The sequence below is a fragment of the Candoia aspera genome, chromosome 2 (genome assembly GCF_035149785.1).
Source record: "Candoia aspera isolate rCanAsp1 chromosome 2, rCanAsp1.hap2, whole genome shotgun sequence".
Lineage (NCBI taxonomy): Eukaryota > Metazoa > Chordata > Lepidosauria > Squamata > Boidae > Candoia > Candoia aspera.
The window spans coordinates 237,032,175-237,176,353 of NC_086154.1; the positions used below are offsets into that span (position 1 = coordinate 237,032,175).

The window sequence follows — 144,179 nt, forward strand, 5'->3', positions numbered from 1 at the left end:
GCCAAGTTTGGTTTTATGGTTTTAATTTTCTGGTTTTTATTGTCGTCGTGAACCGCCCAGAGTTGTGTTCTAAGATGGGCAGCCATACAAATTGTTTAAATAGAATAATTTTTACAGCAAGCATAACACTTAGCTAATAATTATTTTCTAAAGATTTTTTAACCTGAGATTCATGAGACCGGAGTTGGCTCGATAGCAGAATGTGTGACAATGCAGTGGAAATTAAAACAAATACCTTTCATGCTTTCCAGTTTAACCCCCATTGTGTTATGACTTTATCTTTGATGGTACTATGGAATAAATTACTTCTATTTACATTGCTACATCATCCTTGAAAGATGTAAGGTAAATCCCCAGTTTGTTCAATTGTTCTAACATATTTCAAAGACCTAGAAGGATCTAAACCAGCCTTCCTCAACCTTTTGACCCTGGAGGAACCCTTGAAATATTCCCCAGGCCTATGCATATATGCATTAAGTGTTCTTAAACTAAAAATAAATGAAACTTACCTCTTTAATGTGAAGTTATCCAAATTTGAAATAATTTTTTAAATAACCCATGATCTCCCAGGAAACCCCAAGTGACCTCTCACGGAACCCTGCTTGAGAAACCCTGATCTAAACTATCTTCTGTTCCCAGTGCCTTGTCAGCAAAGTTTAGCAAAGTTAGCTCCTGTGGTGCCTGTGTAGATGGTGGCTCTTCCCATATTCATGCAAGATGCTATGGCAGAGCAGGGTCATCAGACCCACCCACTGTAGATCCTTTGCATCCCCAAATATGTCATTTCTGTATCTGACATTAAAGATTATTCTACAGCCTCTATCTACACATTTGTTAAATGTTAGTGCATGAGCAGAAAGATAGGCTATCTCCTTGCTAACCATTGCTTAGAAATAAGAGAGGAAAAAAAATATGTAAATTAAGCTTGAGAATTTATCTGTATCTTTTTAACCAACAGCACCATAATCTATCTATCTATCTATCTATCTATCTATCTATCTATCTATCTATCTATCTATCTATCTATCTAATTTGTCACTGCCCATCTCCTCCCATCAGAGAGAGTCTGGGCAGTTTACAATAATAATAAAACAATAAATTTACAATATATAAACATGCAATATTTAAAACAATTACCAATAAACAATAATTATAGATAAAAATAGTATACTTTTTGTCACATCGAAATAAATTGTACAGTGTTTGACTTTTGCAATTGTTTCCAGGGTTCTGTAAGGTGGTTTGTGCACTCCTCTTCCTCTCCTTTGCTCTGCATCTTCCTGCCCCCCTCACCCTCTCCCATTGCAACTGTACTGTTCAGATTCTACAGGGGGGCTCCTTGTGCCTCAGGAAAGACTTTAGGGCTGGAGGAGGAAAAAATCATGCAAACACTGGCTACAGTATTCTTTGATTTGGTGCAGTATTTTAGGTAAGGGAATATTTATGTATTCCCATAGAACTACACTGAAGCAGAACAAAAAGTCTATCAATGCTCTGAGGCAATTTAAGCAGGGAAGGAGAATTTTATTGTAGATTTTCATGATCTTAACCTATTCAGCTACTACATTAACTAATTTTAAATTGATCCCAATCAGGAATTCACTAGACCAGTATTTCTCAACCTAGGCAACTTTAAGATGTGTAGATTTCAACTTCCAGAATTCCCCAGCCAGAGTGGCTAGGAGTTGAAGTCCACACGTCTTAAAATTGCCAAGGTTGAGAAACACTGCACTAGACCCATTCTCACCCACCTCAGCCTCCATTTGTAAATTAAAGTAATAGCATCTTTGACAATACATGTGAAATACCTGGAACATTTGAAATGAGTTATGAACATAAAAGTACTGAGCATCACTTTATACTGAAAAGTTATGAACTTTTAATACATACCTCTTCGGTATTCCATTTTTTTTACCTGCTTTGCTACGTACCAACGCAAACCAAAGTATCCACATAACAACAAAATGCAGCTGTCCTAGCAAATGATAATCAATTTCTAGGCATTCCTTTAAAAAGCAAATCAAAACTACTTCCCTCTAAAATACTTAAATTTATTAGTGATGGTACCAAAGATAGCAAGTATACAATCTTTGCTCTATGCTACTTACACATCATAAATATGACAGCTGCTGTTCCAAGACACAATCTTTCACAGTCCTTCAAGAAGCATGAGATTTGTCATTGCTTTATCAGAATAAGCTGTTTGCTAGCCAACTTCATGTGGCATAAACATCACAAAATTACTGTCCATACTTTACATGGTAAAGCATTCACTAAAGTTTTTTGAAGAAAAAAACTTTAGACTGTAACAAAAAAATGAAACGAAAAAACAAAAACAAAAAAAACCCAACAATGAGCAACTAAAGCAGTATTACAATCTGTGGGCTCTATTACTTCATAGCTTTCGTTTTTCCATTAAATACTCACATGTCAATAAACTGAAATATTGAGAACACAAACTGAAAGCTATATGCTTATTTGGCTTTTCATACCTCTTTTCAGTGATGCAAGGCTATCTGATTGCATTACATTGTATTTAAATCGTTCTTGATTTTACAGTAACTGTGTTATAAGGTACAATTTTTTGTTGTAAATCTTAAAAGGCTGTAATGAGGCCAGAATGAGTTGCACCCATTATGTGCTGTTTTCTTTCATATCTTTATCAAACAGAACAGGAATCTTAGTTACTTCTTTTCCTGTGATATTACACCACTAGTATAGAAATAAATTCTTACATTTAGTCCATAAGAAGATACATGCTTTTAAAGGGAGCTTTCCATATTCCAGTCCTGTTGAGGTAAATTATCTTTATTTAGCATTATTCAACTCCCTGATTTGGTATATGATCCAAAAATTTATGGATTACCTGGATTATATACTGGGTTGTTCTTGCCTTATAATGATCCCTAAACAGTAATTAGATTAGCTATGGGACTTTTTTTTACTTAAAATCAAGAGATCTTCAAATTACATCAAATAACTAACGGTTGACATGACTGATAGATCTTTCAAATGCTTGCCTATTGGTGTGATAGAATCATCAAAAAGAACAAATTAGAAAGAAATTTAAAAAACACCTACATTACTAGAAATCACTATTCTCTGTGTCAAAGGCACTAAAGCAACAGCTTGTGCTCTACATCTCAGTTCAAAAGTAAAATATTCATCTTTCTGTTTCTGTTCTATCTGCAAGTGACTAGGCACTCTGCAATACAGCTCGAGACAAAGTCAGTTGTTTGGAATTACTATATAGATGTGCTTATAACTGGAAGAATGGAACTCTAGTATAAACATGGATCTTCTTTTTAGAATCAGAACATCAGCATGCATTGATCAACTACTAGTTAAGAGAAGTATTTTAGACTTTATGTTGTAAAGAAATTATTTAAAAATATAAAAAGAAAGTCACAAACAATAGAGGAAAGAATCTTCACCTGCCTTCATGGGCATAAACACAACTGTAAAACTGTGTTAGGTTAAAACTTTTCATCACTGTAATTTACAACATCAAGGGAAATATGTTTATTTCTGCACCATCTTCAAGCACATCATCAAAACATATCACATGGAGTTTAGTTTTAAAACCATAAGAAAAACAAAATTCATCAACCTACAAATATTTTAACAATTTCCAAATGCATCCATCAGCAGCTTTTAAGGATAGTACAGACTGCATCCCCTTATTTGTAATAGTTGTTGTTCTATCTTATTATCCATGAAATGCATCTATTTGGGAGGATTTGACCGTTGCTGTTGGCTTTTGCCACAGCATATCCTATTACTCAGTCCTGCTTCCTGTCTGTCCTCAAGACGACCAAACCACCAAGACTGGAATAGCTGCTAGCACAATATGATATGTCCAGTTGATTGCTTAGTCATTTTTTATCCTCTTTTGATGGATTGTGGAGATCAGGAGAAAAGGTCTTGTATTTCTTTTGTGAAATGGGTCAAATGTGCATTCAACCCTCTACACACCTTCAGTTTTAACTGAGACTGTTTCTTCATTTGGTTGACAGTTCCCATTCTGTTGTTGCTCAGTTTCTTCTGCGATGGTGGTCTCCTCTTCCTCTGCTGCTTTACTGATTTCAGAATTCTGATTCTCTTTACTGAGATCTTTATCCTTTGTAAATAAAGAAAAATACTTGAAGACAAGAAATAAAAATATATACATCAGATTAATTTTATTTAATTAATTGATTTTTGAGGGCATGCATATTCCCTCTTATCCACTCCAAAATCTGAATTTTAAAACTTTTTTCTTATATTAACCACAAACATGCAAGAAAAGTTTGGCTCTTGAACCTTATTATTGATTTTTAATTAATACATTGTTTAAAAATTGGCCATCTGAACAGAATCAGCATGATGTACAGATTACAATGTTGGTCTAGGAGCGGGCAGCCCCAGATTCCAGTCCACCCTTAACCATGGAAAGTCACTGGGTGACTTTGGGCCAATCACTTCCTCTTAGCCCAACCTACTTCACAGGGTATACTGTTGAGGAGATAAAAATGCAAAAAACAAACAAACAAACAAACAAAAAACACCACATAAGCCATATGGACCATCAGGAGGAAAAGCAGGATATAAATCTAACAAATAAATACATTTTATAAAAACTGAAACCTCTGAAATAATTTCTTATTTTAAACAACTTTTTAATGAAATTCACAGTGAGTTACATCCTACTATTGCTATTAGCACTGCAACATTTTAATTTCTTCTATTCCTATGTTAATCATTAGCCACCTACCAATTAACTAGCTAACACCTGCTGCAAAGAATGTGGAATTACCTTCCACCAAATACAAGAACCATGCACTAGGATTCAGGAAGCTTTTAAAAACAGTTTTTAAATTGTACATTTAAAGACTGAGGCAAAGGATGAGATACAATAAACCTGGCTGCTTGGAGTCACGATATTATATTAGTCTGAATTTATATTGACAGCATTTGTTATGCCTAATAAAGTTGATAATTTAGTTATTGTATTATATTAATTGTATGTATAATTTTGGTAATTTTTTATTTATTGCATTATTTATTGTATTTTATGCTGTAAACTGCTTAGATTGATATGATTGGCACAGAGGCATATGCAAAAAGAAAACTGGAAAAAATAAACTAGGTCGAAGTTTCCTGGGCTGATATTCTGAAGCAAGAATATATATTGGAGGATCCCTTAATACCCATTTATTATGCTTAAGTTGCCCAGAACTCCTGGTCATGCATTCTTTTAAGACACTGGTTCGAATTAAAAAGGTATACTCCCAAGGTTAACATTAGGCTTAGTAACTCTGCCAGGTAGACAAGTATAGTAACAGGACTAAGACAACAGGGTGAAAGGCCGAAGCGCTCTGCATTTACAAATCTGGGCTCACTTTCCTGCCTTGGTGTAGCTGCTTGGTAGTTACTCCTGCTACTATCTAACTTCTAGGGAGATGCCTTTACTTGGCACCCTCCCTCAGCCCTAGTGTGTGAGACAGATTGGATCTCATAGCCTCTTTGTCTTACAGGTAAACCTAAGGAAAATATTATAAAAATGAAATAATCAGTCCACCTCCTAGGCATGAGGTGTGTGACTAGAAAAACCAGCCTTTCCCCACCTTTGGGAGTGAGATCATTCTCAAAATATAAATAAAAGTATATTTTCTCTTTCTGTATCGTTATTTTTAAGATTCCTTTTAACTTTAGGTAGTCACATCAGTGACAAAGGAAATGAAAACATAAAGCTGTTCAAAACATAGGCAGCATCTGAATAGGCTCTCCCAAGGAAAAGTTAACTCTGAGAATAACATCAGATGGTACAGGTCTGTTAATCTAAGGCACTCAATCACTGAGCTTACCAAGACAAATAAACATCAGAGAGAATAAATTAGATTAATAAGAGCCAATATTCAAAACAGCTAGAAATGTTTATTTATCTTTCCTGAGGATTCCCAGCCTGACTTTCCACTTGTCTTCTCATTTCAAAAGCTAAAAGAGCATTTCTATCAACCCGCAAGGAAAGGCTTTGAGAAATCTTTCCGAGTATGTGCTTAAGGGGAGCAGCCTTCCCTTGTAAAAGTGGCATCAACTTAGATACCATCTGGTTACTGGCTGCCGCTGAAGGGGTTGGGAGGCTTGCCTGCCCATTCACTACAAGATTAGCTACAAAGCCATTTAAGTTGCTATTCAATCTATTACAGCCTTTCTCAAACCTTTTGACCCTGGAGGAACCTTTGAAATATTTTTCAGGCCTCGGGGAACCCCTGCACATTCAGGCTGAAATATAGGTCAGAAGTTACAAAATTATTATATTCATTTCATGTGTACGCCTGTATATATGCCAGTCAGTCATTTTATTTCGGTCACTGACCAGCAAAACAAAACAAAAGGGTCACGACTGATTAAAGTACAACAAGCTATAAAATCATATAACAGTACACGTAAAGCTGTAAGTTAAAGTTTAAGAATTTGGGATGTAAAAATTAATATAGTAAAGTATGAAACAGTTTATGTAAGGCAACTAAATAATTGTTTAAAATAACAGAGTAGTAAAATTACCAATTTGAAATATATAGAACCATTACATTACTAAAAGCTATGGAAAAGTTGTAATTAATATTATTATTCTATCTAGAAAAAATGTAGTGATGTAATGTATAAGGAAGAATACATAAGGAGTGATTATGATTTCAAAACTAAATGAAATATAGTCCTATTATAGCGACTATTTATCTATATTGTTTCAATCAATTCAAATCTTTCATCGACCAGCATAACAAGAAAGCAGATGTTCAACATCAAAACATAATAGTGTGCCAATTTAGTGGGAAGCAGTATTACAAGGAGAATAATATTTCTCACCCTGCCATTGCAGTTCTTCCTTAGTAGGAACACATAAACCCCCGGAGGCTCACCCTTTATTTTTAAATTTTTGGGCAGGGATATACCAGCATTGATGAAAACCCAGGAGTTCTGTATATATGCATTGACAGTGTTCTTGAACTAAAAATAAAGAATGAAACTTACCTCTTTAATGTGAAGTTGCCCCAATTTGAAATAATTTTTTAAATAAATCGTGATCTCCCAGGGAACCCCTAGTGATCTCTCATGGAACCCTGGCTGAGAAACCCTGATCTATTATGTTCTTCTTGTAGAAAGACTACTCAAGATAACTTATATATACAGTATATTATTCAGTTTACTATTAACCTCACAAAAATATTAGAAAATATGCTAAAACTAAATACAACTGGTTTACTACGCCTTCTGCAATTAAAAAAGGTTGTCTTTCCTTCCCATTGGGAACAACACTCTACAAAGGCAACCCTCCTGAGAAGGCCCCAAAATAATAAAAGTCAACACTGCAAATTTTGCCCTCCCACACTAAATTATTAGAGTTCAGTTATTTTTAAAAAAGGAACATGATATTTATGACTTCTTGTCCTTGCCTGTAGTGATTAAGATTCTGAGAAGCATTTTAGAGCTTTTCAGTAATAAACAGAAATACAGGAGATATCCAGAGAACAAATGAACACTGAAGCCTTCCTAAAATATTCCATAGCTATTGTATTTGCTTGCTCACAATGGCTTACCTTCACAGTTGTGGTTTTATCTGATTTCTCTTTGACCTCTTTGTCTTTACTGCTCTTTTTCTTTGAGGTAGATCTCTCCCTCTCTCTTCGATCATTACTTACATCTCTCACTTTCTCTGCCTTTTTGTCTTTCTTGTTTCTGTTTTGGAAAAAAAAATAATACACACACCAATGTAATTAGGATGGTTCATGTCATGTCTACAGCTACTTTCATATGAAAGTCCATGAAAGACCAATCAGCAAGGTCTCACATCCTCAAACAATACTAAATGCATGACAAATAACACGGGAACAAGGCCATAGTATACTGTATATTCAGGTGATAGCCAAAGTAAGGTTTCTTCTAGCAGTTTCTCCTAAACATTTACATAAAACGTGGGCAAGCTAATGGTGTAGTAAGATTTTTAAAAGGTTCTTACTAGCTTCATTCTCACCCATATTTCTTCCAGTTATATGGAATTTATATAACTTGCAGAACAACAGTAGAACCTTGAATCTCCAGGTAAATTGTTGACATGCTTTCTAATATAAATTCTTTTGAAGAATAAAATACAAGGTATAACTAAAGTAAAGTTAATATAGAGCACTGAACACAAATTGATTCAAAGAAAATCCCACTGAATTAATTATGTGTAGGATTTCAGTCTAAGCTATAAATCAAAAGCTCCCAGTTCAGATCTATCTTCTGCATGACTAATTATTTGCTTCAGGTACAAGAGCACATGGGCTCTTACAGGACGTTGAAATGGAGACTAATAGAAAGACTAAAAGAGTATTTGCATATCAAATCCAAAACAGTGAATTGATACATGCATAACCCTTGAGGTTCATTTGGATGTATGTGGAACACAAAACTTAAATGTATTTTTAAAGAAAAGAGTAGAAAGAATGATTTCTTGAAAAATAAACTTGATCTCATCAAAGCTGACATTCCTATTATAATTACATTTTCATTTTTTGACTGAGTGAGCTTAAAGAAATAGAGTATTACCAAAATGATGATTTTTCAGTACAATCCAAATTAGGAGCTATCTGGAAAAAATTAGATTCAACTCAGATACACGGATAAAAATAATCACCAACTCTTCTCCAAGTTGGCACATAAAGAACTAACTTTATAGTGAGCTTCCCACTTAAGACTGAATAAATAATTGCATTAAATCATTTATGCTGCTCATAAAAGAATATCTAGCAATAGAAAAATATTTTTACACATGTCAAATAATATTTAGCATTTTTTTAAAAAAATGCATCTTAGTTCTTTTCCTAATAAAATAATTTAAGTCATTTAATAGTTTATTTTATAAAAAAATAGTGCCAACTTTTAAAAGTACAAAAGTTCATGCTTGATGTAAGATCAATAAGGAGCACTTCTTTATGCTTATGGAGTTACACCTAGCTGGGGTTTAGGGGTATGGTACAAGATTGTTATTATCTTATGTGAATCAAGTTTCAAATAGCCTTATTTTATAAGTAGCTTTATTTTATAAGTAAATAAATAAATTTATAAACAATAAACTTAACAGTCAAAACTTCCCCAGTGAGAAAACAAACATTTGTTGATTTCAGTAAAGGGAAAACAACATCAGGAACAAGTTCTCTTTAAAAGGGAAAATGAATGTAAGTCATTTGCAATATAAAGTAAGTTTTGTGGATTTTTAAAATTTGAATCTCAAACTGAACATGGGGTCTTCTGAGTGCATTAAAGAAAATAACAAAATCAGCAGTTGAAGCTGACATAACTGATCCATCTGAAAATAGTGATGTGTATGTTACACTTAAACCAGGCTCACAGCTTACTATAGAAATGGTCCACTTTAATTCACTCTCTCTGGCATATTAAGACATATTTAATGTCTAATTAGAGAACTAAATCAAACCATTTCTATGTTCTTATTTCGACAAAAATCAAAAATGTGTGCACTGATGTTTGGATAACATATATATCATATGCTGACCAACAAAAACCATTCCTAGCCATGCCTCTTAATCAGAGAAGCTGCTTGCAAGTGGGCATCATTCACACTAAATCATTTGTCAGGCTTAACATGACATATATGAAGTAGCCCATAAAGATATACCTAGAAAAACACCTATAAACAGTATGTGATAGAAATAGAAATGCATTCTAATTTCTCTTCAAAGGAATTTGACTTTATGCAGCCAACATAAAACCTATCAGAAGAATTACAAGAGAGGCTTTTCAGCTAATCATAATATTGGTTTGATTTTGCAGAAATTAGCTGAGGCAAAGTTTGTTTGATAACTTGTTTGTTTAAAAGATATGTATAGCTGCCCATCTTAAACAACTCTGGACAGCTCACAACAGCAATAAAACCCAGTAACCATAAAATACAACCATCAAACCGAAACAAAAACCCGGTGCCTTAATAATTTATTTTATTTTATTTATTTATCTAATTTATCCCCGCCCATCTCCTCCCATCGGGGGACTCTGGGCGGTTTACAACAATCGATTAAAAACCATAACCATAAATACACAGAATAAAATACAGTAATAAATAATATAAATAGAGGTAAAAATAAAGAATCCAAGTGGTGAAGAATTTAAAACAGTCCAAGTGTGGGAGGAGTGGTCTAAAGCAACCATCCCGATGTAGATCTATTCTAAAATAATCCCCTTAGGATGCCCTGCAACAAGCTCCAATATCTACAATTAGGTTAAAGACTACCTCAAGTCAAGTTCAAACTCATGTTTCCTCTGCAGTCTTTACAGAACTGGTTTACCACTGCTTTTTTTTCTAGGATTTTTTTCCAACTTCCCAATCTAGCCAACTGCTACTAAAGCTATTTTTAAAAAGAATTCCACAGTCCAAAGGAATAATAATGTGTATCTAGATAGGGTTAGAGATTCAGAGATAGCTGATTATAAATAAATTGTCAAAGTTTGGAGATTAAATATATGAAATGTAAGGCAAATTATTTAGGATGCCCTAAAAAGGAAAAAATCTTGAAGATAATTATAATCAAAGAACACAATCCAGTTTTGTTTTCTGTTTCTTTCTTTGCTCAGTGTTTCTTCTTGTATTAGTCAAGCTGCTATTAATGAGAGGTATGTACTGCAGAAGAATCTGCAGACCATAAAAATTCTGCATGATAAATCTATATCCTTACCTCCTTGGAGATGGAGACCGAGATGATTTCCTTTTTGTGATTTTGGATGGTCTAGGAGACTTCGAAGGACTTCGGCTCTTCCTCTTCCTTCGATCTCTGTAAGATCCATTAATTAAAAATTGGAAGTCCAGTGAATATAGCTAATTTAATTAAGCTTGGATTGCTCTATCATGTAGATCCGAAATTACAGTTAACCTCAGCTATAAAGCTAGCTCAGCACCCATTTTGATTGCAAAGCAACAGTTGCTGTTTCTATCCATACCAGGGAAGGAAAACACAGAAGCATCTGTAAGGTGCTGTGGGTGCTTATTCACAGCTTGCTAAACCACAATTTGGCATACTAGCCCTGTAAATACAACTAACACAAAAATGCATTAAAACTTAACACAAGGCAGGTTGATTCAAAAGAAAACCAACCTGATATGTTTTGAAGAATGAAACATTTGCAATGCAGCAGAGGCTAGTTAATTCGTTTTAAAAAGTCATTTGATAAATAACCAACGATACGTAAAGCTGTTTCTGGAAGTTTATTGTATGATTATTTTGCATTATTACATGGACCTCATGTAAATATCAGGAACAAGGCAGGGGAATTGCACAAGAAAAATCTTGTCTAGAAGCACCGAAGGTTATCTCTGGAATCTTTCATTATTTAACAGATCAGAGCATATGCTAATCAATTCATAATATGGCCCTAATTTAATCCCTCCAGAAATCTACAACAGGTATCAAACAAGTTCATCGGTGTTTTATGAATGCAATTAATAAGATAATTTACTTATTATGATTTCTATTTAAAAAGTAGTGAATCAAGGAACTTTGGAAAAAATCAAACCTGCTGGAACTACGCGATCTTCTTGAGGAACTGTAGCTTCTAGGTGGTGTCCTGGACCTCTTCTCCTTCTTCTTTTTTTCATCTCTTACTCTGTCTCGGTCCCTTTCTTTATCTTTGTCTTTTGTTCTGTCCCTTTCTTTGTCTTTTTCATAGTCCTTCTCTCCCTCTTTTCCTTTCTCCTTGTCTTCCTCCTTTTCTCGGATTTGTTCTTTGTCATTCTTCTCTTTGTCTCCCACTTTCTCTGTCTCTCTCTCTCTCCCCCTTTCCCCTTCCTTGTCCAAATCTTCTCGCTTATCTTTTTCCATCTCTGCTTTCTCCTTCTCTTTTTCTTTGTCCCTGTCCCTGTCCTTCTCTTTGTCTTTTTCTCGCTCCTTCTCCTTATCTTTCACTCGCTCCTTCTCTCTATCCTTGGTCTTCTCCTTCTCCCTCTCTCTCCCTCTATCCTTTTCTCTGCCTCTCTCTTTTTCCCTGCCCCTATCCTTCTCTCGGTCTCTATCTTTTTCTTTTTCTTTATCTCTGTCTCTCTCTCTAATCTTCTCTTTTTCTCTAATTCTTTCTTTGCTTTCTTTCCTCTTCTCCCTGAGAAAAGAAAATATTTATTAATTCAGCTTACCCAACATTCATTATAACTGAGCCCAAGCCAAGAAAATTCAATTCCCAAACATGTCCTTTAAGAGGGTGCAGAGTGACTGATGGCAGAAAAATTACAACATAGCATCTAGCAGATAGATAGTAAAATCAATGAAGGAAGACTGGTATTACGCTAACTGCTCTATTCTCATGCCATCTGTGGTCACAAAGGAGTTAAATATAGAGCTGGGTAACAGGCAATCAAAATTCTACAGCAAGATATACCATCCAACTTTTAGGATTTCCCTTAAGCCTCTTAGTATTTGGTGGTAATATTAAAAATATATAATGGCATTAATCTCAGGAATCTCACCGAGAAGGAGAGCTGCTTCTTGATTTTCGACGTTCTTTAGATTTTGAGCGTTTTTTGGGTGGGCTTTTGGATCTGCGTCTGTCCTTTTGACTAGAACGTGATCTATCACGGGATCTACTCCTGTAGCAAGTAATTGTAGAAGCTAAATGCTATAAATTATATTGGTTCTCTTCCAATGTTGCCTGCATTATTGTACATTGTTTAAAAAAATAGAACATTCACAAATTATTAAACAACATGAAAAGCCAAACGATATATTCCAAAGCCAACTTCCAAGCAAAAGGCAACTGAAATGTAATTATGTTATGAAAGGCAACAGATGCTGATAATCATGTAATTATTCTTCCAAAAGTGCAACACAATGACATATGGTCATTTCAAAGCATCTGAATTTAGCATTAATTATACCAAGTAACATCCTCATGTCCCCCATTTTTGGAGGGGGAGGAGAGGGAAGAGAAAGTATCCTGTGAAGCTTATTTGTATGCACATAAAATTCTGCCAGTTGTACCTATGATACATACAGGCATGCATGGGGGAGAACCTAGACCTGCCTATTCCATCAAAGGAGAAGGTTCAATTATAAAAGTAAGAATGTGAACTCAAAGATAAGGAAAGGGGGTTAAGAAATACATTTAGCCATTAATACTTTATGTTTTTAGTAAGCTCTCTAAATTTCAGTATATATTACTGGATGTAGAAAAATGGCTGGAGACAAGTATGAGTATTAAATACGTGGTACTTCTTGAGTTGAAAGTTATGGCTGAAGATAGTCTTCATAATCACTTGTGAGAATAATATAATGAAAGCATTTTGGTACACTCACACACAACTTCCTCATTATGTATGTAAGGTTTCATTATGTTTGTGGAGTCTGTGTCCGAAGGATTCTTGAACTTTTTTTTTTAAAGCATTACATTTTTATTATTCCTTGACATGTTGTCTATAGCCATTTTACTTTTGAATCTTGAGACACTTTTCATTTTTTGCTGTTCTTATTTTCTGTAGCATATATCACTACTATCACACTATATAATGCACTACAATAAAATATTAATGCACAAGGAAGACTCAAGCTCATTTTGTTTCTCCTTGGTAGAACCCCCCTCTTCCCAACCCAACCAAAAATTGAAAGTTCCACCTGTCATCTAAATCAGTGCATTTTGATATTATTTTCACACCAGACTGAATTTGTAGAAACAAACTTTTTTTTTTTGCTTGCAATCTTGGCTCACTGGAGAACAACAAGCAAGGAACTCTGGATCGAATAATAACGAAGTTCCCAGTTTAGGGTACTATAATGATGTCTAAGAACAAAGGAAGACTGCAAGTATTCCATTCAACCTTTTGTGCTAAGCTAGGATTTTTGTCATTTTTATTCTTGGCCACTATTAGGCTTAAATTAGATGCAATTGTGGGCCCAACTTAAGGGAAAGTATATTAGCTTTGCATGTGAAAATATTAAATTTCAACTATTTGGGTACTACCTCAGGGGGGCATAAAGAACTGAAAGCTCATAACACTAAGTTTACTAGCCTCTTAAGCTGGACAAAAGAATCTCAAAATACAGGCACAGGTACCACAGCTCAAGCCCTGTGACCTCTGCAGGTGTAAATAGTATTTTCAGAAAAGCCTTAGTGGAGTGAAACCACCTTTCCTTTCCATTGACATGAAAAGATGTCATTCTTGTGATTTTGGAATTATTTTCTACTACTCCTCAATCTCAGGGAAAGTAGAAGCTGCTCCTAGATGCCTTAGGTGACATACTCTAAGAAATCTGGTTCTCAGAGAGGACAAATTCACTATAGATCTCAGAGAAGTTTTACATGGAAAACTTACCTGCGTTTTGAGTGTGATCTTTTCCTTCGAGATTTTGAACTAGATCTGGATTCTGAACGTGAGTGGGAACGCGATCGACCACCTTTTCTTTCACTGCTCTTTCCAGACTCTGAGAGAAAAAACGACTTTGCAGTGTAAGCTCAGAATATTTAAAGATCCCAGCTAACAATCTGGCACAAGTGGAATGTACCACATATATTGCAAGGGGCCTACTCTCTGCACATCTTCCTTCTTTGCAAAAATCCTTCAGAAACATCCAAGAAAGTCATTGCATATATTCGTTGAGTGCAGCCATCCTGCAGCAGTACACATAAACCAGATAATTATAAACAGCTAGCTAAATAAGGAATGGGATTTGTTGCTGCCACAATGCACAAGATTAAAACATGTTTGGTAAAATTGATTTCAGACAGAAAACACACAAAATCTGAGATAGCATTTTGAAAAGCTATGCAGAAATGCACATGCATAGCACTGGATTTTTATTGTCAAAGCATTGTTATAATTAAGTAGTTAATGCTCAAAACTTTAAAATCATAATGGGCTTGGCCTGTAAGGGAAGCAATAAGTGTAGCACCAGGGTCAAGAAAATAAAATTTTGTTCATTCAGTTTTTGTAATGTCTTTTTAACTAATAACTATATGAAATGATAGACTGATTCATAATATGCATTCTCCGGTACTCTACAAACTTAGTCAAATGACTGTGACGTTTAAGGTCACTGATTTTTTTCCCCATTAATTGTTTATTGAAATGGTCAAAAAAAACCTACCAAGATACTTCTGCGTGATGTTTTCATTCATCTTTTAAACAGTTTAAAACAAGGGGAAAAATTCTAAGGGTCAGAATTGTCTTTCTCTTTGTAAGGTACTTAAGAAAATTACATGGTTTAATATTTGTTTCTCTGATAATTTGCCAATTACTTGAGTAATTTTCATTACAAAATCAAGTTATGACCAGACTTTGCTTGTGAGTTCTCTTCTGACGTTGGGTTAAGTGACTAATTTCAACTGCATGAATTATTTTAGCAGTTTTTATGAAGAGGGGTGCTGCAGAGAGAGAGTGGTTCAGATGCAGTCTTTCCATTCCAGTAACTATGGTTTGCAATGCTAGTTTTGATCATAATTTTCTAATGATTTTGGATATTACAACTAACTTGACAGATTTGGAAGTGTCCTCTAAAGCCTGATACCTAAAAGTAAAAAGCAAAGCAACTGAGTGTGTTACTTATTTGCACTCAGAGAAAACACTGATGCTTCCAAGGAAAGTTACATTACAGCACAAAAGAATGGGGCAGGAAACCATAATGAGATAGCAGTCCAGAAACAATGGAAGAAAGAATGGAGGCACGTCAGGCAGTAAGAAGAACAAAAAGTATGAAAGAAGAATTAAAGAGGCCAGAGAATGAAAGAAGGCTGGAAAAGCAAGCAGTTGTGAGGGGTTGGGCCAAAACAAGGAGGGAGTTTTTTTTAAAAAGCTATTAAAAAACTATTCAATACTCTGACATTAAAAAGCAGTGCTATCAGGTACCTTAACAGCACATTCTTGACTATAAAGTACTAAAACCTCTCAGTGATGATACCAAGGTCATCAAAATTACTGGGTCACCAAAGAATTCTGCCCAGGATAGCCTCTCCCTGTTTCCTAGAGGAAAAAGATGCTCTACCAAATACACACCAGGAGTTACACCAGTGGAAATACTTCCTTTTTTGGAAAAGCAAGGAAAAGCCTACCTGGCTCAATAGCAGCTGATATAAAAGACTGAGCTTCCCGTACTCTCTTCATCACTTCTTCCAACTCCTTCGCAGCAGCTTGTGGTGTCATTTCAGGAGGCTTCACTATTGCATTATTGGAGTGATTTATTCTAGATAAACCACAGATTTTATTTAGTTATTTCACTGCACATATGCATATGCTTCATTCTGATGTATTGTCTGTCTACTCTTTTTTAACGCGCAATCAAGTAGAAAACGGGTTCATGTTATTAGCTCACAGCTGGTGAGGACTAGACTCCAAAAAATGAATTTCACAAACAAAACTACTCATTTTTATCTTATTATTCCCTGAGGAATCATCATCTTTTTTTTTATTAGCTTTTGCCTTCACTCTTTCCTAAGGAATCTTGTCTTTTTAGGTGGTCAATCTAAGCGCTGCAAGATTTGTTCTTTTAGCTTAATTGTTGAACATCATCTGGATTTTATTTTATTTTAACCAAGAAATGGCATTCTGTTTCTGAAGAATATTTATGTGATTGTGCATATTTTCTTTTTTTTTTTACATGAAAAAGATCCAAAAGGATAGTACATTGGCTCAAGCTAAGTTATATTGTGATTTGCTTGGTTTTGGCTTAGTAAATCAATGCATCCACTATTTGGTTTTATCAATAATGGTTATGCAAACAAACCATCATTTAGTGGAATATATGAATCCTAGATAATCACTGGTTAAGTTTGCTCACACAACTGCCTAACTGGGACATAATTTCTACAGGACATGCATTTACCATGAGCATGTTATCATTAAATGGGAGAAAAATTAAACCACTATCACATATACATTTTACATAAAAGCCCATAGCTTTTAGCAATTACTTACCCTGCCTATTTCCCCTCTCAACTGGTGAGACAGAAGGCAAATTAATTTGAAAACATGGTACAAGAAAGACCTGAGACCTTTGAACACCTCCTAACACCTCCTTTGAACTCAGACTCTTTGCTTCTTCTTCTTATGTCAAACCAGGTCCCCATACCTCCTTAACCCCACCCCCACCCCCGCTCTCTCATTTAATTGGATCGCGTCTAATTCTTCTCTGGTTGCATTACTGCTCTCCTAAGTCTCCTCTTCTCTCCACCTTGTTTATTTCCTAAGAATGCATATGGACCTACCTGAAGCCCAGAGGCATTTCAGCTATCAAGACAGCATTAGCTTGAGTCTACTGCTTCATTTGGAGATTCAAGCAAAATATTAAATTAGCATAATATTTTAAATTCTATTAGGTATCAATAGAACACTTCTGGGATGTAAAAGAGAATGTGGGAATGTGTTTGTGGCCTGTTGCCTATCCCTGTACATATAAAATGAAACAAAAATGAAGCCATTAAGCTGCTTATCTGATTTTGCAAAATCTGCCTTTAATTTCTAAATTTTATGGCATTGAACATGGTGCTCATCAGATGGACTACAATTTCCAAGACTCTCAATCAGTACAGTGAATTGCTCAAGGTCTCTGGCACAGGACAGGAGCCTATCGATGTAGTACAGAATTGTGTCTCAATTCACCAGCTGCCTTTATGAAAATCTAATATGTACAGATTGGGAGTGTTCTTCAGGGTTTTCATAAAAGCATCTTTCCAATCACATTTTATCAGAGGCTTTTAGTTAGATGCCAGGAATCAACTGCAACTTCCTATAGACCAATCAACAATTCTATGCTAAATCTCCAACTTATCCATGGCTTTTGGCCAAAGTGTATTTATTAGCTAATTATAGGAAATGTGTCATTTGTTTTATTTTGAGTAAAGTCCATGAAGTACTAATAAAAACATTTGCATTTTTCCCATAGACATTCAGCAGATCTATTTGTTGAACGTGTGCAATATACTGCTTATATAAACCCATGGGGCTTGCATAAATTTTGTGCAAAGGCATACAAACATTCCTATGAAGAATATGTACATATTAGGCAACCTAATACTCTCCAGATGTTTTGGACTACAACTCTTACAAACCCTTTCCATTCTGGCTAATGTTGATACAAATTGATTACAGCCAATGTATTTTTCTTACTTCAATGGTCTGTCTCCAAACACAACTCCATTAAAGGCAAGGGCTCTAGGTACAGAATTCTGGTCAGCAAATTCCACAAAGGCAAAGCGTGTTGGCTGGGTTTCATCACCTGCCATCCGCACAAACTTAACTTCTCCAACTTGCTTGAAAAACTCAAGCAACTGATCGGCTGTTGTAGTCTTAGAAAAAAAGCAAACAACTGAGGTTAAACACAATTTGTAAACCTATTCCCTGATTCTGCTTACTGGTTAATCTGGACTGACTAGCATAAAGTGTACGGTGTAGTTATATCCAAGAATCATGCCAACTACAATGTTAATTTCTGTCACAACAATGGATCTGCAAACAAAAACTGTTCCTGCATCTTGAATAGTGGGGTCACAGATATTAAAAGCAAGAAATAGTACTTTTATTTCCATGATTCCTAATCACACCTTACACATCTTGTTTAAATGGGCCAGACTATAAGCATGGAATTTCCCAACTCTCTCCCTACCCCAAAATGAAATGGTAACAATTATTATCTGGTCAGTATCTACTTTAAAAAATGTTAGTTTTGATTATGTGGGTTAAGCCTAAGTCTGTTTATGTGAATACCTGGCAAAGGAATAAATCTAAAAGAGTAACTGAAAGAATTAGCGAAAGATATATGGGTGATGAGAAGTTCTGTATGTGCTTAAGATGAAGTCAAGAGAACAATTAACTGCAGAGAGATTTAGTTTTCAATGATTTTCATATGCACAATTAAAAGAAAAAATTAATATAGATAAAAAAGTAATGTGGATTGAACAACATAATATGGAATTTGAAAATGAACTGTGTACAAATGAACATGTGATTGCAAAAATACATAAACTTTTGTTGAAATTTGAAACAGAAGAGGAACAAGTTAAAGATTGCATGATAAAATGGGCTAAGAATTTTGGTTACAATATTAATATTTCCTTACAAGATTAATATTGAGATGAAACCAGAACTCTTTTTATTGGGACTTATGAAGAGTCAATTAGAAAAGACTTATGGAAGACTGATTTTACATATGGTAACTGCAGCAAATTATATGCACAAGATGGAGAAATACTGAAATACCCACAAGGGAGTAATGGGTTGGGAAGATGGCAGAATTAGCAGAGATGGTAAAACTGACCTATTTGGTCAGGGACAAAACAGTAAGTACTTTTATAAAAGACTGGAAATCTTTTATGGACTTTTTGCTGAAAATGGAAAAAAGTGAAATGGTCATAACTGATTTGATAATTTAAAGAAGACTGAATAAGGGGCTGAAGGAATTACTGTAATGTTAAGGAGGGAGGAGGGATAATGACTTTGTTTGTAACCAACGTAAAGAAGGGCAGAAGTTGCTTCTTCATCTTTTCTTCTTTCTTCAGCTGCATTCTTTTCTGCACTTCCTTTTTTTCCATTTCGTTAGATACTTCTGTATTTGTCTTTTAGCTATGTAAAAACTTTTAATAAAAATTAATAATAAAAAAGAAGTTCTGTATGTGAGATGGGCCATTTTTTGGTAGTGTCAACAGAAGGGAAGGGAAGGAGCAAAAGAAACTAGAGAGTAAATGAGAAGTAGATATAAGAAAGATGACACTGACGCTGCTTGGAACAGAGTGGAAAGAAGAGAAGTGCCACAGAACTGTACTGAATGAGAAGTATGAAATATTATGATGGAATGAGGAAGTGAAAGAGGCTGAGTAAGAAAAAATGCATATGGAAGAATCGTTGCTATAATAAATGAACAAAAAATAAAGATACTGTATAAAGTGAATACAGAGAAAAAGACAGTTGCAAAAATGAACTGAAAAAGAGCAAGAGTTAACATTAAAAGAAGTAGATAAAAGAAGCATTGATATTGATCAATATAAAAACTGTTTTGAAAGTGTGTGAAGAGGGGTACATAGGGAGTTTTCAGCAGATTAAACCAAATCAAAAGTGATTAAATTATTTGGGATGAAACTGAGAAGGGGGAAGGCTGAAGGAGTATTTTAAAGATTTGTAAGGAATGATGAGAATAACAGTAATACACTGAAGAGCAGAACTGAAATGAATGATACAAATGTTTGTTTTCAAGGAAAAAAAGAAGTCAATCCTGTACGAACACTGAACACATATAGAAGATGTAACTGCAGAAACACTGAAAATATGGTTTGTGTATAGAGTGACTATGTCATTTGCTTAATGTGTGAAGATTGTACTGTATGTGTTCCAGTTATTGTATAAAGGAATAATAATGGCATGCTTCCAAAGAGAAAGGAGAAAGGGTGGGGGGGGGAGGGAGGGAAGACCCAGTTTGGTGTAGTGGCTAAGATGCTGGCCAGGAGACCGTGAGTTACACTTATAAAAGGCAGGATAAAAATCTAGTAACAAGAAGAATGCAAAAACTACAGGGGGAATTACTTTGTTCCATGCTCCTGGAAAGGTGTTTGGCAAAATTCTGATTAATAGGATAGGAGAGATGACAATGAACAAAATTTCAAACTGAAGTTTTGGTTACAGAATACAGAAAAAGCAACAGATTATGAAAGTAAAGCAACTGCAGTGGAATGCTTATCAAATGGCTCAATCTGAGCAGAATGATTATCAAAGGGTGCAACATTAAGAATGTTTAATTTCCCCTTGTGTATTAATGGGTAAAAAAACTTTTTATGTCATGGTGCCCACCCTTTGGACTATTATCCCCACAGAGATCAGACTGGCCCTGACTCTGTCAAGCCTTTTCCAAGGCCTTAAAAACGTGGATTTGCCACCAGGCCTATGGGTCAGGAGGTGGAGCTAAGCCCATGCATTGGTTATGTTAATCTGTGACTGATGGATTTGTTTTTAACCCAGCTGCTGTTTTATATGTTTTTTTGGTTTTTTCTGTTTTTATACCTTTTTAATACTGTTAACCACCCAGAGTCATGAACGTGAGATGGGTGGCCATATAAATTAAAATAATAAATACATAAAGGAATGCTAGTGGTGATATTACAGTTGTACTGGTTGGAGATATGAAAGTACATGTTTATTTATTTTTCTCAAATTTATACTACCACCCATCTCTTTCCACAGAGGGACTCCAAGCGGTTTGTAATAAATTTGTCAGTTAAAAATTAAAAACAATAATCATAATAAAACATCATATGATACATTTATATTGTATCATATAATACAATATAAAAATGAAATGAAAAAACAAAAACCAGATGGCTACAAATGATCGTAAATACAGGGGGAGCACTCTAAGGTAACAGCCATCCCCAAGAATGACTACCCCCCTCCCCACCCCAGACACAGTGGCAGAACCAAGTCTTCAGGGACTTCCAGAAGGTCAAAAGGGATGGGGCTAGCCTGATCTCCCGTGGCAGAATGTTCCAAAGCGCAGGTGCCACTGCAGAGAAGGCCCGCTTCCTGGACCCTGCCAACCGGAGTTATTTAGCTGACGGGGTCCATAACATGCCCTTTCCGCATGATCGAGTGGGACGGGTTGATGTGATGGGGATGAGACAGTCCCTCAGGTAACCTGGACCCATGCCATGTAGGGCTTTAAAGGTGATGACCAACACCTTGAATTGGACCCAGAAGCAAACTGGTACCCAATACAGCTCACACAGCAAGGGTGTTACAAAGGTTTTATTTATTTATTATTCAAATTTATATCACGGCCCATCTCCCCCAAAAAGGAGGACTCTGGGGGGGTTACATATACTGTTGTATGCAGACACAGCTGGGATGATTTGCAGTGAATGTTAAATACAGGTAGTCCTCATTTAACAACACTCAGTGGGACTGGAAACTGTCATTCAGCGTCATGATCATAAGTCAAAAAACCCATACAACTGTGCCGCTTAACAGCAGCAGTTCTTGCAGTCCTGGCAGCCATCCTCAAATGAGGACCACGTGGGCTGTTAACATGGACCACACATGACCACAACTTCTGACTTCCTGATGGCTTCCCCATTGACTTTGCTTCTGGGAAGCCAGCAGGGAAGGTCACAAAGTACCACTTGTTCAGCACCATTGTAAGTTTGAACAGTCGCTGAACAAGTAGTCATTAAACAAGGACCACCTGTATATTGTATGATGCAAGGAGAAAATGGACCTGAAAATCAATGTATGAAAGAACAAGGTAGTCAGATTTGATGGCGAGAATGGAGCAAACAACTGCAAGTTATACGTAATTGACAAAAAAAAGCAGCTATACTTTTTAGTAATGTATTTCACTGTAACAAAATTGTTTACCTGGGAATTTAGGTTTCCAACATATACAGTCCTTCTAATTTCATCAATCTTGGAAGGATCCACATTACCCATGATGGGTGGCTGGGGTATGTCTCCAATGGCTGTAATGTTATGATCCAATGCTGTTGCTGGTATAGCTCCTAGTGGACCAAGGGAAATTCCTATCTGTAAATAGAAAATAGAGAATATAGGAACAAACACAGAGTCTTTCTTCTACTTTGGACGAATACAAAAATATTTTTGTCCTGATTTCAAAAATATTTGAGAACACTTAAAAAAAAATCCACTAAGGTACAACTTCAGTTTTAAAACATGAAGCAATAAGCTCTTTGAACTGAACTTCCAGGCCAATAAGGCAATATTCTTAGCAGAAAAGTAATTGAGTAATTGAACTACTACAGAGATGCTTCAGTACTTTTAATCCCAGAAACTTCAGCACCTTTCTATGCAAGACTGAACCAATCTGTAAAAATTCTAGCTTTAACATCAATTTTTTTCTTGCTATTTTCTATGGTCCCCTTTGCTTACAGATTTCTAGTTAAGTCTAAATCTCATGATGTTAAGGCTTCTGGTTTATCCTAATGAATGCCCCACCTTACTTTGGATTTTAAGTAAATACACATTACACTGTATCAAAGCCATCCCCACAATGGGCCACTTACCAAAAATGCAACTGAGTCAACTGCAGCCTTTAAAAAGAAACAGTATTACATTGAGTGTTACTTACTGAACTCACAGGAGGTGTTGGTATAGGAAGCAACCCTCCACCAGGAATCAGGCTTGTCATTGTCGGAGCAGGAGCCAAGAGAGAGAGGGCTTTGGCTTCATCTGGAATTTTACCTGAAGAGCAAAATGTTTTTGTTATCAAAAGTAAGGCCACCTTTCAAATTTTATTCTTCTATTTACTATTACCCTTCAACTTAAATATAGTAAAGAAAAAAAAAAACTACAACAGCCTTTAAAAAAAGCAAAACAACACACGTTTTTCTTTCCCCTACTCCACTAGGAACAGTAAGTGAGCAAAGCTACAAACTCATTACCAGATTTTTACGTTAAAAATTGAACAATGAGTAGATAATTATTTAACACTTTGAGCTATGGGTCACCTGTACTGGAAACTTAATGTTCATGAACCAAACGATATCAAGCATGGACGCTTTCGCAGGACGTTGTTTCACGGTGATCGAAAGGTGTGTTACACATGACAACCGTTCGTGTTGGCTGCATCACTAATAGCACACAGAACATCAGATACAGAAAAGAAGAACATTTTTTAAAGTTTAATCCCCAGAAATGGCAAATAACCAAATCAGTCAAAAAGAAAAAAAAAGAGGAAATAGGAGTGTGCTAAGCAAAAACTGGCCTTTTCTGCTGAAAGTGGCTGTGAAAAATATTGCCAGCTGATCACCAGTGGTCAGTCTGGCACAACAAATCAAGCAAGGCAAGAAACATAATGATTCATAGCTATAGTACTTTAACCTAACAAGGCTCATGGCCTTGGTAGCATTACGAGGGATTGTGGAATCTGGAGTCTTTACAAAAATATTTGCTTGATCACTGACACAATGTTATATCTGTATAATGTCAGTACAGTTGATCCACTGTTGTATTTACAAGATGACAAGGAGATTCTGTTTGTCTCTATAGATGTCCTGGGAGCAAGGCTTACCTCAATACAATTGTTCAGGTTCTTAACCCAGAAATGTTTCAGGGTAGGGACTCTGGACTGAATCATTTTGAAGTAGAAAAGCAGGATAAAAATACTTTAAATAATTAAATAAAAATTATTTTGCACTAACCATGCTTAACCATGTTTGCATAATGGATTACTATTGCATTGAACTTTACTAAAAATGTACTCTAAGGATAACCGTTATTATCCTTACGAAGCTTAACAGCAGCTAATTATTGTATTTGTGGGTTATGCCTAAACAATCCAAGAGTAAATATTTTAAGCACAGACCGCTAAAAGGATTAGTTCTAAATCTAGCCAGAAATTACAGACTGCACATGGCAAAGTACTATGCCAAGGAGTCACCTTTGCTTGAAGTGATTAAGTGTTACTTATCAGAGTAAGCATCAGAATTTTAGTCAATTTGGTCCTCATAGAGAATATAATTGTCTAGAAGTATAATGGCATTTGTAAAGGGAAAAAATACGGAGCAATTTTCTGCAATTTCTTGCATTAAAAGCCCCAACTAATCCACTCATGCTGTAATGTTGATGTTCCATTAAAAAAAGCCAAAGATATAATGTAGATAACAATTTAGATCTCTGCATTAACTTCAAAAAAGTTTATCCCACTTCAAAAAGGGGAAGATGCTTCTGATGTTAAAAAGTTGCCTGAAGATCTATAGTAAACTTTCTGACTTGAGTTTTTGAAGGATACAATGAAAATGTATTATTTAAATTTTAATGTACACTACAAAAACACCTCTGTTTAAAGCTTATTATATATATAAAAGTTGGAACACTGCTGACTTTTGGCTGAGGGAAAAAAAAAAGACCAGCTACATAAAAACCGTATTAGTTTCACTTGACTGAATGGATTTAAAAATAAAAGGAACTTGACTGGAATGGTAAGTGGACTGCATTTAAATGAAAGCATTTCAAGCCCAATCCCCTATCATTCTACTGGGGACTACGACCCATAGAGTTCAGTTGGACTTATTCCTAAATCAATGGTTATAAACTGTAGCCTTCCATGATCATATCGAATTAGTATTCCCCCTACTGATGGAAGACTTTTTAATCCAGTGGAGGCATCCACCAGCCAAATAGGGAAGGAGGTAATTCTCAGTGATTTATCCCCTCCCCAGTAAATATCCTCACTCCTGGAAGAAGCATGGGAAATCATACAGAGAAGTGAAGGGTCACAGAGTAGCCCCTCCCACTTAATTAACTTTTGATCAGTGGGTGGCCACCAATTATATATAGAACACCACAGCAACTTATACCTGAATTTATCTTTCTAAACTATCATAGCTAAATGTTAATAATTTACTAGAGAACAAATCTTCTTTTAAAAAAGAAAAAAAAATTGAATACTCATATTCAAAACTAAATAAAAGAAAAAAATATATAAATTATCTGCTAAATATAAACTTACATCCAGAAAGGACCCAACTGTACCTCACTCAACTTGTGCAAGACCAATCTTTTACTTCAGTAAATCATTCCAGACTAACTACAACTGCATTTTTTCAGTGTTATCATAAAAAAGGAAGGAATGAAAATTCATAAAAATGTATTTCAACAGTTATTTCTGCAAAAGACATTCCTACGCACAGGACTCCTTAAGTGCACAACACTCAGCACTGGTGATGGCTCAAATGACACTTAAAAGCAATGATGTAAAGCATGGACATGCACAAAAGGCTTTCACTCAGAACTAGACCATGTCATTTTAAACTGATTAATAACTGTAATTACTACTTCAGTCTGTGTAATTTATGTCAATTTAAATCTTCTGTCAAAAGTCTTACCCCCTCACTTTAGGCCACCTTTAATCTTCTAAATAATTGTAGCTTTAGTATAGATCCCGCTGGTCCATTAGATGAACCAAAATTTCTAGTAAGGTCTACTGCTAACAATATAATTCCCTACTTACTCATAAAATTACCAGATCACAGTAAAATATTGTTTATTAAAGAAAAAAGATACATAAAACTACAATAAAAGATGCCAAAAATAATTTGTGAATTCTCATCTCTTTTGCTGAAAAAAGTAACAAAAGTTATTGTTCTTGGGAAGGTTCTGCAGAAAATATTCAAATTCTATGATGTGTCTCTGCTGAATCTGAGACAGACTGTTGTAATCATGTGCGAAGATGCAAGGAAAAAAAATAGTGATGCTTGTCACCTTCCCACAGAATGCTACAGTGAAGAGAAGACAATATACAAAACAAACAATGGTCAGTGAAGACTTATTTTGAGCACTCCCTAATTTTTCAAGATTTGTTACAGAAATTAGTATATTGAATATCAAAATTAAATAAATAGATGACCTATTGATCTTGAATAACACTAGCCTCCTTGACATATATCAAGTTATCCATATGTTTATATATTCTGCAGTTCAAATCTCAATTGGAAATCTCAATAGGCTTCCACAAAGCTTAGACATAAAGGGGACCATTTCTAAGTATTTGCTAAAACACGTATTTTGAAAAGTAAGAATCAGAAAGGTTCAGGGTGGGTGTATGGGGAGAAAAATGAAAGGAAGTTTCTGAAGACATTTCAAAAGAAATGAACACTTCAAAGTTTACTCCAGAGAAAGCTATGTATAATATAATAGCTGAGTTATATGAAGGCAATGTAAACAATCTGATCACTTCATTTGGCAACCAACATATTTCTAATTAAGAATACAGAACTTATTTCCACTGATTTCAAATTATCTTAACTTAGAATTGCACTTACAGTTTAAATGCAAAGTCTAAATTGATTTCAGAATTATGTCAGCTCTTACTGACACAGTTATCAGTTTCACAGGGTCAAGTTTAAAATGAGTCATGAATTCCTATAACAGAACAGCATTTTCACAGAACTGAAAAACCAGTTCACAAGTAGAAATGAAAGAATTACAGCAAGAAAGGGACAAAATTAAAAAAAAGAAGAGAAAAGAAAAGAAAAGAAAAGAAAGCAAAACAAAAAAATAAAAACAGAGACAGGGCGTCCATCTTCTGCAGGCCAGACTCCGTTCTCATTTCCCCCATGAAGTTGTCACTTGGCGGCAGGTTTAGTGGCATGGCAAACAATGCCTAATTCAGGCAAGTGTAACAGGTCTGCCTTGGCCAGTCTAGTCATCTAATAATGCACAAATATCACACAGAGAAAACATACAAAACCAAATTAATAGTCAAAATCCATCTACCAGAAAATGTGGACATAAAGTTCAGAATGATTAAAGGTGGTATCAGATGTATTTCAATCTTGTCTTCTCTCAAACTAGACCAAAGTCAGAGAGAAATCTCAAATACACATAAAATGAGAAGAGGACCATGCATTTTGACAGTGTGATATTTCATTGTATCCAAAACCACAAAGTTACATGATGAAGTATGAGTTATATATTTGACATCATTTTTACTAGTCAGTGAAGCCACTGCCATGCAATGCTGAGAATCATTCCTGACAGACAAGATGAACATTTCAAAAAGGTTCTTCTCTCCCCATGTCTTTTTGTGTCTGGCTTTTGTACAATAATCAGTTCAGAAATAGAAACATTAGATATCACACCATTTGGATTTCCCAGTAGAGAGTAGATCAACAGAGCACTTGTCCTGTACATCTGCGTTAAGTCTCCACTTTTCATATGAAATCCAAGGAAGCTGCTGAGTCTGACAATATACAAGCCTATGGATTTGATCTGAGCATTTGACTTCAATAAAACCGTATGAATCCCTTGTAATCATCTCAAAACTAAGATAATTAACGAATTATATTTACCTGGCACTGACTGCAGAGGAATATCTTTGCATACTTACTTTGGAATAGCTGTCAACAGGCTTATGTTTGAGTAGGCCTATTGGTAGAACAATCCTTCCCAATCCGAGTATCTTTCAACTGTGTTCAATGAATACCTAAAATTCCCAGCCAAAATAGTTGAAAGCTGGTTGAGAATTCTATGAACTGAAATTTAACTTATCTGGAAAGTACCAAGTTGGGGAAGATTGCTGTATAAATTCAGAGGTTTGGAAAAAAAAATTTACACTGCTTGGGGGTAAGGGGTAAATGCCAATGATTGCTGCATTCTCTTCAATTGTTTTTATATGTATCAATTCTGTAATCCACAGACTTGTTAAAATGGTAAATTATACACAAAATTCAAACCAATAAATTTTATGTGTATTTCTAGATGTAGTATCTTATTGACCTAATGTAGTAATACCACCCAACAGGGAAGGCATTTTTAAAACCTAACAACTCATTGAATGAGGAATTGTAACTTATCTAAGTGTCATTGTATATGTCTTTGTCAAAGTCATATAAATGACTTTGCTTTCTGTTAACTCATCTCATAAGTGAGCCAAATTTAAAGGGAGAGAACAGGACTAAGGAACACCACTAAATCCCTTGTATTAGCCTAGTAGCAAGTTTAGTAAAGTTAGCAAAGAGAGGGCTTCTTCAGCTAGAGGAAGCTTTGTGTCTTTCTGAGATGTTTGTCTAGCACAGAATGCAAGACAAACAGAAGAAAAGAAATTGTGTTTTCATGTGCTTTTCTACTCTTGGCATGGAAACTCCACAGATACAGGAGGAGAGATATGGCATATTCTCTGTTGTATCCTTCTTAGTAATCAAATGTATAATACATAGCAAAATACAAGCAAAATTACAACTTATATCAGAAGTACAAACCAATATATTAAGCCTAAAAAACTTCAAAGATGTATGTAACCCTTGATAACTATGCTAGTTTTATGAAGATATTCCAGTATCATATTGTTGTAGACAGAGAAAAGGAATATGTGAACATGATAAAACAGTATTTTTATATATTTGCTGTTCTTGAATAAACCATATAAAGATCAGTATAAACAAAAATGAATTAGTAAAAATTAAATAACCTAACTTACTAATACTTTTAAGACATTATTCTTATCAAAGGCAATTTTGCTTTTAAAGCATCTTTAAAGGCACTCATTTGTAATACTCTCTACCCAGATATGCCCACATTCTTGTACTGGAAAAAGAATCTGTTATGTAGAACAGAACTATGCCACATTGCGTTCTCTTTTGTCAAACCGTATAGTTGTAGTATAATATATTCCATTCTGTATATGTATCCTAATTTGCTTTATTTTCCTTACAATATTTAATCAAAGATTTCACAGAATTAAGTCTATCAAGAACTGTGACAAAATTGTAAGGACTAAGAAGAACAAATAAAGATGTTTAACAGCCCCAACAGATACCTCCTCAATATTTCTTTGATATTTGCATTTTTAGCAAATATTAGATCTTTTACAACCCAAAGAGCTATTAAGCTAATTTAAAACAAAAATAAAAAACACAATCCAGACTCTACAAGATAAATTCTTCAGACTACACACAGCAACCCCCTCCAATATTCTATAGTCATCCACTAAAATGCTAAAAGATAATCTACATTAAGTGGATAAAGACATTCCAAAGGAAAAATAGAAAGATAAATGTGTGAAAAATTGAAAGTATTCCAGGTCACAAAGGAAGACTATAGACAGGCAGCCTAAACTGTTAAGCTGGTTTCCAGAAAGCAAAAGTTCAGCATGAGCTAAGTTTAAGGATGCTAAGTGCTAACAGATAACAAAGGAAGTAAAGTCAGAGCTACTCAATCCCTATTTTAGTTCAGTTTCCCCCACCACCACCAAAGAAGGATGAACTTTACCAAGAAATTATGAAAAGCAGTAGGCTCAAGTGGAGGCAAGATAGCCATCTGACTGGGATGCTTTAATCTGGATTCCTGTACTAACCAATGAACTGTACTCAGTAACCTAAATGAGCCCTTCCCTTCTGTGGCTGAAGCTTGGGACTAATAAAAACATAGTTGGGGATTATCTTTTTATGTTGAATGAGTTTAAGTTTCCAGGGCCAGATGAACTGCATGCTAGGGCACTAAAGGAAATAGCTAATTGGCTTGGCTGAACTCTTATACATTTTCCTTCAGAAATCCTGGAGAACTGGTCAAGTGCCAGGTGACTGGAGGACAGCCAATATTGTCCTTATCTTCAAAGAGAGGAAAAAGGAAGATTCAGAAAACTATGTGCCAGTCAGCCTGGCTTCAATACCTAGGAAAGTTTTGGAGCAGAAGAAATTAACCTGAAAAAATATGGTACAATACTTACCAAATGTTAGCATGGACAAACTTGTCAAACTAATCTTATCTCATTTTCTGATTGAGTAACGTCTTTAACAGATTTTGGGAAATTTTTTAAAAGAATCTTTATTCCACCTTTATTATTTTAATAAAAAACTCAAGGCGGGGAACATACCTAAATACTCCTTCCTCCTCCTATTTTCCCCACAACAACAATCCTGTGAGGTGAGTTGGGCTGAGAGCAAGTGACTGGCCCAAAGTCAACCAGCTGGCTTTCATGCCCAAGGTGGGACTAGAACTCCTGGTGCCTTAACCACTAGACCAAACTGGCTCTCCTGCTGTATATTTACTGCAATGCTGTATATTTACTGCAGGAAATCATTTAATAAAGGAAATCATGTCATTATTAGCCAGATAAGTAAGGACTGGGTGACAATTAAGCAGGCACAGTTGGTCAGAAATCATGCAGAGGGTGCATATTGATGGTTACTCAACAAAACATATCAAACAGGATGCCAGAAAGATCAGTCCTGTGTCTTCTATTCTTCAATATTTTTATTAATCACTTGGATGAAGAACAGGAAATACTTCTAAAATTTTCAGAGAACATAACCCAATGAAATAGCTAATACCCCAGAAGTCAGAAATAAAATGAAGAATGATCTTGAGAGATTTGGGGAATGGTCTAAAAGTAAGAGAATTAAATTAATCAGAAATAAGTGCAAAACTCTTCCTTGAGTTGTAGGAGATACAGAGAAGAGCAATGATGAACTAGAAACTAAGTATTATGAAGAGAAATTGAAGGGGCTGTATATGCTTAAACTGAAGAAAAAACAACTGAGGGAAGATATGACAGAATTCTTCAAATATCTGAAAGGATGTCACATAGAAGATCAAAATCTATTCTCTCTCATTCCAAAGGGTAGATAACAGAATAATTAATTTAAATTTCAGAAAGGCAGAATTTGACTGTTAGAAGAAACTTCCTAACAGTAAGAGCAGTTTGCAAATGTAACCAGATGCTGTTGATTCTATATATAACAGATTCATAGATTCATAAAAGGCTGAAGATGTAAAGGCTGCAAGTGGCAATGCCAGAACCAGTCTAGAGAGAACCATTATAGTAAAGGTAACTCAGCTGCCTCCAAGAATCATCAAGTACCCCACCAAATAACCTAATTCAAAAGGGCAGACAAGAGATGCCTAGAATTTAAACTCTGGAGCACAGCTGCAGCTATAAAGTTACAGTAGGCAATCAACTGTTGAGTTTTGAAACATACTGTGCCCCCACTGAGCTCCACTTCACTTAGTTCAATAGTCCTGAATTACTTACAAATATTTTTGTTCAAAATTCCACCTTTTAACTTCTGCCTGAATAAGTAGAATTGCACTTGTGGGTTTTAGTGTTCCCAACATTTTCCCTTTCTACTTACTATGAACAGCAGGAATGAATCATTATCTCTAGCACTTTTCAAAATCCTCTTACTTGCATGATTATTCCACTTTTTTGCCTCTCTACTCAAGCTTTTTTTTTTTAATCGTACAGCATAGCAGTTCAGTGTTCATGATGCTTTTTCTGGCTGGAAAATCCTTGTGAGGTCCAGCAGCTAGATGTGTAGTCTATTTAGCCATGACAAGTCACATTGCCCAGGGTGCACCACAAGGAGGCTAGTCTACATTGCACCGAGTTGGGCTGAGAGAAAGTGGCTGGCCCAAGGTCACCCAGCCAGCTTTCATGCCTAAGGTGGGACTAGAACTCACAGGCTCCTGGTTTCTAGCCCAACACCTTAACCACTAGACCAAACTGGCTCTCTCTTTGTAGCTCTATTCAAGCTACAAAACTGGCATTCACTATACATACTGAGCTAACAAAACCAAAGCTAATGAAGGAATAACTAATTATGTAAATATTTTGCAACACTATTATACAGAGTAAATGCATGCTAATACAAATGTAGCCCAATTAAACCAATAGAACCCCTCACTTAACTAAAATTCCAACAATATTATAAGTATATACAGGAATAACTTTTTCAGAGAGGACCTTGCCTTGAGAAATGGCATGGGCATAAAAAAAATAAAAACAAAAATAAGTAAAAATGGTTGAAATCTCATCCTATATGTGATTTCACATGGGAGATTTGATTTCAGTCATTTTTAAATATTTAATTTTTAAAATATTTAATTCTGAAATTCCCTGAACACAATCTGGGGGTACTGGCGGGGTGCTCCTGAGCCTACTAAAACTACCCCTATGATATACCATCTCCTGTAACACTTTATTACTGGAAAAGGTATGATACCTTGTTGGGAAAATTACTCTATTCTATTTTACATAACTCATAATGGAAACTAAGAAATATAGATTTTTTTATTGAGGTAGCAAAGTAGTGTGCTGATTCCAATTTAATTCAAAATATATTTAAGACATTTTCATATGTAATTGTGTTTTGATCTGTGTTCCTCAACTCAATTTTTTCTAGGCAAATGGTCAAAACAATATTTTAGAATAAATTTTTTTAGTGAAACAAACAAGTTGTCATCCTTGTAAAAGACTATATTACATTAAAAAAGTATCCATGTATTTTAGAACTAATGGAACACTGAAAATCTGGAGAACTCCATGTAATTTCTTCTTTCCTTTTTATTGTCCTGTTTTATTGAAAGAACAGCAAATGCACACATGGTATCATCTCCTTCCCAAAGGCTGAAAAAACATAAAGAACAAACTGACAGAGTAGAGACCACAAAAATAAAAAAAACATGCTTAAAATACCAACCTTCTGCACAGGGCACAACTATCAGAGCTCTGTCAATAAAAACTGTGTTTGTTAGATGCTGGGCCACACCAACACTTGAAGATTCCCGAAACTTAATATAACATACTTTGGAGGAAAAAGCGAGCGGTGCATTGCTGCAAGAAAAAGAAAATCAATTAGAAGTTTCATCCTGCTTCTTCCAGCTGTGCTCAAAGGCAACTATGAACACAGAAATACAAAAAGATTAAGACTTATATTTTTCCATATCTTTTTAGTCCATCTTAGGCTGATGCACATACAAGTTAAGTTATTCATTAAGTACAGAAGATACTAGGCTGTAGTTCTACAGACTCTTCATTTCTGATGTGTCTACTTCATATGTTGTTAGGAATATCAAGCTTTTACCAGAGTCAATATCACTCAACAACTGAGCTAAGAGAGTCCTATTTATTCTCTAATATAACAAAATATTCATCTAAACATCATCATAGCATTGATGATGAAAAATTACTTCACTACCACTAATATTTAAATTTTACAGCAGGGTTTCTCAATCAGGGTTCCATGGAACCCTAGGGTTCCACGAGAGGTTACTAGGGGCTTCCCAGGAGATCACGATTTATTTAAAAAATTATTCCAAATGCAGGCAACTTCACATTAAAGAGGTAAGTTTCATTCTTTATTTTTAATTTAAGAACACTGTTAATGCATATATATAGGCCTACACATGAAATGAATGTAATAATTTTGTAACTTCTGGCCTATATTTGAGCCTGAATGTGCAGGGGTTCCCAAGGCCTGAAAAATATTTCAAGGGTTCCTCCAGAGTCAAAAGGTTGAAAAAAGCTGTTTTAGGATGACCAAAAATATTCCACTAACATTTTATAAACTGTTGACCCCAATAATGTTTTAATAAATGTCATATGATCATTCTATAATTAACCCATTTAGGAGGTACCAACTTAGGCTGATCTTGGAAAAGCACAGCTCAACCTAGTTAGCACATGAAGTTTCTAGGAGCTGAAATCAAACTGGAATAAAGACAATTTATTATGCAAAGTTCTGTATGTGACTTAAGATCTACAATTATGCTAAGATATTTAAGAAATGGTTTAACAGAAACCATTTGAAAAGGACCCTTCCTGATTTCTATGTGTTCCTTCATATACCTTATCACTTTCTTATCATTCCTTCTTTGACATTAAACTTGCAGGCTCATTTTTAATCATTCTGACTTAACAATTACAAAGTAAGAGTATTTCAGCCTATATAGAATGCTTCTAATTATCTCCCTCTGCTTAAGTTGTAATCTTGGAAAACTTAGACCAATAGGTTCTCCAAATTAATAAACTATTTTAGGTTCAAATACTGTGATACAATGTTGAGAATCAAGCTGTAAATAAGAGTAGTTGTTGTTAATATCTCAACTTTCTGCTAAAAGGACACACAAAACAGCTAAAATTTTAATATTTAGCTATTGTATTAATTGCAGACATGGAAGACCAAATCTGGTCTTCATAGCCATTAGAGTAACGGAGCTCCAACACTACAATGCTGATCTATGTTGGGTCCTCTGCATTGGCATTTAGTTTTCAAAAGCTATTCACACACAATTGCTAATTCCACAAATAATGTCAGCTTAGTTATGATTATGGTACATCAGAAAAATACACTTAAGGAAGTATGCTTGAAAGTCTACAAATACTTAATTTGTATTTATCTATCTATCTTAATCCATCTTTCCACACTGAGTAAACAGAAATGATAATAGAAGAATTTCAGCATCAGTAATTCAAAGTAATATATAATCAGACAAAATACCCTGAACTCAAAAATGGTAACTGGGTCTGAAATGGTAGAACTGTCAACTGTCATAGTGAATTAGGGTTAACAGTAGAAAAATCATGGATAAGTTTAGGTCAATTACTGGAGCAGTGAAAAATGCAAATTCATATTCAGAAAGCATTAAAAAGGGACCCAAAATTGGGCAGCAAGAATATATTTACAGAATTGTGGTGTTTCTACTGTGTGCAATTTGAATTTACTGAACAGAGATTGCTGTAAGAAGAAAATAAAAGGCTTTCTCATTCAAAGAAAAGAAACAATATTAAAGGTCAGTGACCAACATCTTGTTTTGTCTTAGAGGAGTACAGACAACCTGGGACCCACAGACCATCTGCAGACTCCCAAATTTCCGAGATCACAGCACTGTCATTTTGCAACAAAAAGGCTATTTTGGCAGAGCAAATTCTGGATATTTTTCAAGCTGAGATGAAGAATTCAGAATGGGAATGATACCAATGTGTCTTTCAGAGATCTCTCATTCTCTTTCCTATTAATTCAAAAGGACTACTTAAAAGGGAATAAAACTGTAGAATACTCTTTTTTAGTATGATGTATCAATCCTGCTGTTATGTTTTGTAAACCTTGGTGTATCGTTTAACATGCTGCACAAATCCAGCTAATTAAGGTTTATTTAATAAACCATGGTTAACAAAATCACGGCCTAATGTGATATATGAAAACAGCCAATACAAAGTATTTTTCTGTGCCCATCATGTTCTGATGGAGAGCTTATATGAAGGCTGGGGCAGGCTATTTTTTTGAAAATAACATTGAATTAAATAAATTTTGGCTTTTCTAATAACAAATTATTTCTGTATTCTATATTTTTACATGCCAAGAATTAAAAAATAAACTATGATTTTTATTGTATACCGTTAAGACTAAATTATAATAAACAGCTGGGAATGGCAATATTGAGGAGCAAAGTAAGAAAAATTAATCCCCAAAACTAAAAAAAGCTAAAGAAAAGGAAAAGACAGCAAGTAGCAACATGCATGGATTACTAGTAGTTTCATGTCTCATCTGTGGAGATAATGAAAATTCCTGTCTGCAGTTAGCTTATTTGGAAGATTTAGTATAACGATATTGATTACTGAAATGGAAAGAGAAACGTGCAAAACTATTCAAAATATTTGAATTCAGCAACAAATTGAAAGTGTGCACACAGCTAAAATCTTTTTTTAAACTCCAGGTATGTTTACCAAGTTTCTAGACAACAGAACTTTCAGCCCTACAAGAACACATGACATAGTACAAGAAGGCTTACTTTTTTGTAACTTAATGAAAAACATTTTTATTTTTTACATGAAGTTCAAGTTCTAGATTTACTTGCAGTTCAGGTTTTAGTTTGTAGGATTTGATAACCTCAAATATTTCAGCTGACAAAAGGGGCCTTTTCAAAAACACCTGCCATTTCATTTACATCTGAAAATACTTATTTTCAAGCACAACTTGTTTTTTGTTTCTAGGGACATTCTATCTTACGCATTATATTTTTATCCTTACATATTATTTTTGATCTGAAAAGAATATGAACAAGCACTAAGTACTACGGATATTTTAAATAAGTTGTCCTAGACGTTATCAAATTCCAAATCTTAACAGTGCTATAGCCTTTACTTTGATATTGTCTGCTATCATCACTTTTTATAAAGTTCAAAACTCTGACCTCAGAGTCTTTGCTGAGTCTCCCCATCCCTAGATGTGATTAGAGAAGACTCAGAAGCAAAAATTATCTGCGAGAGCTCCCCTTCTGTGGAATGCCCTTCATTAGATATTAAAAACCCACACTCACTTCTAATATTCAGGAAGCTAGTAAGAGTTTTATTGTAAACTGCCCAGAGTCCCTTTTGGGAGATGGGTGGTGATAAATCTGATTGATTAATTAATTAATTAAGAGCATGGTTTTTTCAATGCCAGATTAATGAAGTAGCTATAAAAGCATTTATAATAAATAAATAAATATTTGATTTTGCATGCATAACTGCTACAAACAAGGTTTATCTTCTTAAAAAAATTATGTCTATCAGAAACATGCTAGGTACCTGCTATGCTATCACACAGCATATTCACATGTAAAATTCTGAGAATCTGATTATAGCAAGTAGTTGTTATACTTTAAGTGTTGGAAATGTTTCTGGTAAACTGTAACAGTTCATCTTCCCTGAACTATAATTCTAGAAACCATTATTGAAAGACTGTAAGATATGTATGCCAGAATTTTAGATTTTACATAAGGTGGTACAGTATCTGCCATTTACCATAAAATGTTAAAAGGGAAGAACCTCCATTTATCCACAATAATGAACTAAGCATGTCTTAAATATCTTGCAATCCTATCCTAGGCATATTGAATTGGCGGTACAGTCCATGCGTTTCAACGAAATCTGTTCCAATTATGTAAGCAAAGGACTGGAGCCGTACAGGGACGTAAACTCGGTTGAAAGAATAAGGCTTACTCCGGAGTAACTGCACAATAGAATCAATTAAAGCGGTTGGATGAGCTGAGGGGGAAGACCCTGGGAAGGAGCTAGAGAGCTTCCCTGCCGCATCTTTTCCAAAGCCAAACAACACGAAGCTCTCACAGAAAGAACCTGTCTGAAAAAGGGTTCGGATCACAGCTTCTCATAAAGAGCGCTAACCTCAACGTCGGAGGCATTTCTCACAGTCCTGAAAAGGAAGATAATGATAGGACTGAGGTGAAACAGGCCACGGTAAAGAGCGAAAAAAAAGAGATCCATGAATAGGCGCCATCTTCACTCCGGGCAACTCTCCTCATAGAAAGTAAAAGCTTCAAAACGGAGCTGCCACCAAGCGCGCCACCAACAACCCACAAGCAAAATGGAGGACGCAGCATCCGGTCAGTTTCTTACACCCCGTTCCCTAAAAGACCGTCATTCCCGCCATCCTCTATGGCTTCCCGGGCCTCACTTACTCCGGAGGGTAAAGGCGCAACTCCTCAATATCACCTAGGAAACCGAAAAGCGTCCGCATCTGCTCACTAGTAACCGCGGAGGATAAATTAGTGACTTGAATAACCGAAGTAGGAGTTAAAGGGAAGCCGAGAGGTACCCCGATTCCACCGCTGTTCATCATGATGGCGGCAAGTTCACTGCCTGACCAAGCCAACGCACGTAGGCGACGAGACGGAAGTTATCATAGAAAAGGCGTCCCTTCCTAGAGTGTATATACGTTGCGCCTTTTCCGTTCACGTGGCTTTCCTTTTGGTGGGAGTTACTGTACCGCTTTTCCCGGGGGTACGGTTTGCCTAGGAAGTGGGTTTTATATTGAAAGTGAGGGGGGCGGTAGAGATTTTGGACTTTCATTGTTAACCAACGGTGATGAATTATCCCGCCATCATGTGAATTGAAGTCGGGAAGGGACAAGTTGGAGAAGAGTATTCTATGGCCAAAGCACCCCGAATACATAAACCGCTGCACAATGCGAAGTCCAGTCTTCCCTCGCTTATGGTAGGGCTAAGTTCCGGAAAACCCCGCATAAAGGAAATTCGCACACAGTGAGACACCAAACCAGTGGGGGAAAAAGGGGCTGCGGTATATGATGTCATATTTTGTAACCCAATGGCAGTGACCAGTACGCTCATAATTTTTACAGCCTTATTCTTAAGCACTACATCACTCAAATGTGTTTTCTTTTTTGTCTGATGTTTTACATACAGTGAAAGCGGTTTCTCCATCTTTTCTATAGCTGGAATGCTTCGTGGCATTTAGAATTTTATTTGCATTCTTTATTACGTTGCACAGAGATTTTTTGTTGTTGATTGTGCACACAGATTAGCCCACGTTAAAAGCTCATCCTAGGGCTGAGGCGCCTTTACCAGCTTCAGTGTGACATACTACATTCAACTCCTAAGTGTTAGATTCTTTTCATTTGGGGTAACAGGTTTGGACAAGATGTTGGTGACTGTTTTGACCCCTAGTAGCAATAGCAGCTTTTGCAGAAGTGAGGAGATAGGATCCACAGCAAGCAGAATAGGATGGTAAGAGCATGAGTGAAAACAGAAAGGGGGAAGAAATCCTGGCGTATTTTGACTTTTGTGCTAATTGACTATGCTGGCACAAGTCGTATTTTTTTCACATAAAGTGAATTCATGTGTGGAAATTATCCAATGAAATCTGTACCTCCTGATCTTTTCATGGCTCTTTGAAAATCTGAGAGAGGGCAGTCCATATATCAGGGAAAGGCTCTTCCAAAGCAAGGATTGGGCATCACTGAGAAGGCCCAAGCAGCAGAGCCCAGCAGATGGCATTCTCTCAGTAGTGTGATTCTCAACAAGCCCCCTCTCCTGGGGACAGACAACTTGGGCAGATGGAACTCAGAGAAGTGGTTTCAGAGATATCTAGTCCCTGAACAACATAGCAGATGTAGGAGAGGCACTCCCCCCAAATTTTGGACATTTCCTTCTAGGTAGTCGATTAGCTCAGAAGAAAAAGAGCCCAATTAAGGTTCAGATTTTGAACCACTTGGTTCCTGGATGTGAAATGGGCAACAGCCTTAAGGAAGCAAAATGCCTCGGACTAGCTCTGACAATTTTGTAATTATGTTAAATATGTTCATATTTTCAAAATGAACCACTTATTTGATTTGCAACACTACTACTCTCAAACATTAGTAATTAGCATTGGATTTGTGTTAATAATAATGCAAATAGAGCTCCCACAATGCAGAATTCATAGATTTAGACCTGGAAAAGCATTATCTCCAAATCTGTTGCCACTGATAAATGGCTGCGCATTTCATCTGATAGTACTTTAATATATCTAGCTGTCTATCTTCTTCAGGAATAGCAGTCAGAGGTTCTCTGCAAGCTAGTACGGAATTATGACTTTCTTCTTGGGTTCATGCATTCTATCTACTTCAAATAATCTATTACTTTTTAAAAGAAAAATAAATCATTCCAGAGGGGAAAGTTTCAACAATTTAGAAAACTTCAGACTGATGTGAATTGAAACCAATAAAGTACACATAACTTTAAAGAGCATTAGTTTATTATCTATTCTCCATGTGTTACTCCAGAAACAATTTAATTATATACAAAAATTTGGAATGCTGAATAAATGCTGATCAATAAAAACATTACAGAGCTGCTGACAAGGGAATAGTTATTTTAAAAAGTAGTATACAGCAAATTAATGATAAAGGCTTGTATCTGTGTGTCACTTATTGCTATGATTGTGTTCACAGGATGTGTTCAAGTATGTACATTTTTTAAACTCCAGTCAAAAACAGTAAAAAAAAATATTTACACAATAAATATGTGGGAATTTTTCCAAAAATTTCACTTGAACTGATTCTTTAAAGAACTGTTACAAAAAAACCTGAATTGATAATATGATCCATTCTATACCTAATCCACCAACTTTCCAGATATATTTTGACAAAATGAGAAACATTAGAAATCCATGCCTTCAAAAAAAGTTTTCCTGTTTCAGTGAGCTTCTTTTTCAACAACCTCTCTCAAACATATATTCTGACAAACGTATAGGGCAGTGTTTCTCAACCATGGCAACTTTAAGATGTGTGGACTTCAACTCCCAGAATTCCCAAACCAGCAACTTCAACTTCTGGCAGTTGAAGTCCACACATCTTAAACTTGCCAAGGTTGAGAAACACTGGTATAGGGAATAATGCATTTCAAAATGTGAGTTTTTTCCCCACAAAATAACCTTAAGCAATATTTTATTTCCTTGCAAGCAGACTAAAAGCACCAATTTTTCTTGCATTGTTACTTTAAACAATAAGAATTTTTGTCAATGTTTTTGAATTTTGAAAATAGTTCAAAATTTTGAAAAAATTATTCAAATGAAATCCTAATTTAGTTTAGAATGTTTTATCATTTCATACAAAATGCAATATATTGGGACAATTTATTTCATCCTTATGTCTTGTATGCAAAGATAAATTGAGTCCATGATCAGTTTTGAGACTTTTTAATCTTTCACATAATTATGGTTTTGTTTATTTATATTCCCTTTATTAAAAGACTGAATAATTAAAAGCAGTGAATATGTAAATCACTGAATAAACTGTAAATAAAAACAGCAACACTGAAGCCTGTCATGATATAGCTTTTTTTGTTTTTTAAAGGTTGACAGCACACAGAAAACAAGTGAGTTTTACCAAAATACAACACATTTCTGCTAATATAAAAAAATCAATGCCTATGTAAATATTAATGAAATCAACTAAAGTTAATGTACAAAGAGTTGTTAAAGGGTTTCAATTAAAATTAAGAATTATATGCATTACAATATTCAGTTAATTTTTTTGAAGTGCAATATCATTGGTGTTTATGTATTTAAAAAGTACTGACAGTTACCAATGTAGATTCTTTTCCACTCAAGTATACTTTTGCAAAATCTATAATAAACTGGTGCTCTGCTAGATTTCTTTTTAAAACTATTAATTTCTGTTAAAATTTCAATTAACTGAGTATTTTTCCATTCACCTTTAAAAACAGTTACTTGTGTTCTATGGCACTTTTCTATGGTCCATAATAACTATGTATTACTTATTATCTTGTGGATTAGGCAATCTCATCTGTTACATAACGAAAATGAAGAAAATAAACATTTGTCGTAAACAAAATTATGTATAATCCAATATTTTATACAAGTAATAAGGAACAAAGGCAGTTTGTAATAAATCTTATATTAATATAATTAGAAACCCTTTAATGACTCTGAAGTGTCTAGTTCACATTTAATGTCACCTGTAGGAACAGCCCTTTGAGGAAGATCATACAAGCTGGTGGGCCCAAAATACCTCTCCCTTTGCAACCTTCCAGTAGCAACCTTCCATCACTGTGTCACATAACCTGGCTTTGGTTACAGCTCCATGCGTATCATTTCCTTTTTGTCTCACAAGACAATTGAAGGCCAAATAAAATCAAGAGTTCTTTCTGAGTCATTTATTCCTGGGCAGCCCAGTCTTCATAGGGCTCAGTATCATAAGCCCCATTAAAAGGAGCACAGCTTTTCTATTCAGAACATGCACGTAAAAATTCAATGCATCTATGCATCATGATACATTACAGGCAACACAGCAAAAACTGGCCATTTCAGTTTCTTGTTTAAAAAATGTATAAATAAGTTGAATGTGGAGCAATTCATACAAGGCAGGAGAAAATCATCCTTTTATATAAAACCAGGGGTTTTTTAAACAAGAGAATACCTTCTCAGTACAACTCCATAGTGCGCACACACACAAAAAAACCCTTGTTTTTTTAAAAACAAAACTAAATTACATGTAGGAATATGACAGGCAATGGATTTGATATGAACCAATCCTGTAGAACTTTCAGAAGTATATTTATAGTCTCTGCCTAAAAAAAACTTCATGTTTTATTGCATTTTTTTTCTATTGGTAGACATAGATTCTCACATTAAGTTCCTCACCCCTTCTTTTTTTTACTTCATACTTTTACCTGGCCTTTTAATTTAATCCAATCACTCCACTTTCAATCTACCAATTCATCTATACAATATGCACATTGCAAAGCCAACTTTTAAAATTTCTTACCAACATCTACCAAAGTGGTTTCAACAAATATAGTAAAAATCAGTGAACAAAAATTAAAGGCAACAAAACTGCTATAGGACAGAAAGCCCTGCCATCTGTCCACTGGCTACAATGGAGGCTCCTTGTACACAAAGTTCTTCAATGTATATGAATTATCCACAAAATAAACCTACCATCTGTACAAAATACACCACAGGTTTGTTCTTGGAGGAGTGATCCTTGATTGCTACAATGCTTTAAAACAATTTAACCTCTAGTTACCATATGCATTTCCATAACTGTTTCATTTATATTCTTTACAGTGGTTTTTCCCCATAACCACAAATTCATTATTTTATTACTGTACATAGTTTTAAAAGTTTTGCATACAAAAATAATCAAAATATTCAGTTTTCCACAAGTCCTTCAAAAATTACACAGACATTTCCTCTTCTTCCACAGTATTTAAGAAAGCTCTCGAACAATAACAAGTTCCACTGTGTTCTGAAAAGTCTTTAGCAAAGATACTGCTTGGCCATGATCAATACTGATGAAGCTATATCCATTCGCCTGGAAAGAAACAGAAATGTTAATAAATTAAAAGCAAAATCTTTTCAATAATTTTTTTTAAATGTATTTCTGTTTTTGAACCTTATTTTTGTTTTTGAACAAAAGCTATTCAAATGAAATTCTAATTTAGCATTTAAAAAAAATCCATATTGTCTTTTCCAATAAAATTTTGGTTAAAGAGGAAAGCAAAAGAACAAACATGTTCATATGTTCAATATACAGTCACAGCCACTATCTCCTACTTCCAGGAAATGAATTAACAAAATCATTATCATCGCCACAGTTGAAACTGTAAAACCACCAAATCCTGAAATGTTAGTATTTCTGCATTAGCAATTTTAACTATCTGGAAATTCTTCCAAATACCATTTCACCATATGACGTCAAATGATAATACCCCTCCCTGCTTTTATTTAGAATCAAAACCTTACCTACAATTTTATTTATTTTTAATAATTTGGAATATTTTTTTTCAGGGTGGCTTGCAATATATGACAGAGAAGAGAGACAGTATCTTAATAGACTTTCTTCCTGATTTTTTTTTTACAGAATTTACCTCCCAGATTTCCATTTCTTTTCTAGATATCTATTTGTTGTCACCCTTTCAGTATCACACAACCAAGATATACAATATCCAAGTCTGACCAAATTATTTTGTATATGAAAGAAAAAATGCTCTAAAACAAACAAAACTAATAATCAATTGCCATTATCACTTTAACACTGAAATATCCTTATGTTGTTTCACTGTACTACTTCTTTTCACCTGGGTTCAGGTGAGGCTGTAGAAGATACTGAACCAATGCCTATTATTCATTAAGAGATACGACCTGAATACATTAAAAGTATTTCATTGACTTTTGGTCCATTTTAAAACATAACTGGAAAATCTGTTGCTAACCTTTGAAAACTGTGCAGTTCAGAACCCAGTTACCTGAATGCTTGCCCCCAACACACTCTGAAGTTGGGGGGGGAATGAAGGGTTCAGACAGAAGAAGACAGAACTTTGTAGAAATAGCACTATGCTCATACTTCACTGGACTGCATTAATTTTAAATACAAAAATACTTCATATTTCAATTGGGGGAGTCACATACCTGAACATTCATCTGTAGAAATATAGTAGTATAATCAGAATAACCATACACATAAACTAAATGTCAGTAGGATTGTTTGTTTGTTTGTTTATCTATCTATCTATCTGTCAGTCAGTCAGTCAGTCAGTCAGTCAGTCAGTCAATCAATCAATCAATCACATTTATATGGCCACCCATCTCACGAAAAGCAACTCTGGGCAATATACACCAATCCAATAAAAACAACATACAAATTCATCAAAACAGTAATTATAAAAATATAAAAAGTCATTATTAAAAATAGAAATATCAAAATTTAAAAAATATACAAACCACACGGACAGAGTAAAGATATCAACCACAATAGAGCCATCTAAGAACATCTCTGGTTCCCTGAGATCCCCAGGCCTTGTGACATAACCAGGTCTTGTGGGACTTCCAGAACAATAGCAGGGATGGGGCTAACCTAACTTCGGGCAGGGGAGAGAAATGTTCATAAGGCAGGTGCCACGGCACAGAAGGCCCACTTCCTGGGACCCACCAAAAGTAAGTCCCTGGCAGATGTTACCCGCAACATGCCTTCTCTGCCAGATCTAATGGGATGGGCTGATGTAATCAGGGATAGGCAGTCCCTCGGATAACCTGGCCCCATACCATTATGGACTTTAAAGGTCAATCAACACCCTGAATTTGACCCGAAAACAAACCAGCAACCAATGCAGCTCAAAGAGCAGAGGTGTGACATGTGCTGTTCTGGAAGCACACATAACTGCCCGCGTTGCTGCATTCTGTACCAGTTGAAGTTTCCAGGGCAGCCCCATGTACAGCACATTACAGTGATCCAATTGGGAGGTGACTAGGGCATGAGTGATTGTGAGCAGAGCCCCCCAGTCCAGGAAAGGGCACAACTGGCACACAACACAAAGCTGTGCAAAGGCCATCACAGCTACAACTGCCACCTGTTCTTTGAGCAGGGGTCATGGGTCTAGGAGGATCCCCCAGACTGTGCACTGGGTCTGTCTGGGGCAGTGCCACCCCATCCAGCACTAAATATGGCATAGTCCTAGAACCAGCAGGCCCCAAACCCCAAGCCACTCAGTCTTGCCAGGGTTCAGCTGAAGCCTGTTTTCCCCATCCAGACCTGCACAGCCTCCAGGCACTGGGAGAAGACGTCCACGACATCAGTTAATTCACCAGTGGCAGAGATGTATAGTTGGGCATTATGAGCATACTGATGATACCCCACCTCATGGCAGCAGATGAGCTCACCCAGCAGCCTCATGTAGATGTTAAATAGGAGAGGGGAGAGCACTGAACCCTGTGGCACCCTACATTGTAGGAGCCGAGAGCAGGATCTCTCCTCCCCAATCACCACAAACTGAAATCAACCCTGGAGAAAGGAGGTAAACCAGTACAACACCCCCAATCCTCTGAGCCAATCCAGAAGGATACCATGGTTGATGTTATCGAAAGCTGCCAAGAGGTCAAGTAGGGCAAGGATGGATGCACAACCCCCATCCTGCCCAGACCAGAGATCATCCAAAAGTGTGACCAATGTCATTTCCATTTCCATTTCCAAGTGTGAATCCTGACTGAAAAGGATCCGGATAATCCACTTCATCCAAGGCTCTCTGGAGCTGCTGTGCAACCACCTTCTCAACCACCTTCCCCAAAAAGGCAGGGGAGGTTAGATACTGGATGAAAATTGTCCAGTATAGAGGGGTCCAGCAATGGCTTCTTGAGGAGGGGGGAACCAAGGCCTCTTTAAGAAGCAAAGGAACAAACCCCTCACATAAAGAAGAATTAACCATTGCTAGAACCCACTCAATGACACTCGCCAGGCCACTTTAACAAGCCAGAAGGGGCATGGATCTAAAGAGCAGGTGACTGAGCTCACAGTTCTAAGGTCCCTGTCCACTTCTTCAGGTCCAACAGGTTCAAACCATTCCCAGATAACCAGGCAGGACTCCATCCCAAGCATCTCTAGACCTGCAACAAGGCCGACGTCCAACTGCGAGTAAATTCAAGCAATTTTGTCCAACAGCTGCTGAGCAAATTCCTCCACACGTCACTACAAAAGCTTCCCCGAGCTCCCTTTACCCAAGAGGGCTCGTCTCACCCAAAACAGGGCTGTTGAACAGCAATCTGTGGTTGCAATAAGGACTCCTATCTCAGATTTTCATGTGGAGGGATTTATTATGTTAGAGGCTGCTATGGACTGAAGGCACATTGAGTCAAGAAAGCATCTTCAGACAGTCCTCTACTTACAAATAGGTTACATTCCAAGAGGCTGTTCATAAGTCCAACCAAACGAACATATGCGGTGTGCCGTAAACTAACTCTTTCCCACCTTCTCCCACCTTCTGGGACTTCGTAGGTTGGAGTTGCGGACAGATTTGTTCATATTGGCAAAAGTTCATAAGCAGAAGACTGAGGTAGTCCTCGACTTACATTGCCAATTGGGACTGGAATTTCCATCACTAAGTGATCTGGTCGTAAAGCGCTACTGCATTGCTTAGCAACAGCAATCCCTGCACTCCAGTTGTTATCATTAACCAAATCTTACTGTCATTAGGTTAACCAAGTCAGTGGGGAAGCTGGCAGGAAGTTGCAAGTCCCAGGTGGCTCTCAAGCAGGCTGGCAGGCAGGTAAGTGGCTACTGCTGGGTGGAGGGGGCATGAGAGTGTGTGCAAGGGTGCGAGGGAGGCGCAGTATGGTTTGGGGAGGGTGCACGAGGGTGTGAGGGAGGTGTGGCGAGGGTCAGGGAGGGGGTGTGAAGGGGTGCAAAGGAGGCATGGTGAAGCTCTGGAAGGGGGCATGAGGGGGTGCTTGAGGTGGTAAGGCATGGTGAGGTCAGGGAGGTGCTGTGAGGCTCAGAGAGGGTGTAAGGGGGTGCACAATGGTGCGAGGAAGGTGAGGTTTGGGGGAGGTTTGGGGGTAGGGGGGACTTACCTCAGTGACTTGCGACCTTCCCTGCCAGCTTCCCCATCGATTTTCTGGGGAAGCCAGCAGGGAAGGTCACAAACGGCGATTATGCAATCATGGGGTGCTGCAACCACTTGTAAGTGCGAGCCAGTTGCCAACCACCCAGATCACGATCACGTGACCATAGTGGTGCTGGGATTGCCAGAACTCTGAGGACCGGTAATAACCATCATTTGTTCAACACTGTCACAACTTTGAATGGTCATAAGTCGAGGACTACCTGTATTTGCTGTATTAAATACTGCAAATCATAACTGATACATTACTTGCTCTATTCAAGAGTTGGCACCAGTGAATTAATTCAACATTCAAACAGAACAGTAAATTAGGGCTGTCAAGTTAATAAACACTGGAACAAATAAGGAAACGATATGAAGAGTCTGAAGGGGTAAACAGCAGTAAAACTCAGAAAAGTGGAAGAATCATACAGACAAAGGCATACTATTGTTGAAAATAACTGATGAATACTTTAATCTACATTACCTGAATGATTTTATCTCCTGGCTGCAACAGTTTGGATGCAGGTCCTTCAGGCTGTACTCTAGTCACAAATATACCCTTCAAGAAAACAAAAAGAAAAGTGATATTGAGCTTAAAATAGATAAACATGTATTTGTGCTGGACAGGTGTTAATAGCAGCAGCAGAGTTGAAACTGGTTACATGATTTTGCACAAAAAAAAAGTTTCAGATTTTAAATCATAATAACTCATGCATGTTATTAAGCCCACTAACAAAGACATGTGTAGGGGAGGTATGGGTTTAAGAAGGGCAGGGAGGGGATATGTGGGACTCTCTCGCCCAATTTCTGGATAATTCTACATCTGCACTTGCCTCTATTATAAAATATAGTAGGTAGTAATGAAAATCAAGAATTGAAATGAACCCACCTTAGTATTAGAATATTAGATTGTATCAGTCTGTACCACACAAGTAGAATATCTTCAGTGGGAACTGCTAATATTCTAAATCTTTTCTATTGTATAAAACTTTTACTTCTGCTTTGGCAAAGCTCCTGGCCATGAACCTATAATGAAACTTCCAAATTCCCAAGCCTCCCCTCGGTTTTAAATAATCCAATTCTTTCACTCCAAAACTGGTGGGGAGGGAATTGGCTATTTATCCAACTAGGGTAATTGTGGTGAGCAGATTTGCTGAAGCCTAATCTGTTGGCGAAGATTATTGAAAACTGCCAGATGAACTAACAAATCAGTTTTAGAAGAATGTTCCCTAGAGGCGAAGATAACTAGGCTTAGACTCTCATACTTTGGGCACATTGTCAGGAAAGACTGATCACTTGAAACGGACATCGTGTTTGGTAAAGTCGAGGACCAGCGGAAAAGAGGAAGACCTTCAATGCCATGGATTGATACAATTACCACAACAATGGATGCAAACATTGGAACAGTCAGGCATATGGTGCAAGACCGAATAGCATTTTGTTCTGTTATACATAGGGTTGCCATGAGTCATAAATGACTCGACGGCAACTAACAACAACAACAACAATGAAAAGCCTTAATGGATAGAGGGGTGATCATTAATTACATTGGTAATTGATCTCATGGATTCTGAAAAGGGTGGAGCTGTACCATTAGGATTATCAGCCTACAGGCATCACTTTGGTACTAATTTCTGTTAGCCGGCACCTATAGGTATCGCTAGGCTGTTAAGTCTTCTCAATAATATGACAGATCCTACAGTGAAATCTGTTAATTTAGAGAGCCATAAAGTAAGTATGCCTACTTCCTAAACAGTGGATTGACTGATGTAACTTGTAAGATATGACAATCAAGTGAGTTAGTAAATCAAAGTTCATAAAATAAAATCCTTTATCCTGATTTAAATTGTTAGTTTTTTTTATTTTCCTATAATAATAAGATTTACCTTTCAAATTATAAAAATGTACATAAACTTAGATTATAATGTCAGAGAAGCATTATGTCAGCACTTATTTATTTTATGAATCCAACTGCTATGTTAATTCAAGCATCATGTTAATTTAAGCATCTTTATTTTCTTAGGTCTTTTTCTCTTTCCACAAATTTCTAAATTCTCTTCCAACAACAGACTGACTTTAGAGATCAACTGTATTCTCTTTGTAAAATTAGCCAAGCTCATATACAATTCCATATATATCAGAGATTATAATAATAAATAGGTGAAAGAAGCTCATACAAACTCTCTTTGAACATTACAATGAGCTAGATTTTTATAGCATCTGGCATTACAATTTATGCTATAACTGTAGAGTTGAAAATACCCAAGTCGCGGGCTTGGGGGGCCCTTTCCCCTGGGGGCGCGGCTGGTGGGGGGGGCCCGCGGGGAAAAGGGTGTTCAGGGGCCGGTTCGGCTTGTCGCCCCTTTGGCTTGTCGGGGTACGTCCGGTGGAATGCCCAGGTCAGGTCTGGCGCCTTGACGTGTTGCGCCGCCACCCATTCTGGGTGGGGGAAGTGTTTCCACCTCACCAGGTAGTGTAGCGTTCCCCGTTGACAGCGTGAGTCGAGTATGTCTCTTACTTCAAAATGTTGTTGGCCGTCGATCATCACTGGGGAGGGCAGTGGCGTGCTCGGGTGCCATCGAGAGGTGGTTGCAGGTTTCAGGAGGCTGGTGTGAAATATCGGGTGGAGTCTCCGTAGATTGTGCGGCAGGTCCAGGCGTATTGCCACCGGGTTCACTATCTGTGTTACTCGAAGCGGCCCAATATACTTAGGCCCCAGTTTTTTCGAGGGTTGAGATGACTTCAGGAATTTGGTGGATAGGTAGACCATATCCCCTGCCTGGAACGTCGGTTGCTGGCGCCGGTGCTTGTCGGCCTGCTCTTTGTAGGCCGCCTGTGCTTCCTTCAGCGCTGCCGTGATTATTGGCCACGATTCCGCAATCTTCCGTCCCCAGTCACTAGCGTCCACTTGGGGTCCCGGGGGTTGTGGTAGCTCCGGTATGGGTACGAAGTCGCGCCCCGAGACTACTTCGAACGGGGTTTTCCCCGTGCTCGTGTGGACGGTGTTATTATATGCGACTTCTGCAAACGGGAGCGGTTCGACCCAGTCGTCTTGGTGGTAGTTGGTGTATGAGCGTATGAATTGTTCTAGGGTGGCATTGAGGACCTCTGTGGCTCCGTCCGTCTGGGGGTGCCAGGCCGTGGATAGGGCTTGTTGGGTCCCTGTCAGCTTTAGGAAGGCCCGCCAGAATTTCGAAGTGAATTGTGTGCCCCTGTCGGTCACCACGCGTGCGGGACATCCGTGTAACCTGTACACGTGTATAAGGAAGAGTTTGGCTAGTTGTTGGGCGGACGGGACCGATGAGCAGGGGATGAAGTGGGCCTGTTTCGAAAAGTAGTCTTTCACCACCCAAATGGCCGTTTTCTTCTGGCTGGGTGGGAGATCTACTATGAAATCCATGGAGATTTCCTCCCATGGGCGGGAGGGCTCCGCCACCTTTTGTAAATGTCCCAGGGGCTTACCTGGTGCCCGTTTGGCCCTGGCGCATGTCGGGCAGGACGCTACATAGGCTTTCACGTCCCGTCTCAGCGCGGGCCACCAGAATTGACGTCGTGTTAGGTGCAGGGTCTTTAGGAACCCGAAGTGTCCCGCTCGCTTGGTGTCGTGGGATCTGCGCAAGATCGCCTGGCGTTGCGAGTCCGGGACATATATTCTGCCTTCCCCCCATGCCAGGTCCTGTGCCATCGTCACCTTGTCGGGGTTTGCTAGGAGCCAAGGGTCGGTTTTGAGGGCGGCGGTGAGGTCCGCGCGTATCCCCCCTGGCAGTTGCGGTTGGCGCCGTCTGGTCACTGGTTGCTCCACCATCGGTTGTGCCATGGGGTTGGGCTGCCTCCAAGCTCCGCTCCGGGTGGTCACAGCCATCCCCAGCTGGGAAGCGGATAGGACCGTCCCGATCATGTCTGGGGCGGGCTCCTCGTCTTGGGGCGGTCGGGAGAGGGCGTCAGCCAGGAAGTTCTTTTTGCCCGGCATGAACTTCAGCTGAAAGTTGAAGCGGCTGAAGAATTGGGCCCATCTGACCTGTTTTGGGCTGAGGCGTCTGGGCGTTCGGAGGGCCTCGAGGTTCCGGTGGTCTGTCCAGACCTCAAATGGTTCGGTGGCTCCTTCCAGTAGGTGCCTCCATGTTTCCAATGCCGATTTCACCACGAAGGCTTCCTTCTCCCAGACGTGCCAGCGCCTTTCTGTCTCAGAGAATTTCCTCGACAGGTAGGCACATGGTTTCAGGACTCCTGTGGGGTCCTTTTGGAGTAGGATGGCCCCCAGGGAGAAGTCTGAGGCGTCGGCTTGGACCACGAACGGCCGTTCTGGGTCTGGGTGTGCAAGGATTGGCTCCGTGGTGAACAGCACTTTCAGCCTGTTGAATGCGGTTTGGCACGCGGGAGTCCAATTTAGTACGTGCCCGGGTTCTTGGCGCGTCGTGTGTCCCCCACCCCTTTAGTTTTGAGGAGGTCTGTTAGGGGGAGGGCTATCTCCGCGAACCCCCGTGCGAATGACCTGTAAAAATTCGCGAAGCCAAGGAAGCTCTGGAGTTGGCGCCTGTTACGGGGGCGTTCCCAATTCACCACCGCCTCGACTTTTGCGGGGTCCATCTCTATGCCTTCTCTGGAGATTCGATACCCCAGGTAGTCTAGGCGTGCTTTATGGAATTCGCACTTTGAGGGTTTGGCATAGAGTTTCGCCCTTTTTAGCTTGTCGAGGACTTGTCTGACTAGGGTCACGTGTTCCTCGTGCGTTTTGGAGTAGATAAGGACGTCGTCTATGTAGACCAGGACCCCTTTGAACAGGTGTTCATGCAGAACCTCATTGATGAGCTGCATGAACACCCCCGGGGCCCCTGCTAGTCCGAATGGCAGCACTTTGTACTGAAAGGCGCCTAGGGGGCAGTTGAACGCAGTTTTCCATTCGTCCCCCTCCCTGATTCGGATTTGGTAGTACGCCTCGCGAAGGTCCAGCTTGGAGAATACTCTGCCCGTGGACAGGTGGGCGAGCATGTCTTTCACGAGGGGTAAGGGGTATTTATTGGATAGGGAAGCTGCGTTGAGGCCCCGATAGTCGGTGCAGAGCCGTAGGGTGCCGTCTTTTTTCTCTCGGAATAAGACGGGCGCTCCAACCGGTGAGCATGCCGGCTCTATGAATCCCCTCTCTAGGTTTTTGTCGAACTCCCGGAGGGTTGCCATCTCCTTCGGGGTCATCGAGTAAATCTTCGGCCTAGGTAAGGGGACATCGGGCAGCAGGTCAATCCTGCAGTCCGTCTTGCGGTGGGGGGATAGTTGATCAGCTTCCGCCTCTCCGAAGACCTCTGAGAAGTCAGCGTATTGCTCCGGTAGGTCTTCTGGGGTAGCTGTGTTGTCCTGGGTTGCCGCCTCTGCTTGTCCCACAGTGGGGTTGGTCCTGCCCGCCGGAACTGGCGCCCGGTACTCGCCGTCGTCGAATCGGAAGGTGCGGGTCTTCCAGTCGATGCGCGGGTTGTTTGTTGCGAGCCATGGTATTCCCAAGACTACGATGGGCCGTCCTATGTGGGTTACCACGAATGATGTTCGTTCGGTGTTGGTACCCATTTGTAGGGTGACCGGCTCGGTCTGCATCGTGGCTGGTGTCCCTCCCGCTGTTGAGCCGTCCAGCTGGTGAAATGCCAGCGGCGTGGGGAGGGGGAGGCAGCGTAGGTCGAGTTTTGCGACTATGTCGGGGTGGATCAGGTTTTTCGAGCACCCCGAGTCCACTAGTGCCGCGGCCGTGGTGGCTCCGTTGCCCACAGAGAGCTTGATTGCCACCATTATTACGGAGCTTTCGCCGCTCTGTCGAAGTGATCCGCGCCTCTGTCCCACCACCTGCCTCGCGGCGCGTTTTAAGGCAGGCGGGGAGCGTTTCCCGCCGGCTGGTCTGGGTCTACGGTGTCCTCTCCCCCCCAGTAAGCGTCCCAGCCTTCGTCCGGTGTCGCTGTGGCTCCAGTCATTCGGCGGTGGGGGGGGGCGGCGGGTTAGTTGGTTTGAGATTAGGTTTCAGTGCGGGTTTAGGAGCGCTAGCTGGGGTTCGGTTGGAGAAGCAATCTGCCGTTTTGTGCCCCATTTTTCCACACCTCCCGCAGGGCCCGCGAGTAAATTTCTTCCTTGGATATGTGGGACCGGCTGTCCCCACGTGTGGCGCGGGTACCTTTGGGTAGGTGTTGGTTTTGTCTTCCGTCGTTGCCATTAGGAAGGTGCGGTGCGCGTGTTCTGCTCTCCCCGCGAGGTGGATCCAGCCTTGCAGAGTCTCCGGATCGTCCCGGTAGAGAGCCCATTGAAGTACTTCGCGGTTGAGCCCCCTTTTGAGCATTTCTAGCAGGGTGGTCTCGGACCAGTCGTTGATCTTCCCTGCGAGGGCTTTAAATTCGAGGGCGTAGTCCAGGACAGTGCGTGCGCCCTGTTTGAGGCTTTGGAGTGCGCTTTTAGCCCTCTCTTTGGCTAGCGGGTCCTCAAAGTAGCGCTTCATCTCGGTGATGAAGGCATGGAAGTCAGAGAGGGCGGGGGAGTTGGACTCATACATTTGGACGTACCAGTCCGCCGCCCGGTCTTGTAGTTTGATCGCCACGGCTGCGATCTTGTCCGCTTCGGAGTTAAAGGAGTGTCCGTGCCGCCCCATGAACTCCCTGGCGTTCGTGACGAAGAACGACAGCTTCGCGGGGTTCCCGTCGAAGAAAATGGGGAAGTCCTTTGGGGCCCGGGCGTTCTGTGAGTCCCCTCCTCTCGCTTCCCGACCCATGGCTTCGTCCGCCTGGGCCGCTTGTTGATTAGCATTTGGCCCATGGGGGTGCGATGACCTGCTCGGGGTGTGGACCTGCACGGGAACGTCGTTGGGCGGCGCAGGGGACATCAGTGATTGTAGCATGGTCCTGAGGTCCTTTAGCTGGGCCTCCATGGCCGCGAGTCTGGCTTGTGTTTCCCCGTCCGAAATCCGCGCCGCAGCTGGGGTCGGGTCTATCGGTGTGTCCGCAGGGTTGAGCCACCGGTGGGGTTCAGGCATTCCCGTCCGCTGGTCAGCTTCCTCCGTTTGGGAGTGCGTCGGCTGGGTTGCCTCTCCGTCCTCCACCGTGCTTGCTGCAGTTGGGCTGACGCTCCACGCCCGTGGCTGGGGTGCGATGTGGGGCGGGGGGGTCTCCGCTGGTCTCGGGAGGTATGTTGCTCCCTCCCGTGGCCGGGTCGCCTCCGCCTCCGTCTCCCTCTGGGGTTGGAGCTGAGGCTCTGGGGTGGGCCGGGAGGGTGTCCGTGGCTCCTGGGGTCCGCGGTGCCTCTGGCCTCGATCGGTCCTCCTCCGCTTCTTGCCGTGCGGTTCGCCCGCCTTGGCCGCGACGCGTCGGCCTCATCGCTCGTAGTCTTCTCGCCGTCTATTCCTCCCGCGGCTCGTTGTCCGGTGGGGCTCGGCGAGGCTGAGTTTGTGACTCTCAGCTTTATGTCATGCACTGCCTACCGCTGAGTAAAACACAGACGCTGATTCAGAGGAGAGCAGGTTCTGGTTTATTCATACGTAGTGTCAGTTGCGAAAAAAGCTGAGAGTGAGGGGAGCGCGCCGGTGCGGGGTTTAAATACCCCGCGCCGGTCAGCGCCCCCTTACCCTGGGTTACGTCATCCCCCCTTTGTCCTGCATACTGTCGTGCCGGTAGGTGAAGGGTTGCAAGGCCCCAGCTGGTGGCCCGGGATTGCCCATCATCGGTTTCCTCCTTCAGCCAGTGATTGCTGTCAGCTGGGCGATCTCCGTTGCGCTTTTGCTAACAGCTTGGGTGTGCCTCGTGATCCGCCTAGTCTTTGTCTTTCCTTCTTTCTCTTTTGTGTCCTGATGGCTGAATAATCCGGCCAGGGTCTGTGTCTGTTGTTGTGCGTGCTATGCTTATCTTGAGTCCCTTCCTCTGCTTCCTCGTTATTGTCATGTGTGCCGTTGTGCTGATGTCTTCAGCTCAACGGCACTCATGACAACTAAGAATTCCTGTCTCTGTGGAATGTCATTTAACAAGAAGAACATAAGGGATGGATGAAATATTCTATTATATCTATACAACTTTTGTACTAAAGGCCATATGGCAGTGCACAAATACTCTAATCAAACTTGCAAATAACAGTGCAGGTCTTTCAACATCAGGGCAGTGTGATCCCTACTATGCACTGCTCAGCAGCTTAACTGTCATGTTTTATATTAACAGAAGCTTCTAGACAATTCTTTAAGGAAATTAAACAGAGAGCACACTGCAATAGTTTAACCATATTACCTGTTATACCACCTTGAGTTTCCAGAAATTGAATGGCATATAAACCAAAGAAACAGGCCAACCAACCAGGACATGCATACAGACTCAAGATTTGGTGTATATGTGAAAAGTTACAACTCATCAGTCAAGAAATGAAAGCAGGAAAGCAACGGATTTATAGAAAAGTACTCATGATTTTGAATATAGTACAAAATGATGTTCAATTGTATACAATCTTAGGATTTTTATGAAGGATTTACAAACTATGTATAAAGAATGCAGGAAAAAGCACTGGCAAACAAAATATTCAGTACTGATATGCTAATTCATCAGTATATAAATATTTGGATTTTCAATTTTTTCAAATGGTAAACAGTGCTACAAAAGGGATAAATATATATTTAAAAGAAATATTTTTGATTAATACTCACATCATCATCAGGTCTGAAGGGATTTCCTCTACCCCCAATTCCTCCTGATATACTAAATCCAAGTTCTGGATCTTTTTCAATTCTTATTCGAATCTAAATATAAGACATAATATTTAAAAACAGGTTCCTTACATATTCAAGACTGTGAAAATGATGATTACCCCAATTATCTTGAACACGTTAGTGGTATTTATTATGATTCTTACAGTTGATGGTTTGTTGGTTGATTTATTTTAGAAGTATTGTTTACATTGCTTTTGTAAACTACACTGAACAGAACTTTTAAGTCAAAAGGTTAACTCTTTAAAATAAATAAAATGTGTATAAGAATTTGATAGCATTCCTAAATAATGTCTATCAGAGCACAAACAATAAGAAAGCCCACAAGCCATTATCATTTTTGAGAGCCTGGCAGAGGCCACAGTGAAAGAAACAGCAAAACAAAATCACAGTTAAATATAATTTTCAATCCTTAATGCCTGTAATGCAATCCACAACTGATTAATTGATCCTTAAAATAGAATTGTCTCCCTTACCTCTTGCTTTGACACCTCATGGCACTGTCTGGTTGGACCCTGGGACTGACTATAGGGAGGCTGATGGGCAACTTTAAGCATCAGATAATCAATTAATTGCTCTCTAGAAGGGTGTCTTGCCACAGATGTTTGGGGTGCAGCATGATGGATTTGACTATAGTTTGCCTGAGGTCTTGGAAGATGACCCATCTGCCCATTCATCAAGGGTATCTGAATAAATGAAACATCTCTGAGTAAATGTTTACACCAGCAAAAATATATTTTGATTCATTCAACTGTTTTGTTATTTATATTTTAATATTTGAATATTGTTATATTAAAACATAAACATTGTATTTTTAACATAAGATAGATTAGAATTCTATTGAATGTATTCTATTCAAATCTATTCACTTTCATTTGGAATTGTTCTTATTGACAGCCGAACTCTAAAGTGACTTACAAAACATTTGAGAACTTGCTAATGCATTTCATGGTGCCATATCTATCAGGGATGCTTCATATCCAGAGAAAATGTGGTGATGATCACCTAATTATTACCCCCTAGAGCACTTTTAAATAGAAGATCTGATGAAGAGCTGATCTAATTATTGCTATCTCGCTTCTGTAATATGCTTGCGCTAGGGACAAAGGAGACAAGCAAACTACCATTGAGTAAGGGCAAAAACCTGAGAATAGCATTATGATTGGACCATGCCACCCCTCAGGGGATATACGTCATGTCTCAGGCACGTATAAAAGCTCCCAACACCTTCACCGTGTGTGTGTCATGCGGCTTCCCACGTGAAGCCTGTATTGGACACCCAGCCATTTTTTTGATCAAATAAACTGTTGTTGATGTTAGATACGTGTTGTCTGAAGTGTCTATATTGGGAAGTAAAGGTACTTCAGACGTTGGGACCCTACACTAGTCAGCTGAATAAGCAGTATTGACAAAAACCACAGTAAATTAATACAAACAATAGAATAAAGCAGAAAGATGGTGGAGGGACTTGACAAGAATAAAACCAAGTTTCTCTAAATCAGGGATATAACTACAATGTTGGTACCAAGTTGCCAAGCTTTAGGTAATCCTAAATATTTTCAGGCCTTTCAATGAGACAGAATACATGTGGATAATTTTTTCTGTGGCTGGAAGTTGAGTGTTCTAAGCAGCCCCAGCTATCATGGTTAATGGTGACAAATGCTAAAAATTGCAGTACAGCAATATCTAGATGTCCAGAGGTTCCTCCTATCAACTTACTTCTAAAAAAGACATGCATAACATAACCACCTCCTATTACTTAAATTGAATTCTTACTGACCTTAAAAGGTTATTACAAAAGTACTGAATTTTTACCCAGCAGCAGCCAGAGCAGAGTATAATTAGATATGTAAAAAAAACCCTGGATTATCTTTCACCATTGCATATCACTTAACTTGCATTTAACCATATCTGAATGCAATGTTACTCTAAATGAAATTTAGGTTTGTTAGTAATGTCTCCCCTATATTCTATAGCTTTGAGAGTAAGGTTAGAATCTTTTGCTTCGGTTTTAACATTGGAATGGTTAGTACTCAGATGCCCATTTACTACACTCTGTACTGGCTCCCACAGATGCTCCCTTTCACCTTTGTCTTTTTTTCTGAGCAGTTAGATATATTTCTACACAAAGTAGTTGAATGCAGGTACTCTCTGTACTCCCTATGTGCTGCCCAGAATTATTTGTCAAAAAGAAGAAAATGCTAGAAACTGACAATTTATAGCTTCCAGCTTCTTACTGATACCCCTTTTAGAATGTTCCTCAGGTAGGAGGAATCTTACCCTTAACTAATCATTTACAAAAGCAGCATATAAATCAATCAAAATAAATATATTAAAAATCCTGTATGTCCACACTATATATTTAGGCATCACCATGTGTAAGCTTGGATTAAGTATTTATTGGCCTTGTTACCTCATAGGAATTATGGACATTACACTATCCAACATACTAAGTCTCCAGTCAATGTTTCTTCCAAGAAAGTCTGTATCAGGCAGTTTTATTGTCTCTCTAAATCCACAGAGAAATAAGCTCCTTGAGCCCTACTGAAGGCTTTGGATTTAGTCTACAGCTACAGTATCTTGTAATACAGGTATGATAAGCTCCCTCACTGATTACATCACTCAGTGTACCATTGGTGGACAATATTTTTCATCACCAGTTTTTGTTGTTTAGATTTCCTATGCTATTAATTTTTTTCTTGCCATTTTACTTGGGAGTTGGTCCATGGAAGACCAACTTGACTTAATCCTTTTTAGCCAGCATTTCTAGGACATCCAGCTCTCTCTCACTTCCCTCATATCAGTTTATATCTCATCCAATGCTGCTTGGGCTCATCACCTATCTCTGATAATTAGCTTATTGCTAAATAATCCAATGTGGGTGCCTTAAATGTGTTATTACCTATAGGTGGTGCAATACTAGCAGCAGGGCTTCCATCCATGTACAATTTAGCATAAGAAATAAGCTGTGACTAGTTTCGTTGCTCTGATTAAGCTAAGGGCTGCCCACAAATCAAAAGAACTCATCAAAACCTGCCTGCTTCCCCCTTCCCTTATTAATTGGTAAGAATCTGAATAGCACTTAACCTCCACTGAAGGTAAAAAATGGCAGGAGAGCTATGGTTACCTTCTTTCTTTTTAAACAATGTCCAGCCTGCACTTGCCTCCTCAGATCAGCTCCCGCAAATCCCTTGGGATTAACCTACGCTGGCCCTGTCCTTTACCCAGCTGGGTCACTTTGCCAGATAGCACAAAAGCAGACCAATGCTTCACTGCTTCTAGTCCTACTGTTGACTGCCAGTCTGTCTTTTCAACTTCATTAGGCAACATTGGAGTTATAATTATAGTGAAATAACTTTAAAAATTAAATAAGTAAAATCACTGAAGGCAGGGAGGTAGTGCATACCACTGATGTACCAGTACTAATGGGGACTAGGTACTAATGCCCATGGACATATTATTATTTATTAGTCCTCATGGGCATCAAATATCTATTTTGGTCTTACAGTATAGTAGAAATAAACATAACTTTATATTTTTACTGAAACAACAATGCTTAACTGAAAAGAGAGGAACAATCTCTTAGCAGCAAAAGCAGAGGAAGAGAGGAGGGTAAAGCACATGAGCCTAAAGGTCATATATGTAAAATTAACATTTAAACATTACATTGAAGTAACTGCATATTCACATATGATTAATGAATCATATAGCTTATTACCTGCACAGGAAGTTTTTTAATGGTATCTGGAACAACCTCTTTGAGACCAAGTGTGGCTGTTGAATAGTTCTGCTGTCCAGAAATGAATACATCCTCCTCTACCGAATTGGATGTTTGGGGGTGCTAAAAATAAAAGCATATAAATGTTTCTGCTATATACCAAAGCAAGTTATACTAGATCTGCTAATATTTAATCCAAATCCTAAAATGGAAATAAATATTAACTCCACTTTCTGCAAAATAACACTTAAAAAATAGAAAGTTAAATCGTAAATATTGTTCTATTTAAGAATTTGTAAACTTAAGTTCAATAGTATTTCATAAATATTTTTCTGCTAGACTTAGCCCTTTTTCTGGTGTTCATCCTGTTCACCAGTTTGTTCCTGTATTGTGTCAGCCATTTATGAATATCTCTTAATAGCATCCTTGCTATTTATTTTCTCCTGGGAACTGAAATGCAGCGTCGTCTTGGACAATTGTAGAGATAATTACTACTGCTGTTATTAAACATGCTACGCTTGGTACTTCAGTCTAAGATAAAAGGAAAGTCCTTGAACTGTGGGATCTTCCACATGTATTTTATACAGGGAAGCAACGTAGGACATAAAGAAAATTAAAGACAAACACTGCACAGGAAGAATATGGTTCTATTGTATTATTATTATTATTAATTCAATTTATATAGCCACCCATCTCATATTCGTGACTCTGGGCAGTTTCCAATTTTAGAAGTTCACAGTTAGTTTCCCCATTGGAATTAGGCAGTAAAAAAAATAAAGGATGACAAAGAGACTGTAGAAGTGTACATGATGCAAGTTTAAACATTTACAGAGAACCATAATATGCTCTGAAAATTATTCTATTGACAAAGATGGAAGAAAGACAAGGTATGCCAATAGAAAGGAGAAGGGTGCCTAGTCAATATGATGGAAGAGTAGAGTGGGAGCTGGATATTTTTATCCCAAGGACCTTATTTTTTAAGTACTGTACATGGAGAAGCAATCCAGACTTGGAAACAGACTACATATGGGAGGAAGAAAGCATCAAAAATAGTCACATTCACATTAAGATGACTGAATTTATCTCATCAGACAAACACATGAGAGGAAAGCACGTTCAACCTTAAACATACTGGAATACATCCAATATTACAAGAGAACTTCTGTTCATGCAACAGAACTTCCTTGTACTTCCTTATATGGGCTCCAGCTCTGCTCCAGGGTGTTCCCAACCATCAAGAGCAGGTTTAGGGGAATTGTGGAAATATGTGGTATAGATGAGAATACAGTCCATTAAATTAATTATTGATCAAGAAAAATGAGAGATAGACAAATATTTTTTACAAATACTTTAATCTGTGAATAAAAATAATGTATAACTTAAGCTCTGTTACTACTACTTTTGAGCAGGTAAATCGTATAGCAGACTTGTATTCTTGGCCAATACTTTTAACCTTTAAGCCCAACACAGCCATTCTTTTTATACAGTTTCATCAGTACACAAAGCACTGTTTCTTGTTCCTTGAAAGGGTTCCTTGATAAAAGGGTACAACTTAAAAATGTGAGAGTAATGAATACAAATGCTAAAGCATCAGTGTAAGCCTGCAGAAACATAAAAAATCCCACTTCAGTTTCTTCATTTAAATTATTATATAATACTATAGGCTGAAACAGAAACAATAAATTTATACTAAATTTAAGCAAAGGTATGGGCCAAATATTTTTCCACACCGAAAATTTTCTGGGGTCAAAATTTTCCACTACAAGTAAGATTGGTCATTTGAAAGTTGTATGATTTATTATTGTTAAAAGTCCATCGCCCAACATTTTTACTGAAATGCTAGAAACAACTTTTCTGCATACCTCAAAGCTTTTAGTTTCTCTGAATCTATTTCCAAACTTCAAAAAAATAGGCTACTTTTATTTATTTTTTTCACAACAAATAATACAGTCCAATTGTTAGTGCAGACTCTGGATATTGACAGAATATGTAATGGAGTCATACTTAGTTGCACAGGAAAAATTTATGATTTGAAATTTTCAGAAAAACTCACAATTCAGAATACATGATCCATTTGGAATAAAGAAGCTGCAGAATTATCTAAAAAATTCAAAGCAAGAGGCTATCTATATGTGTCCAAAGTTACGGCGGCACCGAATGAATGGTAGTTACGTCCTGTTCCCAAAGCTGCAGCACCCCCATCACGATCAAAATTTGGGTGCTTGACAGGCTACCTGCACTTGCAACTGCAGAGCGCTTCAACTCCCCCCAACCATTTTCCCCCTCATCTTTGCCCTTTTGGCCACCCTGCAATCCAACACCTCTAACAGCACTGTCACCCTGCGTTCCACCAGCCCTGCCACCTCCAGCTAACCTTCATGAGGCGCGCCTGGCCTGGCCCTTCGCGAGGCAGCTGCTGGCTGGGCCAGGCCTTCTTCCCGAGGCTGCGTGTGCCCTTGTCCAAATCACATGTGGCACTTGCCCAATTTGGAAGCTTCACGAAAAAGCTGTGCAATTTGGACAAGGGCACGCGCAGCCTCAGGAAGAAGGCCCAGCCAGCAGCTGCCTCATGAAGGCCAGGCCGAGTCTGCCTTGTCAGTAGCAGGAGGAAGATGACAGAGAAGGTCAGCTGGGGGCAGCAGGGCCAGTGGAGCACAGGGGAGCAGGGCCGGCAGAGAGCAGGGTGGCCAAAAAGGCAGAGATGGGGGGAGATAGGCAGGTGAGGGGAGTTGAAGAGGAGGCAGCCCCTTACCTTACTGAGGCTTGGGCTGGGAGGGACCAAGCTGGGAATGACTTGGATAGGGGTGAGTCCTCACCTGACCAGGTGGGATTCTGTTAATGATGGCAACCAGGACGTTGTGCTTTATGGCCACATCACTTAGTGACAGAAACCCTAGTCCCAATTTCTGTTGTAACCCAAGGACTAACTGGTATGTTTTTATTTCAGGAAAATCTTTTAAGTCATCCGCCAATGTAAGAGATAAATTCATTCCATACATAAGCTGACCCATAGAACAAAATGCGCCAATGAATATTTTTAAAAATAGAAGATAATCTGCTGTTTGACTTTCCTAACTGGGCACCTCAGAGCAGCAGGTCTGCCCCAGACAGACCCGGTGCGTAACCTGGGGGTCCTCCTGGACTCACAACTCCTGCTCAAAGAGCAGGTGGCAGTCGTGGCCAGGAAGGCCTTCGTCAACTTTGTGTTGTGTGCCAGTTATGCCCATTCCTGGAGCAAGAAGCCCTCCGAACAGTCACTCATGCCCTGGTCATCTCCCATATAGACTACTGCAATGCACTCTACATGGGGCTACCCTTGAAGAGTATCTGGAAGCTACAACTGGTCCAGAATGCAGCCGCGTGGGCTATCCTTGGTGCTCCTAGATTGGCATATATAACACCCTTGCTGCATGAGCTGCACTGAGTACCAGTTTGCTTCCGGGTCCAATTCAAGGTGTTGGTTAATACCTTTAAAGCCCTACATGCCATGGGGCCAGGTTACCTGAGGGACCATCTCATCCCCATGACATCGACCCGTCCCACCTGATCATGCAGAGAGAGCATGTTACAGACCCCATCTGTAAGAGAATTTCATCTGGTGGGGTCCAGGAAGCGGGCCTTCTCTGCAGTGGCCCCCGCCCTTTGGAACATCTTGCCCCCGAAGGTGAGGCAGGCCCCTTCACTCCTGACCTTCCAGAAGGCCCTGAAGACCTGGTTCTGCCATCTCGCTTGGCAGGAAGGTGGGTAGTCATTCCTGGGGATGGCTTGCGCCTTAGAGCCCCTCCCACCATTGGAATTTTTATAACCACTTGGATGCTATATTTATTTATATTGTATTTATATCCATAACTTATTTTTACTTTTTGTGGGATTTTAATTGTTATAGTATTAATTTTAATGTAAAGCGCCCAGAGTCCCTCTTTTGGGGAAGATGGGCAGTAACAAAACCTGAAAAATAAATAAATAAAATGCGGTAATTTCAAGGGAGCAGGTGGATTCTTAAATTATTCTTAAATAACTGTCTTTTTAAAATCATTACATGATGAATGAAATCAAACATAAGACAGAATTCAACAAATTGCAAGAATGTACAGTTTAAAGACATTTCCAATTTCTTTTCAACAAGCATGTTTTCAGGAATGTACTCACACGAAGAACAGGAACACCAGAACTTCTTCCGTCTGCAACACTCAAAGCAACATTGCCCTGGCTGCCATGCAGATCCCTAGAGCTGCCATAGTAAAAGTTGCTAACTGGAGCATAATTGGAATTAAAGGACCTTGACAGCATGCTCTGAATAAAGAGGGGACAGATAACAGAGATTAGTGCAGCATGCACAAATCACAAGACAGGTTATACACAGAGTCAGTACAGACACACAGATCGCATATCATGTTATAACACCATGCAAACAAAGGACAGTCCCACTGTGAATACAAAACCTCAGTTTCATGCCATGTGATTTTTCACAATATAACTGAACATGCAATATGACATACTCCCCACACAAATCACAGTATACACCCATTCAAATGGTAAAGATGGCCAAGGAAAATCAATCTTTAGTTGTCATATTGTAAATGTTTACATACAATTAAATGTTAACTTTTAAAAAAAAACAGCGATAGAGCTTCCCAGTGCTTATTATGATTTTCCAATATTTTCCAATAATTATTTTTATAAATAAAAGGCACACACAAAAAAACTGCAACAAATTTTAGGCAAAATTTTTGCAAATTTAGCTGTCCTGAGCATTAAACCAGGTGTGTTGCAGAAAATAGTAATTGTTGTCCCTAAAACAGACCCTTCAAGGAAATCAATAAAAACAAACATAGGTTCAATTCTTCATCATTTTACAATTCTTTCCAACATGCTCTCACCCAAGATCAATTCATTTAAAGCGTATGTCTCTTGTCTTTCATCAAAATAAGCCAGAAAATAGAAAATAAAATAAAAATTACAACAATAAAAGGAAAGGAACTTAGAAAAGCTGACTAAAATATTAAAACACTTTCCAAAAGAATTAGGAACATGAAATGAAAGTTTTGAACAGCAGTGAAAAGCCATTAAACAGTAAGCTAAAAATGTTCTGAAATCTATTCGAAAGTAGCATATTCAAGAGTTCCTCTCCTTGGTCCCAATTAGTAAGCAGTCAACAGAAGACTGTTTTTGTAACCCAGAGAGGTAATTTCTCTGTTTCCCTCTGTATTTTCTTCTAGAACTTGGGGCATCTCTGGCACTGGAGAGGGCAAATACTGTGATATGGAACTGGTAGACTAGACTGGAAGGAAATGAGACTTCATTTAGTAATTTTTGAAGACATGGTAGATACAGCAAAGTAGGTAGTAGATTTCTGAAGTTATTGAACAGACTTCAAGAATATTTTAAGACAGAGTGGACATCCTATCTTAGAAATGCAGTAAAAAAACAGGCAAAATTAGCTTAGCTCATCAGGGAATGAGCTAAAATAGATTTTATAACAAAAGAAGAGCTTGACTGCTGTGAAAGACCAAAGAGGACAATTGTCAGTTGAGTGTAAAAATTGCTCAACAGCTGTGATTGAAAGAAGGCTGGGAATATATTAGGTTTATATGAAACTCTGAAATGACCTTGGTAAGGAAGATCACATCAGGCCCTTAGTCTTTGTGAAAATGCAAGAATGATGATCAAGCAGCCAATATACTGAGCAAAAGATACCAAGAAGATAGCTTTAAAGATGGGCAGTTGAAGATCCACAGCTGCCATAGGTTCAAACAGTTTGAAAGTTGAACAGGATAAAACGAAGTCAAGTTCCATGGAGGAACTGGTAGTTTAACTGACCTTGAAAAATGTTTTGTTTTATTTATTTGTGAAAGGTGAAAGGTCCCCTGTGCAAGCACCAAGTCATGTCTGACCCTTTGGGGGGATGTCACTTTGGCAACATTTTCTTGGCAGACTATATTGGAGTGGTTTGCCATTGCCTTCCCCAGTCGTCACCTTCCCCAGCAAGCTGAGTACTCATTTTACTGACCTCGGAAGGATGGAAGGCTGAGTCGACTTGAGTCGGCTACCCAAGAACCCAGGTTCCACTGGGATCGAACTCGGGTCGTGGGGAGAGTTTTGGTTGCAATACTGCTGCCTACCACTCTGCGCCACACGAGGCTCTTTATTTATTTATTTATGTTCAAATTTTATCGCCGCCCATCTCCCCTGAAAAGGGGGACTCTGGGCAGTTTACAATAAAATTATGAAAGAATGAGAAAAAAACCCAAACAATGGTCCACTGCAACAAAAGCAGTAATAGCTGACAAATATACAGGTTAAAAAGAAAGCAAAATCAGGTACTGGAAAATTGGGTAGGTAGAAAGAGAAAAACAAGTTAAGGAGCAGTGAAATATCCATCCCAGGCAAAAACAAAATCAGGACAATGAGGTCTTTTACAGGCATATATCTGCTTGGTTTAGTCCCTATGAGCCACTCTCATGATACTTTGGACCTCAGTGAAGAAATGCAACAAGAAATAAACCAACCACATATGGAATCTTGAGATTCCTTGAGAATTGTTAAAGTTATAGCTGTCATACGGCCAAGAAGAAAGCTAGTGCAGATATGGCATAAACTAGCTCAGGCAGACACATCTTTGCTTTGCAGAAATTCAGAAGTGGGACATCTGTAAGGAAGTTTGTTTTTTGCAGAAACCCCAATAATTTGAGCAAGAGATCCAACAGTAAGCCAAATGCCCAAGTTAGGGTGTACCTGTTTGATAAATATGGGCCAGTGCAAAGGTCATGCCTTTAAGATTCTTGATGCACTAATAAGGATTGAGGTCCTTCAGATACTGAAAGAATTATGGCAAAACGGACAGGTTCATTTTTTTAAGGCCTGACAGTAACACAAAAAATAGGTATCTGGAACCAGTATTTGGGATACAGTAAATGAAGGATGGTTTGAAGTGTTAGCATCTGGATGAATGAATTTAGGAGTTACATAACTAAGGCGGGCTGCAGATTTCCATGCCTTTTTCCCAGAAGGCAATTTGGGAAATAAAAAGTTTGAGGGAGAGACACAACAAGAACTGAGTTTATTACTTCTAGAAAAGGTTTCAGACTTCAGTATGGAACATCAGATTAAAAGGGGAAACTTAACAGAGTTCTATGAATGAATGCATGAATGGTCTTTCCTTTCCAAACATCTAACTTACAGCCTACTTCATCCAATGGCACTGAGTGAGGCATGGCTCAAGATTTAATTTCAGAAAATTCATATTATTAAGTTCCACAAAAGACACACAGATAAAAAGAAGTCAATTTTTCTTATTTAGCATAGTAGATATCTCATTGATATAGGAGGCTTAGATATAAGTCAGTGCCAAACATCTTTTGGCACTTTTAGTAAGGATTCCAATAGATTCCCCAAGCTGAAAAACAAAGATCTTCACAGAGAAGTTGTCATGAGTAAGGATGGCGAGCAGGGGGCTCTCACCCAGACTGTCAAGCGCATGCGTAGCACTGAGGAACTGTTCAGCCATTCAAAGAGACACAGATCGGGACCGCCTTAACCTTTGGGGTTTATATGGCTGGGTTTTCCCACGCTTTCTCAGTTTGTTAGGATTCTTGTTAAGTACTACTAATAAATATTAGAGACCAAGTCCTCGCCTCAGTGTGTTTCCTGGTAATCAGGACAGAAGTAGTGTGATTGTCTCCATACCTATCACGTCTACTATCTTCAGTAACTACTCTGAATATGATTTCATGTCTCTGATGCTGAAGCTACCAAATAGTCTCTAATTACGTGGGTTTGGAAAATAAAAAAAAAGATTATTCTAAGGGAAAAGAAGAACTAAACTGGTAGTAATCACAATAAAAATGAACAGCAGTGTGTGGTTAGGTTGGGCTACAATATTCATCAAAACAGCTGTGAGTGGCTGCAGTAACTGATGTGAAGCTGAAGCTATAGCACTGTCAGATAAAGGAGGCACTGATATAATTGGATCTATGGGAAGCAATGAAGTAGAAACAGTACAAGGATTACAGAGTCATAGCCATCATCATCCCTTTATTTTGATTAGTCAGAAAAAACTAATACCAGTAAAACAGGTAAAAATAAAAACATATGAAGCTACAAATAAATAAAATCTCTTTCAGACCAAAAGAGATGCAGATAGTGCATACAGAGGTGCAGAATTGAGCAATCCAGAAAAATATATACAAACAATGATCAGATAGGAGAAGTGACAAATAGAAATCATGCTCTCTACCAAGAAATCTCTTCAGAATACAATAAATAAAAGTTGCTTGAGATTTCCTGCAGAGAGAGCAATGAAAAAGCAAATGTCTTAAAGACTCCACTGAGCCATCCTCACAAATACATCTTATACAAGTTGATGCAGGGGAGCATTTTGTAGCACCCCAACAGGACAGCAGAAGAACAACCTGGCCAAAGTGAAAGCCCAATGGAATTTCAGAACTGTGATAGATGAGAGGTAGGAGGTTGGCACCAACCTATTTGAAAAGACCACACAAACTGCAAGACTGGGAACCAGATTTAAGTTGAGAATCAATGTCCCCATATGCTATTTAACAATATTTGCAGTATTATCAAAACCTAACAAGCAAAGGGTCTCCAGAAAGAGTACGGGGAGTGAAACTTGCTAATCACCTTTTAAAACCAGGTTTACTTAAAGTGGTCTTTGAGAACCAGTAGAGCAAGAGCGAATGTAGAAAATATAACTTTAGCCAAAGGTATTTCATAACTAAAACTGTTACATCAAACAAATAATCCCAATTCTTGAAGTCTGGCAGCCAAAAATATAACCGATTTTATGTAAGCATGGTCACTTATATCAAAGTCTTCAATGACACCCATGGGGCCAAATTAGTTTGACATTAACAGCTTACCATATCAACAGTTTTCCTCTAATCCTCTGCTAAACAATCTATTTGATCAGAAAGCTAAAAAAACACACATTTTTGTGATCCATACTTTCACCAGCCCCATATGGGGGGACTGGAAAAATGTGGAGAGGCATCAAGTGTGACAGTAGAGATCAATACAGAATTAATATTTGTGCATGGATAATATAGAGACTGGAAACAAAAAACACCCCAATGAAATTTTTCATGTGAGCTTTTTACAAAGGTTCTCTATTGAAAAAATAAATGATTAGTTGATTTGAACTTACCCTAAGATTCAAGTTTCTATGTTACTAGAGTATATTGCCCCTTTCCTAGTAACCCTGGAAAAAATTAATCATCTGCAAACTGCCACATTTGTGCTACTTCCTCATGGAAGTATATATATTTATTATGGTAATTTTTCATTGCCTCTCACATATTATCAGCAAGGTAATAACCATGTCATTTTGGTAGCACATGAAACAAGCATTTATCTCTGTATTTCAAACATGCTGCTGAAGAGATCATTCGCTTAGATGTCATAAATATTAATTTTATTGCAATAACCTTTCTTGATGATTTAAGAGTTCTTTCTTCAAAACAAAGCATTATAATAAACAATCTAGCTAACTTACCAATTTGATGAACATGAGTTTATATTAAACAAATTATTGAAATTTCAAACCATACTATCACAACCATGCATCCCTTAAAATAATGGGATTTAACTTGCTTAACAAGGAAGAGAAAGCTGAATTGAAGGAGAGGAAGTAAAACTGCTTACCTTTTCTAACTTTTTAGCCTCAATATGCCGTAGTACTTGTTCCCTCCAGTCATGAGGAACTTTACTTTTTCCTGGAGCATCTATCAGAGAGTATTCAGAATTAACTCTTGGATTTGTTCTTTTAGAAGGACTAGTCCTTGAGTAATTGAAGTCACTGACCGACATAGTTCTCTCTGGTATATCATTTGCTGAAGGACGAGCACTCTGAGGTCGGGGTACATTTGGTCCATCAATGCTATGTGTTCTTGCAGAAAGAGGCCTCTGTGGCCCTGCCATTATTGGTGGGACTCTTCCCACTGAATGCAAATCCCTGTACGTTAAATAATCCCCCTCAGGAACCAGAGGACGCCGTGAAGATCCAGAATCAACATTCATTGAAGCAGTAGAAGACACATTGCTCTGTCGCTGAAGAGTATTTCGGGTTGCTCCAGAAGCATGCCTGTCATTTGGTGAAACAGCCCACATTTCCATATGCCTACTACCCATCCTTTGGTGCATATTATAGGCAGCACTAGTTCTAACATTGTTATGGTTAGAGAAATTCATGTTGGCCGAATGTTTTGCAGAAGTGCAGCTCTCTGTACTATCCAACCTTGGCAAGCGCTGAGAAGACGAACAGCTTTGTTCAACTACAGAATTTTGTTTCTGGAGCCACAAAGACTCTTTGGGTACAATACTGCTGCTATATTGTATATTATATTGGGGAGTAGTAAATGGTTGTGAAGAATTCGGTCCTTGCCCTCTAACTGTATTGGTATCTTCAGGATTATGATTCAAATCAAATTTAATTGCTGTTTTTGTAGATATTAAATCAGATGATGAAGAACATCCAGGAAATACTTGTAATGGCTGGTCATACAGGAGAGTAGCTGACTTGCTCCGGACTATATTTTTTCCATCTGGAGCCATACCTGCTGATTTTATTACTGGATTGGGGTGCTGGGATCCACTGTCATTGATAATATCACAGACTTTTAGAGCACCTGTCTCCATGTTAGTTATGCTATGGGATTTCACAACTGGCCCACTCCTCTGTGGAGACAAGTCTTCAGTACTTTTTGAAAGACACATTTCTGAAGAAGAATCGGTATCAATGGTAGCACTTCTCTTTAGCTCTGATTTTTCTGCAGAGTGTGGCATGTCTTCAGAATGTCCATTGATATTATTTACTGGACATAAGTTTGAATATTTATTTTCATTTTCCAACTGTTCAATTTCTTCTTTCATATGGTCATTTATAAAGTCCTTAATTGATATTTCTGTTGATTTTATTTGATTTACTACATTTGATTGTATTCCCTCTTCATTTAATTTGCAGATATTCCTGTTGATCTGATGTAAGTTGTGAGATTCATCAGTAGCACTGTTTAGCTCAACACCTTTCTCTATTAAAGCTAATCTCTCCTCAATATTTAAACTGAATTCAGAGAAATTTGTAATTTTATCCTGAGAATTCATTTTTTCTTCTATCATGACATTGACTTCTACTCCATTTTGTAAAAGACTATTAGAATTTTCATCTTCTTGCCTGTGAAATAAAACATTTATAACTTCATAAATAAAATAAAATAAAACAAGAGCAGTTTTACAAGGATGGCCATATTTTATAAACACATTTTTAAAAAAGAATTAAGCCATAGAATTACTTACGTAGAGATAAATGAAATGGACTTAAGATCCATTCATTTCAATATATTTCTATTGTAAACACTCTATAATCAGAAAGCATATTACGGTATCAATTTAAAATAATGTTCAAGGGTTTATTTTAAATCATCTGATTGTTCATTTAATATTTTTATTAGAATAAGATAAAATACAAAAACAAGGAGACATTACAGAAACAAAATGTTCAAGGATATCTGACACTATGCATTGTTTCCAACCATAATTATTTATTTGACCATATCAGCTTCCCTGATGCTGCAAGGCAAGCAGAGGAAGCAGTTTTTAGTCAACAAAAAATAAGTAATGAAATAGGTATCAGATAACGAAGAAAAGGGAGAGCTATACAACTTATCTAAGGTGATAATGGAAACAGTGATGAACTTCTATTCACTCTTCTCAAATAAACAACATAAAAGATGTGTTCCACCAGGAAATTGTGAATTGCATGATGAAGCGGCAGACTGAAACTTTAGACTAACAGAAACGTTGTCAAGGAACTCTTTATTTTGAATGAATTTAAATCTTCAAAACAAGATAGAGGAACCAGTTAATGGCCTAGCTGAACCCTTCTCCGAGCAATCCTGGAGAACTGATGACATGCCAGATGGCTGGAGGCTAAGAAATGTTGCCCTGTCTTCAAAAACAGGAAAAGGAGTACCCCAAAACTACACACCATTCAGATTGACATTGATATTTAGAAGGATTTTACAGAAGTTCATAAAGAGTTAACTCTAACAGCACCTTGAACACAGTGCAATGCACAGATTTGTCAACAAAATTGCCAAATTAACCTTACTGTATTTCTTTGACTGGGCTGCTTTGTTAATGAATTGTAGGAATGAGGTAGCCATAATATACCTTGACATTAGCAAAGCATAAAAGGACCTCATGACATTCTGATTAGCAAGCTAGTTAGGCATACTAGATGGCACCACAATTAAGTGGATACAGAGCTGGCTTGCTGAACAGGCTACATGGATCAGTTTTATGTTTTCTACTCTTCAATATTTTCATTTATGACTTGAATGAAGAGGTAGAGAGAATGCTTATTAAATTTGCAGATGACACAAAATTGTGTAGGATATAAAAAATGGAGAAACATTTTATCATTATTTCAAATACTCTTGCAACATACTATAATATTTCTCAAACCTGATTTTGGTATTGACAGTCATGGTAATTTCTCTGTCTGGAGAACACAACGATGCTTCATGGCTACTGTCAGTATTTAGAGATTCTGAATCCGACATTCGGGAAGGAGAGGAACAATTACTATTATTCTGATTGCTGTTATGGGTGGGATCATCAGATGAAGAATCTGCTGCTTTACTGTCATCTGAAAATAATTTATTTTATTCATATTACTGAAAATAATTTATTTTATTCATATTACTAATTCATGCAAATGTCTATCTATAATATATGTTCGGTTTAAGTGAGAGACTTTTCATAGCCAGTAAATATTAGGGACTTTGTGACTTATCTGGAGGAGCACTACCTGGAATTGGGTAAGGCCTCCTCCAAACCTGCAGCTTGAAGCACCATGTCCTCTCAAAAGAACATCCACCGTAACTGCCAGTGAATTGGCAGAAAAGTCATGGGACCTCGGTAGTTTGGGAAATAGGTCAGGAAAAACAGTTTTATTTTTTTTTAAAGAACACCTCTGAATGATTCATACAACCCTCCTAATTATGCTTTACTATCTAAATAGTTGATTTTAAGTTCGAACAGGCTGAAGAAACAGCATTCCTCTACTCTGGAATTATTCCCTCCCAAATGGTTCCATAACGTTCCCGTTTCATAATAAGTCATATATATTTTGTAACTTGTATGACTTTACTTGGAATACTCAGCTCTATGCAAAAATACTTCCTTTTACTTGAAATATTCATCTAGGTGCTCTGAGTACATAGGAATATATTTTTAAAAATGTATGAAATCATCAGACAGCAGTTTGTTAAACAAAAATATCTGACCATTTCTTCACAATGAAAATATCTGACAAATTCTTTGTTCATTGTTTGGCTTATTTAGTTCAGTCCAAAATCGAAGATGTGGAAGAGAAAAAGATTGCAACACAGTAACAAACCCAAATAATAAGCACTGGAGCGTTAGAAGAAAACTGGAAGGTGGAATATAGGCAACAACGATGAAACCCAATCTAAGCACATAGGTCTGCCTTTACACAGCACCTGGGATCTCATTTGCTTCCTAAGAGCTGCAGTCCAAGGGACAAACTACTGAAGGGGCATAAGTAAATATATGAGTATGAATATATTTTTATGCTGCTTTTCTAGCAAAACTCTATTTGCAACATTTCCATCAGAAAAAATATAACAAGAATAAAATGTGTGCTAATATTTTGCTTAAAGCGACAGCTTTAAAAGTATACGTACCAGTTTATTAGCATGAATGTGTAACCACATTTCAAGACTGTAGCCACGTGCCAGATTTTAACTAAGCTTAAGTTATGAACACCTTAATAATCTGTATCACTTAGTCGTCTCAAAGAAGAATTAGATCTCTTCTTTAAAGAACTTATTACTGAATAAATGCCTACCTTTTTTGCTGCTGCCAAGTGCTACTACTTTTGGTTGGTTAATGGAAGTTTCTATGAGAGGCGGTCTCATTTCTGCTACTTTCATTTCTTCATCAGAAGATAGCTCTTCTGATTCCTGTCAAAGGAGATGCACCTCAAATTTGTTAACATAACTACAATCTATTTAAACAACCTCTTAGAGTCACACAAGCACCTTAAGGGTTCACCACTTACGGCTACATAAATGAAACATTTATTATACCTGACTTCTTTTAATCAAACTGATTCGAAAGATTTCTAACTGATATAAATTCTCACAAAGTTATGAAGCTAGAACAGTAAAAGAAAAAAGCAATAGCAGTAACAGCAGCTATATACATACTTTACTTGCACAGAAATAATAAAAATTATTTTTAAATTCTGTTACCATAATTAGATAAATTATTCAAATTTATTCAAATTTACTATTCAGTAGAATATTTGGTGCTGGTAACTGTTAACAGAGCAATCCTATGCATGACTACACAGATGTAAGACACTTACAGTTCTGGTATGCACGTATAGGATTATTTTTCAGATGCACGTATAGGATTACTGCATGAAGTATACTTGGGAGTTTAATTGTTGTTTTAGGTTTATAAAAAATAAAAATATTGAAAATTATATTATATTCCTTATGTTTTGTGGAGTCCCATGGTGCTCTCTGAGCCTTGTTGTTTTCTTGCAGACATTTCATTGCCAGACTAGGCAACATCTTCAGTGCTCTGGCAATGAAACGTCTGCAAAAAAACAACAAGGCTCAGAGAGCACCAAGGACTCCACAGTTCAACCCTGAGCTACAAATATTCACTTCGATTGGTATCCTTATGTTTTATCCAACTTTAGCAACACTTGATGATAGAGAATATGGCATAGAAATATATAAAATACCTCCAGAGTATCTTCGTGGTTAACAATTGGCTTCACGTTTTCTGTGATTTTAACTTGAAGATTCATCTGTGTGTTTCTAGTACTGTTCTCATCATCTGATTCATTAGGCTTCTGCACACAGTTTCCCATAATATTCTGCTCATTTTCCATTTTGCTTTTCACTGGAGTAATTTCTGAAGTCTAAATATGTTAACATTGTAAGAAAAGAGATTCCCATAGGGTGAAGCCTCGTGTGTACTAAAGATAACATGCAGATATTATATAAGTGACAATAACCAATAGACACTGATTTTGATACCAGATAAATCTAACCACCTCTAAAGTATTAATGACTCCAGCAGTATATCTTGCTACATCCAGTAATAAAAAGGAGGATTCCATTCTCTGTGAGCTTTCAGACACCAATGTGGGAGCTCACTCAACAGAATTAGCAGAATGGGTCAGAAATAAAATGGGACTGACTGCATGTTCAAGTAAATAAAATGAAAAAACATAACAGTTTAGAAAGGAGTAGTGTAAGCTTTGCCCCTTCTTGACAAGAGCTGACCTGGCCACTCATTGATGCACTGGTTACCTCCAGGATATACTATGGCAAAGGACACAATGTGCAGATACCCATGCTGGTTCCTGCCTCTTTTCTGTCAGCCCTTTATAATCTCATTAATACATGAAAAAAAATCATGTATGTATGTATGTATGGATGGATGGATGTATGTAGGTTAAAGCTCTTTTGGCAACTGAAAAACAAATGTGAAAAAAAGTACTGTTCCGTACAAGGGTTTGTTTTTTTTTATAGCATATTATCATTTTTTATTGCTTTGGTATTCTGCACTCCCCCAAAAATGCTTACAGTAAACAGGCTTACTTGTCCAACCAAACCATATTACTACAGTGTGATAGTTTGAATTTGTTTTCTGAATTTCAGATATATCACCCTGACCCAACCTATTTCTGCAAATGAAAATAATTTATTTTATAATAGGGCATTAACTAAATGGGGCCAAAATTCAATCAAATCCAAGAATGCTTCAGTTTTTATTTCAAGGATCAACATTAACAAAAACTGTAAGCTACCTCCTGTTTTCTGAACACTCGCTAAGCCATTTATACTCTCATTCCAGACTAGCAGTTCGGGGTGCTCCAAGACACTGCTCAAGTCAGGGTGGTGGCCAGGAGCACTTAGATCCATCTGTGGATAATCCACCAGCTTTCCCCTTCTTGACAAGAGCTGACCTGGCCACTCACTGATGCACTGGTTACCTCCAGGATATACTAGGGCAAAGGACACTATGTGCAGATGCCTTTGAAAGTGTTCTGGAAATTGTTCTGGGTTCAAAATGCTTCTGTTGGGGTACCTGTCAGGAGTATGTAACAACTGTCTTGGCTAAGCTGCATTAGTTCTCAGTTGTCTTTGGAAAAAAATTCAAGGATTCTGTTATTACAGATAAATTCCTATATGGCTCGGCCCCTCCTGCTTGGAAGAATGACTTCTTCAGTATATCATTACCTCTGCAGGGAAGGGCCTTTTGCGTGTGCCAACCTGGAAAAAAAATCTGCTTGTAACTGACAGGGGCTAGGGCTTTTTCGGTGACAGCACCAACACTCTGGAATTCTCTGTTTTGCTACCAGATTTTCAGTGCTATTGTTACGTATCCTCCATTGTGCTGGGTTTTATCACTTCAAGGCTATAATGGTCTGAAGCTTGTTCATTATTCTTGATTTTAAAAAAGATTGGATTCTTTATTGGGTTACTTTATTCTTTATCTTGATCGTTATTTATTGGCTCTATTCTTAACTGCATGGACCAGTGTGGAGGCTGAGACTAAGAAATACATAAATAAAATAAATATTTATTTCTAATATATCTATCTTGGATGAGCATCTTGTAAAATGTAGAGAATGTCATTTATAGTTTTTTTTAAAATCATCTTCACAATAATTTATGGTACAAATAATTATACAGTTCAGATTGTTGTAGCTCTCAACAATAATTATTTACTGTGTGGATAAAATTAGACAATTTCAAACAGAATATTGAATCTAACCTTTACTCCTATATCCTTTACTGAAACTTGCTGGCTTTCTTGCTTTGCTTCTTTATTAGCATCTTCTGTGTTTTCTTCATCTTTTAATCTGTGAACTATTGTTTGAACTGTTTTGACCATATTCTTCAACTCATCAGGATAAGGTGTTGGATACCTCTTCAAATTACCCTCCTATAGAAAATAAATCAATTTTAAAATAAACAATTATAAATTGCAATCAGGAGTGTCCCACATTCTGATCATTACAGTAAGTAACAACACTCACACCTTGGTCACTTCCCATCTGGACTACTGCAACACGCTACACATGGGGCTGCCCTTGAAGACCACCTGGAAGCTATAGCTGGTCCAGAATGCAGCAGTGCACACAGTGTTGGGCACCCCTCAGGTTGCCCATGTCACGTCCCTGTCGTGCAAGCTGCACTGGTTCCCAGTTTCTTTCCAGGTGCAATTCAAGGTGCTGGTTATCACCTTAATAGCTCTACATGGCATAGGACCAGGTTATTTGCAGGACCACCTCTCCCTGAGAGTATCTGCCTATCCCACCAGAACAGATAGGGTAGGTATGGTAGATTACCCACCTCAGCAAAATATTACCTCCAAAGCAGCTTGTGTTTCATCTACAAAGGATGAAACTTAAATGAAGGATACCAGAATAAAGCAAATACATACTCGAGGTGGTGCCTCTCTTTCATCTTTATCTTCATCACATTCAAAAGCCACCTGAGCACGCTGTTTCCTTTGCTCCTCCCACAGTGAAGGATTGAAACTCTCATTATCAGATATGAACATAACTGAATAAAAGATAAATAAATAAAGTAATTCACAGAATAGATAGCATTCCTTAATAACCTCCTTAACAAAACAGACTGCATGCATTATAAATAGCTAACTCAAGCCTCAATTTGAAATGAATGAAGTTTTCATTTTAACTACTACCTGGCAACATTAATTCTTTGCTTAGTCACCGTGTGTGAGTTGGGCAGCCTTATAAATCTGTTTAATAAATAAATAAACAGAGATAAACAGAGATAGTACAGATGTGATAAACTTTACTGAAATCAAAATGAAAAGTATTCAGATCTGAAAACTCAGACGATCATTTGATCTTGTTAAAAAAATAAAATCTTTTTACTAATTGCTCTAGGTATCACATTTTCAGCATTCTCTGTAACTGAAAGATTGCCAAGGAAATAATCAGTTGTTTTTTCAAATTTGTCAATTTGGATTTTGGACTAGACATTGCACTCAGACTGTCCCTAGGGTTCTATTATCTATGTTCATAAATAGTGATGAGAAAAAATATACACAATGAATCTATTCATATCCTCATCCCAATTATGAAGATTTGATAAAATATCAAGTAATTTATAAAACTGATAATGTGGTTCCATTCCTAATGGATTCCAGATGGCAACAATTTCAGGCAGTTCCCAATCATTTTGTGAGGACTTCTTCCATATGCACTTTAACTTGCACCTTGGTTTTTTTTTCTTTTATATGAGACAATAGATGACAACTACTACTAATTTTAATCTGATCCATTGTCTTCCAACTTATTTGTTTATTCAGTGCATGACTGTGGGTGGAACATGGACATAGAAGACATCTGTAGGGTGATCATAAACGCTGTCAAGTTACAGTATCATGTACCTATAAAGAGAAGCTATTAGATGCTGCCTAACAATTCTGTAATTTACCAAAACCTAAATATCTTTCAGAATCCTAAAGATCTTCAGATCAATATTAACACTGCCATACAGATGAGGGCTACAGAATTTAAATATTATTAATATTTAAATATTATATATATATATATATATATATATACATATACACATACACACACACACACACACACATAAAATATACATATATTATAATATTAATACTTGTTTCTCTAATTTTAATGAGACAAGTTTATGGGTTTTGCAGGTATTTTGAATTTTAACTTCTAAGGTCAGGCAAACTAATCTAATCTAAGTATCCTCCCTTTTATTGCAGCTAGCATTTTTGAAAAATATCAATAAATATAATTCTTACCATCCTCAGATCTTGGTTGTTGCGGGAACATATAATTAGTAACAACAGTTTCCTGTGTTTCTGGGTCAACTTCTTTTTGAAGAGGAATGAGAGGTTTAGACTGTGAATGAAAGGAAGGAAGGAAACACACAGATTATGAATGAATGCACACACAAACTACTGTAATTCATTTTCTTTCTCATCAAATTATTAATATACCTTGTTGTGAAACATTAAAATGTGGTCATTTGAGACCAGTTCAAAATCTGCTCTGGAGTATTAGGTGACTCTCCTATGCAGATCTGGAAGGGGCAGAAATCTTCTGGGATGGGAGAAAGCAACAAGTCCGACTGTGAAATCAGGCCTACTTGCATGATTAACCTGACAGAATCTTATCTCATCCAGCTCTTCTAAAGAACTGAAGGTATAGTGATAAAAGACAGAATTGTATGCAGCTCCAATCCTTAATTCACTCTATTTGTTCCATCACTTCATACTGTTAGTCATCAGTAACTGTTTGGACACAAAGCAAATCTTACGATAGACAGACAGATTGCAAGCAAATATCTAGGAATTGTTCCATTTATGACTATAAGATAAACTTGTGTTGAAGTTGATTCGGTCTTTTTTTTTCAGACCAGGAAGGAGATAAGCTTCTTACAATGGAATTATTGAACAGCTTCTGGGAAAGTCTTGGTAGAAAAGGGGGAAAAAAAGTTTTTTTGTTTGTTTTTAAATGTGGCCATATCTACACAAGTACTTACCACAATTTATGTTAAACATGAATAAACTAGCCTGCAATTATTCACCCTATCAAATGGACATTAGTGGATTGTTTTAGATTTTGCTAGATAGTGGGAGGTAGAAATTGCAGTGACAACTAATGACGACTCTTTATTTATTTATGCAGTACTTATAACCTACCTAAAGAGTGGTGTACAACATCAAACAAAACAAAGTAATAATAACTAAAACCAAATGAGTTTCAAGAATAAAAGAGAACCACAAAGTAAAGCCATGATAAAAGCAAAATAACACCTAATACATGCACCCACAGCTGGGATCAAAATCACACTGAAATAAAACAACCCTAACACTATAATTGTAAGCCTGCATATTCATGCTTAGTTATAAGCCATAATGAGTATATAACATGAACTATATCTGTTTAGAGGGAGGGTCATTAGAGAGAGCTTATTTAAAAAACGTCATATATACTTGTGAAAAAGAAAAAAACAGTAAAAATTAAAGAAACAGAATATTAAATAGGTTATTTGCTCAGTCTATGAGGAAACAAGTATAATTTAGGTATTCATTCTGCATGTGAAAATGCCTAAGGGCTCAATTTCCAGCAGTTACACAACATGTATTTTACTATGTAAATAAAACTGTCTTTTATATTTTACTGAAATGTGTAAGTATTTGATTTTCCACCTTCTGTCCACATGCATTTATAATAGGGGAGGGAGGGAGGCTTAAGCTCTTAAATTCTTCTTAAAGAGCAAATTAGAAATATAATAAACATTATCTATCCCACTGTATTTTCAACTGCACTTCTATTGACAAGGAAGGGAAGATAATTCTTAAGAAACTGAATTAAAACTGCTCTGAGAGTTTTTAATTTGAATATCTAGAACTGTGTCTACGACAGTTTTCTCTCCATTCAACAGTTTCTGAGTTTAACCAATAAAATCTTTTGCTGATCAGAAACACAGAGTATGTTCAATATAATATTTCATGATAAAAATATCAAATGTATAAGCCAATATTATGAAGTAATTTCACAATGTCTTTATTTACAGTTCATGTGCTATTTTTAAAGCATACAATGTTTCAAAGGAAAATATATTTTTTTTAATTGTATCTTTTATTTTATCTGAGGGATTGCTTCTCCCCAATGACATCTACACACCCCATCAGATCTGGCAGAGATGGAATGCTTTGGGTCCCATCTGCTAGGGACTTATACTTGGCGGATCCCAGGAGGTGGGCCTTCTTTGTCATGGCACCCACCTTATGGAGTATTTCCCCCTCCCCCCAAGAAGCAAGGTTAGCTCCATCCTTGTTATTGTTCTTTAAGTCCCTCAAGACCTGGTTATGTCCACAGGCCTGGGGGTCCCAGTGGACCAGTGACACTTTAAGATGGCTCTATCATCGTTAATATCTACTCTCTCCTGTGCCTGGTGGTTTGTATTTTTAATAATTGTTTTATATTTTTAATAATGCTTTTTGTGAGATGGGCAGCTATATAAATTTGATAAATAAAATATAAATACCAAATAATGAAATATAAATACCACTTACCTGATTATCTGATAACCACAAAGCAGTCAGATGTTGCAGCTGTAAAATGCTATAAGGCAAATACTTCAATCTGTGAATAAAAATCAAGGTAATTGGTTTACCTAATTAGCAAATCAGAAACAGTATAATTATTTATTAGTAAAATACAGCAATAAAATGGTGGTAACTTTTTCCACATTCTTAGCTATTTTAATTGTGTATTTTTCTCTATTTAACTATTATCGGGCATATAAATTATTCTTGCAGGAAGTTCAGCCCTTTAAGTAGCTAACAGTTTTTCATGGATAGATTGGGACTAAGTTCTGAAGCAGGGATCAGTAACACAGTGCTCAAAGGAACAGGCAGTTGCACACCTCTCTAGAACATTATATAATATAAATGATTAGAAAAACAGAGGACAAAAAGAAGAGGAGGATCCATCCTGAAATCTTTAACTCATCTCTTGGTCTTCCTGGTCTGAAATTATTTCCCTGTATGTTGCCAACACAACTCCAGTCTCTGCAGCCTCAAACTTGTCTGCAACCAAAGCATTTCTCTCTATTTGGCTCCATCCTATGCAAACAACTATGGCTCTTCTAAGTTGCGTCTTTCCTCAGTGCCTATTCCCGCCCAAATTGTTAAGTCACATTTTTTAAACTCTTCCTATACATACCCTTTCCCCCAAAAAAGGAACTATTAAGTAAGAAGTCAAGATATTTTTACTAGAGTATGCTTTATAGAAAGGAAATGTATTGCATTTTCATCCCACCTTCATCCAAAGAAAATGAATGATCCCCATTTCAATACCCCATCATTTTATGCTTATAACAATCCTATGTGAGAAACAGTGATTGTATTAAAGGCACCCAAAGGTTCATTATGAATAATGGAATATTCATGAAAAATAAGTCACAAACCTATTGTCACTTAAATTTATAACTTTTAATTTCTGCATATCACCCATTTCCTCTGGAAGGACCTCCAGTTTATTAGAATGCAGAAACAAAACAGTTACATGTTTCCAGTTTCCAATCTGAAAAAAAAAACACCTTAATTATGCAGAAGTTCAGAACATTATTTTGTCAATTATATATGTATATATCTTCAGTTATTTTTCTTTTAAATGTGGAAATATATTGAAATATGAAAATTTTGATTTACCAAAATTGATGAAAAAGGACAGCTAAAAAAAGACAGCTTTTTTCCTGATCATATTTACACATTCTATTTTGGAGAGAATATGTTTCAAATTGAGATTACATGTACTTTCTGCATCTAATCTATATGAAGGCCATCTGCAGCCTCCACATTGCTCTTGAGCAACTATTCTGCAGAAGCTGGAAGTCCAGCCATTAATACCGTCAAATTCAAGCCACTGCCAATAAAATCAGACTAAGATACTTTAGCAGTTGTGCTCTTTATGGTCAACTCACTAAGCCCAGATACCAGAGCATCTAGCACTGAGGCTACAGTTTCCCCTACTCAGTGGTGCTTTGAAGCTCACTGAAATAGCTAACAACCATGGAGACATGGGATAGAAGGAAGGAAGAGGGTAAGAAAAAAGAGTTGTGAAGGAATAGACCATGTTTCTGTATGCATGTTTGAGCACACATGAACATTTACATACATTTATAAACCTTGCCAATCAGTCTTCCCAGAAGATTAAACAAGGTAATTCATTTTCCATCTCGAAGTCAAAAATATATTCCTCCATTGAAAAATGTTGCTAACTTTGCTTTAACAGTTGAGGTAAGGAGGCTGTTAACTTGCTTGATGCTATTCAATCTAGACTATACTTTTATCCAAAGGTAAAGCCCTATCAGTCTACGGATACAAAAACAACCTTCCGCAAGAGTGATGACAAATTACTGTCATATAAGTAGCAGAAATAAGAATAGGATTAAAGTACATATTATACCTCCTAATTCAGAATGTTGCCACAGAAACTCTCATCATTGCACAATGCAAAAGCAACCGACCTCATTCCATCCTTAATATAGTTCAACTGTGCCACTGGAGGAAGACTCAGAGCAAGTCTGACCCACCAATCCTATTTTAGGGATTACCTCATGGTGGTAAGGGTGGCAAAATGCCAATATTTTTTCATAGATAGCTGTCAAGTGGCTCTGTTTAGGATGACCCAGTTCCTACTAGGCAGGGATGGGCCATAGGACTATCTTCCAGGGTACTGTGAAAAATATTCTGGCTATCTGGAGGATAGCCACTCCACTCTTAACTTGCATTCTGACTTGGCAGGTCCAGCTGAGGTGCCTGGGATTCGGTCTTGTGGTGTGATTTGGATGAGGGTGAGTCAGCAACTCTTGAAGAAGTGGACAGGGCTCTTGGTGGTTAGTTTGGCCACCTGTTTGTTGGACCCAGGTCCCTCCTGGTTAGTTAAGGCAGTCAGGGACTTGTACTTGGTCTGTGTTGTGATGACAGCCTCTTTGAGGGTGGGGGTGGTTCTTACAGCCTCATTGGTGCACCAAGCAATCAACCAAGGAATCAGTGGTGTGCCACCTCCTCAAACGGCTGTCCCTGAACCCAACCATCTTAGATAACTATCATCCTGCCTCCAGCCTCTGCTTTTTAGGGAAAGTTGTTGAGAAAGTAGTTTGACTTCAGTTGCAGAGGACCCTGACAAAGCAGATTGTCTAAACGCATTTCAGTAAGGTTTCAGGCTGGGATTCAGGATGGAGACAGCCTTGGTTGCACTTGTAAATTTATTTATTTGTTTGTTTGTTTGTTTTATCATATTATATAGCCATCCATCTCACATAAAAGTGACTCTGGGCAGTGTACAACAATTAAAAAACAATAAATACAGAAAAACAGTCCCAATTAAGAAATAACTATAAAAAGCACATATCTATCTATCTATCTATCTATCTATCTATCTATCTATCAATCAATCAATCATATTTATAAATAGCCTGTGGTGGGGACAGAGGTACTGCATCCATTGTTGTGCTCCTTGATATCTCAGTAGCTTTAGATACCAGACCACAGCATTCTTCCGGATTACCTCTTGGAGTTAGGAGTCAGTGGCACTGTTTAATGGTGGCCACATCGTTGTGGGGTGTCACAGAACTCAACACTCTCTCCCATCCTGTTCAACATCTACATGAAACTATTAGATGACATCATTCACAGGTTTGGGTTTCAGTATCATCAGTATGACAGCCAGCTGGGTGTAGCGGTTAAGGCATCAGCTAGAAACCAGGTGACCATGAGTTCTACTCAGCACAAAGCCAGCTGGGTGGCCTTGGGCCAGTCATTCTCTCACAGCCCTAGGAAGCAGGAAATGGTAAACCACTTCCAAGAAACCTTGCCAAGAAAACTGCAGGGACTGCAGTTTGAGAGTGGTGCGTAATCTGAGACACACAGCTCTTGCTCTATCAGCAGGTGGTAACTGTGGCCAGGAAAGCCTTTGTACTACTGCCTTTGGTATGACAGTTGTGCCTTTCCTGAATCAGGAGGCCCTTCAGACAGTTATTAATGCCCTAATCACCTCACAACTCAACTACTGAAATGCATTCTACATGGGGCTCCCCTTGAAGATCACTTGGAAGCTTTAAGTGGTCCAAAATGCAGCAATAGAGGCAGTGAAGGGCATGCCTTGATATGTCCATGTGATACCCAGTCTGTAAACTGCATTGGTTACCAATATCCTTATGGGTGCGATTCGAGCTGCTTATTATAATCCATAAAGCTCTACATGGCTTGTGGAAAGAGAGATCAGTGAAACACACTCTGTTTTAAATCTTTCCATTAATGGAAGAGCAAGTTTGGATTCACTGTGTATACTAATAACAGAAAAAGCATACTTAATCCATCATCACAGAAGGGGTAGGGGGTGTAGACAATAATTCACAGTCATGATAATTGGGTCCTGAACTTCCAAACATCACATTTTGTGGAGAGGAAAACCACTGTCACATCCAGGACAATGTTCCAGGTTGTAAAAAGTTTTTAACAAGTATTTCCTCCCCCAGCCCACCCATATAAAATACTAATACTCTCCCAAGCTTTCCTTATTTTTATTTATTTATTTATTTGTTATATATATATCCTGCTTTTTGAGCTGACTTGTGCCATAATGAATAATCTGGCAGGTGCGTAGTCTCTGCAGTTGAGGATTTTTTCATACCAATTTAAGCTGTATCAAGAATTCCAAAGTTGGTTTCCAGTTTATTTCAAAAGAATGGAAGCCACATTCTACTAAAATTATTTGAACATCTCAACCAATCTAAGCACATAAAGACAAACAACTAGATCCATGAATAAAAGCATACCTCTGGTGGCAATTGTGTTAAAAAATTATGATCTGCAGCAAAAGTCCTTATATTAGAGAGCTGCCCAATAGATGAAGGCAAAGTTTCAATTTCATTGAAGCTGCAGTCCAGTTCTTCAATTGATGTTAACCTAAACCAAGTGAATAAATAAAAACACAGTTGGCTCATTTTCTTTGCTAGTGTAACTTAAAGTCAAGTATGGAAAATACAAATAATACGTTGCTATATAGCAAGTGAAGCTTGAATAGCTACTGATTTGGACAAAGCTCAATACCCAAAGTACCTATAGATCTTCAAAATCATCTGAATCCACTGGTTATGCAGGATTATAAACTTTAAGATGATTACAAATTTGAGCATGGCTATGTCAATGGATTTGAAAGGCATTAAGTAAAAGGACTCTACTTAATAAAAAATAATTAAAGAACAATTAAAAATGAAATATAACATGTTCTTCATTAAAGAAGATCTAGAAATACCTACCCTCCTATGGAGTCTGGCAAATACATTAATTGATTTTCATCAATTTTAAGAACTGTTAATTTCTTTAGACAACCTGTTATAAAAGAAATATTAAAATGGTATTCATAAAGTATTCATATGACATATTCTACTTCACTGCAGAGGAAGCAAGCAATAGCAATCTCCCAAAGTATCTTCCATCTTCTATGTGCAACTATTTCATTGTACCCAGATTAGAAGCCTGAGTATCAAGATTATTTAGTCCTGGATCAATTGATACCAAAATCAAACCAAAGTTTATTACAGAAGAAAAATTGCCTTTGAATTTATTGTGTTTGTCAAAGGACATCTACACAGATACTGTCAACTGAGAGTAACAGGAAACAATTTACTTGCAAGTGTCCTTATGGCTCCTACAGAGCAATAACTAAAACCATGAATAGTTAAAAACTGACAGAGCTAATGCTGCATTCCCTTTGCCACCTGACTGATCACAGATCAAGCTGGGCCAGGCTGATGGGAGCTGTACACTAATAAATCTGGCAGGCACTGTATTTTACAGTGCACCAAATAATACAGATCAATTTGGGAAAGATTAATTCAGCTATTACACTGTATTGGACTTGTTAAAACACTGTCATTGTTTCCGCTGATGAAAGACTTGAGTTAACATCAATATAAAATTGCTGTTTAAAAGCAAAAAGACAACTAGATACGCTTTTTTGCATATGTGCTGGAAAAGTAAATTTATGTTTAAATAAAACATGCCAAAATGTTGTTTTGGTTTTGTGACATTATTTATAGTTAACAATACAAACCAATGGACTCTGGCAGCTGCTGAAGTGAATTACTAGATAATAGCAGGTCTTGTAAACTTTCACATCCTGAAACACCTTCTTCAAGAGTTTCAATGTTGTTTTTGGAAATATCCAAGTAGGTCAAGTGCTTCAAACTGCCCATAAACTGAAAATACAGAGGCACTGGTAAAATATAAAGCTTGTGAATTAAAACACTCATATACCATACTCTGCAAATTAACTCTAATACAATTTTTATTTGCTATGATGTATGGAAATGCTTATGTCATATGCTACGACATAAGCAGATCATGCTTATGCTCTGTTACAAACTAGGATCAAGCTAAAGATATTTATTGTTGGATTCTATGTCCAGCTAAAAATATTTATTGTGGGATTCTACTAATAATTTCAACCTGTTGCTATACTGTTTTCTGCTACAGAAATTAATGTTACCATGGTAATTGAGTACTTCCTTAAATATTGGCAGGGTGAAGAGGTCGAACTTAATTGTCCTCAGTTTGGGTGTTAAAAGCTGCATTGCCTGGGGGAGGTACTTGCCTGGACTTGTTTTAGTTTCAGTTTCCTTCTTTCTACACAGCCTCTCTTCCTGGTCTTCTCTGAGCGTGTGCGAATGCACAGCTTGTAAAATATGTTTTTGTGCTTTCTGTAAATAAATTTATTTTTATAGAAGTGCCTGGTGTGTGATTTTTCTGATCTCTCGGGCCAAACGCTTTCCAGCACACTCTGACACAACCAGTGTAGATGAACCTCCCTTTCTATGAACTCAAGAAAAGTCAGTGATTGCTGTATGACCACAGGAAAATTAATCTTTGTCATTTTCAGAATTTTCCACAAGGTACATTTGTTCAGTGTTTCACTGAATGTAAAAAGGATTTTTTTTCCTGAATCTCTTTCAGAAAAGGTGATCAGTATTAATAATAATTCTAATGAAAATATAATGATTCAGTAAACATTAACATGCCATTGAATTGCCATGGTAGTTGTAATATAGAAATAAAATATAATACTTAATAATAATAATAATAATATACATTACCCCTGGAACAAGCGTTAGTTTGTTATCATCCATCCAAAATTCTTTTAACCCACTTAATTGTTCAAGTACTTCAGGCTGATAGAAACAAAAAACAATTCACTGTGATATATTTATTTAACAGAATATTTAACAGAAAACACAATATTAAGAGAAAAATATTGGGAATTTTGCTGATTTAGTTCATATATTTTTACATATATGCTTTACTATCTGTTCAAAATCCTTACTTTTTATCAACTATTGTGTTTATTGAATTACAGAGAACTAGAATTGTCAGTTAAATGCATAGATAAATACTTCCAATATGTCACCAAAGTGCCACACCATAGCAAATAGAAAAAGCAGTCAGCTTTAAAATGATATTACTTAATGCCTTCAAACAGAGAACAGCTTGGAAGATAAAAGTTAAGATTATTTCTTATCTGACATTGTTTAAAAGATTTAAGGATGTAACCTTTTAGGAAAACTGTGTTACTAAGTGCAGCTTACCACTTCTGTGAATTCATTACTTCCCAGATCTAGCCTCTCCAACTGAGTCAGTCTGTTCATGGTTCTGCAGAAACAAAAGGATTAAAAAGTTAGATTTAGGGAAAATACCAGTTATATCTTACTTTCATCTGCTCATTCTGATGCATTTTTAAATAAGCATTACATATCTAACAGTTCTAGAAAACATACCTAATAGGATCAGAGTTCATAAGTATTAAACAGTCATATTAATCTTATTACTAAAAAACCAAAAGCATGAACCAGTTTAACTGTAAAACACCAAAAAAGCTATCCCGCTCTACATGTTCTAACTTCCATTCTATCCTATTGTGAAATGAGTTATGCATTTTATGCAGCGTTCTTCAAATTGTAAAGCTGTGGTCTAGGTAGTCGCCAGAAGTCAATGAAGACTTGAAGGCATCAAAAAAAAAAAAAAAAAAAGCTGTGGTAGATAGATTAATGTAGACTGTTTACCACCTCCACTATGAAGAGAATTGGCAACATACTTTATTCTTGCCTTATATTTTAACCAATTTCCAATCTCATCTGATTCCAGTATCATATTAAAGATGGGCAAATGTTCTCTCAATATCTAAATAAATAAAGTAGCTTCATGATCTAAGTCTAGTGCTATGAGGAAGTGAAAGCTAAACTATTTTCGCCAATCCCAGTGTTATATTATCATCTAACCGCAGCAAAAGCTTCTGAAATAGTTTGCTCCTCCCCACCCCCTTGCCCCCACAAGTAGACATTCTCAACTAATTCAGTTTCACGATTAAGTTTGTACAGATATCCTGAAAAGAAGGAGCTGGATTCATTATAACTCACAATTAAGCAAAATTCAATGGACTCCCATTTACCAGACTTTGGATGCTATGGACAAAATTTGCATTTATATAACACCCCGAAATAACAGACTACATATATTGCATCCAAATAAGTACTGATTATTTACTTACATTTACATTATTATATTATTCCCACCATTATGCAGTTGTAAACTGAGATTAAATGACTTAAATTGATGTGAGTGTCATAAATTTGAATTAAATGGACATTCAGGAATAACAAACAAACCATCCCCAAATGGTAAACATTTTACATGTAATAAGATATTAAAATTAAAAAGGACCATTTATACTCAGATGTGTTTTTAAATCAATTTTGCTCTAAATATAGTACTAGGATATGAGTATATGTGCTTCCTGTTTTCTAATCCAATAATAATAATAATAATAATAATTTATTAGATTTATATGCTGCCCAACTCCCAGCAACTCTGTAAATAAAATGGGCATGATCCATTCATATGTATGGAAGCTCAAGCTAAATGTATGAAGTTAAACGGGCACCCTGTTACATAATGACGGAAAAGAAGTTGAAAGGCTTATGCCATGATTGAACTTTTTGACTCTGTTAGGTAGCTATTTGGAAGGCAGGCAGGCAGGGCTTAACATTTGTGTAAAGAATTTGTGAGACTTTGGCTATTTTATTTTGAATTTGAAATAAATTAATTTTATGGTGATGAATGTGTCCATGCAGGCACTATGTTTCCAACATTGGAAATAGTGGTTGCTTCCATGTACACTCTTCTTTTAGCAGAAAAGTCTTCAAGGACAGAACAGACCATCGATTCCAAATAGTGGAACAGATTTCCTTCTATGACAGAAAGTAATGTTTATTGCTGTTGTTAATTATCTATTCTTTTTGCATTTTCTATATTCATGCTGATCAGATTTTCTGGAAGCACAGGGGAATCAGCAAAAATTGCCTCTTCAACTCTTCCATTTACTATCAATGGAAATTTTTACATTCATTATCTATTTCATAAATAGATTTACTAACACTTATATAAATGCATATACTTTGTGAAAACACGCAAATCTAACTAAGTAGAAGTACTAAAATCCCATTCTAACATTTGTGAAGAAATCTAAAGACAAAAATACTAATTTTCTTCATTTAAGATCACACATTCTACAATATATATTTATCTTTGTGCAAATATACTTTTATGTGTTTTATTTATAAAGACCACATTGTTTTATAGATTTGTTTTAATATTTTTAACTGTTTTTATTTTAAAAGTAACTTTAGGTAATTATTTTTCGTCCTGCAGCTTAGCTATAGCAAAATGAAACTATTAAAACAAAGCAAGAGTTCAACAAAGACAAACATTCAACAAAGCAGTACTTTATAGCAAGCTCTCAACTACAGAATGAACTGAAAGGGTCATATTTTAAGATTTGTATTTTATCTTCTATTTCATTAGAATGCTACCATAACTGTTCTTTAGTTATTTTCACATCTAATTTCAAATAAAGTTCTTGTGCTGTGCATATATATGTTTTGCAAAGCTCTTCTGTTGTTATTAAAAAATGGACCACAAAACCCTGTTGGGAACTTCTTTTTTCCTTACTGACATTTACCCAAAAGAGAAAGGAGAACCCACCAAGTGAGCAGGAAAGGTAGCTAGGTTAGACTTGGTAATTTGCCATCATTCTCTCTCTACATTTTTCCCAATTCTCCAATCAACACTTGATATAATTACTGAGGACAAACAATGAAAAGGATTACCAGCAGATCATCTTCCCCTAACACCATCTCTAATGCACACTGGCAAATATCTGCAATAATAATTGCTGGCTACAGAACTATGGAAGTGTCTTTTTTTTTTATTAGAACAACACCTGCCCCCACCTTCCTTAGCAGAAGCAACAAAAATAAAAATATAGAAGTAGGTTTAAACAAAATCAGAGGCATTTTTAGAAGTCTCCTTAAAGGAAGGGAAAGAATGTATGTAAGTATTAAAATAATTATAAACACATTTTTCCTTTGAGGAATGTTTGCTATAAAATAGCAGTATTTTTTTAAATTTTAAATCTAAATTTTAAATATCAAATTCATTTTTCATAATGTAATTGTTAAGTGTCACAATCACATGTCACTTTCTTACCTAGAGATTTTCAGGTTATATAGCACAGCAGTTTTGTCACCAGCAAAAAGTATTCACTATCCAATTTAAACTGTATAGCTGGATAGAATTTGAATTGACCTTCCTATAGGAACTACTGATAGCCAATCTGGTATAGCAGTAGAATACCAAGGCTAGAAACCAGGAGACCATCCATGCATTCTAATCCTATCTTAGGCACAAAGCCAGCTGGGTGACTTTGGGGCAATCACTTTCTCTCAGGAAGAAGGCAATGGTAAGCCACTTTGCCAATAAAGCTGCAGGGACTTATCCAGGCAGTCTCCAGGAATCAAAACTGACTCAAAGGTTCCAATTAGAAAAAAAAAAAGTGGGGGAGGAAATAACAACATCTAACCAACTCAGAGAACACAAACAGAAATGTTGCATATAGGTAGTCCTCAGGTTACAACCATTCATTTAGCGACTGTTCAAAGTTGCGACAGTGCTGAATGAATGGTACTTATGACAGGTCCTCATAGTTCTGGCCATCACAACATCCTCGCAGTTGTATGATCATGATCTGGGTACTCGGAGCCTGGCTTGCAATTACGATGTCCCAGCAAGCTGTGGTTACATGATCACAATTTACGATGTTCCCTGCTAGCTTCCCACAACCAAAGTCAATGGTTGCTGGCAGGAAGTTGCAGCCATATGAAGTCCTCACTTAATTACCTGCACTGTCCTCATTTAATTATGGCAACCAGGACTGCTGGAATTGCAGTTGCTAAGTGGCATGGTCATGTGACACCACGCTTTATGGTCACATCACTTAGTGATGGCAATTCCAGTCCCAACTGCCATTGTAAGCTGAGGACTACTTGTACTGCAATTATTAAAATATCACCCTAAAAACACAAGGTTATGTTTTTTCTAGCTAGATGATAAACACAGTCCTAAACATACTTGCAAAAACAAAAAAGGGCAATGTAAATATAGCTATTATGGAGAATTACTGTCAAAATAAATAATTGCATGGATAGATGAAAAATGAACAATCCAAAGTACTTCCAACATGAACAAACCTCAAACAAGATAATGGTTCTACAACATCAAGACCACTCAGAGTTGATTACAAAATTCTGATTTTCATTATCTCTATATTTCTTCAAGTATATATATTCAAATGCCACTATATACTTACTTTGGCAACATTTTTAACTGGTTTTCTCTAAGCTCCAAAATCTGAAGTTTAGTTAACCTGTAAAAGAAATACAAAGGATTATTTTTAAGAGGTCAAAAGTATGTATGAAATAAACTTATTAATATAATAGAGCCTTAATGTAATTTAAAAATACAAACTATTAAAGACATAAATTTATTGTGACCTTAGCTAATAAAGAACTGTTTTAAAATACAGTCCTCCAAATATGCTGATTGTTTTCTCCAATATTTAATTTTTTTTCCTATTTCATGAGAACAAGTTTCTAAAATCTAATATAAGTAGAATTTAAAACTATAAAAAGTAAAACATACAATTCCAATGTTTTTTCTAGAACGACTTTACTGATTTTGTCATCCTAAATGGGGTCTTCTCTATTTCTGAGCAATTGTGTTGTTCAATTATACTGTTATCCTATTCTTCCTAATGATCAAAATAAATACGCTATTTGTTCTTACTGCTAAAACATGAAATTTTTTCTTCCTTGTTTAAAATTGATCTTGATCTCTAGATTCCTTTTATTTAATATCCTCTAGCATATGTTTTGCTGCTGGCAATTTTCTAAAATTTTGCCTAAAACAGAGCTGCAATATGATTAAGTGTAACTGGCTAAAAAGCAAATACATACATACATATTTCTGGCAAAATGACTTTAAAATTGTGATTCATTATAATTTTATCTACTAGCCATTTTGGACTTTTCAACTAATATAACCATCTATTCATCTTATATGAGAAGAGAAAGGAAATATTTCATAAAATAGAGTGTGATGCAATGGAAGGATTGGGCAGTCTCTTTAAGTCATTTTATATATAGTAAAACTAAAAGGTGTAAAAGTATTAGTACGTTCTTAGCAAAAACAAGAATCCAGGTATAAGCAACACAAGCTAGTAACATAGATGTAAACTCTGGAGAGTTGCAATAAAAAGAAACCTTATTTGTATTCTTTTTTCCATGCAATATAGATAGATAATATTTATTTCAGTCGGAGACCAGATAAAACAGAACATATATAATCTAAATATAGCACCAAAAAACAAACACATCCACATAACCATTGAAAACTGAAAAACTGAATATTTGTATGAACGTACTAGAAATCCTAATAGTTCAAAGTACTTAAGTAATTATTAAATATGGTATTAAGAGTAATGGAAGTTAGTATTGCATTCCTACGTAACAGGAGATAAGGGAATCAGTAATGAGGATATCAGTCATGTGTGGTAGTCAGTTGTTTGTACACACTCACAACAGCTATACAGAACTTCGTTACATTAAGGGTGATAAAACTTTTCTGGTCTGTTAGAAGAAATTGACACAAAGTTCCTCAGAATAATTTGGTGCACGTAGCAAGAAAGGAAAGACGAATCTTCTTTCGTTATCATTGTAAAAGGAGCAGTGCAGCAGCATTTGAAGAAAAGAGTCAACTGAGCAAGCACTGCAAGGACCAGTTCAGCTAATCATAGGGGTTTTATTAAATCTCCCATATAAAAGCACTGGCTCTAAAGAAGAACCTTTGTTGGGCTGGAGAGATGAGTGAGTTGATGTAATTTGATGGTTTCCACCTGACATGGTTGAACAGAGTTTGGATAGAATTTGGGATGAGTCCTCATTCATTCTGGGCTTCAATGTCTTTCTTTAATAACTCTCTTAGCCTGAGTGAAATCAAGAAAATATAAGGAGTCAAGAGAAAGGCAACATGACAGAAGTTTTTATGTATTGCTTGAGTCCAAGAGGACTCAAGTTCATCAGAGAGGAGGGATAGAATCTGCCCAGCTACAAAATAGTGGCATTTAAGCCAGTAATTAAAGATGAATAACCATGCTCTAACCTCAATACTCATTTGATCAGTTTCTAATCTCAAAATTGCACTAGATATGCATTTTGGGGTTTGGAACATTGCTCTTATAAACTTGATTTGTACAGTTTCCATCTGTGTTTAATTTAGGCAGGGGCTTAGCTGGGAGCCATAGGGCAGCTGATTTTGCTGTGAATAATTTGAGAGTTGCATGGACTTCATTCTCCACCTTTTGTACCAAGAATCTTAGGATGGCAGAAAAGCTTTTTTGAGCCTGTACAACCACTGCATTGATGTGTGCATTCCATGATCCTGAGTCCTGAAAGGCAACACCTAAACATTTGAAAACCCTCACCTGCTCAATTTCCTGCCCTTCTATTACCCAACAAAGCTTCCTGAATGTTTTAGCAAAGACTATTATTTTGGTCTTCTGGAAATTTAATACAAGGTGATTTTCACTGCAGTAGCATACTAGGCTTCTGAGTGCATGTCTAAGGCCAGCTGGGGTACTTGAGATAATGGCTGCATTATCTGCATAAAGCAAAAGTTACTTGAAGTCAGCATTTGATTCAATCTCAAAACTCCTTCTATGGGAAAAACTAAGGGGATTGGACATTGACCTGAGGCTGTTGCTCCTAATCTAGAAAGCCACATACAGAGAAACTTGAGATCTTCTACTATATTTCCGAATTAGATGTTGTAGTACAAGGATATGGTTTACTGTTGAGTGGCCATATCTAAACCCTGCCTGTTCATTGTCCAAAATGACTTTGTTCGCCAGCCATTCTTTGAGTTTACAATCCAAATGGTGTACATAAAGCTTGCTAATAATGCACAACAGGCTTATGGGGTTGATAACTGGCAGGCTCACTCTTGTCACTTTTCTTAAACATTGGAACAATTATGACCACTCCCCAATCTGCTATTATGTTTTCAGTCTAGTCAAATATTATTTTTTATTAAAATTTATTGGCCGCCCAACTCCAATGGACTCTAAGATGTGAAAAGTGAGGCCAAAACAGGAACCCACCAGTCAGCTTGAAATTCCACCAGTTTGGGTGGTCATAGCTGAGAGTCTTTCCTAGCATACTAATATGTTTTTTCACTTCAGATATAGGGACAGATGGCCAGTCTGGAAGACTGTCATATTTTGGATCTTGTTTTACTTTAAATTGTTTATGCCTTTTTTAAAAAAAAAGATTTAGATGGGTTATTTGCCATTTGCCTAATGTTCAAAGCATAGATCAGAGAGAGCACTTCATATATCATTGCTTACATACGGTATTTATTCAGCACATTGGTTAATGTTAATGCTAAGCCAAAACGTACTTTGTAGAACAGTTTTCACATAAAAAGGGAGCATTTCAAATTGTTTCTCTCTTAGCATCTCTGCTGGTTCCATTTACAAATATGATCTGTTGGGAAATATTTCTCATGTTCTTGGGTGCCATAGGAGTGGAATGCTTTCTGCCTTTACTCAGTTCAGAGACAGTACAGTATGTATGGTTTATCAGAAGCAGGGAGTCTGTATGCCACCAACAGTGTATTTGTATACTTCCTCTACCCAATTCAGTCCTCCCCAACAGCTAAAATGGTTTTCCCCAAATTACAATCTGAAGTAAAAGAGTGGATATTTTATTCACCACTAGTCCTAATATTACTTTCCTTATATGTTAAAATAAACTTCATTTATATTTAAATAGAACTTGAAAATATGCACGTTTCTCAGCTTGTTGATAAAAGGTGTGTGTGTGTGATACACACAATTGTAAAGATGGATTGTACTTCATAACAATGGATTGAATGTAAGACCAGGAATTCCTCTGGCTGAGAGTCATATGAAGTTCTAAAGTGGGTTTCCCAGACCCCTAGGGGGACCTGACTGGATATATGGTATAAACTGTCACTAGCCTGCCACCATACACCAGAAGAAGGACGGACTTTTATCTTGGCCTGCAGTGATCAGCTGTTAGCACTGTTTCATTACAGCCTCCCTCCTTTTTTTGGTTTTTAAACATGATTTACACTGCTGTTTTAGTTCCATTCCTGGTCAAACCATTCTTTTGGTCTGTACTTTTGTCTTAATTGTACTTTCTCCATGTGCTTGGCAACTGATTCTGAACGTTCTGAATACGCAAGTTATACTTTTCAAATAACTGAGGGCCTGTCCTAGTACTTACGATCAATATATTGTTTTTCATTCCAGAGAGATTTAAAATGTTAAAGAAGGTATCCCGTTTTTCATTCCACTTTACATGTAAAGGAGTCACTCTCTGAGTGAGATGGGTGGGAATAAATTTGATATATAAATAAAATAAAAAATAAATTGTGTCTGTATTTCAACAGGTGGGAAAAATCTGTCTGTGGGTCATATTGATTTAAGAGGAGGTCAATGCCCAAAAGTAAGGGGAAATTATCATTATCTGGATGCAGTTCAACTTTGATAAAATTTACACTAGTGGCCAAATCAGGGGACAGCAACAAATGATCTACTGTTTGACATATGGTACACTGACCAATAAGTAAATTCTGCAGGGCAGTCACCATTTAAAGCCCCAAGATTGCAGATCCTATCCCTGGCCACATGAGGAGGGAGAGGGTAGAAGCCTTCTTTCACATCAGGAGGGCAGCTATGGTAGTGAAAGTAGAGAGTTACAGCATCTGGTCCCATTCTTGCACTAAACTTCCCACCTAATATAACAGAAGCTTAAGGGTTAGACTCAAGGCAATATTCCAAATAGTTATTAAATTCTTTCCATAGTTGCCTGAACTGTGAATGTTTGCAAAAGGAAAGGAAGTATACATTAATTAAAAGGATTGGAATCTCTTTAATATGCAAGCATGAGGCTATCACCCAAGGGGCATGATGTGGTAGGTGATCTTTGCCTGTAGCACACTGAGATTAGAAACCCCCTTTAAGTCTACTTCCCCTGTCACCTGGGGATGCCCTGAGTCTGGTCTCCTATTTATAAACAACACCTCCATCCTAGATGTAATTTCCATTTGTTTTGCTCTGATTCAATCTATTATTGAACTTAGTCAACACTCAAAGATACTGTTTCCCTGGAGCTGGATGGTAAGGAGCAATAGGTGTCATCAATAATCTCATGACATCCTACTCCAAAGCTCCAGGAAACATCCCCCAGCAGCTTCATGAAGGTATTTAACAACATGGGAGGATAAGATGGAACCCTTCAGAGACCATAGGTCAACAGCTTAAATGTTGATCAAGAATCCCCCAGCACAACCATCTAGATATGGCCTAACAGGAAGAATCAGAACTACCATAAGTCAAAGCTACTACGGACCAATCCCCAATCAATCCAGAAGAATACTTCTTAATTGTTGGTATTAAAACCCTCTGAGAGGTCCAGGAGAAATAGTAAGGTAAACAGGCTGTGATCCTCATCTCTCCATATATTTTGTCATCATCGAGATCTACATAGTGAAACAAATCCAAAATAATAGTACAGATGGTTGTCAAGATTGCCAAGATATGACCTACCCCAATTCTGGAGTCCAAGTTGGATCCAATCAATTTCATTTCTAAAGAATATTGTACATTTACTGTATGTAATATTTTTCATACAGTAAAAAAAAAATATTCAAGCATTGTTCAAACTTCCTTTAAGCTAATTCCATCTTTTAGTGTAATGTAAGAGCACTTGTTCTCCAATTCATTTTATTTATTTTGAAAAGCACTGTTCTACAGAATTTTAGCAATTTAAGTATTTGGAAGAAGAATCTTAACTTTCCTTTCTCTTTCATAGCCAATAATGACAGACCTTGTTATTTTTCAACTCATTTACAACTTACCTGCCAAAATTGGCTGGTAAGAACTCCAGAAAAGCATCATTCAGGTATAACTGTGTTAGGTTTAACAACTGTGAAAATCCATCTGGAAGCCTAGATAAACAGAGAGAAATTTAACAAATACAAAATCATATGCTTAATCTGAATGTATATATGATATTCATTGTGCAATATATATTTTTAAAAATTACTACAATAGAACTTACTTTGAAATAGGATTTACACTGGCCTCAACAATTGCTAAAACTTTACAGTTCTTGATATTTTCTGGAAACTCCTGTATGCCTGTAGAATCAGAACACAAAAAAGTATCAGAAAATGAGAAGTGACTTTATTTTATAAAGACATTATGTGGGAGTTGACATCTAAAAAAAGAAAATGGATTTTCTGAACCTTACTTATAGCCAAATGACTTACTGTTAAGAGTGGGAAAGATAATCACATGACTCAAACTACTCAGTGGTCTGCAGAATTAATATAGCTTAGCTATGCATGACTGTAATAAATCATGGCTTCCATTTATTAATGTACGCATGTCTGTAAATTTATACCCTACATTTTTGTTTCTTTTGTGTGATATGGCAGAAGGAACTGAGTTCCTTGTGCACATCCTTTCAGTCAATATCAATTTTGAAAGAATAGAAGTGTGTTTTCTGCCTGTCTGCCTTCAGCTTTTGCTCAGTTTGGGATAGTCATGGAACAATGGAACTCAAAACTTTATGTTCTGAATACAGAATTATTTCTTAGCTACAATGCAGACATCTTTTTAAAAAAGGCAACACTGCTGCTCATTCATTTTATAAATATTTAAGATAGTACACAATAATCAATTATTTGAAGCTAAACTTATCCATAAGGCATTTGAAGCAATGTATCTGAAACCTCCTGAAGTCCCTGGTAAAACCCAATGAACATGTACCCTTTCAGATTTCTCCTATGCCGAAACAAAACTTAAAAATACCCATGTTTTAGTTGGGTCCTATACATCCTGCAAGTCAATATGCTAGTCTTCGCTCCATTGTGATCTTTTTGATCTGTCAAGAACATGTCCTTAATTGTTTTGTATGTATTCGAAGTATAAAGAAGCCTGGTATGTGCTCAGGGGGTTCCAGTGAAAATTTTCTCTCTGTTATCGACCTTCTTAAAGATTATAATTCTGTGCTGGATTAATTGCTGAGTATGAAGAGCGGAACACTAATGTACTTGAGTCCAGACTCAAAAAACTGATTATCACTCTTCCTGTTGGTGATGGAATCATAAAATATATAAAGAAAGCTCCATTTTCTCTACAATTATGGATACAGTCCAAGTTACCAGTTAAGTTTAATCAGCTCAACCACATGATTTGCTATGCATCTACTGACAGCAATATCATGAATACCTGAATATAAAGATACAAGAGTCCTTTGGGGGATTTTTGGAAATAAAAGATCAATTAGTAGCTCATTTGAAACATCACTGAAATGTATTATTGCTAAAAATATCAACAATAAAGAAAGCTGCAAACTTGATGCTTTGTCATTATGTTTTACTGAAAGTTGCACTGAATGCCTGGCTTTTTTTTTTACTATGCCAGTCACAGTGGTAGATGCAGAAAGATCATTCTCTATTTTTTTTATATTGAGAGAAAGATTCCTGCAAAACAACACATTACAACTGAGAATAAATGTGCCACAAAATTGAATATACCAAAAATAATCAGAATTTTTGCAGATTAAAAAGCACAAAAAACCCGTTTAAGTAACATTTTACAACCCTGCTCTCATAGCCTCCAGGTGCAAAGGATGCTGCTGGCAGGCTTCAGTCGCAGAGGAGGGAGAAGACAGGACTGACAAATTTCTTCATGCCATTATCAGCTTGCAAGCTTGCATAGAAAGTAAAATACTGCTGCTGCTGTTTTAATTTTTTTTAAAAATGGTTAGCCTGTTGACTCTGCATGTTCTTGGTCTAGGTCTGCATTTAAAAATACTAACACTGCTTTGTTTTGGTTGGTTGCTGAGCTTGGTGTTGATAATTGTGTTATTACTGAATTCTGTACACGTTCTTGGTCTGTCCACATTTTAAAACTGGCCCCAAAACCACAGCTTGGTTTGACTGGCTGCTGAGCTTGGTATTATGTTGTTAATATTGCACTCTCTGCACACTCAGTCTTAGTACATATGGTATGAGGCACACATTTTGCTTTCATCAAGGGCACATTCCACCTGTTATACCACTGCCAGCTAGTTTACATACTACATATAAAAAGTCTAGATAATTAGCAATCTAATGTTTTACAAGCTATCAATATTTTTAATGCTCCTCAGAGTTCAAGGTAAAGAATTGTGGAAATACAACTGGAGTTGTATACACTAAAATATCTTATTTCTTTGTACCACATAGACAGAAAATATAAGATTTTGTCTAGCAGTCAAAATGGTGCACCTGCTTATGACATTTTGAAATGAAACTGAGAATCCCGACAACAAAAAGACAGACCACCACATAACACTACAATAGAAACAGCAATTGGAGGAGATCAGAAATATTTATGGTAATCTCAGTTCTCATGCAGGCCCTACTGACAAGCAGATTTTGGGAAGCCCTAAAATTTGCTGACATACAGAAAATAATCAAATAAAAAGTTTTTAAGGACAAAACAAAAGGGAACACATCACACACTAGCCCAATTAAACACGGAATGCTAACCAACTGCCAGTGAGAAAGAAAGAAAACGGCCCCATTTCTTGGTTATATTAACATCTACAATTATGATTTTTCTTGGTTGCTATATCTATTTATTTTTTGTTATGTTTCTATTTGGTTTTAATTGAATTTATGATTGTTCGCCACCCAGAGTCACTTGTTTGAGATGGACGGCCATAGAAATTGAATATATAAATAAATAAATAAATAATGGGGAAAAATGGAACAGTGATGCTGAAATTCCAAACAGAAAGCATCACTCGTTGAGGTATTTTGTTACAAGTCCCAATTCTAGCAATATATTTCTTTGAAACAAAACTAATTGATTTGAGCAATAATTAATGTCAATCTGGGTTTGCAACTTAGGTTTGTACTGCTCATAAAACTGAAAATTCATTTTGCATCTACATGCTTCCCTTCTACTTACATGCCTGAATACAGGTACCAGGAGTCAAGCTCGACTCAATATTGTCTTTGTCCAGCTAGGTAGACACACCTAAGCAATTTTTACTGATCTTGCAAAACTAAGCATGGCCAGACTTGGTTAGTACTTGGATAGAAGGCCACCAGGAAACCCTAAAGGTGTCATAAAAATATCACAGAAGAAGGCAATGACAGACGCTGAAACTAAATGGATGTGTCCATAAAGTTTCCAGCTTAACTCAATGGAGATTTTATTTTTAACAATTCAAGTAGTAATTGTCAGGCTGGTGTAATGACAAATATAGTTGCAAGCCAGTAACAAACAAGAAAAAATGTTTTCTAGAACGAACAGTTAAGAGCTCTCCAGTTAATATGATTTAAAATATACATCTTCCAGAACTGTTGTCTACAATATAGTCTGCTTGCATAAGGCAAGTATTATACAGGTTATTTTCTTTATTTTCTTTTAACTTTAGTTGTGCCAGGCCAAAACATATACTGTACCTTTTCTAAAAGGAAGATAAAAATTGTTTCAGTGAATTAGATTGATTAAAAAAAAATTATGTGCATGTACTATCACACTTTTGGACCTTTGAACCCAGGAATCTGAATGCCCATTGTTATGACCTTGTTCTTTGGTATTCATGATTATATTAAGAAAAACAACTTACCATTTTTGCTGACATCCAGTTCCCTGAGGTTAATGAGATTTGCTATGGATGCAGGCAATGTTGTTAAATCATTGTCTGGCAAACTCAGCTTGTGCAGAGACTGACAGTTAAAAAGTTGCTATTGAGACAAAGAGAATAAATAAGTAAAAGTGTAAATGAAGCACAATACTGATGAATCTTCAAAATGAGTTATAAAAAATATTCTGTTTAACAACTTTGAAATATAGTTCACAATTAATATTGTAACATTTATAGCAAATATTGTAATTTTTAGTAACCAGCATGTTTATTTTTATCAAGTAAACACATAGACACATATGGTTCTGTTCATGCTGGTTAAGACTGGAGTTTGTATTACAAAAATGGGAGTCTGACAAACATTTGATTTTTCCACCAGCTTTTGGAGATTCCTTGGTGCAGCCCAACATAAATTCTATAAATTATAAAACAATTGGAGACAGTTCCTAATATCCTCTAAGAATTTATACTGCTATAGACAAGGCTCAAACACCAGCACCTCCCCTCATCCTCACACTTTTCCAACCATCCTATCTGACGAGGAGTTTTGAAAAATCAAAACCTGCAACAAACCTTCAATTAATCTAAATACAAGTTCCCTAACCTTGATACAATCCAGATTTATGGAACAACTCCCAGAACTTCCCTGCCAGCATGACCTATTACTGAGAAATCTCAGAGATGAAGTTAATACATCTGGATGGCACCCACATTGAGGAAGGATGGACTAATAAAAGAGTATTGACTCTGTGGCTTGAAGAGGCAAGTTTTCAACAGTGCCTAGATAATAGTATAGTAGGTGCCTCCCCAAATTTCAGGGGAAAAGCATTTCAGAGTATAGGCACTGCCACCGACAAGATCAGACTGTGACTAACCACCAGATAGCATTCAGCAATTCTCGGTACATGTTGCAAGACCTTCCTGAGGTTTATAGTCTGATGGTTTATAAATGAGCTACACAATTCCTGAACCCAGGAGCCACCCACCCACCAGTCTCCATCATGTCAGGATTCAGTCTTCATTTAATGGCCATGATCATTGCACCATTGGTTCTGAATCTGCATATCCTCTCCTGATTTGATTGTTTTAGAGAAGTAGTCAAATGTCAGAACATTTTAAGATATGCAGCCCCCCAAATTTTTATGACTCCTCTTAATGGCTTCACAGACACCTTAAATAACAAGGGGGGGGGAATAGTGCCTTGTGGCATCCCATAGCATAGCTGTCAAGGTGTAAAAGCACTCTCACCCAATATTACTCTCTAAAACTGTCCTTGCAAGTAGATGCAGAATCACTGTAACACAGTGCCCCCAGTTCCCAACTCACAGAGGTAGTCCAGGAGAGTACTCTGTCAACAATTTCAAAAGCTGCTGCGAAATCAAACAGAATCAATAGACTCACATTCTCTTTACCTCTGTCCCATAAGAAGTCATCCATCTCATTATCATCTAATGGCATCTAAGGGCCAGCTTATCTGACAGAACCCTATGTCCCATGGTTTCTGCCCAACCAGTACATGCTGGCAGAGTTGATATGCTCCAGGTTCCTTTAAACAGTGCCATCTATTGGAACCCAGGAAATATGCCTTCTTTGCCATAGTACCTGCCTTCTGAAATGAGATCCCCCTGAAACCCATGTGGCTCCCATCCTGCTGGCATTCAATAAGGCCTTGAAGACATTGTTGTTCTCCCAGGCCTTGGGCTAAGATGGATGGAGATTCTTATTGGTTGCGTTTTTGTCTGTTTTTGTATGCAGTGACCAGATGGGATTTCTATTTCCTTTCTTATCCACTATTCTTTTATTTTCTCTGTTTCTGTTCTAATATTTGTATTGTTTTTATCTTGTTAAAAATTTCTTCAATAAAATTATATTAAAAAATAATAATAATCAGTACCCTCCAAGAAATGCAGCTGCATAACTATCATGCACTAAGGCACTTTGACCAATCCAGGGAATGTTTCTTCAGGAGCAGAAAGACAATGCCCTTCCTTTGAGTCTGGTGGCACTACTCTCTCATGCAAGGATTCATTCACCACTCCCTGGATCCACCCACTCAATCCCTCTCAGCTAGCTCAAATGAGGCCACATCATCAGGGATCAAGAGAGTGTGTGGTCAGCTAGATATGTAGACGCTTCTTGTCCATGTCTTTGGCTTCATAAACTAAAATATATGCCATAAAATAGCATATGGTTACCTGTTTCCCCATTCCATAGGCCAACAAGTGCCTTGACAGGAAAATATATAATCATTAATAGCACAGAAGCTCTACCTCTAAGAAGCAGAAACTTGAAAGAAGGAAGTAAAGGTATAAACCTGATACAAAATTGTATGCACGTAAAAACATAGAGTTGGACACCTTAATCAAAGTTGGTAGGTTTTCTCATGCCTACAAGATCACACTTCCCAGAGAAAAAATAAACCCTAACCTTAAATTTTATATGAAAAAATGCTGTATCTTAATTTGGGAAGTAATAATCACTTAAGAAGTAAAAATACGGCTAGGATCATGAAGTCCATTTATATAAAACATTCAATCACATATTCCTGACTACAGTGTACTTTTTAAAACTTAATTTGTCACCTTTGGAAGGTCTCTTGACGATATGAACGTTTTGATCTTCCTAATGTACATTTGAAATACATTTATTCTGTGATTTTAAATCTCCAGAAACATGAAGGTTGACACCTAGAGTCCTAATAAAAAAACAACTTGGGATGAACAAGATCAAACTAGGGACAGAAGTATTGGAAACCTACTTCATTATACTTAGAGCACTGAAACAACTTACGTTTACTATCATTCTGTAGTATGAGGCTTTATTTGCTAGGATGCTGCAGAGAGGAAAGGCATAGCAGTCAGCTGCTCATTGTGAAACATCTGTTTCAGCTGCTTATCCAATAGTTTTTAATTTGTTTAGCTTTTGGATCCTGAGCATGCAGACAGAATGTCTGAGTGACAAGGAGCTGCTTTTCAACATTACACTTTTTGCTGATTCAGTCAATTAAGGGAAGAGAAAAATGTTTATTTGCATGTGATGATATTGCAATACCATAATGATCTGGATGATACTGATTATGTGGACCTGTTTTATTCAGATTCTTGTCTTGAATATTGGACTGATTGCCATGGTCGTCTTGGTAACTTATCTAACTCTTTTACTTTTTTAGTACTATCAACCAAAGTAACCTATAGCAGTAGAGCTGCACAAAGCACCTAAAACGAGCCCTTCACAAAACATGCCAGTGTGAGTGAAGCACTTTTTGTGAAAACATGTTGGAAGGCCTGCTTGACTGCATCAAAGGATATGTTTGTGCATGTGTGCGTGCAAGTGCTAAAATGCTTCACTTTACTAGTCACTGCAGTGCAAACATCTGGACATGTAGAGAATTAGTAAAAACCTTCAAAGATGCTATGCATACCTGTCAGCATACTGTACGATCAGCTTTAATGCTTTAATGGTGGTTCTTTCTTCATATTTACAAGTTTTCTGACGTGCCCCTTCCTAAGGTACAGTTGTACCTTGAGATCAATATATTACAGAGGTGATACTCTAGTCTACTGTGTTGTGCTTGAAAAATAGAAGTCAGGACTACATTCAGTATCACCACTTCATTTTGACCTTTATTATTTAGTATCTGCAGGAAGCCTCTGGGTTATCTGATGTTCTAGAGAGCAATAGTGTTAATATGCTTCACTTAGGAATGTGGAAACTTATTACTTGGGTTCTGAACCTTACCACCGATCCACATTTGAGTGGGTCACTTAGTAATTTTTTTTAAACTGACTCTTTCCAAAATGGAAATAGTCCATAGTCTAGAATACTATGAACTATCTTCCGTTCCATAGAATCTGCTGTGTTTGGACCATTCACAATGCTAAGACAATCATCAAGACGGGGCGAAGCAGCCATGGTTCATTTCAGCAAAGATGACATGTATGTGTACAGGACCTTAGAGTTAGTTTTGTTAAATCAGCATTCCTTTCCTGAGATACAAACATTATAAAACTACTAGAAGATTTACATTCCCTCTATCTGCCTTTGTACACAAAACATATACGTGAGGATTCACTGTTATTCACTTACACATAGAAACACAATATTATAATGCAACATACCTTCGGAAGCTCTTCAATTTGATTAGCATCTAAATAGAGTTCTTCCAATGTCTTTTCAAAAGTAAAAATTTCCTTAGGCACCTGCTCCAGGCTGCAGTGAGAGTAATCAAGTGCAGTCACAGTTTCTTCTTCTCCACGCAAACAGCGGCATGGGACCAATCGCACAAACAAGTTCCGCTTTGTTGTCATTTTCAGGCACTGTTGTGAGAAAAGAAAGAAGTAGCTTAAAAATAGTAACAAGCCTAGGAAGTTGAACTTTGCCATATATTACACACACGAGATATGTTTTTAAAGGAAAGACGTACGTAGTAAAAAAAGTTCAGAGCACATTCAAACTTCTTCAAGCTACGTTCAACTTTTTCAAGTTACGTTCAAGTTACGTTCATGCATTTTTTTGAATAAAATTATCTCTAAACAGAAGAATCAGACTCTTTATACTAATGTATCCTCCCAAAAAAGACATGTGAAAGCCAGCCATGTCTTTTTATGCAACTTGAACAAAATCTGATTAAGAACATAAATACATACACCTTAAATGGTGTAGCTGTAGCTATGGTTTCATTATCTTATCATTTTGTTTTAAAATAAAATTTAGGGGCAACTTATTACATCTTTCAGACTCTCCACTTTTAACAATTCTTGGATATACACCATCATAATAGAAAACTATCATACCAATATCTGGGGATCTCTGATAGCCAGTTTATTTCACTTAGAGCATAGGAAATCAATGAACACTAAACATACTGTAATTTGGCCAGAACAACTCCTGAAAATAGCAGACAAGTGAATGTATGGCATTTAATACTAATGAGATACTAGTATTCAATTTAGTCACATATGTATATAATTACTACATGCTATCTGAAAATTAAGCTCTAGCATTCATGTGTATGATTCCTTGCCTTCCCCCACTTCTCCCCCACTTGTTTGCTATATATCTTTATTTATGATGTCAAGGGTCTAACGAATGGAGAAACAAAGAGGGTATAACTAAGGCTTTATCATTTTAAACACAAAAAGTTTTTAAAATTTCCAACTATGTATTTAAAATTGAATAGCTAAATTAAATAAGATATTCTTTCATTTCCTGATTATTCTCTAACATTTTATTAGTATCCCTAACTGCTATATCTATTTCAATAAAAAGCCTTACTAAAATATTACTTGTTAAATAATTAAATGGGATAAACAGTCATGCTTACCACTGGATGTTTTTCTCCCTGTTGCTTCTTCCCTGAGCTTTCAAAACCAACATTCTGTGAAAAGGAAAAAAAGTAAAACTGTATAAAATATCCTGCAATTTTCCATTTATGTTTTGTTTACCAAAATTCTTTAGTTGGCATACATTAAAGGGATTTAAATATCAACAACAAAAAACAAGTAACTAAGCTATAAAATCAAACACAAAACCACAATAACAATTTTAAAAGACACTAAGATATGTAAAGCAGAAGAAAATCCATAAAAGAACACAAAATGCCCTCACATTCCACAAAAAGGGTGCTGTCATACCAAAGCCTAGTTCTCTCTGGTGGCCTCCAAGAATATCTGTATTCCAACAACGACTTCATATTTTGAGTAGGTTTATATGACACGAAGCAACCCAATCAAATCTTTTATGTGAAACAGCCAGAGTTTCTTAGGGCAGATGTGTCAAGTTATGCCAAAAAAAAAGTTGCCCAGCTTCAAAGCCAAAAAGCACAGGGCAAAAACTCTGTTAAAATATGGGAAGGATGAGAGCCAGAACAGCCAGAATTAAGCTATGGTTGGTATACAGAGCATGTTGGATGTCTTGTTGCCATTACCTGTTTCAGTAGCTTCTCCCTAGTATGCAATATCTAGCCACATTCTGTTAAGGAGAGAACCTACATCCTACTCAAGCTGTACCAAGTCAAATGCCAAAGACGTTTTGCCAAAAGCTTGCCAGTAAGCCTAACAATTTAGAATGTTACAGCTCAGCACAACTGCTTTGAAGTGAGTCCAAAACTTGACTAGAAACTAGTGGAACCAAGTACTGTCCAAAACATCCAGTGCTAGTTAACAGCATTGGTCCCTTATTTTGGGCCAACTCAAAGCAGCCCAGAACAGGATATATTACTATTATTTCCCATGCTATTTAACATGAAACCATAGGAAAGAATTATTCACAGGTTTTAAGCTAGTTGTCATCTATATGGCAATGACAGCTATTCCTCTCCATTCTATCCTTCTCCATTGCTATAAACTTGGGATTGAATATCTCCAAGCTTCTGAATAATTTCAGGAAGTAAAGGATTATATGTGCACTAACAAATTTAAACTCAATGTAAGCAAAACAGAGATTCATTATTGTTCGATTTCTGAATTTTAGTGCCCCTTTTGCTGCTTGTATTATCACTTGTATGCTTCAACAACACAGTTCTCAGCCACAAATCCATTTTTTCAAACCATCTGACTAGCAGCAAATGCTAGAAAATGGAAGTTCTGGCAGTGGTGGGCTCTGGCTTGGCTAGCCAGTTGATACTGAATAAAGGGAGACAAAGGCTGAAGTGACAAGCTCTGGCTTGGCCAGCTAAATGGTGAACATAGGAGTTTGCAGCAGTCTCTATGGACCACCAGGGATCTTCAGACCACAGTTTGAAAATCTTTGATTTGGTAAATAAATGACATTTTTTCCAATCTTAATTAGACATCTAGACAAATTCCCCCATATTAGAAATATCTATTTCATCATATAAGTCATTTTTTAAAAGTCATTTTCACATCAATATATAAAAAAATTAAAAAAAATTAATCAACTTAGAGAAGCCTAATTTCACAGTAGTATCTTGCCTCAACACTTAGGAAACAGAGGATCACATATTCTTTTTCAAAGAGGGCACGATGTTTACAAAAATAATCTATTAAAAAAAGAGAAGGGTCTTTTTGATAAAGAGGATACAAATAAAGGATTTTAAAAGAAAATCTAGGGATAATCTAGGGAATCTAGAATTCTATATATAAAGGCTTCCATGTTTGCCTGACAGTTCATGGTTCAAGATCTCAATAGCATATTTCCATCTATAGCCTATACATGAATATATTCATAAATTTCAGAGGAGAGGGACTGCTCACCACTACTTGTATGGATTAATTCTCCATGCAAAGTTGTATCTTCAACAGAGCTATTGGGATTTATTTAAAGATATTTTTAAAATATTCTTACAAACTGACTATTTTTATAGTTAATTCAGAAGACATAAATAACATATTAATTAAAAGATTTAAGTAACCAGGAAAATGTGAATTATATATCTGAATACTGCTTAACCCAAACATTAAAAAAACTAGAGTAATAGTGCCAGATTGATAGAATTCTACTTGATAGAAATTTATGTTTTGTATCTAAGACAATGTGTATATATGTACAAAATATAAAATGAGAATACAACCACAGAACAAATTTTATCTTGTACAGTTAGGTCATCTGGAGTCAATATAAGAAGTGAACAGTCCATACTATCCACAGACTAATTATTATATCTCCCAAATATTGAATTTCAAATACCTCGAACTATTAAAGGCATCCTGCAGTTATTTCGGTGCAACATTTTCTCTAATCCTGGGATGTTTAAATTGTTTTTTTCCTAGTGATGCATCAAGAACTGAGAATAGAGTGAAGGTGTTTTTTTCCAGGAAATTCTCTAAGGAATCAGGCCAAGTTGCTGGTGCTGCTTCACAACTTCAAAGAACAGTTCTAGAGGAGTATCTCATTAAATAGTATAACTTGTTGGTACAATTCAAAATTCATAGTTCCATCAATTATGGCAAACCTTCCTGGTCCAGAGGCAGCACAGCAGGCCCAAACCATAATTCTGCCACCATGTTTAACAGATAAGGTAAGGTGAATTTCTTATGCTGGAATGTAATGTTGGCCTTTCGTCAAACATAATGCTTTTCATTCAAGCCAAAAACTTCTATTTTGGTCTCATCTGTCAACAGAACATTCTTCCAATAGCCTTCTGGCTTATCCACGTGGTCTTTCAGAAATTGAAGATGGACAGAAATGTTATTTTTGGAGAGTAGTGGCTTTCCCCTTGCAACCCTGCTGTGTACATCATTGTTGTTCAGTGTTCTCCTGATGGCGGTCTTATGAACATGGATATTCACCAAGGCAGGAGAAGCCTTTCCTTCTTCCTTAGATGTTACCCCAGAAGGTCTTAAAAAAGCCCAGGGTATTACATGACTTGCTCTTGGTGTGATCTACACTCTATACCACTATATTCCACAGTAGACTGGTGGAATCCAAACGTTTTGGAAATAGTTTTATAACTTTTGCAGCCTGGGGAACATAAACAATTCTCTTTTGGAGGTCCTCAGAAATCTGCTTTGAGCCATGACATACTTCCACATCCCAGGATTAGAGAAAATGTTGCACTGAAGATCACACTTTGATAGTGAATACCCAAAATTCTGTTCTTTTAATAAGGCAGGACCTCCCACACTCATGCCTGATTATTATCCCATTGATTGAAACACCTGACTCTAATTTCCCCTTCAAATGAACTGATAATCCTAGAGGTTCGCATACTTTTGCCACACACAAATATGTAGCTTAGGATCATTTTCCTCAATAAATGAACATGTATAATGTTTTTGACTCGTTTGTTTAATTGGGTCGCTTTCTCTAGTTTTAGGATGTGTGTGAAGAACAGATCATGTTTTAGGTAATATTTATGCAGAAATATTGAAATTCAAAAGGGTTCACCAACTTTTAAGCACCACTGTATAGAACTCGTTTTAGATGAGAACTTATTCTTACATTCTATTTAAGAACACTCCTTACCACAAAAACCCAGAACATTTATAGAAGTGGGTTCTGGTAGCATCATTCTTAAAATTTCAAAATAAAATGTTATGGATTTAGTATAATATAAAAATTAAGTTCTGAGATCATTACAGGCTTCAATTTTTCAGTATCTGAAGAGTAAGTGTAATTGACCTCTATGAGACCTACTTGTAATAGACATGTGTAGGATTGCATATCAAATTCTTAATTCAAAGCTTGTAGGCAATTGATGAGGGGTTTTTTTCCCCTTGCAACCCACTGCAGAGCAGTTATTTAGGCATCTTCTCTCAAAATACATTCTGAGGCCCTCCCCATTCTTTTGTACTATTATTATTTTTAATATGCTTTCAAAGTCACTGTTTACTCATTGTATTCAAAGTCCAATTTCCTGAGTTTCCCATAACTACTTCCCTTGTTTTTTTAAAATTGTTTGACTCCATTTGTTTTCTAAAAAGCATTATTTTAATGAAACCTTTACACCTGAAGCTAAACTCACTTACAGAACTTCCTTCTATCTATGTGATCTCCATAGGAAATAAAACCCATTTTTATGTACTATCTATAGTGCCTTGAGATCTGTACAGGAATTAAAGTAGTTGCTCCACCTGTAAGTAAAAGTTAGAAAAATCACCACCTGGCCCAGGAAGACAGGAGTGCACTGTGGAATCTGGCAGCTTTCATACCTATGGAAAACAGCTTTCTCACAGGATTGGGCCTTGAACTTTGTGTTCCTGGCAAAGGTCACTAGCTGAGAATTGTATCAGCTTCCTGAACACGGAACTTAAAAGAATTTGCTCTATCTCACTGGTGTTGCTTAGAAGCCTTTGGGCTGAGGCTAATCCCATTTTTTTTTTTTTTTTATGCATAGATGAGTTCTCTAGGACTTTTACAGGAGAAGACTCCTGGCTCTTATCAGGCCTTTCATCTACTAAGCAAAAAGCATTCCATATTGCTTTCACTGTCAACACAGATGCTCTGCACTAAGCATTTTGATTCTAAATATAATTTACTGATCAATTTGATGCACTGCTCTCTATCAACATTATTGTACCATTCTGTGGTTCTTTACTAAGCAATACTGCACTTACTCCATGATCTGCCATGTTTCTTATCCAACCAATAAAATAATATAATGAAGTACAGGTACTTTTTGCTTAGTGATTCAGCGACCTTTCAAAGTTAATGTCAAGCTCCCAGATCAAATGGTCCCAGAACATCTGATCCGACTCGCATGCATGAATGGAATCAACCCAGGTTGAGACTTGCAAGTCAGTAGAAGTGGGAGGAGGGACAAGCCAGGAGTGTGAAAGCATATTATATGGACTATGTCTGGCATTCAAGGTCAACCAGCAGAGACGCTGCAGACATCTGCACAGAACTGAACGGACGGGCATGAAAAGGGGGGCTGCATACCAAAGAACAGGGAGGTGGTTGAACTCATTGGGCTGTTTAACTTGGGGAAAGTGTGGGAACTTCTATTTGCAACTTTTTCTCTGTACTACACACTACAATCCATTAAAGAGATTTCTACTTAACACGTATGAATCAATTTCAATGAGAAACTGAGTGGGCAGTCATTACATAAAGTTGTGAATCATCAACCCAACTCTACCTGGAGACTCACGTACCCAGAAGAGAGTTCAGATTTTAGAACTATGTCAAAACCAACACAGGGAGAGCTAACTACTCCAGTGGAGGAGGGAGAGACCATGATGCAGCTGATTGAGCCAGAGGCGGTGGCTGGGTCACTGGATGGATCTGATGGAGATTCGGAAACAGAAGGTGCTGTAGGAATCTCCTTGCCACAGCAAAGTTGCACAGTGGAGCTGGATACCGAATTGATCACCTTGGACATCACTCAAGGCACCAAAGCAACTGCATCCTGGCTCTAGCCACCAAGTCACCCCGATCTTCAGGGAGTGGAGTGGACACCAACCAGAGATCAGAGACAAAGTGGCCAAAGTTGGGAAGACGAGGCAGGAGAAGAAGTCACACCGACACCTCGCCAGTCCACAGAAGTGCAACCAAAGACCAGGGGTCCAGTTCCAAGAATCTAAAAGCCCAGGTAGCCTCCATGGCGGCTATCCTCCAAAGCATCTCGTTGTCGTTAATCAGGCATTGAACCAACTGGAGGCAGGGTCTGTCCTGTCATCAAAGAGATCCACATCTAAGCCAGCTCCAGGGTCCAGACAACCATCTCTGGTGTCAGAGACCCAGAAAGCAGCAGACCTTCAGTGACCTGGGGAGAGCCACTAGCTGGACACGTAAGTCTCCCTCCTCCCAAAAGTGGACATTGCAAGCTCCAGGTGAAGTTTAACAGGGACCCTCAGCAACTGTCCTTCTTCATGACTAATGTAGCAACGTATATGGAAGAGTTTGGGGACACTTTCCCCACAGAAGGGTCTAAGGTGAATCTGGTAGGGGCCAGATTGAAGGGGCCAGCAGCAGACTGGCTAGTGCAGTTGCATGATGCAGCAGCCCCAAAACTCCACAGCTTAGATGACTTCATGAAAGCTTTAAGGGAACGCTTCAAAGACCCATTGGCAAAGCTGTGGGCCAAAACAGCTCTCCAGCAACTCCGACAGGGGTCCAAAACTGTATCTGAATACACAATGGAATTTAAAGCTTTGGTGGGAAAGGTAAGCAATTGGTCAGAATCTACCAAAGTGGATTGGTCGGAAGGCCAAGGGGGTCCAGTAGAAGATTACACAGAGACTGTAGCCATGCAAATAGGAAGCCATACAGAGACTTTACAATTCATTGTGGCGCCTGTCGCCAATTATACCGTGATTTTGGGGTTACCATGGCTACGGAGTCGCAAACCCCAAGTAGTTTGGGAAGTGGGGAGTTTGAAATTTCACGATAGATTTTACCTGGTTTTACCCCAAGGGACTCAACCCATGAAACCTGAATCAGCAGTCATCATAATAAAAGAGAAAGCCTTCTCTCCCACTGATTCCCATTTGGCAATTCTGAGTCAATACAAAGAGTTTGCAGATGTGTTTGATGAAAGAGAGTCTGACCAACTGTCCCCCCACCAAAAGACTGACTGTGCCACTGAAATTGACCAGAAAGCCAAACTCCCTAAACCCAAAATGTATGCAACATCTGAGAAGGAAAAAGAGGTCCTTAGATAGTTCATTGACAAAAACCTAGCCCAGGGTTTAACTGAGCCTGCCAATTCACCAATGGGTGCACCTGTTTTATTTCACGCCAAAAAGGACAGCTCTTTAAGGTTATGCACAGATTACAGAAGGTTGAACGCTATTTCCACAATAAACCAACACCCTCTCCCATTAATGAAGGACATGTTACTGCACCTCTCTAAGGGAAGGATTTTTACCAAATTGGACTTAAGGGAAGCATATTTCCAAATATGCATTTGAGAAGGGGATGAGTGGAAGACTGCTTTCAATTGCCCGTTCGGGTCGTATCAGTACAAGGTCATGCCATTCAGGTTGTTGGGGGGCCCTGGAGTGTTCATGTAATTTATAAATTAGACCCTACTTGAGCATCTGTACAAAGTGGTCTTAGTATATTTGGATGATATCTTAATCTACTCCCAAAATGAGCAAGAGCACGTTAAATTGGTCAAAAAGGTGTTAACCAAGCTTTGTGATGCTCAGTTGTATGCAAAATTGTCAAAATGTGAATTCCACAAAAAAGAACTGGACTATTTGGGCTACAGAGTATCCATCAAGGAGATAGAAAGGACCCTGCCAAGGTTCAGGACATTATTGCATGGGAGCCCCCTCATACGCTCCGCCACCTGCACAGTTTCCTGGGGTTCGCAAATTTCTACCCACAGTTCATCCCTAATTTTGCCCAAATTTCACTTCCTCTGATTTATTAAAAACCAGAGGGAGAGGAGAAATGCGAAAGGTCACAAGTCCCGGGGCGAAGCTGAATTGGACGGCTGAATGCCAAACAGCTCTTGAGCATCTGAAGGCTCTCTTTACAGCTGAGCCCACTATAAAGCATCCTGATCCTGAACAACCGTTCATAATACAAGCAGATGCATCAGATATGACGGCGGGGGCAATACTTTTATAATGAGACCAAGACGCTTTGTGCCTTTGCACTTATTTGTCTCGTAAATTCACTGACACTGAACGCAGATGGCATGTGTGGGAGAAAGAAGCTTTCGCAGTGAAATTGGCTCTTGTAGCTTGGTGGCACCTTTTGGAAGGAGCCAAACACCCCTTTGAAGTATGGACTGATCATAAAAATTTAGAGGCATTACGCACACCTAGGAAATTAAACGCCAAGCAACTTCGTTGGGGGCAATTTTTCAGTGGATTCAATCTCACGTTAACCTATTTTTCTGGCAAGGAAAACTTTTTAGCGGATGCCCTGTCTCACCTTCCCCAACACAATAGCAAGCAAAAGGAGGTCATGGACACGGTTTTCTCTTCCAAACAGTTAGGCTTGGCAACCATAACTCACAGTCAAGCTGCAGCAGAGAAAGTGAAAGTCCCAGACGATTTGCAACAAGAGTTGTGAACAGCACTAATATCTGACCTTTGGTTACAAACTAACAAAAATACTTTATCTGAGCTCAACAGCTTATGGTATTCTGCTGGCAAACTTCATATCCCCGAATCGTTGTGAGCTAAATTTTACACCAAACTCATGATGATAAGATCGCTAGCCATTTCGGGTTTGTCAAAACCCTACATTTAGCGTGCTGGCAATTCTGGTGGCCCACTTTACGCACAGATATCAAAGACTATGTAATTAGCTTCCCAGTTTGTGCCAGATCTAAGAAAAAAGGGGGAAAACCTCAAGGGCTTCTTCAGCCTGTGGCTGAACCTTCCAGACCCTGGAAACAAATTGCCATGGACTTTATTGTTGATTTACCTGAAAGCAAGAACAAAACTGTCATCTGGGTTGTAATCAATCTATTTTCTAAACAAGCTCACTTCGTACCATGTGCAAGGATTCCAACGGCTCCCCAACTCGCTATGCTATTTCTACAACACATGTACCGTCTACACAGGTATCCTGAACGTGTGATTTCCAATCGCAGAATTCAATTCACATCTAAATTTTGGAAATCTTTCCTAAAACTGATTGGTACCAAACAAGCTTTGAGTTTGTCAAACCATCCTCAAATGGATGGGTGGACTGAATGAGCTAACTCTACTCTCGAGCAATTCCTTACGCCAAGCTATTTCTACAACACATGTACCGTCTACACAGGTATCCTGAACGTGTGATTTCCGATCGCAGAATTCAATTCACATCTAAATTTTGGAAATCTTTCCTAAAACTGATCGGTACCAAACAAGCTTTGAGTTTGTCAAACCATCCTCAAATGGATGGGTGGACTGAATGAGCTAACTCTACTCTCGAGCAATTCCTTACGCCAAGCTATTTCTACAACACATGTACCGTCTACACAGGTATCCTGAACGTGTGATTTCCGATCGCAGAATTCAATTCACATCTAAATTTTGGAAATCTTTCCTAAAACTGATCGGTACCAAACAAGCTTTGAGTTTGTCAAACCATCCTCAAATGGACAGATCGACTGAATGAGCTAACTCTACTCTCGAGCAATTCCTTAGATGCTATATAAATCACCAACAAGATGACTGGGTTGACCTTCTCCCTTTTGCTGAAGTCGCCTATAATAATGCAGTCCACAAAAGCACTGGTTTCTCTCCCTTTCAAGTTGTTAATGGTCAGGACTTTGTACCCATTCCCAAATTGCCTTTCTCTCCCAGAAAATTGCTCCACTGCAGATTGGTGCAAAAGGGTTGCTTCAGCCTGGCCAGTAATTCAGCAAGCTCTAACTGATGCACAGAATATGTATTAAAAAATTGCTGATCACAAACATTCCCCTGAGAAACCCTTCAAGATTAGGGATAAAGTCTCTCTCTCCACAAAATTCCTCCGCTCACCTAAACCATCCAAAAAAATTGGACCAAAATTTATAGGACTTTTTCCTGTCACAAAAATCATTAATCTGTCACTGTTCAATTACAACTTCCACATAATTTAAAGAGACTTCACCCTGTTTTTCATTGCAGCCTACTGAAGCCGTTTTGTGAGTCATCATGATGGTACCCATCTTCGCCCACACCAAACCCTATCATGATTGATGGGGAACAGCATTTCGAAGTTAAAAGATATTTTGGATTCCTGCAGACACAATGGCTCCTTACAGTACCTAGTTCGCTGGAAACATTTTCCTGATAACAAATGGGTTTCCAGTCATGTTAATGCACCTGTTTTGCTTTAAAAATTTCATGCTAAATACCTTAACAAGCCTGCTCCCTAATATATTCTTTTTTCCATTTCTTTAACTCCCTTGCTTGTTCTTCCTTTTCACTAATTGTATGTGCCTTTTCACTAATTGTTAAGTTTGTTTTTTTTCCCAGAAGGGCAGTATTTCATGCTGCCAGATCAAATGTTCCCAGTACAGCTGATCCGACTTGCATGCATGAATGGAATCAACCCGGGTTGAGACTTGCGAGTCAGTAGAAGTGGGAGGTGGGACAAGCCAGGAGTGTGAAAGCATCTTGTTTGGACTATCTCTGGCATTCAAGGTCAACCAGTAGAGACATTGCAGACATCTGCACAGAACTGAATGGACTGGCACGAAAAGGGGGCTGCATACCAAAGAAGGGGGAGGGGGTTGAATTCATCGGGGTGTTTAACTTGAGAAAGTGCGGGAACTTCTATTCACAACTTTTTCTCTGTACTGCACACTACAATCCGTTAAAGAGATTTCTACTTAACACGTATGAATCAATTTCAATGAGAAACTAAGTGGGCAGCCATTACAGTTACAATGGTACTTAACAAAGATACTTATGACCATTCCTTGAGGTTGAGGCCATCACAGCGCCCCACAGCCACATGATCATGATTTGGGTGCCTGGCAACCAGCATGCAATTACAACAGTCGCAGCTTCCCATGGTCACGTGATTGCCATTTGCGACCTTCATTGCCAGCTTCTGATCAGCAAGTCAATGGGGAAGCTGGCAGGAAGTCACAGGTCAGTCACGCGACATCACACTTAACGACCTTGGTGATTCGTTTAACCACAATCAGAACTGCTGTCGTAAGTTGTTGTGGTCACCTGATTTTTTTTTTGCTTTACAACGTCACTTAGCGATGGAGTTGCCAGTCCCAATTACAGTAGTTAACTGAGGGCTACCTGCATCTCTTTTGTAATTGTCTCTTTTCCTCCTCTACTTTCCCAGAGTCTGTTACACGTTCTGTCATAGCACTAATATTCTCCCCAGTTCAACTCAGACTGAAAAACTGAACAGCCTACCAATTCTATTGCATTGCTGAAACATTTTGGAAAGATCACTCACAAAGCAAAATCTCATCAGAAAACAAATATAGCACAGCTTGGCAGTTGAAGGGAAAAGAGAAGAGAGGGAAGAGATATTCTACCGTTATACTCTTTCTTATATTTATAAATGATCAGGCCTATAGGTTCAAATGTCATAATTTTTAATGTGAAAAAGTAACTTATTAAAGTATTCTTCAGTGAGACAGTGTTGTTGGCTAAACAATGAATCAATTCTTTTCATTTTAAGTTGAACATTCCATTTGTTTAAGATACAGTAAAGTTCAGAAGATAAACATGTAACATATTGTTACATGTTACCTCCTATTACCTTTCCTCTTACAATTCATAGAGATTCTTTATCTTTATCTTTCTTGAAAATTAGTGGCCCCTTATGCTACAACATCATGGGGAATGAGTATCAGGTATCTAAATACTCCTCTAATTTCTCTAATTTCAGTAACAATCTTCACTGCTATATTGAAACTTAATATATATTGCAACAAACCACTTGATTCTTATTGTACAAAGAGATTACATTAAAGTACTCATTTTTCTCCAAAGAGTATTTTTCTTCTACTGTACCTTTTCCACATTTGCTCAATAAAAGTATTATACCTTTTTAAAAAGGAGCAACTAAGGTAGTGCTTCAGGGGATTGAATATAGTGGGTTTTACTAAGTTACTTAATATTTTCAAGAATGACTATGGTAGCATTTGCACATCATACAATCACTTACATTGCTGAATTTATGTATTTCAATAGGACTACACTGTGATCCAGATCTGAAGGAAAAAATACAATTCAGAGCCTACACGGGTGTGCATATTACATCTGTCAGCACCTCCTTAAATCAAATGTGTCTTTTCCTGGGATAATATGCAAGCCTATGAAAAGAGACAGCTTCTTTAAGGACCTGCTGACAGAATCAACCTGCACACCCATATCACCTTCTCCCCTTTGAATCTGCATTAATGAACATTACCATATATTTTGTAGATTCTTCTATCCGTATGAAATAAGTGGATTATAAATGTTTGCACTGCAGGTATACTTTGTAAGTCTCCATTAGATTATGTTCCCCTTTTTATATAAATTTGATGAAAACATTTATGACAGATTTCAAATTCATTGCTTTTCAACAGTCTTTGCAGGACTGATGACTTACATATTCCAGCTAGAATGCTAGGAAATACTGTTAAACAAGCATATATATATGAGTGATCCGTTAGATATTTTATACTTGAATTTTCAAAAAGCCTTTGAAAAAATTCCTTGCCGAAGATTCTTAAGCAAACCCAGCAGCCATAGGGTAAAAGGACAGGATTGGTAACTAGTTAAGGAATAGAAAACAAAGAGTAGATATAAATGCACAAGATTCATATTGGAGAGACGTGCAAAACAACGTCCCACAGGAATCAATGTTGAGACCAGTTCTTTTACTTGGCTTTTAAAGAGTAAAGAATGAGCAATGAAGTTTGCTAGTGATACTAAGTTGGTAAAATAAAAAGGAACTGCAAAGAGCACCAAAAGGATCTCTCCAAACAAGCTGAATGGACATCAAAATGCTAAATACAGTTCAACCTAAACAGTATAAAGTGACAAAAACTTCAAATTTCACATTGACAAACTGAAGCCACATATGCACAAAATGTTATGATGAAGAATAGTGAAATCAAGCTTTCAGAGCTTTATCAGACCCAGAGTTTGAATCTTAAGCCTGTTCCTCACATCTTTTCTGGTCAACAGACCCTTGATCATTCTTTTCTCAGGATTGAGATTATAATGTATCTGTTCTATTTACACAGTGATTCTAGTGGTGCTGCTTCCCATTTACCAGCTTCAGTCCTTATATGAAATGCCAATGGCTACTAGCATTGATGGCTATTTACTGCACCCCAAATGACAGGTATGGTAAATGACAGGCATAGTATAAATACAAGTTGCTACACAGGGTTATCACCTTCCCAGGGTATTGTTTTATTCCATTATCTTCCCTCATTTTTAAGGTGCATTTTCAAAACTTCAGCTCTCTTTAGGATGATTTTTCCAATTTTTAAAAAGAATGCTTTCAAAATTACTAAGTGAAAAATAATTAACTATTTCTAGGAGATCTTTATTTAAGATTTAAAGTTTATCTCTGAAGCACTCACCAGGTGGCCCTCTATTCACTGGGCATGAGAATGAAAGATTACATTTTGTAGGGATTCATCAATTAACATCCCCATTATCAGGCCAGGTTTTTTAAAATCTGAAGCAGCAGCCAGGTTAGCTCTACCAGGAGAAAAGAAATATGGCAATATTAGAGGATTTAAAAGGTTTCTGTGCCTCAATGACATGGAAGCCACAGTAGCTGGTTAAATACAAAGGGATGGATTACCCAGAAAGCTGACACGAATTATGCAAGCATCAAGTTGTTTTTCCAGTCTTGTCTATACCAGCCTTATTCTTCTAGCTACATACTGAAAAACCACAAGTTCATTTCCAATTCAAAAAACAAAAGCATTTTTAAATCAGGAAATCCCTAATCAACTAAATACATACTTTTTTCAATGTATTATAATTAACAGAGATGTCTGTGACTGCTATGTATACTCCATCCAGGATATTTAAAAATTACTTGCAATGAGAAAACTGTAAGCTTCTCTTAATTAAAACTTGCCAGATATAATGCCAGAAACAATGTGTAGGTGAAATTGTATTTTTCCCTGTGTTACCTGCCTGAAGAATGCCAACCCATCATGCCAAAATAAAATTGGTTAGCCTTTCCATTGAGAAAAATGTAGTACCAAGAACTGTGCTTACTCTATGCTTACTTCTATGAAATGCTCAGACACATAAAACAGGATGTGGTTCCCTTGACAGAGAAGAAGATTACTAAGAAAAATATACCTTTACTTTGTTTTCTTTTTTTGCTTACTTTGTATTACAGAAGATAATTCTGTTGAATACCCAGTTTCAAGCAGCAGACATATGCCCATAAGTTTGTTTTACATTTACAGCCATCCTTCCCCAGGTGATTTATACCACTGAGATCAATTTCAACTAAAGATTGCAATTTGCCCAAGGCCATCCTGTAAGTTTTGGCAGCCAAGTAAAAATTTAAACCTGACTGATTAAGATGCTGCAAATATGTTAAAAATATAAGAATGATTATTGTTAAATGCCCCCTACACAAATATTTTGTCTCCAAACTTCTTTAAATCATGCTGTTTTGGAGTTCCTTATGGCTCTTCTGTTTGTAGATTCTTGGCCTGGTCCACTGACCTAATCAGATTTTTGAGAAAATGAGTAACAATTTTACCTAATCTTTTTTAGTGACTATATTCATGGTGATAAAACATCCTTGAACTCTACATAGGAAAGAAACATTATAAAACTCTTAAATACTTTATGTTTGCTCTTAGGGTGGCTCCAGAAAGAAGACTCATAGAGTCATCCTCCAAACAAAAATCTAATGGGCAAGTATTCTCCACTTTGAGTTTTCTTCTCAGTGAAAAGTGAGATAAAGATTTTATAGAATTAAAAACACCTTCTTCAAATAATGGTGTGCAGAAAGTTAAAAAGAAATAGAAATAAGAAAGCAAAAAGAGAATGCAAGTAGAAAACAACAGCACAGGTCACATAAAATAAATGGTAAATACTCCCTCAAGTCAAGTTCAGTAGCTGGTATTTACAAGGAAATGCCATGAATTTTTTTGGTAAAAATATGGAACTAGTTTGTCATTAACTTCTTCAGGATATAGTTTTTTACCTTTCAGCCTAGCCTGTAACGCTGGAATATCCTGGTGGCCTCCTATGAGAGTATCAAGCAGGTTCAATCAACAAAGGTTAGCTACATGTTGATAACTGCAGTGACCTCAACAAATTCTGAAAATAACACAGAACAAATACACTATAAACTCTTTACCTGTATCTCTAGTGTACAAAGTTGCAAATTTATTGTAAACTAATTAGCAAAACTACTTGTCTAAATAATAAAACTCTGGTAGCAGCCTTCACAATATGCTTTTGGATTCAGCTAGAAATTTGCTTCAGCACATGCGCGCATTAATTTTCACAAGCATTTAAATGGCAGATCATTAGAAGTGATACACAGAATGCAAACCCATGGAATACTTTAAAGATTTGTTTTTTAATTTTACTAAACCTATAGATAATTCAACTTATTTGCAAATTTGTAGGTATTTATAGTGCAATTCTGAAGTATTGCTGTGAAAATTTGAATAAAATATCTTCAGCGTTTTACAAATTTGAATGTAGTCCAAATCTACAGTATGTATGTTTATTTAGAATTAAATTTCTCTAATTTCAATTGAATTATTTAAATTATGAAGAATCAATTGTCAGTGGATTAAATTTTAAAATCTGCATCAATCTGCATTTAACACATTAATGCACAAGTAGCAAATTTTAAAAAACCACTGAAATGTCTGATTAATTTTATTTAATTTATATATTACCAAATATCTCAGCTCTTAGAGGTTCACAACAGTTTACTCTTTAAAATAGGATGAGCAGGCTACAGTATCTGTCAGTGACCAAAGGCAGTACGATTTCTTTTTAAAATGTCTGTAGCCAAAGACAAGAGCCAAGCTATAATTCTGTTACTGAAGGAAAGTAAGATTTTTTGTTTCCTTAACGGAAAAAGGTTAGGTGAGGGGGATTGTTATATAATTTCTATAGGTACGCTAAGGCTAGCCAAATCTCAATACAACAGGGTTTTTTGTTTTATGTTTGTTTCCTGCAGAAAATTGGTGGAAAATTGCATTGCTATGGTTCAACAGTTTGCCACCAACTTTAGCTGTATGACTTCTAGGGGCTCTTGTACCCTCCAAAAATGAATATTTTGACTACATTAAGTATCGCAGCTTGCAGACTCATGTAATGTCTTTAAACAGGATGCAGCCTTATCAAAATGTAAGTTATTGTAATATACCCAAAAGCATGATGTAACACTTAAAGTAAAAAAAAATCCTTTTCATACAGATAAACTTGAAAAAATATGGTTTGTATCTACTATAAATCTTCTCTACTACGTAACTCAAATTCTGGATAACTCTCATTTGAATACAACTGTTGTATTTTTCCTTTCCTGTATACATACTGACTCCTTGCAGGGTAGCAGACAATTTACTAATTCAATTTATGCCTTCATTATCGTTTTTTTTTTTTAACATTTAAATTGTCATTTGAAAACAATGTTCTAATAGGAAAAAGTATCATTAAAAACTTAATTCTTTTATATGACAATACAAAATTGCAGAAAAGAAGACTGTCAATGAATATTTTAGTAGTCTGTTAGATGGAATATTTATTTTTACAATAACTTTACCATAAGCGTTATCGTTTTAAAGCAGTCTTCAATTGAATTCCCATATACAGTTATACATAAACACACCAAAGTTTTCAGTAATCTAAAAAAAAAATACTAATGCATTTATTATGCAAAGAAATAAAATTATGATGGAAATAGATACTGAAACATTTTTCCCCCAATTCTAATATTTTGCAACTTGGAAATAAAATCAAACACAGTGTCTCATCTATTAAATAACAATATGAATCCTCTGGTGTGCTGTTTCACATCCTGTATTTTTTCAGCATTCCCCTAACAAATTTAAAGTCATACTTAAAATGATATACTATAAATGGAACCACCAAGAATTTGATGAACTCTATTAATCATCTGTAAGAGAAACATATTCTGATAGCTGCGTAACACGTGAAATTACATGCTACATGCTATATGGTAGACCTTTCCTTCATTTTAAAAAGAACTCTTCCTGATAAAAATTTGGGCGGAGGGGTTATTGTTTTTGTCTAGCCTTGACATGGATATAGCATGTTATAGATGCATGTCAGCATTCAATATTATTCTTCCAAACACAATTCAGAAAGGACATAAATATTCAGCACGAAATCACACAGGTGGTACCAAAATATATAGCGAGTGGACTATTTCTTCAACTTTCCCAAAACCAAATGCACATATTATGGAGAAGGAGTGAGAAATTGTAATGAGATGCACATAAAATATGTGCTTGGCCCCACTGATCCCATGGGGGTCTCCAGACCTTCCTTCCACAACTCTGCTGCACCCACCTATATTCTAGGGAGAAATAATCCCCCAGCCACTTTATTTTTTATTTTTATTAATCAAATTTATCACCGCCCATCTCCTACAAAAGGAACTCTGGGCTGTTTACAATTAATACTCTGCCATACTCTGCCACTGATTTAGCAGCAATCAGGTAAATGGCACCCTCCTTGCTTCCACAGTCTGACCTGGTAAGAAGGCTTGTGCTAAAGCTTAGATCACTTGTTCCAGAATAAGCACCCCTGCTTCACTCAGAATTTTAATCTTTATTACATACAGCAAAGTGAGAGAACAAGAAAATTGAAGGGAAAAAAGGGAAATGGAAATAGATTGAAATCCACCCTGTACAACTATAATGTTTATTACAGCCCAATAATATAAATATGGCTATATGGGAGAAAATATGGGGAACTAGTGTTAAATTTACACTGTGCTATAATTTAAGAGAGAACTTTTACAAAATGATTGTAAATTGTCTAAAATTCTCTTGGATTTTATTTATTTATTTATTGTGTTTTATTATAATTGTTTTATGTGATTTTAATGTTTATGTTTTATGTGGGATTTTATTGTAAACTGCCCAGAGTCCCTCTTCTGGGGGAGATGGGCAGTGGCTAAATATGAGTAATAAATGAATAAATAAATAAATAATGTATAAAGGAATATCAAATCAGTGTTGGAAGTATAAAAAGGAAGAGGGGACTTTTTATCATGCATCGTGAACTTGTGAAAAAGCAAAGAAATTTTGGGTGCAAATCCATATGACAATGCAAAAGATATTTAAGGGATAATAGAATTATTCCTATTGCGTCTTATTGATAAAGGATTAGAAAAGAAATATGGGAAATTAATAATGTAAATGGTAAGTGCAATGGGATTATTGTATGCAAATAGTTGGAAAAGCAATGAAATACCTACAATGGAAGATTGATTATAAAATTAACTGAACTTGAAGAAATGTCTAAACTGACCAACTTGGTCAGAGAAAAAACGACAAAGTCTTTTTGAAAGACAGGAAACCTTATATGGACTTTTTGTTGAAAGGAGAAAAGATCAAATTGATGATTTGGGGATTTGGGGACTAAAAAGGCACAAAGCAGATGGAGAAAAGGTTAAGATGATAATTACTTGATAGAGAGAAGGGCAGAAGGCATAATTTTTTTTATTCTTTTCTGTATTCTTTTTTCTTACTTTCTATCTTTTGTTTGTTCATTTTTACTGTACTGAAAAATTCTAATAAAATTTTTAAAAAATTGTTATGTTTATTATAGCCGAAAGACCCAAATATGTTTTTCTATTAAACATCACCAAACCTTGTATTCCTGCAAAGTATACTTACTTGGCTTTGTATATGATAATAGCTGCCAGGACACTATGCCTTTTGCAGGAATCACACATAATTACCTTTAGAATAACAGCAAACTAAGTTTTGGAAATATTCATCAATGTCAAAAACAACTTCATAATGAAAAATAAGCCTCATACAGAATTTCATTTAACTTGGAACCATTCGTGAATTATAATTCTACATATGGGCTCATAACTCAAATGAGTTTGGGTTTCCCTTAGTGTACAACTTTAACAAATTCACTTTTGATTTGTTAAATGATAGAACTTTTTAGAGCAGATAGAAGCTCTTGTGACTTAGGATTTTTATTATATCGCCTAGCTGTTAATTACTGAATACCAACTTGATTTTAATAATGGTTTTGATTACTTTTACATACAGCACTAATCTAATGTTACATACAACTGAGTAAAAAATTTAAAGTACGTTATAAATCTCTTTTCTAGCTTCTTTTTCTTTTTGTTTTCTGCTTTTTCTTTTGCTGGATTGTGCTTTCAAATATCTATTAAACTTTTTAAAGAAAAAAATAAAATATAATTTCCACACATTCACATTACAGAAACTGAAAAATTGACAAGTTGATTTAAATAATTACTTGAACATGATTCATCTGAAATCTTCTCTCAACATTTTCCTGTAATATTAAATGCAATATAGAGACAGAAATCTAATAAGCTTTTGACTATTCTTGTATATTAAAAGAACATGTATGAAAAATACTTTAAACCAAATGAAAAGCAACCATATTGTGACTTAAGTTTGTCTAGAAGTCTTCATCAGATGCAAAAAGTTATTAACTACTAAGAAGTAAAGATGCCCTCAAGTTGAACTTCATTCCTGGCAAATATGTGGATGTATACATACATTTTTCTAACATCTGTAGCTCACTCTACTACTAGGGAAAAAAGGAAGGAAATGCTTAGGCCATGGATGTTTGATAGCAGCTTTAATAGACCTGTATTTTTTTCTGACTTACCAAGGCATTTACTCTCTTCTAACTCACCTTCTACCTTCAGGTGAAGTGGCAGATTTTATTCATTGACCGCATTTTAAAAAAGAAAAAAAACTGGCCCAGGCCCAGCCCAGCCACAAGGCGCTGCTTGCCGCTCTGCAAGGAAGGTTGCAGGGCGGCCAAAAGGACAGAGATGGGGGGAGAGATAGGGGGGTGGGGGAGTTGAAGTGCCTCTGCAGTCATAAGTGCAGACGGCCTGCCAAACACCCAAATTTTGATCACATAACCACGGGGGGTGCTGCAACAGCCATAACCTTGGGGACCAGTCTTAAGTCCATTTTTTCAGCACCATTGTAACTTCAAACAAGAGAGGACAAGCACTGTTGTAACTTCTAGGGTAGAGGACTTTGAGGACAGAGCACTGTTGTAACTTCGAACAAGAGAGGGGAGCTAGCGGGGGGGGGTGTTACCGAGGCTTGGGGCAGGGAGGGACTAAGCCTGGAATGGCTTGGGGTGGGGTGGGTCCTCAGCTAATGATCAGTAATTTGCTTAATGACAGCAATGGGGAGCGCCAGGATTGCCATCACTAAGTGATGCAGTCACATGATGTTTCACCATACAACCGCATAGCTTAGCAACAGAAAGTCCAGTCCCAATTGTGGTCACAAGTTGAGGCCTACTTGTATGCTTTCATGTGCAATTCAAGGTGCTGTCTTTAATCTTTAAAGCCCAAAATGGCACAGGGCCAGGCTACTTGCAAGACTGCCTTTCTCCCATTGCTTCTGCTCACCCACCAGATCTAGTGCAGAAAGCATGCTCCAGGTCCCTTCTATTAAACAACGCCTTATTGTTGGACTCCGGAGTCATGCCTTCTCACTGGCAACACATGCCATATAGAAGAGCATCCACCCGGAGATTCAGATGGCCCCAACCCTATTAGCCTTTTGTAAGGCACTGAAGACCTGCTGTTTCCCCAGGCATTGGGGTCAGGCATGAACTCTGCTGTTATGTTTGTTGTTTTCTGGGAGTGGGGTTATATGTGTGTGTGTGGGGGGGGGTTGTGTGTGTTTTTAATCCTTGTATGCCACTCAGAGTCACTTGTGTGAGATAGGCAACTATATAAAATCAAATAGACAAACAAACAAACAAACTTACTTACTTGTGGACTGCCTTTCTTTGAGGGTGTCTGCCTGTCCCACTAGATCAACAGGGTGGATATACTCCAGATCCCTTCTATCAGACAGTTGTATTAAACAGTGATGGTCCTCTTGTGGAACTCACAAGGCACACCTTCTTCATCACAGTGCCTGCCCTGTGGAAGAGCTGCTATCTTAAGTTCTGGAGTGCCTAATCCTCTTGGTTTTCTGGAAGGCTTTTCAGCCCTGATGTAATGATTGCCTATTCTGACATACTCAGCCTCACAAGCGGGTTCTTAATGAAAACTGATTTATTGAAAGAATAGTATGCAAATACGAAGAAAGCTGAGAATGAGCAAAAGCACGCCAAATACAAACTAAAAACCCTTGCTTCAAAACCAGCCCTGCCCTTCCTCCCTCCTAGCAACCACCCCCTCCCAGGTGTTAGCGACCGTTACCCACATCGGCCTGAGAAAGTAACCTTGAACAGAGTCACTAACCCAAACATACATTCCACAGTTGCAGTAAGATGATTACAGCCTGGCATGGCTGGAAATTTCCACCCCGCAAAAACAGGGTAGAAAAGTGACATGCGAAACGTTACGATGTATACAGAACATTGAAACGATGAACATGACATATTGCCCCCCCAAAAAATGCAGAATTAAGGAGCAGGCTTATCAGGATAGGCAGTATGAAAATGGGTAACTAAAACAGGTGAGCAAACATGGTGGGCAGCAACCCACTCAGGATGCGGGAAATGCTTCCATCGAACCAGGCATTGTAAGGTAGAATGAAGGCATCGAGAATCTAAAATTTCTTGCACTTCGAAATGCTGCTGTCCATCAATCATGATAGGAGCAGGCGGGGAGGGGTGTGGATGCCAGCGGTTCGACTGGTGGCAGGGTTTGAGCAAGCTGCAATGAAAAACAGGGTGCAAACGTTTCAGATTGTGAGGCAAATCCAGCTTAAAAGTAACAGGATTGATTTGGGCAACAATAGGAAAAGGGCCCACGAACTTTGGTGCAAGTTTCTTAGAAGGTTGGGGTGATTTAATAAATTTTGTGGAGAGATAGACTTTATCTCCAACTTGGAAAGGTGGTTGAGGTGCCCGTTTGGTGTCAGCATAGCGTTTATAAGTGGCTTGGGCATCAGCAAGAGCTTGCTTTATTTTTGGCCAGGAGTCTCCCAGATGTGCTGCCCAGTCTGCAGGGGACGAAGGAGGAGAAGTTGGTTGAGGCAGCTCAGGAATGGGTACGAAGTCACGGCCAAAGACAGTGCGAAATGGCACCTGACCAGTACTCTGATGTACTGCATTGTTATAGGCAACTTCAGCAAAGGGGAGAAGATCGACCCAATTATCCTGCTGATAATTAACAAAAGCACGTAAATATTGCTCCAACGTAGAATTAAGAGCCTCCGTGGCTCCGTCAGTCTCAGGATGCGACGCAGTGGATAGGGCTTGTTTAGTGCCCACCAATTTCATAAAAGCCCGCCAAAAATGTGAAGTAAATTGTGTGCCTCTGTTGGTCACCAAACGGGAGGAGCATCTGTGGAGCCTGTACACGTGTACAAAGAAAAGCCGGGCAAGCTGCTGTGCTGAGGGAATGGAAGCACATGGAATGAAATGGGCTTGCTTTGAGAAAAAGTCTTTGACAATCCAAATCACAGTTTTCCTCTGACTTGGAGGCAGATCTATGATAAAATCCACAGAGATTTCCTCCCAGGGTTGAGAGGGACTGGCCACTGGTTGGAGCAAACCTTGAGGCTTACCCACCTTCCGTTTGGAAGCAGCGCAAACAGGGCAGGAGGCAACATAGTCCTTAACATCCCGCCTTATTGTGGGCCACCAAAATTGGCGTCTAACCAAATGAAGTGTTTTAACAAACCCAAAATGCCCCGCTAGTTTGTCATCATGGCAACGGAGCAAAATGTCTTTGCGCAAAACTTCAGGCACGTAGAGGCGATCATTCTTCCAAGCAAAATCCTTGTCAAAAGTAACATTGTGTACATTTGCTTATAACCAAGTGTCAGATTTCAGCTGGGAAAGAAACTGTTGTTGCAAATCTGAGGGAACTGGCAACCGTCCCAGACGGGGTGAACCTGAAGCGTCTGGGCGCTGTGCACGAGTCTGGCTGCGAGTGACCGCTGCCAGACTCAATTGCGGTTCTGTCCAGAGAGTTCCTATTGCATCCAGCACAGTGCTGGAGTCCTGGGGTCTGCGGGACAGCGCATCAGCCAGAAAGCTTTTCTTCCCTGGAATAAATTTCAACTTGAAATTAAAACGGCTGAAGAATTGCGCCCATCTGATTTGCTTTGGGTTAAGCTTACGAGGAGCACTGAGTGCTTCGAGGTTTTTGTGATCAGTCCAAACCTCGAACGGATGGGTAGCTCCCTCCAACAGATGGCGTCAAGTGTCTAAAGCAGCCTTAACAGCAAAAGCTTCTTTTTCCCAAACGTGCCAGCGCCTTTCAGTCTCAGTGAATTTACGAGAGAGATAAGCACAAGGCTTCAGGCACCCGGATTCATCTGCTTGCAGCAGGAGAGCTCCAACGGAAAAATCAGAGGCATCCACTTGCACCACAAATGGTTTGTTTGGATCTGGATGCTGCAAAATGGGTTCTGCTGTGAACAGTTTTTTAAGCTTGTCAAAAGCCAGCTGGCATGCAGGCGTCCATTTCAATAACGCCCCCGGATTCTTTGATCTCCGGGTGTCCCCCTGCCCCTTAGTTTTAAGCAACTCAGTGAGGGGGAGGGCGGTGTCCGCGAACCCCTCGATGAAGGACCTATAGAAATTCGCGAAACCCAGAAAACTTTGGAGTTGTCTCCGTGTACGTGGTGCCTCCCATGCCAAAATGGCCTCAATCTTAGCTGGATCCATTTCAATACCTTTGTCTGAAATTCTATACCCCAAATAGTCAATTTGAGATTTATGAAAAGCACATTTAGGCAATTTCGCGTATAATTCAGCTTTTCTCAGTTTGCTGAGCACCTGTCTGACCAGCTTTACATGCTCTTCCATTGTTTCAGTATAGATTAATACATCATCCAAATATACTAATACACCTTTGAACAAATGGTCATGCAAGACCTCATTAATCAATTGCATAAAAACCCCTGGCGCTCCCGCCAACCCAAAAGGTAACACCTTATATTGAAAAGAGCCTAGGGGGCAATTGAAAGCAGTTTTCCATTCATCCCCCTCCCTAATGCGAATGCGGAAATATGCCTCCCTCAGATCCAACTTAGAGAATATTTTCCCCTTTGACAGGTGTGATAACATATCTTTGATTAATGGGACTGGATATTTATTTAATATTGATACTGCATTCAGCCCACGGAAATCCGTACATAGTCTCAAAGTTCCATCCTTCTTTGGTCTGAATAGGACAGGCGCCCCCACTGGGGAATTTGCTGGTTCTATAAAACCTCTAGCCAGATTCTTATCCACAAACTCCCTTAGCGTTTCCAGCTCTTTCTGGGTCATAGCATAAATTTTTGGCTTAGGCAACTTTGCATTAGGGAGAAAGTCTATGGCACAGTCAGTCTTTCGGTGTGGCGGTAGCTGATCCGCTTCCTTTTCACCAAATACATCCGCAAAGTCCTGATATTGCTCCGGCAACCCTTCTAACAGAGCGGTAGGGCGGTGCGGAGCGGCCGCGGCTGCCCTCCCCATGTCCCCGCTGTCCAATTCATCCCCCTCCAGGGCTTTATAAAATCCATCTGCAAAAGTCACAGTCCTGTCCACCCAGTTTATATGCAGGTTCTGTTGCACAAACCAAGGCATCCCCAAAACAACAAACGGACCCCCCACAGGCACCACCACAAAAGGCAGCTTTTCCCAGTGACTTCCCATTTGCAATGCCACCATCCCTGTAGAGTGAGTTGCCGGTTCTCCCCCCGCCATAGACCCATCCAATTGGGTAAAGATCATGGGACGTTTCAACGGAAACGTGGGAAGCTCTAAGGCAGCCACCACGTCAGGGTGCATTAAACACCACGAACACCCTGAATCCATCATCGCCCACAGTTCAACAGTTCGTGTGCGGGACCCCAATTTCACCTTCACTGTCAGCGTAGGGAAATTTCCACTCACCGAAGCGTGATCGCGCCCCTCCTCTACCACCTGCCCAGTGGCGCCTCTTAGGGCAGGTGGCTGGCGTTTCCCGCCGGCTGAGACGGCTCGAGGTCCTCATAGAAAGGAATGCTCTCCGGCTCCGTTTCAGCCATCGCTGCCTTCATCTTCCTGTGCACAGAGGGGGATTTTCCCGACGGCTTTGCCGGGCGCTCTTCAGTCTTCTTCTGCGGGCACGTCGCTGCTCGGTGTCCCTCTTTCCCACATCGCAGGCATTGCCCTTTTGCAAACCGGCTCTCTTTTTCCTCCTGCCAGGTCGTCCTTCCCGCTCTGCCAGTGGTCCCGGGTGCCTTGCCCATCTTTGTCATGGCCATCTGCTTAGGGCCCCTCCTGGTTTGCGCGAACTTAGCCTGGGCTTGCTTGACATTCGCCGCCAGCTGTATCCAGTCATATAGCGTGCCCGGGTCCACCCTTCCTAATGCCCATCTCAGTAACTCCGGTCTCAGTCCATCTTTGAACATCTCTATTAGCGTAGTTGGCGACCAATCGTCCACTTTCGCCGCTAGGGCTTGGAATTCGAGGGGATAATCAGCCACGGACTTCGATCCCCGGAATAGCTCCCGCAGGGCCACCTTTGCTTTCTCCTTTGCTAACGGATCAGCAAAGTGCATTTTTAGCGCCCATAAAAAGTCTCTGAAATCATCCAACTCCAGGGCATCCATCTCAGCTAATTGGACAAACCAATCAGCTGCCCTCCCCTCCAGTTGGGTAGCTACAGCGTTTATCTTCACCCTCTCCGAAGGGAACAGCCTCCCAAATTCCTCCATATAGCTTTTTGCATTAGTCAGGAAGAAGGACAGTTTTGTGGGATCCCCATCAAACTTAACCTTGAAATCCCTATACCTGGCTCTTCGTGGGCTGCTCTTCCTCTCTCTCCTCCTGGGCTCTGGAGACCTCTTCTCTCGAGGGGGAGGGGGACTTGCAACTCCGACTTTGGGACTTTTCTTCTGATCCCTGCTTCGTCCCCTCCCTGCATTTTCTGCCCGCCGCGGGGGCGATGGGGACGCCCGCCTGGGACTGCGCGGTGGCGATCCCCCCCAGTACCTCCTCCGGTCTTTCCTCCTCACGCTCAGGGAGGAGGAGGGAGAGACAGATGGGGACGACCGTCTGTAGCGATGTTCCCTTCTTCCTCTGTCCTGACTGCCCCTCGCAAATGACATTCTTTCCATCATCTCTTCCAACAACTTTACTCTGGCTTCTAGCCTCTGCGATTTCCCACTGGCCTCGGAGCCGTCTGAATCACTCCTCCCCCTTATGGCCACGTCTGGGGACAGCGGATACTTTGCCTTCACAGGTGCCTGGGGCGCTCCGGACAGGGTTCCCTCATCCTTTCTGACCACCTTGGACTTTACCACTTTCACCGTGGCTGAGCTGGCGTCCGAGGCTTCCGACAGTTCCTCCGATTCAGGGGTGAGGGTCCTTTCCCTTCTTTGCCTCATGGAATCCGTCTCCTCCACGCTGGAATCCTCACTCTCTCCCGAGCGGGAAGTAGGTTCAGTCATCACTAACTTTATTTCCTCACAGTAGCACTGGAAGGAGGTTAGTGCTAAGGGTTTTATGATTCTCAGCTTTATGTAATGATTGCCTATTCTGACATACTCAGCCTCACAAGCGGGTTCTTAATGAAAACTGATTTATTGAAAGAATAGTATGCAAATACGAAGAAAGCTGAGAATGAGCAAAAGCGCGCCAAATACAAACTAAAAACCCTTGCTTCAAAACCAGCCCCGCCCTTCCTCCCTCCTAGCAACCACCCCCTCCCAGGTGTTAGCAACCGTTACCCACATCGGCCTGAGAAAGTAACCTTGAACAGAGTCACTAACCCAAACATACATTCCACAGTTGCTGTAAGAAGATTACAGCCTGGCATGGCTGGAAATTTCCACCCCGCAAACATGGGGTAGAAAAGTGACATGCGAAACGTTACGATGTATACAGAACATTGAAACGATGAACATGACACCTGACCTTTCCCCCAATGTTAGGACCAGGATGTTAGACGAACCCAACACGTGTCTTGTGTTATGAGGTACCTTGGTTACTGCATTATGGTTATTTTTAATTATATCTTTTGTTTACATGGATTTTTATTATATTGGTTTTTTGTGGGTTGGTTGTTAGACACCCAAAGGTATTTATTTAAGATGGACGGCCATGTAAATGTTCTAAACAAATAAATAAATGTTTGGCTTAATCTTTAGCATTTAAGTTAAAGCTTAGTTCATTCAGATATAATACAAAAAGAAACAAGACTTTATTCCACATCTTACAAACTCTAAGTAGCAAGATAATAAAAAATGTATCTCTAGATATTTTAGGCATCAAGCACTAGTATTGAAGAAGGCATAATCAACATAAACAGTAATGCTACCCTCAAGAAGAACTTGACTTCCAGTGACAAGTTGTTTAAGGGCTCTATAAAATACAAAAATCTGGCAGAGTACTGCACTGGCAACAACTGCAGTTCCTTCTACATGCAGTGGCCATGGTAACACCTGGCATTCTTGTTGCTGCATTTCCATTACCTGTAAATTCCAGTCCACTCATAATAGCAGCTCCGTACAATCTGTTAAAATATTTCAAATGTAAATAGTAGTAAATAATGTCAATAAGCTATATTATCAATGCATAGGTTACAATGGCTAAATCAACCTTCCCCAAGCATGGGAACTCTCTAGATAAATGGGCTTCAAGCCCAGGATTCTCAACAATGGCCATGATGTATGGAAATTCTAAGAGCAAAAGAGCATAACTAGAAGAGGAGAAGATGGACTAAATTATCCTTTATCTAGGAGAAACAGCTTTGGTTCACAGTGGTAAAATTACTTTGCCTGCCAGGCTGCTAATGATGGTGACTATTCCTCAAGAATCCCTAAGCTAAAATATTATATATTGGACACCTAATGTAACCGTCAAGTAAAAGGAAAACTTTTACTTGACGGTCACATTAGAGATGGCTTTATACATGGACTTCCCCAGATGGACAACACCGAAATCAGATTGACTACATCCTTTGCAGCCAAAGGTGGCAGACATCTATACAGTCAGTAAAAACAAGACCTGGAGCTGACTGTAGTTCCGATCATGAACTTCTTCTTGCACAATTTTGGATCAAACTAAAGAGATTAGGGAAGACCCACAGATCAGCTAGATATGAGCTCACTAATATTCCTAACTTCAGCAAAGGATTGTTACCTTGTCGTGGTGCTGGAGCTTGAGCACCTCAATGATGCCATGAGCTAAACCGTGAAGGGCCACCCAAGACGGGAAGGTCATGACAGAGAGGTCAGACTAAATGTGATCCCTGGGGAAGGTAATGGCAACCCACCCCAGTATTCTTGCCGTGAAAACTAAATGGATCAGTGCAACCAGAGATATGTCGGTATACCATCAGAAGATGAGACCCCCAGGTCAGAAGATGGTCAAAATGCTACTGGGGAGGAACAGAGGATGAGTTCAACTAGCCCCAGACGTAATGACGCAGCTAGCTCAAAGCCGAAAGGACGGCTAGCGGCCGACGGTGCTGGTGGTGAACGGTGAATCCAATGTTCTAAGGATCAACACACCATTGGAACCTGGAATGTAAGATCGATGAGGCAGGGCAAATTGGATGTGGTTATTGGTGAGATGTCAAGATTAAAGATAGACATTCTGGGTGTCAGTGAACTGAAATGGACTGGAATGGGCCACTTCACATCAAATGACCACCAGATCTACTACTGTGGACAAGAGGACCACAGAAGAAATGGAGTAGCCTTCATAATTAAGAGTAAAGTGGCTAAAGCTGTGCTTGGATACAATCCAAAAAACAATAGAATGATCTCAATTCGAATTCAGGGCAAGCCATCTAACATCACAGTGATCCAAATATACGCCCCAACCACAGATGCTGAAGAAGCTGAAGTAGAGCAGTTCTATGAGGATCTGCAGCACCTACTGGACAACACGCCTAAAAGAGATGTTATTTTCATCACGGGAGACTGGAATGCTAAGGTGGGCAGTCAAATGACACCTGGAATTACAGGTAAGTATGGCCTGGGAGAACAAAACGAAGCAGGACATAGGCTGATAGAATTTTGCCAAGACAACTTACTCTGCATAACAAACACTCTCTTCCAGCAACCTAAGAGACGGCTTTATACATGGACTTCCCCAGATGGACAACACCGAAACCAGATTGACTACATCCTTTGCAGCCAAAGGTGGCAGACATCTATACAGTCAGTAAAAACAAGACCTGGAGCTGACTGTAGTTCCGATCACGAACTTCTTCTTGCACAATTTAGGATCAGACTAAAGAGATTAGGGAAGACCCACAGATCAGCTAGATATGAGCTCACTAATATTCCTAAGGAATATGCAGTGGAGGTGAAGAATAGATTTAAGGGACTGAACTTAGTAGATAGGGTCCCAGAAGAACTCTGGACAGAAGTTCGCAACATTGTTCAGGAGGCGGCAACAAAATACATCCCAAAGAAAGAGAAAACCAAGAAGGCAAAATCGCTGTCTGCTGAGACACTAGAAGTAGCTCAAGAAAGAAGGAAAGCAAAAGGCAACAGTGATAGGGGGAGATATGCCCAATTAAATGCAAAATTCCAGAGGTTAGCCAGAAGAGATAAGGAATTATTTTTAAACAAGCAATGCGCGGAAGTGGAAGAAGACAATAGAATAGGAAGGACAAGAGACCTCTTCCAGAAAATTAGAAACATCGGAGGTAAATTCCAGGCCAAAATGGGTATGATCAAAAACAAAGATGGCAAGGACCTAACAGAAGAAGAAGAGGTCAAGAAAAGGTGGCAAGAATATATGGAAGACCTGTATAGGAAGGATAACAATATCGGGGATAGCTTTGACGGTGTGGTCAGTGAGCTAGAGCCAGACATCCTGAAGAGTGAGGTTGAATGGGCCTTAAGAAGCATTGCTAATAACAAGGCAGCAGGAGATGACGGCATCCCAGCTGAACTGTTCAAAATCTTGCAAGATGATGCTGTCAAGTAATGCATGCTATATGCCAGCAAATTTGGAAAACACAAGAATGGCCATCAGATTGGAAAAAATCAACTTATATCCCCATACCAAAAAAGGGAAACACTAAAGAATGTTCAACCTATCGAACAGTGGCACTCATTTCACATGCCAGTAAGGTAATGCTCAAGATCCTTCAAGGTAGACTTCAGCAGTTCATGGAGCGAGAATTGCCAGATGGACAAGCTGGGTTTAGAAAAGGCAGAGGAACTAGGGACCAAATTGCCAATATCCGCTGGATAATGGAAAAAGCCAGGGAGTTTCAGAAAAACATCTATTTCTGTTTTATTGACTATTCTAAAGCCTTTGACTGTGTGGACCATAACAAATTGTGGCAAGTTCTTAGCGGTATGGGGATACCAAGTCATCTTGTCTGCCTCCTGAAGAATCTGTATAACGACCAAGTAGCAACAGTAAGAACAGACCACGGAACAACAGACTGGTTTAAGATTGGGCAAGGAGTACGGCAGGGCTGTATACTCTCACCCTACCTATTCAACTTGTATGCAGAACACATCATGCGACAAGCTGGGCTTGAGGAATCCAAGGCTGGAGTTAAAATCGCTGGAAGAAACATTAACAATCTCAGATATGCAGATGATACCACTTTGATGGCTGAAAGCAAAGAGGAACTGAGGAGCCTAATGATGAAGGTGAAAGAAGAAAGTGCAAGAGCTGGCTTGCAGCTAAACCTGAAAAAAACCAAGATTATGGCAACCAGCTTGATTGATAACTGGCAAATAGAGGGAGAAAATGTAGAAGCAGTGAAAGACTTTGTATTCCTAGGTGCAAAGATTACTGCAGATGCTGACTGCAGTCAGGAAATCAGAAGACGCTTAATCCTTGGAAGAAGAGCAATGACAAATCTCGATAAAATAGTTAAGAGCAGAGACATCACACTGACAACAAAGGCCCGCATAGTTAAAGCAATGGTGTTCCCTGTAGTAACATATGGCTGCGAGAGTTGGACCATAAGGAAGGCTGAGAGAAGGAAGATCGATGCTTTGGAACTGTGGTGTTGGAGGAAAATTCTGAGAGTGCCTTGGACTGCAAGAAGATCAAACCGGTCCATCCTCCAGGAAATAAAGCCAGACTGCTCACTTGAGGAAATGATATTAAAGGCAAAAATGAAATACTTTGGCCACATAATGAGAAGACAGGACACCCTGGAGAAGATGCTGATGCTAGGAAGAGTGGAAGGCAAAAGGAAGAGAGGCCGACCAAGGGCAAGATGGATGGATGATATTCTAGAGGTGATGGATTCGTCCCTGGGGGAGCTGGGGGTGTTGACGACCGACAGGAAGCTCTGGCGTGGGCTGGTCCATGAAATCACGAAGAGTCAGAAGCAACTAAACGAATAAACAATAATGTAACCGTCAAGTAAAAGGAAAACTACTGTGAAACAATGGCCCTTCCTCCTGTGAACTGTCTAACTTACCATGACCAATAGTAACTAGACACTGCTGAGAGACCAAGCATAAGAACAGGACTGCATTCTCTCTGTCCATCTACCACTAAAGGCTACAATGTTAACTGAGGCTGTTTCAGTCCCCAAATCAGATTTGAACTTAGACTGAAACAGCTCTACATAATCAAAATTATCTGGAGCTGAACCACTACCATTCTCTCAAGACCTTATGGACAACAGAGCAGTAAATGCTCAGTAGGATCCAGAGTAAGTTTTTCCTGGCAGTTACTTCTTTATGGTGGTCTTCATTATCCATTCATGCAACTGTGCATTCACCACTGCACCCAATTCAGTCAATCTTCCCTGGCTAATATAAATCAGCCAAGAACAGGGTCAGACAACAGAAAATTGGCCTTATAATAAATCTGCTTCTTCCTGCCCTCAGGCCATAACAACAGAAAGCCAACCCACAAAGCTGGGCCAGATATGAAATCAGGCACCCAAGGCAATGCAGAAGCACTTATCTCTTAAGTACTTGAAATGCTGTCACTGGGCTACTTCAGATTTGGAGCATTTCTTCACTGGGAAGAAATCCTTTAGTTATGCTAGACAGATACTTCATGAAGCATTAGAAAAAGAAAAGACCTTTTTTGTTACCCTATTGCCTCATAATAAACAGTTCGAGATCTCAAACTCACAGCTCAAGTCATTTTCTAAGGACACTGCTCAGCAATGCTACAGAGCTCAGTATCACAAGTATGAGCAAGCTGGGCCACAGGAAACACTCAAACAGTGAAAAATCATGTCAGATTATCTTGCCCTGACCCAATGCATTTTCCAGCAACAGCAGGGCCTTGTCAGCTGACTATACAATAGGTGCTCCAAGTTAACTCATGCTGAACAACTCTGCTGAGAACACACCTGCTCTAGCGTTGTGTGGCAGACACTCCTTCTAAGGCAGCATGAGGCTCTTTGGGCAGCAGCAAGGAGAGACCTGGCCAAAAAAGATGGCTGGGGCTGCCCAAGGAAGGAAAGGAGGAGGCAGCTAGGAGTGCCAGGCCAAAGAGGTTGCCCCACGGTTAAGGTCAAAAATCAAGAAAACAAGCAACATCTCTGTTGCTTTGAGATATATTTCCTAGATTATATCAATCTTGAAAAAATATTAAATATAAACCCCAAATAACCCCACAATTAGTGTTCTGGTTAATGACCACCACCACCAAGTGGCTCAGTTTCACAGCACTATTTTACAAGGAACTCTGTTTCACAGAAAAGGCTTTTTACTTAGAAGATTTATGTTCAATAGTGTATCATTGCTATTCTTCATTACCTTCACTTCTTACTTTAGACTTCTATATAATGTAAAAAAGGGTTTCAATCTTGTGGTCCTTGGCCAATGAATATGCACTCATGACAATTTGAGTTTGGGACTCTTACCTTAGTATATGTTCAATCACCTTTGTGACAAATTCTCTGGCAAATATAATCTAGCACAGCCTGGCAATGAGTTCACCTAGTTCATTGCCACAATTCCCATCACTACTAGAGTACCATGCAAAGTGTATGAAGATGGAAAGAGCCCTTAGGAACAATATCGCTGTTCTAATGTATTATCAGGTCCTCAACAGGATCAGTGCTTCTAACTATAGAACATACCTTTCAGAACACTGCAGAATCTATTAACGTCTATATGTCTTTCAGAAAAGGCCATCTAATTAGCCTTCTACTCCTACAGGAGGAAAACTGATGTCATAAGCTTAAACCTAACCAGGAATTGATTTAATAATGATGGAGCATTCTAACTCCACATATCTCAATACCATCATACTCAAAGGAAAAATCTAGATGGAAGTTATGTTGTCCTATGCATGACTTCATAAATTTGGACACTCCCATGGTTGTCATGAAGACCATGATTTATCAAGCCATACCAAGAGCAATGTAGATGTTCAAGTCTCCCACCACACATTCTTGAAGTTCACCAGTGCCACATCTGAGACTGTTCAGGCAGCTTTGTCACAGATACATGTTGGGCAGTACAGTAGCAACCTCCTGAGTACAATCCTGGTTATAACTGTACAACCAAATGTATATTAGTAGCATTCCCAACAGAGGCACGCATAATGACTGTCATGGCCAGCTCAAACCTGGAGGACTCTGAAACTGAGAAGTCTGCTTGGATGTACCAGGCAAGTGTCAGCTTCAGAAGGCAATTAGCTATTGAGGCAGACCTCACCAGCAATCAAGAGCAGCTCTGCCCACAGCCAGATGACAAAGACCAGGATCCTGGGTGGCTGCCCAACCCTCAACCATGCCATTCTCTATACTCTGAGCCAAGCAAAGGTACCCTGTGCGCCTCCTTACCTGGTAAGGGCATTCATAGCTTTGATTGGCATAGGCTCTACTTAAAAGTCACTATTAGCCAACAAGACCTAATTGGGTACCATCATTCTACCTGACCTTCATGTGCCTAAATGTCATGTTCTCGTTCTAATGTCTGGTTAACATTGTAACGTTTCACATGTCTTTTTCTGTTCCGTGTGCCTTCACCCGGGGTTTTTCCATTCCTTCGCCCTCCATTGTTTTGAGGGCTTGGAATGCATGTTTGGGTTTGCGCTCCTGTTCAAGGTTACTTTCCCAGGCGCGTCTAACGGCTTCTAGCACCTGGGAGAGGGAGCGTCTTGACGGGCGACGGGGCGGGACCTGCTCACAAGCACGGCTTTTAAGTTTGTATTTGGCGCGCTTTTGCTCATTCTCAGCTTTCTCTGTATTTGCATACTATTCCTTTAATAAATCAGTTATCTTTAAGCCCGAGCTTGTGAGACTGAGTATTTGGGATTAGGCAATCATTACATAAAGCTGAGAATCATTTTATCCATTTTCCGCTAGCCCCATCCAAGCATTGGATAAGAGGGTACGCTAGCGATGACAGAACCTCAACTTCGCGCAAGTGAGGGAAGCGAAGAGGAGCGGGAGGCGGCCAAAAGCCGGCCAGCGCTAACCTCGAGAGCGCAAAGAGCAGCACGTCGGGAGTTGCGAGATATCCAATTGGACGAGCTGCTGATATCCATGCAGGAGAGTCTCAGGAGTGAACATAGAACTGTTATGGAAAGAGCACCGGGGAGGGGGTCTCCACAATTGTCCTGGGAGCACGAAGTCCCCTTGTCACCGAGGGTGGTGGTAACCAACCAACCCCCGGAGGAGCCGGTCACTCCGGCTCGTATGAGGGCATTAGAAGATAAGATGGATTTAATAGTGACGATCCTCAAGGATCTACCCAGAGAGGATCTACCCAGAGAGGCAGAGCCCACCCCGGAGGATTGGGAAGAAGAGCCGTCACAGTACCCCAGGCACAGTACCATGTCGACCCGGGGGAGAAGCAAGACTCGATCAGCCCGTCAAGGGGGGGAGCGAGAGGCAAGACCTCCTAGGGATCGACCACCCATGGGGGCTCGGCGCACGCTGACATTCGCGGCACCGCCACAGCCAGCTGAGCCGGCAAGAACCTTCCCACCATTTGGAGTGAAGTTCGATGGGGATCCCGCAACGCTCTCCTTCTTTATTACTAATGCCAAGCATTATATAGAAGATTGGGGTCGAAACTTTCGGTCTGAACATGGCAAGGTCAATTTCATTGCCAACAAGCTGAGAGGAAGGGCAGCGGATTGGTATGTGCAACTATGCCAGGCTGAGGCAACTGAGTTGGAGGACTTCGATGACTTTTTGTGGGCACTAAAAGAGCATTTCGAAGACCCCCTAGCTCAAGAAACGGCCAAAAATGACCTGCGGAAACTCTACCAAGGGTCCCTCTCAGTTGCCAAATATGCGTTGGAGTTTAAAGCTTTGGCAGGAAAAGTGGAAGACTGGTCTGAGCCAACAATCATCGAATTGTTCAAGCAGGGGCTTGAACCCGAAATCCTTCGATGGGCTCTGGGCAGAGATGATCCTAAAACGCTATATGGGTGGATTCAGTTGGCGGGAAGCGCAGAAAATGCCCTACGAACCTATGCCCATACCAAAGAGCTTAGACAAACACGTCTCGCTAGAGGAGCGCGCACATCTGGACTTGCCAGCCGCCCCAAACCGAAAACCTGGGAAGAAGAGAGGGAGCAACGGTTCTCCAAGGGTCAGTGCCTCCGATGTGGGAAAGAAGGGCATCGAGCCACGTCGTGCCCGAGACGCCGTCCAGAGGAACGACAGACTAAACCCACGGTAAAGACGCCTGCTCCTGCTCCACCGCGAAAACTGAAGGCAGCCCTCGCGGAACTGGACCCCCCAGACCTTCCCTTCGGAGAAGAGGAGGAAGAGTTGCAATTCGAGCAACCGGCGGGAAAAGCCTACCACCTGCCCTGAAGGGCGCCCTAGGGCAGGTGGAAGAAACCGGGCGTAACCATGATTCGGTGAGTGGAAACTTCCCCACACTGACTGTTAAAGTTAAACTGAGCTCAAAAACCAAAACGGTGGAAGTGTGGGCCATGCTAGACTCGGGTTGCTCCCGTTCCCTAATGCACCCTGATGTCGTAGCGGCTCTGGAACTGCCCACGTTCCCTTTGCCAAGACCCATGATTTTCACCCAATTGGATGGAACTATGGCGGGAGGGAAAGCAGTCAATCTTTCCACGGGACTGGTCGCCTTGCAGATGGGCTCCCATCAGGAAAAGCTGCCATTTGTGGTAGCTCCAGTGGGGGGTCCTCTGGTAATCTTGGGGATGCCTTGGTTTGTGCAACAAAACCCTTTTATCAACTGGCTGCATAGAACTGTGACGTTTGCAGATGGATTTTACAAAGTACCCGAAAAGGACCTACTGGAGGACATGGAGGGTGGAGGGGTAGCGTATACCACTGTGCAAACGCTTCAACCTCTTGAGGGACTACCCAATCAATACCAAGATTTTGCTGAAGTATTTGGGGAAAAGGAAGCGGATCGCTTGCCACCCCACCGAAAAACGGACTGTGCCATTGAGTTTTTACCAAATGTAAAATTGCCTCACCCAAAAATATACCCCATGTCTCCCAAAGAGCTTACCACGCTAAGGGAGTTCATTGACAAAAATCTGGCTAGGGGTTTCATTGAGCCGGCAAATTCTCCGGTAGGAGCTCCTGTCCTATTCAGGCCAAAAAAGGATGGGTCATTAAGGCTTTGTACCGATTTCCGCGGGCTCAATGCGGTCTCAATATTAAATAAATATCCTTTGCCCCTGATCAAAGATATGTTATCACATCTGGCCAGAGGCAAAATTTTCTCCAAACTGGATTTGAGAGAGGCTTACTTTCGCATTCGCATAAGGGAAGGGGATGAGTGGAAAACAGCGTTCAACTGTCCTCTTGGGGCTTTCCAATATAAAGTCTTACCATTCGGGTTATCTGGGGCACCTGGGGTTTTTATGCAGCTAATCAATGAGGTCTTGCATGACCACCTATTCAAGGGGGTACTGGTATATTTGGATGATGTATTGATTTATACTGAAACCATGTCAGAACATATCCACTTGGTGCGTCAGGTACTGGCTAAATTGAAAAAAGCAGAGTTGTACGCAAAACTGTCAAAATGTGCGTTTCATCAGTCACAAATTGATTACCTAGGGTACCGGATTTCAGCTCAGGGCATTGAAATGGACCCTGCAAAAGTAGAAGCTATCGTGGCATGGGAACCTCCCCGTACCAGGAGACAATTACAAAGTTTCCTTGGATTCTCTAATTTCTATCGGGCATTCGCCCAAAATTTTGCAGAACTCGCCCTCCCCCTTACTGAACTGTTAAAAACTAAAGGACAGGGGGATACGCGACGTTCAAAGAACCCAGGCGCACTCCTTAAATGGACTCCAGCCTGTCAGCAAGCGTTCGAAGCGCTCAAACAAATCTTTACCACAGAACCAATTTTACAGCATCCAAACCCCTCTAAACCCTTCGTTGTACAAGTCGATGCTTCAGATTTTTCCATAGGAGCAATTCTATTACAATCTGACCAATCTGGCGCTTTAAAACCCTGTGCCTACCTCTCTCGCAAGTTCACAGAAACAGAGAGAAGATGGCATGTTTGGGAAAAAGAGGCTTTTGCTGTAAAAACGGCTTTAGAGACATGGCGACACCTATTGGAAGGCACTTCAAACCCTTTTGAAGTCTGGACTGACCATAAAAACCTGGAAGCTTTAAGCACCAGTCGGAAACTCAGTCCCAAACAGCTGCGCTGGGCTGAGTTTTTCAGCCGCTTTGACTTCACTCTTAAATTTATACCAGGCAAGAAAAATTTTTTAGCTGATGCACTCTCGCGCAGACCCCAAGATGCTGGCCCAGGACCAACGGTCCAAGGCACCGTCTGGACCGACAAACAATTAAGTTTGGCAGCAGTGACTCGCAGCCAGACCCGAGCGCAATCAACTCCGCCTCCAGCCGCTCTGCCTTCCAGCCGCCCAGCGCCCTTGTCAATTCCCTCCGATTTGCAACAACAGTTGCTTTCCCACCTTAAAACGGATACTTGGTTGCAAACCAATAGACACATTTTAACTTTCACCGATGATCTTGCCTGGCGCAACGATCGTCTCTATGTACCCGAGGCAATGCGGAAAACCATACTCCAGCGCTGCCACGATGACAAGCTAGCTGGACATTTTGGCTACGTAAAAACTTTGCACCTCGTTCGCCGCCAATTCTGGTGGCCAACTTTACTCAAAGACTTGAAGGAGTATGTCACTGCGTGCCCTGTATGTGCGGCGATAAAGCGCAAACCAG

At 38.5% G+C, this 144,179-nt stretch overlaps 2 protein-coding genes across 4 annotated transcripts; both read right to left on the reverse strand.

Moving 5' to 3' along the window:
• Positions 1-2,037: 2,037 nt before the first annotated feature.
• Positions 2,038-37,889, reverse strand: SREK1 (splicing regulatory glutamic acid and lysine rich protein 1). Of its 2 annotated transcripts, XM_063295585.1 has the most exons (12): positions 37,685-37,889; positions 32,926-33,059; positions 23,076-23,188; positions 22,349-22,513; positions 18,119-18,297; positions 16,066-16,196; positions 14,333-14,441; positions 12,494-12,613; positions 11,551-12,129; positions 10,716-10,811; positions 7,581-7,719; positions 2,038-4,120 (listed from the first exon to the last, which is right to left on the reverse strand). In XM_063295585.1, the coding sequence occupies exons 1-12, from the start codon at positions 37,843-37,845 to the stop codon at positions 3,968-3,970; spliced, it is 2,079 nt and encodes a 692-aa protein (XP_063151655.1). In that variant the 5' UTR covers positions 37,846-37,889; the 3' UTR covers positions 2,038-3,967. The 2 variants fall into 2 exon arrangements, with proteins under 2 accessions (XP_063151655.1, XP_063151656.1); XM_063295586.1 differs by lacking the exons at positions 32,926-33,059; positions 37,685-37,889 and adding an exon at positions 23,455-25,351.
• Positions 37,890-39,740: 1,851 nt separating this feature from the next.
• Positions 39,741-105,421, reverse strand: ERBIN (erbb2 interacting protein). Of its 2 annotated transcripts, XM_063295590.1 has the most exons (25): positions 105,227-105,421; positions 101,091-101,208; positions 97,518-97,596; positions 97,315-97,404; positions 91,682-91,738; positions 87,567-87,630; positions 87,078-87,152; positions 86,039-86,183; positions 85,242-85,314; positions 84,759-84,888; positions 81,384-81,499; positions 80,488-80,557; positions 78,205-78,304; positions 76,834-76,955; positions 76,162-76,332; positions 74,117-74,296; positions 73,208-73,322; positions 71,800-71,983; positions 68,980-70,507; positions 63,472-63,615; positions 59,323-59,445; positions 56,081-56,290; positions 55,545-55,637; positions 47,385-47,459; positions 39,741-42,840 (listed from the first exon to the last, which is right to left on the reverse strand). In XM_063295590.1, the coding sequence occupies exons 1-25, from the start codon at positions 105,413-105,415 to the stop codon at positions 42,736-42,738; spliced, it is 4,356 nt and encodes a 1,451-aa protein (XP_063151660.1). In that variant the 5' UTR covers positions 105,416-105,421; the 3' UTR covers positions 39,741-42,735. The 2 variants fall into 2 exon arrangements, with proteins under 2 accessions (XP_063151660.1, XP_063151659.1); XM_063295589.1 differs by lacking the exon at positions 63,472-63,615 and having other exon boundaries at positions 105,227-105,419.
• Between the last annotated feature and the right edge of the window lie 38,758 nt (positions 105,422-144,179).

Excerpts from the sequence above, each read along its gene's own strand:
- ERBIN (XM_063295590.1), bottom strand. The coding sequence starts at position 105,415 with ATGACAACAAAGCGGAACTTGTTTGTGCGATTGGTCCCATGCCGCTGT. Across the intron at positions 80,558-81,383 it reads ATAAATTTAAGTGACAATAG|ATTGAAGTATTTGCCTTATA; the intron begins GTTTGTGACTTA and ends TTTTATTCACAG. Across the intron at positions 47,460-55,544 it reads CCTTCAGACCTGATGATGAT|GGTATATTTGTGACTAGAGT; the intron begins GTGAGTATTAAT and ends GTTTTCTTGAAG.
- SREK1 (XM_063295585.1), bottom strand. The coding sequence starts at position 37,845 with ATGATGAACAGCGGTGGAATCGGGGTACCTCTCGGCTTCCCTTTAACT. Across the intron at positions 18,298-22,348 it reads TTGGAAACCTAAATTCCCAG|ACTACAACAGCCGATCAGTT; the intron begins GTAAACAATTTT and ends TTTTTTTCTAAG. Across the intron at positions 10,812-11,550 it reads AGATCGCGTAGTTCCAGCAG|AGATCGAAGGAAGAGGAAGA; the intron begins GTTTGATTTTTT and ends TGGATCTTACAG.